This window comes from Eubalaena glacialis, chromosome 13 (genome assembly GCF_028564815.1).
Source record: "Eubalaena glacialis isolate mEubGla1 chromosome 13, mEubGla1.1.hap2.+ XY, whole genome shotgun sequence".
Lineage (NCBI taxonomy): Eukaryota > Metazoa > Chordata > Mammalia > Artiodactyla > Balaenidae > Eubalaena > Eubalaena glacialis.
Window position 1 is genome coordinate 54,880,164 of NC_083728.1, and position 142,480 is coordinate 55,022,643.

At 49.4% G+C, this 142,480-nt stretch overlaps 2 protein-coding genes across 5 annotated transcripts; one reads left to right on the forward strand and one right to left on the reverse strand.

Moving 5' to 3' along the window:
• Positions 1-17,775: 17,775 nt before the first annotated feature.
• Positions 17,776-76,192, forward strand: RRBP1 (ribosome binding protein 1). Of its 3 annotated transcripts, none has more exons than XM_061209665.1 (24): positions 17,776-18,011; positions 38,585-40,673; positions 52,423-52,571; positions 53,641-53,763; positions 58,149-58,301; positions 58,989-59,107; positions 61,070-61,223; positions 62,831-62,969; positions 64,688-64,857; positions 64,973-65,007; positions 67,441-67,531; positions 68,026-68,118; positions 69,859-69,951; positions 70,032-70,112; positions 70,225-70,314; positions 70,771-70,863; positions 71,230-71,301; positions 71,745-71,840; positions 72,301-72,384; positions 73,916-74,023; positions 74,591-74,674; positions 74,824-74,922; positions 75,251-75,394; positions 75,614-76,192. In XM_061209665.1, the coding sequence occupies exons 2-24, from the start codon at positions 38,606-38,608 to the stop codon at positions 75,656-75,658; spliced, it is 4,383 nt and encodes a 1,460-aa protein (XP_061065648.1). In that variant the 5' UTR covers positions 17,776-18,011; positions 38,585-38,605; the 3' UTR covers positions 75,659-76,192. The 3 variants fall into 3 exon arrangements, with proteins under 3 accessions (XP_061065648.1, XP_061065646.1, XP_061065647.1); XM_061209663.1 differs by having other exon boundaries at positions 17,930-18,011; positions 38,585-40,664; XM_061209664.1 differs by lacking the exon at positions 73,916-74,023 and having other exon boundaries at positions 17,930-18,011.
• A 3,683-nt stretch (positions 76,193-79,875) lies between these two features.
• On the reverse strand, positions 79,876-117,178 carry DSTN (destrin, actin depolymerizing factor). 2 transcript variants are annotated; one of them, XM_061209310.1, is made up of 4 exons: positions 117,036-117,178; positions 85,696-86,003; positions 83,069-83,145; positions 79,876-81,047 (listed from the first exon to the last, which is right to left on the reverse strand). In XM_061209310.1, the coding sequence occupies exons 2-4, from the start codon at positions 85,953-85,955 to the stop codon at positions 80,938-80,940; spliced, it is 447 nt and encodes a 148-aa protein (XP_061065293.1). In that variant the 5' UTR covers positions 85,956-86,003; positions 117,036-117,178; the 3' UTR covers positions 79,876-80,937. The 2 variants fall into 2 exon arrangements, with proteins under 2 accessions (XP_061065293.1, XP_061065292.1); XM_061209309.1 differs by having other exon boundaries at positions 116,800-117,142.
• Positions 117,179-142,480: the final 25,302 nt, after the last annotated feature.

The window sequence follows — 142,480 nt, forward strand, 5'->3', positions numbered from 1 at the left end:
CTTGCATGTGAGAAGTCGGGGTAGGGGTCAGGCATCCCAAGAAGATGAAGGAGTGATGGTGAAGCCTCAGGGTAAAAGGTTTCTCTGTGCACCCGTCTCGCTTACTGCCTGACACACTCGGGTAAAGCCAGGAGCTGCTCAAAACCGTGGGCCCCAGAACAACACCTTGCGGCGAGGCATGCTGTGGGGACCTGCGGGTGCCCCGTCACAGACGGTGAGTGGCCCATCTGGACACCTGAAGCTGATGGACGGACAGGCTGGAGGAGAGCGCAAGGGGGCTGCGGGGAGGCCGGCCCCGCCTCCTGGTGCCCTTGCGTGGGTCCCCCACTGTTGGCCGCAGACCACCCTTGGCCGACTGCTGGCGGCCCGGCTGGGAAGAGCCAGCGTCCTCTCGAGAGGTGGCTTCCGTCCCTGCCTCACCCCCACCCCCTTCCTCCATGTTGCCTGCTCTCTTGGGGTCCTGATCCATCCACCCACTTCCCACCACCGGCTCAAGTCTCCCTCACTGTCCCCGAAGGGGAGGAAGAGTCCTGACACACCTGAGGGCCATGGGAGTTGATTTAAAAACCGCCAGAGAAGCAGCATGTACAGAGAGGAAGGGTCCTGGTGTGCGTCTCTGGAGGGGCGATGGTTTCAGCATCCCTCGCGCCACCAAGGCGCCACCTGCTCACGCGGCTGTGAGTGTGTCCTGGGCCCGCGGACGGCCTACGACTTCCCTGGGATCTGTCATCTGAGAGCCTGGCCATCCTCCCCCGGGGCCTCTAACAAGCACACCGCTGACCTTTGCCCAAGGGAGCGGGGCCAGGTGGCAAAGCGGGCCTTGGAGATGATTAGAATATCACTTCCTGCAGCCAGTAACCCCACAGGCAGGGGCTGGAAAAGGGGTGCCTGTGTGGGGTGAGCTGGCTTCCCCAGGAAGGGCCCTGGGCTGGTCCTGGTACAGTCCTGGCCCCCAGACTGGATAATGCTGTTCTGAGTATGAGACCCGAAGGGCTCGGCCCGCCCACCACACGCTGTCTCTGTGTCCACAGCTCTCGGGAAGCCTGAGTACTCACCAGGGTGCCTGGAAGGTCGGCGCCGAAGGTCGGCGTGTCTCGGTTGCCTGGCCCCGCAAGTGCAGGCCAGCCCTGGGGGCTCAGCTTATATCTGGGCCCAGGGGCAAGTCAGTCCCCAGATCCTGAATGGACTGCATTGTGATGTCACACCCTGGGGCGGCCCACACACAGCCTGCTGTCCCTGCTGGTGTCAGGGGACACCCCCCCACCAAGAACTGAACCTCTCTGGGTGCTGTTCTGGGCCAGCACTGCTGGAGAGGCAGTCAGGTGTCTGTCCTGCAAGCCTGGGAGCAGCTTTGAACCCCCCCGATGCTGGGGGTCCCTGCCCCTGCCTGGCCAGGGTCAACGCAGTTAAAACAAACCCATCTTTTATACAGCTTTCCTTCACAAACTGACTTCCGGGGGTACCTCCAACCCTCTGGGTTCAAACAACCCACTCCGTTGAGGATCTGTCCCTTGCGGGTGCCGAGTCGTGCTGGCGAGGCACGGCTGATGCTGTCTGTGCCCTGGCTGCCTGCAGCCTCCTGGCTCTACCCCTTCGGTGCACTAGGGAGCTGACAGAGCTGCCAGCACCTGTGTCTCTTTGCGGGGGGGGCTTTTTCCAGCTGCTGGAGCCCACCCTTCCTGGAGGCGGTGCAGCTGCAAGGTCAGGGGTTAAAGTCTCCCCACCTGGTCGCCCTCCTGCTCAGGTGTGGTCATTTGGAGGAGGGCTCTGTACCATCTCCCAGAGGTCCCCTGGGACCGAGCCTCAGTTGCCCGCAGTGGTCACCGCCTTGGTTACACATCCTGTCTTGCTGCCTCTCTCCTGACTCACTTCCCCCCTCCCCTACCAGAATTTCCTGGGATCAACCCCCAAGTAAAGGACTTTCCCTTGAATCCTCTTTTCAGGGTCTGCTTTGAGGGGAACCCAAACTAGGACATGGTGAATAAGGAATGGTTTTTGTCCTTGATAAGTTCACATTTACAGGAGGAAAGACAAAGTGGCTTAGTACAATTGGGAGTTTCTGGGAATTGCTGGTGAGTGTCGGGTCTCAGGGCAGAGGGAGGCATTCTGCTGGTGACCCTTTGGAGTGTCATCAAGGACACCTTGAGGAAACGCAGGAGCTCAGCTGACACTCTCAGGAGGAGGCCAGCGGGAAGAAGGGGCCTCGGCAAGCTGGGCCCAAGGCCTTTTCTTCCACGCGGGAGGCCTGAATGTGGTACCCGCAGGGGACTGATTTGCCATGCAAATTCCTCCTGGTTTCCACCTCCCTGGACGATTCTTCCTGAAACAAGAATTTGGAGGGGGACCAGACACCATATAAAATATGGCTCTTATTAGGTTTGGGCGGCTGTGGGATGGTTGGAGAGGGGTTGATAAGGGTCTCTGCTGGCTGATGGGATGAATATGCTTTCCAGGGTGCCCAGCCTCACGCCTGGACTAGGCAGGATCAACCCACTGCTTTGCAGGGGGCCATAGCCCCCCACTCTTTCCACATGCTCCTCTCCATCATCACCAGTTCTCCTGAGGCCCCCAACAAACACACAGCCCAGATGAAAACACTGGGCATGGCAAGTGCCATGAAGGGCAAGTTCCCACCCCCTTCAGTCGGACGCTTCACGTACAGAAATTCTGGAACTGCTACTGAGGGGTCCAAGGCTGCTTGGCTGGGCACCTGCATAGATCATTCTTAGGGGACAAGGCACCTGAGTTCTTCTTGCCCCACATTTCAACATGGCTGGTGGGAGAACGAAGCCCATTGTACTGGAGCCTGGTGTCAATAACAGCATCACCCAGGACTCAAAGCGTATTTGGCTGCAAAGCCATCATTAGCTCTGCCTCTCGACAAAAGGCTCACATTCATGAAAGGAGTCCCCTTCTGAGACCCCAGCACAGAACTGAGATGGGAACGGGGGCTCAGCTTGTGCCTTTGAAGACAGTGGTCTCAATGTTCACCTCATATTTTGCCCTCCCGAAGCCACAAAAATGCCTTGGACCTGATCATTTTATTCTGTCATTAATTTAAAGGAAATAATCTAAAATATGGGGGAAATCTATGCACTCACATGTGAATTTCAGTGTTATTTAGAAATGTGGGGAATTGGAAATCATGTAAATGTCTAATAGAGGAATGATTAAATAAATTGTATAGAATTCCCTCATTGGACTATTAGAAGCCATTAATATAGTGGTCATGAAGACTACAAGGTAACAGAGAAGAATGGTAATATTAAGTATAAATTTTAAAAGCAATGAATACAAAGAATTACAACTATGAAAACACATGTCTGTGAAACAATGCTCAACATCATTAGTGATCAGGGAAATGCAAATTAAAACCACCACACACTCACAAGGATAGCTAAAATCAAAAAAAGGAGCAAAATGGGACTTCCCTGGTGGCGCAGTGGTTAAGAATCCACCTGCCAATGCAGGGGACACGGGTTTGATCCCTGGTCTGGGAAGATCTCATATGTTTCGGAGCAAATGCACCCTTATGCCACAACTACTGAGCCCGCGAGCCACAGCTACCGAGCCCACGCGCCCAGAGCCCGTGCTCTGCAACAAGAGAAGCCACCGCAATGAGGAGCCCACGCACTGCAATGAAGGGTAGCCCCTGCTCGCCGCAACTAGAGAAAGCGCGCGTGCAGCAACAAAGACCCAACGCAGCCAAAAATAAATAAATAAATAAAATTTTAAAAACGCTTTAAAAAAAAAAAGCATCAATACTAAGTGTTGACGAGGATGTGGAGCAATTGAATTCTGTACATTGTAAATGCTACACCACTTTGGAAAATTGTTTGGTAGTTTTCCATAGAGTGAGACCTACCCTATGACCCAGTAATTCCACTTCCAGGTGTTTACCAAAGAGGAATGAAAACATCACAAAAAGACTGGTACAGGAATTTCATAGCTGCTTTATTCACAATATCCCCAAACCAGAAACCAGAAACAACCCAAATGTCCATTAACAGGTGACTGAATAAACAAATTCTTGTATATTCTTATAATAGAATGTTAATCAGATATAAAAAGGAATAAACCACTGGTACATACAAGCTAACATGATAAGCCTCAAAAATACCTTGAGCGACAGAGGCCAGAGACAAAAGAGTACACACTTGATTGCGTTTATGTGAAGTTTTGGAACAGGCAAAACTAGTCCAAGGCTACAGACGTGAGTCAGTGATTGCCTGAAGGAAGGGCCTGGGGCGCATGGGGTAAAGGGATGAGGGATCTTTGGGGGAAAAGAAAATGTTCTAATCTTTAGTATAGTGGTGGTTACTCGGGTGCATACATTTGTCAAAACTTGTCAACCCTCACACTTAAAATGTGTGAACTTTAAAGCATGTAAATTATACTGCAATAAAGGTGAGAATGTGTGTGTGTTTGTACTTGTGGTGTGTGTATATATGATGTGTATTACATATATATATGTTTAGATACATATATATATGTATGTATGTATAAATACACACACACATACACACACACACACACACATATTGCTTCCCTGGGGAAAAAACCAGAAGGAACTACACTAAAATGTGAAAAGCAGTTGTGTTTCATGAATGGGATTATAGACGATCTTTTTTCTCTTCTCAGATTTGCCAAATTTTTACCTGTATGATCTTATTTTTTATATGATAGAATAATAAACGTTCATTTTTTAAAAATTCTGCAGCCACTGGAGGCAAGCACTTATGGTGGTCGACGACTCACCAGGTTTTTTTTTTTTTTTTTACTTTTTAAAATCCAACAGGTTTATTTTTTGTTTCTAATGTTTATGTTTTGTTTCTAAATGATGAGATTAAATGTTCAGACTGCTGTTTGCAAGCAGTTTTCACAAATGACACCTGGGAGAATGGGCTGGCTTTATTCTCGGTACATGAAAAGCCAAATGAAGTACAATCATCACGTCCACTTTTTTTTTCTTTTTTCTAACTGTAGCTTTGCAGTCTTAGTGACATCTGGATGTGCTGTGTATAAACTTTGATTGGATAAATACAAGAATCTGGCAAAAATCATCTTTACACAACTTCACAGGTTTATTTTTATGCTTCTCTTTAAATAGTTATGTCTATAACCAATGGTTCACCAAAGATTATAAATTAAATAATATAGAACCAAAAATTAAACAGTTTAAAAGCATGAAATGGTTAAAATGCTTGGGGTTTGAGGGAAGTGAGTTCATCTGTAGCTAAAGGGGTCCTGGGACCCCCAACCTTCCCTACACACCACATGCATGCACTGTTGACTATTGCATTAAAGTGAAAACAGCGTTTGGAATGGGATGAACTGAAACTACACCCACCAAGGAGAGAAACTTGTGATTTGGGCATCATTCAATACGGGCGAATGTGAACAATGCTTTGAAATGGGCAGGAAAGATGACCCCTTCTCATTTTCCAAAAAGTCAGGTCAAAGTTATATGAATAAAAGGAATAGAAAATTCTTTGGTAGATGAGATGTGGCAGAGGTGGGGTGGAATAAAGTGGCAAGAGGGTCCTCCACAAGGAACTTAAATCCTCAATATGTTGAAGCATATTTGGTTTTAGCCGTGTTCAAGAGAAAACCAAGCACAGCCCAAGAGGAAGCTTCTTCCCACAGTACTCACCCTCCCTCTGGGCAGCAGGCAGGCCACAGCTCGACACTATGCAAAGCCACCAGGCTCAGCGAAAATAGGTGGCTATGAAATTCCCAAGGCACTAGCAGGGACTAGGGACTGGATGAGCTGGTGACACAACTGGAAGAGCTTCAAGGGAGGAGACCATGAGAGATGAGGGGGAGACAGGTGGGATCACCTCTGCAGCCTCCTTTTTGAGGCCCCAGCCATTATCGAGGGCTCGGCAGGGGGGGGAAGGGGCAGAGTAATTGAGACCCGCTTTTCACTTGTAGTCCCCCATTCCTTCCAACTTTCTAAAGTTTTAGGCTGCTGACCTATGTGAAAAGCAGCTGATCCAGTGTGATGCCATTTGAGGACAGTGAGTGAAGAGGTACCTGACCCAGGTGAGGAGTGTCCCCACCATCTCATGGTCAGAGGGACTCACCAGGTTTTAATTGCATGTTTGTGTCATGAAGTCCTATGATTTTTTTCCTGTATGCCCACCCATCTAAGTCTTCAAACCGGGTGCAAATCTCACAGCCCCTACCAAATCTTCCATAATGTCTTTGCTGGAAACAAATACTGTTATCATCCACCATCTTTTCTTACATTGTTTCTCTTTAACCACGTCATGTGCTCACCAAGGGCTGAAATAATATTTTTATTTTGTGTTTCCAATAGCCCCAGCACAGAAAAAAAACACAGAAATTTGGAGAAAATAGACCTGAGCTGGCACAGGGTCACTACGTACAGTGGCACAGGCCGTGCACTGCACAAACTCCAAGCAATGATACAAATATCTTCCCCTGCCACGTGGATGGAGCCCTCTGGAGCTGTGCAAACAGACTCCTTGGTCGGAGTCCTGTCCCATCACTTCCTAGTTTTGTGGCCTTGAGGAAGTTACCTCCTGAGTCTCAGTTTCTTCATCTACTGGGTAAGGAATATCGTTAAGGAAAATGATTGAATTGAGATAGTGTGTGTTCAAAGCCCTCTGCAAACTGTAACGCACTCTACAATGTTAGATGTGATGATTCCTGTAATAAACCTGGTCTCTGCCTTTCTTTATACCTTGCTCATTACCACCCCTTCCTCATCAGCTTCCACTCAGTTCCCTGAAATTGTCAAACAACATTGCCCCCTCAGGGCCTTTGTACGTGTTGTTCCCGCTGCCTAGAAGACTGTTGTGCCCACATCTTGCCTCCGCTGGATCCTTCAGGTGATGCAGATTTCAGCAACAACGTCACTGGAGGCTTCCCCTGAGCGTCCTGAGATAGCCTCCTCCCCACTACCATGTTCTACCTCATCATCTGGTGTTATTAGTACCTGAAGTTATTTTGTTTGTTAAGTGCTGATTGTCCACCTCCCATCCCAAACCTCCTTGGGTGGAGGGTCTCTGTCTGTTTTGTTCACTGCTATGTCTCCAGCCCCTGGAGCAAAGTTGGTGCTCAAAAATCATGTACTGAGAGTGAACAGATACTTATTGATAACTAGGCAACATGTTGTATTTATTCAGTCTGCCAACTGTTTTCCAAAATCCAGAGACTGTGAAGCAAACACGGCTTTCTCCTCCTCTGCTGAGACCGGGCACCCACCCCAGTGGCTGAAGGAATCTGCCCGAGACGTGCTGGCGGCCACAGTCTGAACGTTTGCCGGGGAAGGCTCTACGTCAGCCCGTGTGGTGAGGACCAGGGAATAAGGAGGGCATTGTGCTGCTGTTTCCGAGAACAGCTCGGGGAAAGGGGGGAAGCACCTCCCTCAACCGGGCGCACCTCTCCAGCCAGGTGCTTTGTTCCTCTCCCCTTTCTCTTCCCGACTGTGAGCAAGGAAATCAGGTCAGCCAGCCTTACCTTTGTTCCTCGTAGCTCTCAATGTGGGGTTTCTTTAAAGTTCTGGTGTTGGCATGAGCCCTGCCAAGGCCACGGTGGAATTTTCTAATCCATGCCAAAGATGGAGCTCATTAATTTTCCTGCCTGAAAGAAAGAAAACACTTCTTTAGGAATGGGCGTGTTTCTCTTTCTGCTGGAGGAGAGTGAGGCCTCTCTGCAAGGAAGATGAATCTAGGTTTGTAGGTGGGTCATTCAGGGAAGACCCAGCGCACCGACAGCGCTCACAGACCTGCCAGGCCCTGGAGTTGTCCACACCAGCGGCTGCCCGCTGCCATGGGCTGAGGGCCGGGCAGGGCCTGGGAGACTTGGGCAGAGACCGAGGGGTCACTCCTGAGGTAGACGAGCCATCCTCACTGCCTGGACCTGACACTACCAGGTAAATTGCCAGGATCTTTTTACACAGTAGTAAATAATTTAAAACTTTATATTATATTATACACATCTTAAATATATATTATATTGTAATGTTAAATATTTAATATATATTAAAACAAACTGTATTTATTAATAGAAAATAGTGTAGGAGGGAAAAAGTAAAAAGTGTCACATGGCAGGGGTTGGGAATTCAGGTGATTTTCCACGTTTTTCTTGATAGCTTTTCCTGTATTATGTATTCATATACGTTACTCTCGTGTCATAAAAATAACAATAAAATGATTTCCATTTTTAGAAAAACTGCCTTTGTGGATATATTGTGGAGAAGAATGCAAAAATCACATGGATCTTTGATATAAGCCTTAATGCCTTCCTGGTACAGTTGGTTTAGAGGCTGGAGCCCCATCCTCAATGGCTGCCTTCACCCTCCCCTGCCTTTAGAGGCATTGCATGGTAAGCCAGTAATACTTTAGTGTGAATTAGTCCGAGTTCATCTCCCCCCGCCCAACACACACAGACACACACACCCCACAGGTGGCACCCAGAACTCTGTGAGAGTCTATGGACTCACAATGGAAGAAGGAATAAAAGTTGCCTAAATTAAACCAGCTAACTAAATTCTGCCCAGGCCTGGATTTTTCTGACTGCAGTGGCCAGCAGCAAGCTAAAGAAGGTGTCAATGGGGCCACAGACTATGTTCTCATCCCACCAAATCTAATTTGTCTACAGCGCATGTTCAGATTGGAGGCTAGACGCTTGTGCCGAACTGAGACAGTCTGCTTGATCTGTTAGCTGGTTGAAGGAGCTGCCAGGCCAAAGGCAGAGAGCTGAGCTCAATCGCCCTTGCAGGCCCTTTCTGGATTTTATTTTCTTTTTTGCTTCTGGTTTAAAAACCTTCTTCAAAACTCTCACTAATGATTTAAAAAAGAGAAAAAAAAAAAGCTGATTAACAGAGTTGAGAAGAGCCACATGATGATTAAGTGGTTCGGGAAAAGACGTGGAAAAAAGGTTTAAAGAGCTGCAGTTTGGAGAAAAGAACCCAGAGGAGGGGATAGAATAATGATTTTTAAGTGCCAGGCACTTAATCAACTGAGACGCACTCCGTGAACATTGAACGGACATTGCATGGGGGTGCCTTATCTGTGCCCTAAAGCCAAGAAGAATAAGACTTTAAGAAAGAAGTATGAAGGAGGTAGGAGGGATTTAAGATAGACACAACAAAGGACTTCCCAAAAGCTAAAAGCATCTCATTGCAGAACCAGAAATCACAGTGGATTCAGAAGGAAAAACGTACAACTCAGGCCTTTTATAAGTTTTAACATTGGTTGAAGAGTTCTAATTCCTGTTCGCAGAATCTGCCAGCAAACTCTAGTGCCCGGTTGTGTTGGGGCAGCTTCTACATGGAGCCAGTGATGGGGGAAAAATGTGTTCAGAGATTTTGTGGAGGAAGCAGTTCTGAGAGCTCTTCAAGGGCAGAGAGAAACCAAGTTCGATGCAGCTCTGCACCACAAGAAGTGGGGGCCTGGCGAACGTAGTGCCCGATTCCGGGATGAATGAGCAAAGGCAGTCCTTGAGAGCTGGGGCAGGAGGGGACAGCAAGAGGCTGGGGAGAGCGTGCTTTGGGCCGAGGCACCGCATGGGCACGGGCGGGAATGTGTAGAGCTTGGCGAATGTCCGGGGGACCAGGCGACGGGAGTCCACACAAGTCAGGCAGAGAAACAAAGATTTGACGTAGATGGGACCATCTGAGCCTCCTGAAGGGGGGACAAGACAAGATGGAAGCACCAGTTTTGGAAGGTTGAGTTTGCTAAAAGCGAGTGGATGGATTGGAAAGAGCGAGAGAAGAAAGACAGTTCGGTCTTTCACAGCTCTGTACACCACTTCACTCTATTTACACTGGAGCATTTACCACAAGCTGAACGTTAGGCTGATGAATTATTGATTGCCTGTGCCCATTCCTACTACACCACAAGCTCCCCGAGCACAGGGTCCTGTTTTTCTTGTTCTCCACTGAGTTCTTAGCACCTAGCATAGACCCTAGTGTGTAGCAGGGCTCCAGATACATTCACTGAATGAATGAATAAAGTAAACCGGGCAGGAGGGACAAAGTTCGGGAGTCCTGAGTTCTTCATTGCTGGTAATCTTTAAAAAGAGTCAAGACGTCTAACTAGCTAGACTAGTTAAGGAGGCTTTCTGCTCAGGGAAAGCCTTTTAACTTGATGGCCCTCAGATTCTGAATCTGAATGTTCAGTGTGAGGCATCTAACCAAGCCAGGCTGACCACATTCAGTTCAATTAAAATATTTCGGACAGCTTACCAAGTGCTCACTGTTATCTGAGGAGCAGGCTGAAGGGGAAACACATGGAGTTCTGGAAGGACAGTAGAAAGGAGAAAGGTTTCATTAACTCATGTAGGGTCTGTTATACCTGCTCATTTCCCCACTGTTTTTTTCCATGGCAAAAGCAGAGGGTTGTATCATGGAAAGATACCATTTTTGGAGTCTCTAGACTTATTTAACTTTGTCATTTATAAGTGTGGGGTCTTGAGCAAGCTACTGCACTTCTCTGAACACCAGCTGCCTCACCTGTAAACTGAGGTAATGATAATAATACTTCCCTCCCACGGTTCTAGTAAGGATCATTTGCAAAGCACTTTAGGAATAGGAAAGTACCAGGCAAACATCATCCATCTATTTTTTTTCCCCATATTTTCTTTGGGGACCCAGCCAGCCCCAGGTAAGTCCTCAATTTTGCAAAAGCTCCTATCTCTAAGCTCACTTCCAACATCACCCACACAACAAACCAAACATTTTTGGCCAAGTTATATTTTACTACCACTAGCAACCATAGAAATTTGTAATTTGGGATCACTCTTACATCTATTTTCTTTGTGTAAGTTTTATTTTTCTTTTGATGGTTAGTATAATCTATCTACAGAGATTTTTCTTTAAGTGTATAACAACATTACTCTGATTTCGAGTAACACTGCTGCAGAACTTAAATCGTCTGGGATGTCATAGGTCCCCTGCTCTAGATTTTGCAAAAGTATAAGATAAATGTGCTGACTGTGGAGTGGAAGGATCTGCATTCTGTTTCAAAGCTTTTAAACCCTAAATTTGTGTTTATAGAAGCTCAGAGGGCCCTACATTCATTCGTTTGTTCATTCATTGAAGAAATATTTATCAGTTTTGGATCAGCCCAGTTGGTGCCCTGTTCGCATCCCCTCTGCCATTCCTGGGCATCTCCACAGCCGCTGACTGCAAACACCAGCAACCTTCCTCAGGTCTTTCTCTGGGGTGTGGGCTGGAAATGCCAGGAACAGTCTTCGACCAGTGACGGGTAGGTGTTGGTGAGTAAGTACTCTGGCTTCCTCGGTTCTCAGGGTGGTACCTCTGAGGCATACACCCCCGTGTCCCAGGGTTCCTCAGCGGGATTAAGCTTCAACTGCTCACGGTGGAAACTTGCTGGTGATGCACTGTTTACTGGCTGTCTTCCTTCCCTGGCTCACTTCTTCACTCCCTTCCTGGTGGCTCCTGGGATCACTTTCCATATAAAATGCTTTCACTCAAATCTTTTTCTCAAGGTCTTCCTCTGAGGAGAGCCAACCTAAGGTGAGTTTTTATCAGAATCAAGGCATTGGGTAGGTCTTCAGGGAACAGAATGATGCATCAGTTCCAGCCAATGAGTCCACAGCTCAGACATCGCGTGAGATGTGTGCAGAAATGTCAACATGAGCGTGAACAGGATTTCATTTTCTAACATTTTCAAATCCTGTTGAGTCTCTTTCACACACACACACACACACACACACACACTCACCCTCCACTCCAGTCCAGGTGACTGTTATATTCAGTGCTGTGAAGGAACCAGCCACCTCATAAGAGCTGATTGTTGCACTTTCAGGAATTTTTCAAGCAGTTCATTAAACACAGCCATTATTAAACATTTTATGATATAAACTTACAATGACATAGATTATAGTAAAAACAAAAGTAATAAATACTCCTCCTCATCACTTCCTAATTATTTGACTACATTTTACTATTATATCTGCCTTTGAGATTATTCATGAGGTTATCTGTATGGTTTATAATGGTATGTTACCGCGAATTTCTTCCCATCTTTGTGTTTGGTGACTTGAAATCAGCTCCGATGGGAGTATTCACACCCCAGAAATTGGCAAATGCTGAAAATTAGGAATGCTCCCCTGCCCCCAACCTCCAGTAGCCAATAGTTAAATATTTACCAGCACATCAACCATATTTTGCCTGGAATCTTACAAAAGCCTCCTACCTGGTCGTGGGATCCTCCATTCCACATCTTAACGATTCTGCCCACCACTGCTAAGGTGATCTTTTGGGATTGACATGTATACACTGATGTGTATAAAACTGATGACTAATAAGAACCTGCTGTATAAAAAAATAAATTAAATAAAATTTAAAAATTAAAAAAAAAATGCAGATCAGACGGCACTACTCTCCCACTTAAGGCTCCCGCTCCCCTGGCTTCAGATACATCCTAAGGCCCCTCTCCTGTCTGCACCTTCCTGCCTCACGGCCTTTGCCTTCTCTCCCTTCCTCCTTCAGCTCCAGTCACACAGCCCTCCTTCTGTTCCCTGAACCAGCTGCTAAGCTCCTCCCCACCCCAGGGCTTTTTCACTTATTCTTCCTTCTTTTCACAAGATCAGCTTCTTCTCGTCCTTTAAGTGTCAGCTCAACCATCACCTCCCCAGAGGGGTTTTCTCTGACCGGCCTCTTACATCCTCTGCACCCCCCATTCCCAAAGCCCGCCCCTCTCCTTCACAGGAGCCTCTTCTCGCTCCTTGTAGCCTTTGGCACCATTTTGACTCACCTTGCTTATTTATTGGTTGACTTGGCTACCGTCTTTTCCCCACTAGAATGTGAACTCCATGAAAGGAAACCTCTGCCTTGTTCAAGGCTGTCTCCTCACCTCCTAGAACAGTGACTGACATGTGATAGGTCCTGAGTTGGATTCATCTGTTGGATGAATGGATGCACGTTGCTTCTACCTGCCCCCGCCCCCCCGCCCCCCCAGCTCCATTCACTTCTCAGCCCTCCACAACTCGGTGGCCAACTTTTCACCCACCCCTTCCTCTAAAACTGTCCTGAAGGTCCCTTTTGATTCCTGAGTTGCCACATTTAACACACATTTCAGTCTTCATCTTGCTGAATTTCCAGTCTGCATGTAATCATTCTTTACTTCTTGCAACTCTTTCCCTTCCATGTGTATTTCTGCTTGTTTTCTTTTGCTTCAACCATCACCATGAGAAGTGAATGCCCTCTCTAGTTTCTGATTCCCAAAGAAAGGAATGAGCCTTGTGCAGCAGCATCGAGATGCTCCAGTCAAGCCCAGACTAGAAGTGAACCCCCAGGCCACCCATGCGTGACTTATGCGTGAGCCAGCCAAGATCAGCCAAGCCTCAGCTGCCATAGATGTGTGAGCTCTAATAGGAAACCAGAATTGTGATAAGCCACTGAGTTTTGGAGTGATTTATTATGCAGCAAAAGCAGATTGATACAGACTCTTTTGTGGCTTTCCTTTCTCTGTGCAGGACTCAAGCTCTGGTTTCTCCTGTCCCCATCCACATGCAGCTCCCAGCTTCACATGCTGGGTGTGATCATCTCCATCCTTTAGGTTTGAACCTTCTCTCGTGCTCAGGTTTCCAACTGTAATAGCCACACTGGCCTCCACCCCTGAGCTTCAGACCCAGTGAAACACTATCTCCCCCTGGACTTCCCCAAGACTCCTCAAATTCGACATGTCAAGACAACAGGCAATATCCTCCCCGCTTCCTTTCCCCCACCTATTCATTCTCCTGCATGTCCTGCCCCTGCAGTGACACCACCATGCTCCCTGTCATTCGGGCCAAGAACAGGGGCTCACAGGTGGCTCCTCCCTGTCCCTCACTCTCGTGGTCACAAAGCCTCACCTACTTCACCTCCTAAACACCCTCATGAAGGACCCTTACACCTCCCAACGTTGCCACTGCCCTGTTCAAGCCCTCACCACCAGAACTATTGCAATGGCCTCCAACCCAGTGGGTCTCCAACCTAGCTGAGCATCACAGTCAGCTGAAATAGGGGGCCACGGGAGCGACCTTGGCTGTCACTGGCACAAACCCTTCCTTGAACCACCACTGCAACCCACACAGGTACAGCACACCTTCTGGGATCCGGCACCGAATGCAGTGGTTACGCTCATGGACCCTGGCGCCCACCCCCCTCCTCTGACCAGCCCTGTGACAAAGGGCAGGGTACTCAACCTCTCTGTGCCTCAGTTTCCTCATCTCTAAAGTGGAGATAATAACTGTGCCTCCTTTACTGGGTTGTTCTGAGGGTCAAATAATTTTACTTATTTGTAAGGCATCTCCAATAGTGCCTGGCCTGTGATAAGACCTAAAAATGTTACGTCCTTTTTTTCACATGATATTTTTCTTCTGCTTGTCAATTATCATCCTTTTTTAGTTGTTGATAAAGTAAAACCTCTTTTCACACTGTATGATATCTTCTCTTTCTGCCTACTCTTTAAAAATAATATTTGCAAGTCAGTAATAGAAAGCAAAGCCCTGTCATGAATTAATGGGCTGTTCTAGGTAATTATTCTTGTATGTTTAGTTTTTCCCAATAAGAATGCTTTATTTGTTTTTAATATACAACTAAAACCCAAAAAGGACATATCCTTTTTTTTTTCTTGAGTCAGGTTGATTGAAGAATAATTTGCTTACAAACCAATTCGCCCTTTTCAAGAGCACATAATTTGATCGTGTAACTGTCACTATCACCAAGGTGTGGAGCGTTTACATCACCTCTAAATGCTTCCCTCGTGCCCGTGAGGCTCACCTTTTGAGACTCAGCTCTTCTTACCCTCTCCTTCACCCTTCAAGCTTTGGCAAAACACCACAAATCGGCGGGCCCCTCGTGCACCATGCTACCTGGATTCCAGGCCTCCACCCGCCCTGTTCTCTCACCTTCTGGCCCGGCTAATCCCCCTTTTCTTTCAAGCTTCTGCTCTCACCCCTCTGCTCTCCGCAGTCTGAGCTCGCCTCGGCCTCTCTCTGGCCTGTTTTCATGTGACAGACCTCCCTGGCCTGTCATCCAGGGGGCGGCAGGGACCTGATTCCCAGGCTCCAGCCTGTGTCTGGCACTGAGCAGATAGGACCTGGAGGCTGCGCTGGGCGATGGGATCCCTCTCGTGCTGGGTGGCTTGATGGTTACAGGCCTGAGGCAGGGCCAGGGGCTCTGAGCCTGGGGGAAGCCCCTCGCTCCCCCACAGGCACCCCCTGTCCATCTAGTCCTGGGGGTGGTTCCCATTTTTCCCAGACACGCCTTGGGAGAGAGCAAGGCTGAGACACGCTGAGAAGGCGGAGCAGGGCCGAGGGGGCCAGTCTGCAGGCACAGCAGCGGCTGTGAGTCAGGCCGGTTAGGAGGTGGGGGTGGATTGGGGCAGGGGCTGACCTCCTCGTGGAGGCTGGACAAGGGGCAGGGACCGAGCAAAGGCAAAGGCTCAGGCCAGGCCACTCGTCCATACTGATCCCTATGTTGTGTTGAGGCCAAACAAAACGTCAATCAGGGGAGGGAGCAGACAGAGAGACCCTTTTTTGTAAACACCCTTCACTCGTAGGGAGTTTGTAATCCTATGATTCGTTTAACAACATTTATGGACTGTGCATTTACGGAGCCCCTACTCTGTGCAGGCGTGGGGTCGGTAGAAGATGCTATCGTGGCCCCCAGACGCCCCAGGCACTCAGCCTTCTGCCAAGGGCTTCTTGCTGCAAACAGCTGCTTCTCTCTGCTGGAAGGCTTTCTCTGGCTGACGGAGCATCGGGGTGAGTTAAAGCCCCCCAGAAGAAGCCCTCCACCACGAGGACTGGGAGTCCGGCACCGCAGGTGGGACACCTCTGGGGCGGGCTCCACACGGTTCCCTAGTGCCCAGCGATGCTGAGCCTTGGCTGCCCGCAGAGGCCACTTGCTTGACATTGTGCTCTTCACCAGCCCCTTCCCATCCCACTTTCCTACCAGTGTTTCCTGTGATCATCCCTCAAATGAGTCACTTGCACCCAAACCCTCCTGGTCAGGATCTGCTTCTGGGAAAACCAGTGTGAAAAAGATGAAGGAGGTCTGTGCCCACAGCAAGGCCTCCGAGGGCAGTTGGGTCTTTACTAGGTCTGAGTGTCACTCTAGGCTGCTTGCCCAGCCTGTAGTGAATTCCGGGCACTCGACAGGCACCAATGAATGGATGGATGGGTGGATGGATGGGTGTATGGATGGGTGGATGGATGGGTGGATGGGTGGATGGGATGGATGGGTGGATGGAAGAATGACTCTCCAAAACCCAGAGAGGGGAGCGATTGTCCTAAAAGAGTACATCCATGTTCAGAGAGGCTAACTGGTTTACCACGGCCAATCAGAACTAGTTGGTAGCATATGCCACCCAGAAGCTGGGATTCTTGACTTTTACGTCAAGCCGGGGCTCACCACTGGAAAAAGACTGAGTGTGGAAAGCTAATCCAGGTTAATTCCCGTGGATTAATCATTAATATGCTAGGGAACTGCTGAGATTAAAAATATGAATGAACGGTTTAATTTCAACCCAGCCCCTCTTTATTCCCTCATGATGGCTTGTATTTCCACATCTAACAACTCGTACAGTACCAGTGACAAAGAGGGAGGGGGTATGCGAGACTGTCCAAGAAACAGCTATTAGGAACAGGATTCTGCAGCCACGGGGGTGGGGGAAGTGGTACAGGGCAGATCAGCCTGCAGCAGCCCTTTTGGCCTCCCAGAAACCTTAATTTCAAAGAAAGTGGCTTTGACTCAAGTTCAAAGAGTTAGCTTTAAGAGACACTGATATAATGGTTAAAAACCAGGCCTAAAATTATCTTAATTGAAAGACTTATTTGGTTATGAAGAGAGAGTGCTGGGTTATATGGGGGTGGTGGAGTAGGGATCGAGAAGGAAGTCCTGTCATGAAGCACCGTTTGCTCAGTTTTCTGGAAAGTGGGTGAGTTTATGTGGGTCAGACCCTCTCACCCTCCCCATTGTGGAGTAAAATGCCAGAAAGTCAACTGCAGTCATTGCCCTGCTGCCAGTTGAGGTTTGGACGGTGCCTCAGTTGTAACCTCCCTAAAAATGGGTGCAAATGACGTCCACCCTCCATTCCTCCTGCACCGTCTGGCCTTTCCGCCCCAGTTTACTCAAGAAAATTCTTTCTGGTGCTGATTGCAATCTCTTTGAAGATAGTGCCGTGCCCTCTCTGGACTGACCCCCAGCAGAACTTGTTCTCACATCTAGGGCCCGGAGGGGGCGCTGCTGCGGGGGAAGTCAGTTGGTTTTAAACGAAGCATTTCTCCCTACAGTTCGCATGTTGCGCAACCCTGCTCAGGGTGACACCCACCGCCATCTCAGCCCGGAGGGGCCAGGGGCGCAGGCGCGGCGCCGCCGGGATTCGAACCTTCGCGGCCCTCCAGGCCACAGCCTTCCCGGAATCAGCACCGGCAAGCAGGGTCGCTGGCCTGGGGTGGGCGGGGCCGGCAGGCGCCCCCCCCCCCCCCCCCCCAGTTCAGCCGCGCGTTCCGGCCCCGCCCCGCCACCGCGCAGGGCCGAGAGCCCCGCCGCGCGGCTCCGCCCCTCCCCGGCCCCGCCCCCGCGGCTCCCCGCAGCTCCTCCCCTCTCCCATTGGCCGAAGCGGAGACCCGCCTCTCCGCCCAATGGCCGCCGCCGCGGCTCGGCCGCCCGCGCTCTGACTGGTCAGCGGCCGGCGGAGTGGCGGGGCACGGGCCAATGGGGAGAGGCGGCTCTATGAATGGCTGGCCCGGGTGGGGAAGGCAGGAGGCGGTGATCCCGGCGGAGGGGGCCGTTTGCCAGCTCCGAGGCAGAAAGTGCCACGACTCCACACGCGCGCACGCAGCTAGCGAGCGGCCGGCGCGGACGGGGCGGGTGGCGTCGGGGTCGCGGCGCCTGCAGTTGCTTGGGGGCGGCTTCTCGGCGGAGGCTCGGCCGGCTCCTCTCTCCCGGTTCGGCGGCGGCGGCGGCGGCGGCGGCGGCGGCTCCTGCCCTCTCGCTCTCCCTCCCGCGTCTCCGGCTGCAGGTAAGAAACTTGGCCGGGCCCTGCAGCGGCGGCGGCGGCGCGCGGGCCAGGCCGTCGGGGCGCCGGGGCCGGGCCGGGCGGGCCGCGCCGAGAGTGACACGTCTCCCTGGTGGCCCCTCCCCCGGCGGCGACCCCGGCCGTCGCCGCGGCCGCGGACCCTGGGGGTCCGGGCGGGCCCCGGGGGCGTGTGCCGGGCCGAACCCCGTGCAGGGGCGTTGGCCGAGCGTGCCCGAGGTGTGGACCCCACGCCCTCGCCGTCTGCGGGACCTGCGGCGGCCCCGCGGCGAGACGTGGCTGCCCCCCCCACCTCTCTCCGTCCCTCCCAGCCGGGCCGTCGGGCCGGCCGGCGCGCTCCGAAGTTGGGCGAAGAAAGTTGGCGGCGGGGCGGGGCGGCGCACAGCTGGCGGAGGAAGGGGTTAAGCTTCGGGAAGCGGCTGAATGACGTTGCCGGGCTGGAGTCCGGGCTGGCGGGGTGGGGGCGGGCGGAAGGCGGCGGGGGCCGGCGGGGGAGGGGGCGGGATTGAATGGGGGCCCGGGCCGAGCGCGCCCGCCTCGGGCTGCGGCCGGGGGCGCGGCGGGGCCGGGAGGCGCCGACGGGGCGGGCCGGGCTCGGGGCCGCGGGGGCCGCCGTGCGGGGACCCGGACCGTGCGGGTCCGGACGCCCGGCGGCCGCGGTGGCAACTTCCCGGAGTGCGGGAGGCGGCTCCCTGCTCCCCCTGGCGGTGGGGCCGGGGGCGCTGTTTGCCTGGTCGGCCTCGCGGACCCGGTGCAAGGGCGTCCGGCGGGGGGACGATGAATGGGTCGGCGGTGCCAGGTCCGGCGGAAGTGGCACCTCCGGCCCGGTCGTCAAGAGCGCTGGCACCCCGCCTCGCTCCCGCCCCGGGTCCCGGGCTCCCGGCCTGGCGCCGGGCATGGGAGGGCGGGCTGGGGTCCGCGCTTCCCGGGCAGCATCTGGGAAGCCTCGGGGAACCCTCCCCACACTGCAGGTCACAAACGGTAGCTCGGGTGGTGTCATGGCTAAGGGGTGGGCTTCCGAAAGCCGGCACCATGGGGAGTCGGCCAGGCTGTTTCACTCCGGGGTCCGCTTCCGACACTCCGGGGTCCGCTTCCACGTCGGAACAGCCGGGCTGCCAGAGAGAGAACCGTGAAGACCCAGCACATGTAGGGAGTAGTCCACAGGTGTTGACTGTTACTGTTTTTGCATGAGTTTCTAGGGTGTCCGGGCCGGGAGGGAGGTGGGGTCTGGGTTTGGCTCTGGCCCGCCCGCTGCGGACGCAGCCTTGCCACGTCCTGTCGTCTGGATCCCACCCCTGCCACGCTGCAGACCTTCTGCTCAGGGTGCTTAACCTCTCTGAACCCGGGTTTCCCTATCTGTAGCCTGGAGATAGAACCACCCACTCACTGTAGGGTCCGGCAGCCTCCCAGGTAAGTGCTGGAAAACCCTGGGACCTTGTGCCAGCAGAAGGAGGTTTGGCAATAACTCCTGGAGTTCGGAGGTCAGCAGAGTCTAGGAAGCATTTAGAAAACGAAACTTTGCAGGCTCTTGGGAGCCTCGCGGGTCACTGTTTGCCTGGTGTGCTGGAACCTTCAGAGCGGGGGCATCTGCGTGGCGTTTTCTGGACTTTGGGGAAGGAGGTCTCTTCAGAGCTTTGGCTGTTCCCGCGGGGCTGGGGAGCACTCTGCCTCCCCCTACGCTTTTCTCTGTGCTTGGCTGTCTTGACTTCCCCTTGATCCAACCCCAGAGAAGGCTCGGTGATCCCGCAGCGGGCTGTGGTGACGTCTCTGTTCCTTTATGAACTCTCCAAAGGTCAGGCCCACTGTGGGCTGCCAACTTGTTTCCCTTCCAGAAAGAAGCTTCCGGTTCTGAGGGCCTGGAGATGCCACTTCCCTCTCTGATGAAGCGAAGGAGGAAAGCTGGAGGCAGGAGGCGGAGCAGGGCTTGCACGTTCAGGGCTTCTGGACCCATTGAGCTGCGGGGTGGCGGGGTGGGTGGCCAGATAAGGAGAGAAAGGTGTCTTTGGGACTGGAAACAGCCGCCAGGGAGTGGAGCCGCAGGCACTGTGCCGGATCAGAACTCTTCGCTTTCACAGTTAGGAGTCGGCCTCTGAACATCTCTACAGAGATTAAGAAGTTAGTTTGGTACCTTGGTGCATGAATAGTTTTTGGTGATGGGAGAATTTTAAATAAATCCCAAGCCACTGAGTCACATTTGAGCAATTATGCTCTTTGCTGAAACGAGCCCTAAGTCAGTAGGCTGTAGTGATGATACAGCACCAAATTCCACGTAAGTGGCTGAATGCAAACAATTTGATTGGCATACTGGTTTATTATGTAGCAGGGATGCCTTTTAAAAATGTCAGGACCCCAGACTTTTCTTACTTGTTCTTTTTTATCCCAAGGAGTTGTAACGAGGAGGTGAGTGACATATAGGCAGGGAGTCAACAGTTCTTTCGAGAATCCAGATTTTTCTGTGCTAAAACCTTGTTTTGGGAGAAAAAAATATGGTCAGTGAGAATGATGACAGTGGAGACAGTGCTGTCCATCTGTACGTCCTGGCCCGGCGATGGTTAAGGCCTGGCCCGTAACACAATAATTGCGGATGAAATGAGGTAGACCAGCACACCTGTTAAATTTTCTCCAGCTATCTCATTGGACAACTGAAGCTCAGCCCAACTTGATTTTTAAGGTTTACTGTTTAGACTCAGATTCACAGCTTTGGTGTACATCTCGGCCTCACAGCAGCCCGTTTCCATAGCGTAGATGTGGTTGTTCCCATCCTGTGGATGAGAATGTAGAGGCCCAGCAGGTCAGTTCCTGTTGCCCAGCTGCTGGGCGATGTGGGTACGGCCTTCTGAATGTTCACCAACACCTACAGGCTATATAATTCCACACTCGTTGGGACAGTAAGTACCCCAGGGAGCACCTGGAATTGGAAGATGGAAACGAAGGCGGGGAGTCAGTGTGGGGTGTGGCAGTACCAAGACAGTGCTTTCATTTCATGTCTTTGTCAAGCGTCTCCTGTGTGCCAGGCCTTCAGACACCACAAACAAACCTCGTTCGTGTCTGAAGACACTCCATCTAGAACTGTGTTGTCCAGTACGGTAGACACACGGAGGTATTTCAACTTAATTAAAGTTAAATAAAATTAAACTAGTGGCAGTTCATGCGCTTCCACCTAATAAGATGTCACCGTTAGAAAGCAGTTGTTCCTGACTCTTGGTGTGCATTATAAACTGCATGTTAAGGGAAAGAAGGCGGGGGAGCAGGGGCGCAGCACAGACAGTGGTCGTGCCCTGGAGAGCTTCTTACCTAACACCAAGGGCATCAAAGTGGTCAAATGTAACAGACACGGAAAATAGGTATTGGGCCGAAAACATATGGCTTGTAGGGAAAGTAAATATTTAATTCTAAGTGAGAGAGCCTGGGCAAGAGGGCCACTTAGCATTATAGAAAATTAACCTGGGGACTTCCTAGGAGGCTGTTTTCTTAGGCACACAAGTTCTGATGAGTCTCCTGAAACAGGCAGGCCGACTCCCACGACTGAAGGCCAGACACATGTAGCGTGTTTCCTTTAAGAGCCGTAAGTGACATGCATCTCCCACCTGCCTAGCAACGCAGGGCAACTTTAATTTATAAAGAAAGTTCTGTAATTTCTACGTTTGATTATTTTGGCAAGGCTGGAACAGCTGCCGGTCTCCTAACCTTACACGGTCCAGGGTACAGGCGTTTTCCTGTTTGGCTGGCGGCAGTTTCCTGGCTATTTGCAGGGCTTTGTTATATTCCATAGAACTTTGAAAGGATCACTGGATAGTATTTGGGGAGAATTTCTGAATTCTTGGCTGTACTAGTGGCCTCATCTTAGTACACTGTGTAGAGTAACGTCAAACCAGTTAACAAAGAACCCAGAGTGATAGACAGCTACTTTCTTGTTGGTCAGACAGGAGGCCCCTAAGGTTGTGCCGGAAGTGATCAGCTATTTATAGTGATAGTGAATATCATCTGCTGGCTCCAAAGTTGGATTAGAAGACCATCTTAGACCCAAAGCTTTAATTCTGTGCCCTGACCCTGGTTGAGGTGTGAGTGAACCAGGTGTGTTTCAGGCTGTCTTGAGACTGGTTCCCAGCTGGAGCCCTGCGTGGATGGAATTTGGCTGGCACGTGAGGTTTGTTCAGGCCCGGGTTGCTAAACAACTAAGCCACCTTTTAAAATTGGAGAAGTTGTTGTTGTTAAAAATCTAGATTTTGGGGAAAATGGGAATTTCTGGGCACACCAGTTCCGCTTTCTCGGGTGGCAGCCGTGGACTGTGGGTGTCTTCCCGGGGCAGGGGCTGTGCTCTCCTCCCAGCCTCACTCACAGTACGTGCTTGGGTGCCGGCGGTCCCCGAGGGACACTGTCTACCCCAGCGTCTGAGAGCGAAGAGGAGTTGGAGGGCGTCCGCATGTGACCTGAGTAGTCACCAGCGTCCCCCACTGGCTGCAGCTTGGGGCAGCGGGCGGAGCACTGGTCTGGGTTCTAGTCCCCAGAGTAAGTGGTGTGACCTTGGATGTGACTGTTCTCCTCCCTTGGCTTCAGTTTCCTCCTCGTGTAAGATGAAACCAGGCCAGTTGGCTCCATCTTTCAGGCCACACATCGTGGTTTATCCTTCACTCCGTGCCTTCTCACACTTGTATCCTTTACGACGGCAAACCTATCAGCTCCGTCCACTCTCACCGCATCCCCTGGTGCCAGCCTGGTGCAGACCCCTCATCCCCCGGGTTATTTCACTAGGTCTGAAGTGGTCTGCCTGCTTTTGCCCTCACCCCCTGCTTTCTGGTCTGTTCCCAGAGCAGATCGTGTCACCCTGTGTTCAGGACCCTCCTTGGCCTGAGTCTGTCCAGTGGCCTCCAAGGCCCCGCTTTTCCCTCAGGCTTCACTGCTGCCACCCCCACCCCCTGCTCTGGTCACACTGGCCTCCCTCTGTTTCCCGGGCAGGCCCTTCTGCCGCAGGGCCTTTGCACATGCTCTTGCTTTCCCTGGGGAGCTTTTTCCCAGACAGCCATGTGGCTTGCTCCCCCACCATCCTCAGGTCTGTGCATTGTGACCTCCCTGACCACCCTATTTAAAGTGACAGCCCCGGTGACCCCTGTCCCACTTCTCTGCGTGGCTTTGTTTTCATTATCACCACCTGATGTGTCACATATGTGACTGACTTTGTCATTTCTGACACTGGAGTGTAAGCTCTCCCAGTGCAGGGATGTGGCCCCCCTGTTTCCCCGAGGTGTCCCTAGTGTCTGGACAGTGGTATACAGTAGGTGCCCATCCTTGCCGAGCTAACAGATGATTTTCTAGTGCCTGTGTTCTGTGAGTACATTATCATTTAGCCTCAAGTAGCCTGGATTCCTAGAGCATCAAACATAAACACAAAAAACATATTCCAAAGCCAAGCGACTTTTGGATTCCCTCCAGCCTGGCTCCAGTTGGGAGACTGACCGTTACATTCATGGCGGTGCTGCCACACGTGGCCCATCCTGCTCCGCCAGCAGAAGCCAAGGCTCTGAAGTGACCTTGGCAGAAGGCTTGGGCGTTTGCTCTCTCCCAGGTGCCCTGCACCTGCAGGCCGGTTAGATTGGTCTCAGCGCTGCCTGTTCTCTGCTGTCCGTCACCCAGGCGGGGGCCTCACCAGACCGGGCCCTTCCCAGGTGCCTGCGCTGGTTCCAGGAGGAGAATTCTCAGCGAGCATCCTTTATTTCCCGGCGGAGCTGATGAGCTAGATGGGTTTGCAGAGCAGCCGAGTGTATCGGTGATGACGCCCTCACCAGGAAACAAAACGTTATTTTTGGTTTGAACCGTGCACTGCCTCTGAAAAGAGGTGGGTTTCGTGTTTCGTGAGCAAGAGTGTTCCTTCGTGGTAGGAGGGGAAATTCTTTTCTGGTAGTTGGCATTCCATTCTCTCTTCTTTTAGTCAGACTTTGTTGGACTAAGAGGGCTGGATGAGATGAACCTCCCGCCTCCCAGATGGCGTTTCCTCGAGGACCGGGCGTGGACGCTGGGCAGGTGTGGGATACTGGAGCCAGGCGGGCTGGCTGGTCGCAGGCCCTTCCAGGCCGAGCCCACATCCCTCGTTGCCTCCTCTCTGCCTGCCTTTGCTTTTAGGCAAAGAAATGGAAAAGTAGATCATAGATTCTTGGCCCCTCCTGACGGGAGGAGCTGGCCTACGCATTTCACGCAGAACCGTGAGAGACCGGGTTCTGGCCCTCAGCCCAGGCAGTATGTTCTATTGGAACTTTTCATTCAGTGGTTAAAATGTACAACTCAGCTGTAGCAAAAACTATTTCCTTTTTAATTAAGGCTCATCCTGCATAGGAATTAGATGCAGCTTTATTTCTGTTGAACACGTTTTCATTTCTTGGTGAGTTCTAGATCGTCATAGTTGGGCAATTTCGTAGTAACTGCAGTGACTCGGGGAAGGGGTCAGTGCGCAAGAGTGAGCGGTGACGACACCGTCAACAGCGGCCTCGTTAGTGACATGTTGTTAGGGGCGTGGACGGGGCTTTAGCCACGGCCGAGCCGGCCACTGCAGCCTGTGTTGTCACCTCCAACCTCAGAGGGAAGCCCTGAGATTTGTTCTGAACAGTCTGGTTTCGGAAGCCACGGGGACAGCGAGGTCTGTGGGGCTTGGAGGCGGGAGGCGGTGCCCACCGTGACCTTGGTCTCCACTTCCCCTCTCTTGGGAGCTGCGTGGTGAGCGCACGTGAGGGGCCTGGGGGTGGCAGGAGTGGACGTGCCGTGACAGGACCCGCCTGGCATCAGAGATGCTCCTCCTTTGCGAGCTGTGTGGATTCATTTTCCTATCAAAGTTGGCATGTGTGTATATACATATTTTAACTCTTTACTAAAGTAAAATACAAATATAGAAAAATGCACTGTCCCGTCTACACCTCACGGAGCAGCGCCCCATGTGACCAGCTGGCCAAGAAACATTGTCCCCCAGCAGCTCATTTCGTGCCCCTTGGGTAGCTGCCTGTGCCCGGGGGTAACCACACCCCTGACCTGTAGCTCACAGGTCCCTCCCGCCTGCGCGTGAACTCGGGACAAGTGGACACGTGGCCTGTGCTCATCGTGGCCTCCCATTCGACGTTACGTGTGAGCACGAGGTCCGTCCGTGGTCTTGGGCTATTGTAGTTCATCCCCCTGCTGTATATTCTCTGCACATCACTGTGCCGGGGCACTTGGATAGTTTCCGCTTTGGGGCTTCTGTTTCGATGTACTCTAAATTACATGATACTGTAAAATACAGTCTTGCCCCTGACTTTGGCGACCGCGTGTCCACTTTTCCGCTGGGTCTGTTCCCAGGCGTGGGGCTGCGGCCACGGGAGGCATATGCTCAGCCGTGGACAACAGTGCAGACTCCCCAGGGCACTGGTCCTCGTTTGTACTCCCACCGGCAGCATAGGAGCTTGGAACATGACTTCAACAGGAACCAGGGTGAAGTTGAGTTACTACTGCTACTGATAAGAAGCACCCCCTTGTGCTGCCCTCCCCGTGTCCTGGAGATGGTTCATCAAAGATGAGCCTTTTCATAGGGCTTGCGGAAAAGGGTCAGGTTTTACTGCCGGTGAGCAGATGCTCTCCAAGCAGAAAGGCGGCGCCTCGCAGTACATGAGGGAGGGCTCACAGAGCTTTGATCTGCGGGGAGATTCTTCATCAGACCCCCCACCTCACCCCGGTCCCAGCAAGGTAAATGTAGTGACTGTTGGAGTGTTAAGTGGATTTCTTCAAAACAAAGGAGCCGGCCGTTGGGTACCAGAGGTCATTCCACCTGAGCCTCTGCCCACCTGCTGGGACCCTGTGCAGAGCCCAGGGCCGGAAGGCAAGGGCACCGGGCAGGCTCCCCTCCTCTTGGGACAGATGTGCATCCAGGCTTGGATCTGGGAGTCACCCTACACAGCAGCCCTCCGGTCCCATTGCAGGGATGACCTCTTTCCTTTTAAGAGCTTGCCTGGTTGGGGTTTGGTTTGGCCACGAGTGGCAGCAGTGCCAAATGTCAGTAGCTTGAAGAAGGGCGGGCTGTGTTCCGGTGGCAGGGTGGGCTGGTGGGCTGGACCAGTCTTCTCCCTCGGGTGGGGCAAGTGCTGCAGAACAGATGAAAACAGCACCTGCGGAAAGCACTGAACGGCTTGGAAGAGCCTGAGGAAGGTAGTGAGGAGACCAGAGTCTCAGTGCAAAGATAACCCTGGATGGTGAGCACAGTCCTGAGGGCACTCGGTGAACTGGGCAAACTGAGAGTTCTGATGGCACCTCTGGGCGCAGGGGGCAGAGACCAAGGTGGGCAGGATGATGGAAGCTGTGCCCACCGAGGACTCCTGCACCTCCAGGGTGAAGGTGAGTCAGAAGTAAGCCCGTCCCCTCCTGAGATGTTGTCCTTCATGCAGATCCCGTGACCTCAGAGGTAGGACATTTTCAAGCCAAGTCTGATTCTTTGTAGAGAGTGCTCCAGGGCCAGTCCACAAGCAAGCAGGTCTTTGAAGGACTGCGCCTTTATCCTCGGCTCAGAGAATCCCCATGTGTAATTTTCAAGGCAAACAAGCATCCCTGGTTGAGAATAACCAAACAGAATGCCGCACGTTCAGTGAATGAGGACCAGCAGGATCGTCTGTGAAAACAGAGACAGTGAGTGGTTGACACAGTGTTTAAAAGTTCTTCTTACTCTGCTTAAAGTAATAGACAAGGTGGAAAATACCTACAAAGAAAGGGAACTGTTAAGTGACCTAGCAAATTTGATAAAGGAATCAGGTGCAGTTTCTAGCCATGGGCAGCTCAACCACTATAGTTAAAAACCCAACGGATTGAAACGCTTGATTGAACTGGAAGATAGAGCAGAATGTACAGACTTCACTTTAGAACCAAATAGGGCCGTAACTTCTAAGACCAACTGAGAATCAGGGAGAAGAGGTGGTGTGCCAGAGCCCGTGTTGGATGAAATAATGACTGAGAATTGTACAGAATGGAGGAGACACCCATCCAAACAAAGGAAAAACACCCACGTGTAGAAAGTGTAGTGATACAGCAACCAAAGGAAAAAATTCCAGAGTGAGGGTGAAATGAAGGTAACTTTTAAGGCAAAAACCAAGACGGTTAATTAGTGACATCTTGGCTAAAGGAAATTCTCCAGGATGTTCTTGGAAGGAAAATAGTGCCAAACGGAAAGAAGAATGAAGAAGGTGGGAACATTTGGGCAACTCTAAACAAATGTGAAAGAATAATAATAATGTTTGGGGGGGGGTGCTGGAAAAAGGATATGGTTAATGACACCTAAGTTAGAGGGGTGTTAGAATTAGTGGAGGGAGTAAAGTTTTGTTTAACTTTGAACTTTTTGAACCTCACATATTATTGTGTTTTAAAGGTAGTCACTAAAGAATAAAAACTGTATTCTGCAATAGTAGAGGGGAAAAAAATGGAGTGATTTAAAAACAATCCAAAAAGAGATAAGAAAGGAGACAAAAAGAACTCCAGGACGGGTGGGGAAATAACACAAAATAAGATTATAGAGTTAAACTCAACTATATCAGCATTTAAAATGTAAATTGGGGACTTCCCTCATGGCGCACAGTGGTTAAGACTCCATGCTCCCAATGCAGGGGGCCCGGGTTCAATCCCTGGTCAGGGAACTAGATCCCACATGCATGCTGCAACTAAGAGTTCGCAAGCCGCAACTAAGGATCCCACCTGCTGCAACTAAGACCCAGTGCAACCAAATAAATTTAAAAAAAAAAATTTTTTTTAAATTGTAAATTGACTAAATACTCCAGTTAAAACATAAAGATATCTTACTGGATTTTAAAAATCCAACTCTTGTTTACAAGAGACAGGGTGAAAATGAAAGAATATATAAAACAAAAATTGACAGAACTACAGGAAATGGTCAAATCTATAAGCATAGTAGAGAATTTTAGCATATCCTCTCAGTAACTGACAGCTAAGCAGACAAAAATCACTAAGAATTAGAACTTGAACAAAGTTACGAATGTGATCTATGACTCTATATAAATAAAACAAAACACTGTAGCCAGCTAATACGTATTTGACTTCAGAATTTTCAAAGATTGGCTGTATCCAGGGCCTTAAAATCAATCTCAACAAATGAAAGGATTGAAATTATGTAGAGCAGGTAGTCTGACCAGAGGTCAGTTAAACTAGGAATATGAATAAAAAGATAGAGAATCTCCATGTATGTGTATATTAAAATAAAACAGTTCTAGCATGTATTTGTAGGTCAAAAAAAGAAGGAAAATAGAAAATGTTTTGAAATGAATGATGATGAAGATACTACACATCAAAACTTGTAGGATGTAGCTAAAATATTATTTATAGGGAAATTGATAACTTTAAATACATATATTAAGAAAGAAGATGAAAATTAATGAGCTAAGTAAGCATCTGTCTCCAGAAGTGACAAAGTCAAAATAAACCACTCAGAAGGAAGTGACAATGAGAAGGGATTAATGGAACAGAAAACAAGTAAATATACAGTGGAGAAGTTCATTATTACAAAAGATGAATAATGTTGACAAATATCAAGCAAAATTGGTCAAGAAAAAGGCACAAATAATATCAAGAGTGTAAAATGGGACTTCACTACAGATGTGGTGACATTAAAAAGATGAGTGGTTATCATGAACAACTTGTGCTAATAAATAAAAACAAAGCAGTGTCATAGGTGTTTATTAACCACCAGAGGAGGTGGCTCTACCACACATTGTACGTATAAGCCTTCTTTTTTCATCTCAACATGGTGATAATTTTGCAAGTTTTAACAACATCAGTGAATTTCTGGGAACATATAACTTAACAACACTAAGCTAAGAAGAGAACCAAGAACCTGATGAAAGGACACCTACAGGAAAGCCTGCAGCAAACATCGCACTGCATAGCAAGACGCCAGAAGTTTTGCTTTGACATCAGGAAGAACAGGATGCCAGCTGACACGCCTTCTCTTGAGCACGGTGTTGGCGGTCCTGCCCTGTGCAAAAATTCAAGAGAAGTGAAGCGGAAGATAGAAAGATTGGGAAGAAAGTGTTAGTAGAATTAGGCAAGGTTGCTGGGGCTCGGGGGGAACCACCCTACAGAAATCAATTACATGTCAGTATTACCAGCAACAAACAGAAAATGAAACTTAAGAGAGACCCCATTTGCAATAGTGTAAAACCTGAAAAACCAAGAAGAAAATAACTCTTTCCCAAAGCGTGTGAGACGCCACAGTGTGTTTTCTCTTCCTCCACCAGGATGCCTGTGCTTTTCTGTTTCAAGGTGGTTCTCATAACCATGTGAGCGTGTAAGTGAGTGGCCCCTGCCTGATTGGTATTTAGTGGAGCCTTCACACAGCAGACGCTTGGAGCGTGGATGTGCTGAGGTTTGATCGGACACGGTGGGGAGACTACTGATCTTGCTTCCGGGGAGCTTCTTGTCCACTGCAGGAAGAACTCTGCACATCTGAACTGCTCGTGGGTGATTTGAGGACTCAGGATTCCTGATCCCTACCTCAGGGGCGTGTAGTGAGCCCTGTAGGCTCCTCGTAAGCGCTCAGAAGATTTAGGTCTATTTAAGTGCCTACTTTTCCAAAGACTGTTATTTTGGAGAAACACAAAAGCATGTCAATGCTTTGTTCTTTTTCCTTAGCAGAGAAATTGAATCTGAAATGGCCGATGAATAAGCCAAGGCTTAGAATAGAAGACATTTCTATTTTTAGTGTTTTATCTTTCTTTAAAATGAATAGCATTGTTTCTTTGAAGTAGGAAGTCAGTTATTTCCATCCTCTTAAAACATGAAATAAATTATTTCCGAATACTATATCTTTTAGTTACCAGGTTTTCTCTTAGTTTTAGGTTAAAAAAAAAGAAAAGAAAAGAAGAAGAAGAATTAGAGGTCACACTTAACATTTTAGATGAGATGACCTGAAAACTCTCTTCTCTATAAACATTTAGAAATGTTAGATGGAGCTAATAAGCATTCTCTAAAAAGCATAGCTGAGTTTACAAGGTAGTAAAAGAAATTACCGAATCCCGTAAGCCAAGGGCGGGGACTGTCTGGGTCCAGAAGTAAGCTGACCCTGCAGTGTGGGTGTCGCATAGTCCTCCGAAGTCTGGGTTTTGGGTCTTTGGTTTTTCTGTCCAGGTGGGAGCTGGGTGGGGGGAGTGAGAACCCCACTCACTCCCATGTAAAACCTGCACTGAAGGGACAGACTAGTGGCCAGGGGAGATGGCATCGGAGCTTATCTGTTTTCTCCTGAGGCGGGGGAGGCAGAGTCTCCTGGGAATATTTAACAGGAGCTGCTGCATCTAAAAATGTGTCCTTACCTGCTGCCTTCTCTGAAGGCCACGTTGAAGCAAAGATAAAATAGCTCTTTAGAGACAAGCCTGAAATTCAGCCCAGACAGGGTTGCAACTTAATAAAGTCCCACCAGAGTCACTGTCAGAGGTATAAAAGTAGGTAGTGGAAAACATTAATGGGAAAAAATAACACCAGGGAAAAAACAAGGCGAACATGAAAGAAAATAGAATAACTCAAAGGACTGATTATAGAGCTGGTTAGATTCAGCTGAAGAGACAATTGGTGAAGTGGAACATATGTCCGAGTGGTAGCACAGAGAGATTGAGGTCTAGTTAGGACTTCAACCACAAAGAAACAGGAGCAAGGAAATCTCAAAGAACTAAGTGGCCAAGGGCTTTCCAGAACTGGTGAAAAACATGAGAAAGCACAGTGAGCCTCACTAAGATAATAAAAATAAATACACATCTAAAGGCATTGGTGAAGGCTTAGAACCCCAAAGATGGATCTTAAAAGTGAGGGGGTATTTTTAAAAGGTATTACAAAGGAATGACAGCTCAACAACATGTTTTTCCATAGTAAGCACACACCCTGCCACGGCTGCCAACCAAAAAAGCCAGAAGACAGATAAAATAATACCTTCAAAGTGGTGAAAGAAAATAACTGTCAGCACGGAATTCTGTACCCAGTTAATCCATTCATGAAGAGCGAGAGTGGAGGAAAGAAGTCCTTCCAGGGCTGTGAGGACTGAGGATGTAAGAGGAGATTCTTGCTGAAACAAGTAGTCGAGGATGTACTTTGGGGAGACTCAAAAGAAGGCGTGAGGTGCAGGAAGCAGTGGCCAGCAACAGATTGGGAACCATTTGGGTCATTTAACACGAGTGTCTGGAACTCCGAGCGCCCGCAGGTCGCCCAGGTATGTGTGAGGGAGAGGCGGGTGGAGCACCAAGGCTCCTGGGAAGTGTCAGGTGTGTATGTTAGGAGAACGTAAGGGGAAAAGACATTTTCATTACAGCTTTTAAAAAGAGCGCTTGCACACAGACCCACACAAGAACAGAAAAGTGTAACTTTCAAACACAGAGGAAAAGATGTCCAATGGAATGCAAATAAATAAATAAGGGGGGGAATAAGCAAAGAAAAAGTATTGTAAATAGGAATAGCAAAACAAGGGTATAAATGAGTCCGGTTACATAGGCAATCACAGTAGATGTTGGTGAACTAACCCTACCAGTTAAAAAGACAAATTGCCATGCTGGTCTGAAAGTAAAATCCAGCTATATGCTGTTTTTAAGAGCTCCACTTAAAACATATGAACCCAGAAAGGTTGCAAATGGAGAGCAGAAAATGATTCTAGACCAATATTAACCCCCCAAAAGTTGGCGTAACTTTTTTTTTTTAACTGGAGTATAATTGCCTTACAATGTTGTGTTAGTTTCTGCTGTACAACGAAGTGAATCAGCTATATATATATACATATATCCCCCCCCCATCTCATCCATCTAGGTCATCACAGAGCACCGAGCTGAGCTCCCTGTGCTATGCAGCAGTTTCCCACTAGCTGTCTATTTTACACATAGTAGTGTATTCATGTCAAATCAGACATACAATCAGAATGAAGTGGGGAAAAAAAGATCATTATTAGGGATAAAGAGGATCACTTTATAATAGAGGAAAAAATAGTAGACACTTTATCAGAAAGATGTAACAATTCTGATCTTATGTTCACCTAATAAGATGCCCTCCAAATAAAGCACAAATTGACAGATTCCCAGGAGAAACTGATAAATCCATGATCATGGAGTGTTCATATCAAGAAGTTAGAACAGTATAAACCAATGGAAGTTGGAGGAAGGAGTAATGAAAATTAATTATATAGATTGGATCACAAACCCAAAAGCTGGTTCTGGAATCATCATTGAAATTGAAATAGCAATTAAAAATCAGCTGTCTGCCAGAGGGAACCTTCATACACTGTTGGTGGGAATGTACATTGGTGCAGCCAGTGTTGAAAACAGAACAGTGTGGAGGTTCCTCAAAAAACTAAAAATAGAACTACCATATGACCCAGCACTCCTACTCCTGAGTATATATCTGAAAAAAACAAAAACACTAATTCAGAAATATACATGCACCCCAGTGTTCATAGCAGCACTATTTACAATAGCCAAGACATGGAAACAGCCTAAATGTCCATTGACAGATGAATGGATAAAGAAGATGTGATATATATATCGCATATATATTTATATATATGTATATGATGGAATACTACTCAGCCATAAAAAAGAATGAAATTTTGCCATTTGCGACAACATGGGTGAACCTAGAAGGTATTGTGCTAAGTGAAATAAGTCAGACAGAGAAAGAAAAATACCGTATGATGTCACTTATATGTGGAATCTAAAAAATACAACAAACTAGTGAATATAACAAAAGAGAAGCAGATTCACAGTATAGAGAACAAACTCCAAAGTTTGTTTGTTTAGTGGTTGCCAGTGGGAAGAGGGAAGCAGGGAGGGGCAAGAGAGGGGTAGGAGATTAAGAGGCACAAACTATTAGATATAAAATAAGCTACAAGGGTCTATTGTACAACATGGGGAGTATAGCCAATATTTTATAATAACTATAAATGGAGTAGGTTTATACTTTAAAAACCTTTCAAAATTGTGAATCACTGTATTGTACACCTGTAACTTATATAAATACAGCAACTATACTTCAGTTAAAGAAAAATCAGCTCTCTACCCACTCTCCCCCCTCCAAGAACAGATCTCGAAAAACCAGATTCTGACAGTTTTACAGGCAAGTTCTTGTGAACCTACAAAGGATGGAGGAAAAGGGGTGCTCTGTAGCTCATCTTATGGGACTGAAGTGACCTTGCTACCAAGACTGCGTAAGAACAGTCTGAGAATGAGCTCTGACTTCCCCCACTTGACAGCACAGCCACCCGAATCCCACATAAAAATGTGAACAGACCAAATCTAGTGAGGGATTAGAAAAGAAAAGACCCACCGTCAAGAAGTGTTTACACCATCAGAACCATCTGTGAGTTAACATTAGAATATATTCTTTTAATTCAATCCAGTTCAGATTAAATGTCAGGTGGTAAAGAGAAAGCATTTGCTAAAATTTAATACCCTATTAAAAAAGGAAAGGTAGCTAGGAATATAAGATAGCTTAACCTGATCAAAGGTTTCTACCAAAAGCCTACAGTCAACACAGCATCTAACAGTGAAGGATCAGAAGTGGAGACTCGGCCGTGAGACCAGCGAGCCTGGAGCCGGCTCTGTGAGACGAGAGAGAAGCGATGGCGTGGCTTAGAAAGCAAGAAATTACTCTCTTCATAGGTGATTTTTCTTGAAGAGAATCCACAAACTCCTGGATTTGACGAGAGTTTAGCATAATATTTAGGTAAACGACACATGCAAAAATGAATAACTTTGCTGGTTGTAGCTAGAAAAAGAAAAAGATATCTTTTTCTAGTACATTTAAAAATAGCAATAACCTTAACAACAAAAAAGATGTGTAAGACTTCTATAGAGAAGATCATAAAAGCTCCCTGCAAGTATAAAAGAACGTTGAAATAAGTGGAGTGCTACACGCTCCATTCACCGACAGCTCCCATAGTATACAGCATCGGCTCTCCCCATGTTCACCTGTAAATTCAGTGTGTTTCAAATAAAAGTTCCAGTAGAATTTTTGGAAGGGATGCATAGGCCAAAATGTAGTATTGATGCAGGGCGTAAATAACACGTAGGTGGAACAAAGTGTGAGTCCGGTGAGGGATCCACGTGTACTGCAAACCAGATGGGACAGAGGCGGCTGTGAAAGTCGGGGGGTAGGGGGGATGGACCAGTCCGGAAGGGGCGCTGGGTAACTTAAGCCGTGGGGGAAGCTGACCCTATTTCCTGTCCTATGCCAGAGTAGATCCCAGGTGATTAGAAACCCAACTATGAAAAGTGTTCTGAAGTTTGTAGAAGAAAATAAACAGTGAAAGGACTTTTCTCCCAGTGGTTGGAACCTGGGTGGCTGAGAGTCAGGGGTGTAAGGGAGGTTTTCACTCTGTATCAACCCCTTTGTTCCTTTTGCCTCCTTGCCTTTCTCCAACACAACTGAGTAATTATTTAGATTTAAAGGATAGCAACAGATTTTTCCTTAAAAAAAGAAAAAGGAAACAGGTTCTCTTTGACTCTGGGGTGGTAGCAATGAAACAAGAAAACACTGTAAAACAAAACAGTGAAACAGTTTTTCAAACAAAATTGGTTGAAAAAGAAACCACAGACTTGGATACAAATGGTTAATATCCAAATGTGTAAAGGACACCTACAAATGAGAGAAAAAGACAACCCTTTAGAAAATGGGCCAAGGGTATGAGCAGACAACGTCGTGGAAGCAGCGTGAAGGGCTGCTCACCATGGGAGGCACATGGGGACGCATCCGGGTGTGAGCGCAGGAGGAGATGGTGCGGGACGCGGAGGGCGGGGCTCGCAGCACTGCCCTGGGGGAGCAGCCCTGGGCCCGGCGGTGTGTCCTAGAGGATGAAATGCTGCCCGGTGATGCCCACAGTGGTATCTCACGCAGCCCTCACCGTAGCGGTGCTGGACATGTGTAAGTACACACGCACGCGTGTGGAAGTGGTGGCATTCTGAGTGTTGGTTCTCTCTGGAGAGAAGGATGAGATACTACATATATGTGTCTCAAGTAAATGGGGAAAGATGTTTGGATTTGCTAAACCTGGGTGGTAGGTAAATGGACGTTCACGATATTTTTCTTAATCTTCCGTATATTTGAAATATTTCATAATATTTACAAAAACAAGGAGACAGTGATCCTGATGCAGCCGTATCTGCTAGTGTCTCCATTTTATCGTCGTTGTGTTTCAGATTGTGCCTTCCTGGTAAGTCACCTAACGCCCAGGAAGTGGGGCTTGGGCTCAGTCGGGAGGCTTCGTCTCCACCCCTGCCATGGCTTCTCCAAGTGCCCACACGTGGCCCCCGAGGAGCAGCTGGAGAGTGATGAGACCCCACCCCAGGGTGCTGTTGAGGGGCCTTTTCACAAAACGTCCCCAGATCCCCATTGCCAAGTTGGACTGAACTGGCCAGACTGGACAAGCCAGGTCGGGCCACACGAATCAGCAAATGTAGTCCGTGCCTGGGGCGTCCACTTAACTTCTGTTCCCGAGTCCTTACTCCCAGGAACAGAGGAAAGCCATTCTCTCAGGAGCCCCGAGGTGGCCCCGGGGGTATCAGCTGGCCAAGCCTGGGAGTGGTCCCCGAGCCTCTGGGCAGTCTCCTGCTCCCTGCCCTGGTGGGCCTTCACCTTTCTGCTTTGCATTCTAAGCAGACTGGCCATAGTAAATAAGAGTGCACATTTCATAGAAGTTTCCGGGATTGACAGAGTGCAGGTTCTTTGTGGTCAGCCCACACAGGATGCGGTGGCACGGTTGGCCGGATTCTTTGCCCTCCTGGGCACGGCCCTTGGGAAAACCCTGTGGGAGATCCCTGCTGGGGGCCTTTTACCATGGTGGGGATTTCAGAAGCGAAGCGCCGGAAGGCTGACCTTGAAGGCTGACCTTGAGAGCGTCCTTGGAGGCATTGCTGGCTTTGCTGTGCCTGTGAGCACGGGTGGTACTCCCGCCCCTCGAGCAGGAGCCGACTCTGCGGGGCAGCGGGAAGGCGGTTTCCACCTCGACTTCTTGGCTGTCCGTGGTGATGGTGATGTGTCCTGAGCCTTCACTGTTTCACTGAGTTACCACAACTCTAGGGCTTTTCATTTTCCTGTGAAAGCGTCCTTTCAAAGAAACTCTTACTCAGGAGTTAGTGGTGGGGATGCAATTTCTTTCTGGAGCAGCGGTCCTGCAGAGTTGGGAAGACACATCTGTGATGGACTCAGACGTCCGTCTGTCCACTGTGGAGGGAAATGCTCTCCCAGCTGGCTTTTCTCCACTCTGTGCCCCTGACAGAGAATATATTTTTGTATCCCGTGTTTGCCTAACTTGAGAGTCAAAGCTGACTTTTCAACCGTGGCTTTTCTCACCAAACCACACGTCTGCAGAGCCCACGGTGGGAGGCAGGCACCCATCATGGGGGCTGGTGGCCCTGGGGCTCCAGGGGACCCGCCCTCCAGGACTTGTTGCGGACGCCACCCGGGGCTTACGGACCCTCAGCTGGGGTGACCCGGGCCCCTGGCGTGGTGCTGCCTCTGGAGAAAGGGGTGTTTCAAAGGATTTTTATATCCATTCTTTTTCAGATTCTTTTCCCATGTATGTCATTACAGAGCACTGAGTAGAGTTCCCTGTGCTGTACAGAAGGTCAAAGGGTTTTTGTCATCTGAATAGGATGGATATAGTGATTATGGTGTTGCTTTGTACCTGAAACGTGAAGTTCTGAGGGGTGCTTGTGAGGACCCGGAGTTTCGGTTGGTGGACGCCCTCCAAGCAGCGGGGTTAGAACGGGGCCTGGAACGTTCCAGCTTCCTGCCCCTGTCCTCCCGCCCACGGGACCCCCCTCCAGGCCTTTTGCACACTCGGCTGCGAGGATCCCGAAGGGCTCGTGTGGGGTGGCCTCTCCCGACTGTCATGTGTGAGGGGCCCTGGCTGTGCATCTCGCTGCCAGAACCCATGGCCCGGGGTCAGAGCCCGCTGCCCCAGGAGTCCACCTCGGGCCTGAGGAGTGGAATGTGGAGCTTGGCCTGGAGCTGCAGGCCCGGCGACAGTCTGGGTGAAGTAAGTGTCACAGCCGCAGCTGAGGGACTTACCACCATGGAGAGCAGAGCACGTTCCACCCTCTTCCCGCAAGGGTTTTGTAGAAAGACGGCGAAACTGTGCGTTTGTTCTAGAACACAATGCTGAGTCATTTACAACAGTCTCTCTGCTCAGTCCCTCCTTTCAAATGCCCTAATGTCAAAATTTGGATTTCACGACTGTTGGTTAGATACCCCCACTGCCACTGGAAGAGGAATCTCAACTTTTAAGCCACCGAGAAGCCTGGGCCCGGCCTATCCCGGCTCTGGGGACCCGGGGGCCGTTCAGCTCTCCCCCTTTCTGCCTTTGTCCCCCACCTCTCACTATTGCGTTCCCTTCTCAGGTCCACTGCTGGTCCTCCCGGGGGAGCTGTTTCTCACTCCCCAGTTCAGGGGACTGGAATGTGATTGTAGTAGCATCAAAATTAGTTGATAAAAGTTGAATGTATCCAAGAAATGAACCTGTTGGAGTTTCTCACTGAAGTCAGATTTAGCCCGGCTGACAGCTGATGGGTGTGGACCTGGCCACCTCTGACCCTATGGACTTTGGTCCCCGGCCAGCAAGAAGGGGTGGTTCATCCTCTTGGCTGGGAGTGTGTCATCGGCAAAGGGTCCGCTCCCCAGGGCGAGGAGTGGACCTGGTGGCACTGTCCTCCTCCCTCTTTGCAGCCTCTGGATGTGAAATTCCAAACCTGGAGTCTTACTTGGTCGGCTTCCCAAGACTGATATTTCCTGTTTCCTAATGTGCAAGTTTGCAGGTTGCATAGCTCTTCGGAGCTATCACTGGTTAAAGGCCATTTTTCCTCACCAAATTTTGATCACCTTTCCAGATTGTAATGCATAGGTTCTCATCTTTGGCCCTGGGTAGTTGTGTTTATCAGCACTGGAGGAAATGGAGGCAGCAGAGTCAGATGGCTCGCGAGGGCCTGCTGGCCTGGACGCTGTGGCTGAGAGCCGGCAGCCGTGTTTGGTTTGACTCACATGGTATTTTTAAAATCAGTCAACTTCACGTTAAGGGAAAAAAAATTTCTGTCCTAATGTGAGAAAGCAAAAGATCTCTCAACACAGTGCCCGCATGTCTACAGTAATCAGCTGTGGCTGGGCGTCATCTGGCCCTAATGTAGTGGGACAGTTTGCCACAGTCCTCACTACTCCCAATTGTCTCACACCTGGCCGGTGCTTGTGCTCATGTGTATCTTTGACCCCTGTGGTGGGGAACATCGTGAACTGGGATCACGGCATCTGAGTCTCCTGGGTGTTATGTGCCCTGGTTATAGAGCTCCTCGCTGCCGTCTCTCCATGGCTTTGTATGTCCCGGCACTAATGGAATATCTTATGTAAGAGTTGCTCACTTCTGAAGGGGGCGGGGAGAATGGGTGACGTCGGAGATGGCCTGAGTTTGTTTCTTCCTTCACTTTATCAGTCTGAAGAATTAGTGAAACTGTAAGTCAGGTGTTAGGGGGTGGGGGTGGCGATTGTTGAATACCTCAGTTTCTACAAAAAGTAATTGACATGTATGTATTTGGCAGGTGAAAGGAAAGCAAACCAGGATGGATATTTACGACACCCAGACCTTGGGGGTTGTGGTCTTTGGTGGATTCATGGTTGTTTCCGCCATCGGCATCTTCCTGGTGTCGACGTTCTCCATGAAGGAGACGTCGTATGAAGAAGCTCTAGCCAACCAGCGCAAGGAGATGGCGAAGACTCACCACCAGAAAGTGGAGAAGAAAAAGAAGGAGAAAACAGTGGAGAAGAAAGGAAAGACCAAGAAAAAGGACGAGAAACCCAACGGGAAGATACCTGACCATGAGCCAGGCCCCAACGTGACCATCCTCCCCAAGGACCCAGTGCGGGCGCCTGCAGTGGTGGTGGCTCCAACCCCAGTCCAGTCCCCCGTGGTCATTCCCCCTGTAGCCACAGTACCAGCCATGCCCCAGGAGAAGCCGGCTTCTTCCCCTAAGGACAAAAAGAAGAAGGAGAAAAAAGTGGCAAAGGTGGAACCAGCAGTCAGTTCTGTAGTAAATTCCATCCAGGTTCTTGCCTCAAAGGCTGCCATTTTGGAAGCCGCTCCCAAGGAGGTCCCTATGGTGGTTGTGTCCCCAGTGGGTGCCAAGGGCAGTGCCTCTGCCACCAGTGCTATGCAGAGCAAGAAGGCAGAGGGGGCCCCCAACCAGGGCAAGAAGGCAGAGGGGGCCCAGAACCAGGGCAAGAAGGCAGAGGGGGCCCAGAACCAGGGCAAGAAGGCAGAGGGGGCCCAGAACCAGGGCAAGAAGGGAGAGGGGGCCCCCAACCAGGGCAAGAAGGCAGAGGGGGCCCAGAACCAGGGCAAGAAGGGAGAGGGGGCCCCCAACCAGGGCAAGAAGGCAGAGGGGGCCCAGAACCAGGGCAAGAAGGCAGAGGGGGCCCCCAACCAGGGCAAGAAGGCAGAGGGGGCCCCCAACCAGGGCAAGAAGGCAGAGGGGGCCCAGAACCAGAGCAAGAAGGCAGAGGGGGCCCCCAACCAGGGCAAGAAGACAGAGGGGACCCCCAACCAGGGCAAGAAGACAGAGGGGGCCCAGAATCAGGGCAAGAAGACAGAGGGGGCCCAGAATCAGGGAAAGAAGGCAGAAGGGACCCAGAATCAGGGAAAGAAGGCAGAAGGGACCCCCAACCAAGGCAAGAAGACACAGGGGGCCCAGAATCAGGGCAAGAAGGCAGAAGGGGCCTCCAACCAGGGAAAGAAGGCAGAAGGGGCCCAGAACCAGGGCAAGAAGGCAGAGGGGACCCCCAACCAGGGCAAGAAGGCAGAGGGGGCCCAGAACCAAGGCAAGAAGGCAGAGGGGACCCCCAACCAGGGCAAGAAGGCAGAAGGAGCCTCCAACCAGGGAAAGAAGGCAGAAGGGGCCTCCAACCAGGGCAAGAAGGCAGAGGGGCCCCAGAACCAGGGCAAGAAGGCAGAGGGGGCCCAGAATCAGGGCAAAAAAGCCGAGGGGGCCCAGAATCAGGGCAAAAAGGCAGAGGGAGCTCAGAATCAAGGCAAAAAAGAGGAGGGTACCCCAAACCAGGGCAAAAAGGTAGAGGGGAGCCCCAATCAGGGCAAAAAGGTAGAAGTGGTTCAGAACCAGAGTAAAAAGGCAGAGGGAACCCCCAACCAGGGCAAGAAGGCAGAGGGGACCCCCAACCAGGGGAAGAAGGCAGAAGGGGCCTCCAACCAGGGGAAGAAGGCAGAGGGGGCTCCCAACCAGGGGAAGAAGGCAGAAGGGGCCTCCAACCAGGGCAAGAAGGCAGAGGGGACCCCCAACCAGGGCAGGAAAGCGGAGGGGGGCCAGAATCAGGGCAAAAAGGCAGATTCGGTTGCTAATCAGGGCACAAAGGCGGAAGGTGTTGCAAACCAGGGGAAAAAAGCAGAAGGGGCCCCCAATCAAGGCAAAAAGGCAGAGGGAAACTTGAACCAGGGCAGAAAGTCAGAAGGGTCCCCCAACCAGGGCAAAAAGGTGGATGCATCTGCCAATCAGGGTAAAAAGGCAGAGTCAGCTCCTATCCAGGGCAAAAATGCAGATATGGTCCAGAGCCAGGAGGCACCAAAGCAAGAGGCTCCTGCGAAGAAGAAGTCTGGGTCTAAGAAGAAAGGTGAGCCTGGTGAGTGGCTTTGATTTCTTTATGAATTTGGAGGGAAAAGCTGTCTTTAAGTGGCTTATGGATTCCCTTTGGGGAAGCCGTCTGTATCAGTCACCTATTGCCACATGGCTGCATAACAAACATACCAGAATTCAGGGTCTTACAGTGTCAGTCGTTTATTCCTGCTCGTGTTTCTGTTGACTTGGCTGGAGGTTGACTGGTCGGGGTTATCTCGGCTGGTGGCTCTGCTTCATGCTGCAGTTTAACTGGTTCAGCTCCTGCTGCAGGTTGAACATAGGTCTCTTCTACGTGTTTCTTCTGGGGCCCTGGCCGAGGCATCAGTGACTCTCGAGGGCAGAGGCCCTCCCACGGTTGTGGCAGAGCTGTGAAAGGGCACTGCTCAAACCAGCATCCTGTTGGCCAGAGCAGGCCGTGAGACTTAGCCTGAGTCAAGGGGCAGGAAGTCTACTGTCCCCAGTGGGAGGGACTGCAGAGTGACCTGGGAAAAGGTGTGAGTTGAGTAGAGGTGAGGAATTAGGAGCCGTGACTCCATCCACCACCCAGTCAGTCTAGGACAGTTCCGTGTCTTGCAGTCTTTCTCAAACGTCTGGCTGCGTCAGCCTGTTCTGCGTTCTTACCTCACCTGGTGCTTTAGCATAGCTTTGTTCTTTTCTAGATGTTTGTTGCATGAATAGCAGTAGGATGACGTTTCTGAGAAACAATGGCATCCACACCCCTGCCTCCCAGTTTTCCCTCTTCGCTACCCCCCCGCCCCCGTTATGTAATGGAGCATTAATAGAACATTAAAATAGATATTATGTATCAGATACATATGTTAGATAATGTAGAACATGATTTTCCGTTATCTTTTTAGTACGGATTACTGTAGAAATTGGGCCCGTGAGTTCCTCTTTCATATTCATCACTCACTTGATACAGTAGTCTGTTTTCTTCCTCCCTCCCTCCCTTTCTCTCTCTCTCTCTCTCTCTTTTTCTCTTTCTCTCTAGATTTTTTTCTTTCTTAGATTAGCCATTAGTTGATTTGGAAAATTAATTGCATTTGTCTCGGTGAGGTACATTAGGGGCTTTGAAACGTTTGGACCTGTGCCAGGTAGGCAGGGCCCTACGTTTGTCCCTCTGTGAAGCTGTATCCGCTTTGCTGTTTCCTCCGCCCCAACTTCTGGGGGGACATTTACTCAGGCGACACTCGTCCCACGTGAGGGTCAGGGACTGGCCCACCTTGCCCCACAGGCCACGTCAGCCTCTCAGGCCCTTTGAAAGCCCAGGCGCTCAGCCTCAGCCCTGACTCCGTGGCGGAGGGAGAGCACGCTGCCCTGTCTTCACGGTGATGCTCCACTTGACCCTGGGAGGAGGGCATTCGAGGCAGAAGACGGGGATGCAGGTGAGAGCCGCCTGTTCTCTGGCTTCTCGCGCATCAGGTGTGTTCAGACTAGAGCTTCCTGTGGTCATCGTTACTGTGTATGGCTTTGGCCATTGAAGTAAGGTATGAAACAGAAACATGATAATATTAGAAAGGAAGGCAAAATTGTCCTAATTTGCAGGTAATAAAGAACCTTGTTGGGAGGAAGACCTAACTTACGACCCGTGTGAACCCACAGAGCAGCTCGCCTGAGGTGGTATAAGAGGAAATTTGAACAGAAAAAATACCATGGTTCAGGATAAGAAAGATTAAATATTACAGATAAAATGATAGTCACTCCCAAGTTAACTTAGTAGTTTACTATTCTTCCTGCCAAAATTTCAGTGGGCTTAAAAGTCCCCTCTGGAGGGAAAAATAAGTAAGAATACTGAATAGATTTTTAAGGCCGGTCTTCTGATGTGTGAACACAGTCCCAAACTATTGTAATTACGGTAGGGTGCTGGACCGAGGCCAGCAGGTCAGGGAAGAGAGTGGTCCTAACTAGACTGCATCTCACCTGCGCTTCAGGGCGGGGAGGGGACAGGTCAAGGCAGTGATCCTGGGCAGGATGTTTAAGGTTTGGAAGGGTCTGCTTAGCCCCTGTGAAAATGTCAGGTATGTATCAATTAGAGTTAACGTAAAAAGAAATCAAACCCTAGAAAATAGGAAAGATGGCCGAAATTAGTACTGATCAACTCAGGTGGCAGGGGGCTGTGACTCCGAGGTTGCAGGGAGAAAATCACGAAGGGCAGGGCGCTGGGCCACACGGCCAGCCACGTAGCATGTGGACAGGCCCCAAAGAGAACACAGCCACACCGGGTGGCCTGCGGGTGATGTGACACCTGAGCGGTGAATTGCTTCATTCTTCAACTCTGAAGAGTCAGAAACGGGAACACGCTTGTGGTTTTTCATTTTCCTGAACGTGCCCCGCGTGCTTTCCCCCGTTTTCCCACGGTTGGTGGGCCCTCGAGATGGATGCAGGCCCTGTCCGCTGCTGCCCTCCCACCCCCCATCTCCGTGGAGATCCCCCCAGGGCAGGGCTTCTCAGGCTTTGACGTGCAGGGTCTTGTTAAGATAAAGACTCAGTGGTTCCCAGCGGGGCCCGAGGTGCTGCATTTCTAAGCAGCTCCCCGGAGATGCCGGTGCTGTTGCAGGGATGGTCAGGGCCCCGAGTCTGCTGGGGGTGGGGGCAGGGGCAGGAAAGGGAGGTGGGCTCTTTCTGTAAGGGCTTGGCTTCGAGCAGCTTTGCAGCTGCGCCTGTGAAGGACCGCTTCCCGAGGGCACGGTGAGCCTGTCGCTCTGACTTCCCCCGCATTCCCCGCTGAGCCACGTCCGCCACAGCCATGGTGGTTGAGGGTACGAGGACGGGTGTGGATGGGCGGCTCGGCTTTTCCCGTGGCTCATGGAACCGGCTCACACTTCCCTTGCGATCACAGCTTGTTTGTGGAGCTCGGGGTCCAGTTCATCTGACTCACATCGAGCTTTTTGCCCCTGTGGCTGCGTTGCCCAGTGAGAAGCAGGCCGCGTTCCCTTCACTTAGTTACACCTCGTGTTCCGCCTTCCTCCCTTGACCTGAAAGGCTGAGGTCACCCCAGCTGCCTGCCCTTGACCTCCTTGCCTGCCAGCCGGGACTCAGTCGGTTTGGGGGCCGCCCACCCCATTTCTTCAGGGCCATGGGTACCCCCTCGAGGGAACTGTGGACAGATCCCCGCTGGCTGACTGGCCCTGGGCATCCAGAAACTCGGGGGCCTGGAGGTGTGAATGCCTTGGGGGGTGAGGTGTCCTGATGATCATGCTGCGGGGATGGGGGAGATGGTTGGGGAGGGGGTCTGCATCGCTGGTGTGGAGCAGGCCAGGAAGAGAGCTTGGGGGAGGGAACCTGGACTCGGGCAGGGGAGGGTCCAGGGCCACGAGATTTAACCGTTGGCACCAGAGAGCTAGGTTCTGGGGCTGCGCTGACCAGTACAGGAGCTGCTGGTCACGTGGGGCCAGTTAACATTCAAATCAATCAAAAGTCAAAGTGAAAACCGCACTCAAGGTCTCAGTAGTTCCACAGGGCCAGTGGCTACCCGTTTGGACAGTGCAGATGAAGACCATCTCCATCAGCACAGAAGGTTCTACTGGACAAAGCTTTTCTAAACAAGAGCCATCGGGAGTGAGGGGGCCTCTTGGGTCACCTTGCAGGAGGCCCCGTGAAAATGGACTTGTCTTTGCAGCCCTGTGGTGGCGTCAGGAGTTCCTCCGTCTTTGTTCTGTCTGTGTCCTGAGTGGGGTGGGAGTGAGCTCCCCGTTGTCCCACACATCACAGAAGCCGTGAGTGAGCTCCCAGAGCCTGTGGCTGGCCCACACATGTGGCACGTCAGCAGCAGGACCAGCCCTGGAGCTGGGGTGGCTCCCTCAGTTGTCCAGGCCTTACCTGACACCTGGTTGTCCCGGCAGGGCCTCCGCTGACAGGAGCCCCAGAGGAGATCGGGCACGGGACACACTTCTGCGGGCCCGAGTTGGAGCTATTCCGGAACTTCTGATCTGATCTTCCTACAGGAGCAAATCGAGGCTGTGTGACAGGTTTTCACCCCTTGTCCCTGACCAGACTTGACAGTGAACACCCACCTTCCTAATCCTTTTTAAAATTTATTGTGTAAATGCGTGCTTGCAGCAAACAAAATTCAAACAGTATGGAAGCGTGGAAGGTAAGAATTGAGAGTCTTCCTCTCCACTCCATCGCAGCCACCACCCACCTCCTGGGGGGCCCCGGAGATGCCCCGCTCATCACACGGCACACGCAGTGGGCCTGCGCTGCAGAGATGGACTTGCCTCCTTTGTTCCTCACCGCACCCTAGGGCTGCCGCTTTCAGCTGCATCATAGCCCACGGCGTGACCATAACGTCATTTATTTAAATGCCATGAAGCAGTGTGCCGTTCTTTTGCTGCTAAAATTAATGCTGCAGTGGCGTACATGTATCACTGGGTGAGTATCTCTGTAACGTAAATTCCTAGGTAGGTAATTGCTAAGTCAGAAAGCAGGTGCATTCTTAATTTAGGAAGACAAGCTCTATCTGCCTTACCCTCTGGAGGCCTGGCGCAGCGGACGGTTCCCGCGGTGATGGGCCCACGCGAGCGCCCCCTGCCCGCCAACCTGACCTCGGCTCACGTGGCTCCGTGGAGATGGTGGCGATTTCAGGGCCGTCAGGAGCCCAGGTGTGGACTACGAGAAAACACTTGGTTTTGAAACAGAAGCACGGATTCTTTTCCCAGTGTCTGGAGAAGAGGGGATTCACGGAATCGTAACGAAGTGGAAACTTCCAGAACTGAAGCTTCCAAGTCAGCGGCACTGTCCAGGCCTCTGCTGGTTTGTTCTCCGAGAGCCACCGCGGCAAGTATTCGTGTTCATCAGGAAAGCACGCTTCTTGCCCAGGAAATGAGCGGACATGGGGGTGGTTTGGGGCCGTCTGGGCAGGGCCGTTCCTCAGCTCCTGGAAGGGAGTCCACGCAAACACAGTGCGGGCCAGGCCTGGGGAACTGGATGCCCAGACTTGGGCCAGACAGGAGGCACCTTCTGGAAACTGAGTTGGGCCCGAGCCCTGGGACTCATGCTGCCACGGGGGCTTGGTTTGCGGGTATCACTGCCGAGCGAGGCTGAGGCCGGGCGGTCCTCCTCTTGGACTCTGTGCCTGGCATCATGCCAGACCCTGGCCCTTAACGCGGATGCGGGCCATCTACCGGGGGCCAGAGGCCATCACGTCAGGGCCCAGCCAGCCTCCAGGAGGTGGAGGTACCCTCAGACCGGCCCGCACGACCCCACGACGGCTGAGTCCGATGCGCTCACAGGTCCACGGGGCAGAAGGGCCATCTTTGCGGGGAGGACTGTGGGTGAATTTTATTTTCTTCCCTTCACCCTTCTGCATTTTCCAGTTTTTCTGTAACATGTATTCTTGTTAATGGAAGAGAAACCAAAACTCCATTATTTGTCTGTGAGTTGAAGAAACAGGCCCTCCTTGTACCAAAGTGGAGGTCCCACGCCTTCAGGCGCCAGGAGCGAGCCCAGCCCTGACCTCAGGTCCCTGAGCATCCTCTGAGCTGCAGAGAGAACTCCTGCTCCTTCGGGGGCGCAGGTTGAGGAAGGGAAGTGGCCAGTGCTTCTTGGGCTGCCCCAGCCCCTGGGCACCCAGCAGATGGTGGTGACTGAGGTCAGATGAGAGATAAAGGTAGTTCCTGCATTTGGGACCTGGCAGCATCCTAGGGGTGTCAGCTCTGTGCTGTGAGAGGCCTCCTGCCACTGCTGGACCCCGGGAGGTGCAGGAATAGGGTCATGTTCTGTAACGTAACAGGGCAGGGGCCGGACCCACCAGGAGACCTTCAGTCGGGGTGTCTGTAGCCCGCAGGGCCTCATCTTGAGCCGTGTGACTGGACAGTAGCTGTACCACTGCCTCCTGCTGTCCCACCGCCCCCCCATCCTTTGTGCCCCGCGGGCTGCTATGCCTGAGGCCGGGGTCCCGGGGAATGGGCCCCACTGCGCTCCAGCCTGGTGTGTGGGGAGGGGCTCTTTCTGTGCATTTATCCCCCAACTTCCTTTAAGGTGGGTTTGTATTTTTACCTGTTTTAGGACAGCAGAAACCAAAGCTCAGCTCTGTTTCAAGACTTCCCAGAAGGGAGAGTTGGGACCCTGGGCCTGGGTGTCCGTCTGCGCCTGCCCAGGCTCGGCCACCAGCAGCTGCCCCTCCCGCACAGGCCGAGGCACAGAGGGGGTGTGTGGAGATTACATTTGAGCCTCTCTTTTGAACTTAACTTAGTTTCTCAGGGTCTGAAGCTCTGAAGAAAACTGCAGAGCTCATGAGCTTTTTTCACTTTCTGTGTAAGTTCTTCAGACTCAACTTTTCCCTTTCTTCTTTTTGAAAGAACAAAACATCCCCTGGGGAAGCGAGTCTGGTGTCACGTCTCAGAGAAGCTGCTGGAAGACGTTCTTCCAGGGCTCTCCGTTCAGTCCTCTCAAACGGGGTGGCGCTGTGGCTCCCATCACTGCCAGGGCAGGAGGCTCGAGGTTGTATGTCCCCCGTCCTTCCCGCAGGCAGTAGGTCAGACCTCCTGGTCCCCTCAGGCCCGAGGAAGGAGCTTGCGCAAAGGCCCTCCAGGGGTTGTATTTCTTTAAGAAATACTGTGATGTGCTTTAGTTCTTTTTTCAGATTTAAAATTGATATTGTTAAAATTTGGGGGGAAAAGCAAAAGTATAAAGGGAAAAATACAGTCATTCAATTTATAGGATTTTTTAAAAACTCCATTAGACGTCATTATGTGTACAATCTCCCAGTTTGTCAAGAGATTACTTTTTTCTCCAACCAGATGAAAAGGCCTGATTCAAAGGCCCCAAGTAGGGTTGCTCTTGACATTATTTGTTCTTTGCTCCAGTGCACTTAAAACGCCATTGCCAGGGTCCAGTGCAGCCGCTGATCTGAGGCCTGCACCCTGTCGGGAGGCAGAAGCCCTGGGCAGTGCTGGGCTTCAGCCTGAGCCGGGCTTGGGGTCGGCCATGTGCGTGCTGCCCTTGACCGCCATGGTGCAGACCAGCAGCTGTGAGGGTGGCAGGAGCTGCAGCTGCGTCTCTTGACGCATTTGGTGGATCTTCCATCGAGGGCCTCGAAGGGTTGCTTGCCCGAAGGCTCAGGAGAACCCTTCACGGCCACTGTCCGTGAACGTGCAGCTGGGGGGGTGGCCCAGGTTCCTCGTTTCTGGACACGGTGGCTGCCCTCTGGACTTGGGGTCAGCGGGAGTCGGGGGCTTGGCTCTGTTTCTGAATCTGACGATTGCTTGGGAAGTGCTGGGCTTCTAGGAGGCGCAGGGGCCCTTCCTGGGGCCCTGGCCTTTGACCTCAGTTTGGCTCAGGTGATTGGGGATGTCCTGGGGGGCTTCCCGATGCTGGGGTCTGGCTTCCTGTTGGGGGGAGCATGCAGGTCCCCCACCCACACTGTTGGGGTGACGCCCCTGCAAGGTCCCGAGCTAGCAGCTGCCATTCGGCCTGCACCTGTGTGTGTGAGCAGAGGCCTTCAGAACCGGTCTGCACATTCCCTGGGACGTGAGCGTCTTTGCCGTTGGAGTTCTCCTCCGGCCTCCAGGACCCCACCCCTGTCTGCTGTCAGAGCCCTGGGTTGTCACCGCCACCCCGCTTCCTGAGTACGCTCAGCCCCGGCCCTGGGCTCCTCCCTGACCTGCCTCCAGCCTTGGCCCCCGGGTGTCTTTAGGTGCAAACGTTGCTCACTCCCTGGCACTGCCCCTTTGCCCACGAGGTGAAGCCCGGATCCCTGGGACCCATGCCAGCGCCACCTGCCTCTGCTCCACCAGCCTCGGGTCATCCCTGCCACTCCCTCCCCCTCCGGAAGCCCCGGCCCCACCTGCTCTCCGCCTGGTAGTGTTTGGCACAAGCATCTCCTGCATTAAAAGCCTCGCTGGCATTGCTGCCGTGGCTGCTTCCCCAGGTGCCCTGTGGCTCTGCTGCCTGATTCCGTGTCCGGGGTCTCCTCCCCTCTCCTAGCTGGGAGTCCCACAGGCCTTTCCAGGATTTTGCAGACTGCAGGGTACACAGTAGGTGCATACTTCATGTCTGGAGACCATCTGCACAGGGCTGCCGGGCACCTGCAGCAGCAGCTGGAGTGGAGCTGGAGCTCTTGACGCCCGTGCCAGGGCCTGGCAGTAACTCCCTCGATCACAGCTGTGTGCACGCAGTTCCTGCAGCTGTTCTGACGCCTCCTGGTCGCTTGACTGAGCCGGGCATGAGCAGGCAGGGCTTCCAGGGCCCGGACCTGGAGGGGCTGCTGCTGAAACAGCGCCAAGTCCCCGGTGGCTGAGACCCCACGGTCGACGGTGAGGGGGGAGACCCCTAAGCCCTTTTTGCAGGACAGGTTTAATTTTAGGTGATTAAGCCTCCCAGCGTGGTCACAAAAGGGAGCGTAGTTTTGGAATTTGAGGCACATTATCCAATCGCTGAGTGCTTCGCAGCCCAGAGCCCAGGGAGGCAGAGGGCCCCTCGTTTCCCTAAATGCGCTGCCTGCTTGAGCTCGTGTGCAAAGACTGGTGCAAGCAGGGGCCTTGGGCCCCAGCGCTCTGTCCCCGGGGGCGTGGGCGCCAGTTGGCGGTGCAGAGGAAGGCAGAGTTGCTTCACCCCCTGCCTCCCCACCCAAGTTCCTCACTGGGGCGCTGTCCGCCCAAGGAGGGGTCAGGGTGTGCGGTGCTCCTGGCCCTGTTGATCGGTTCTGCCGTGCTTTACCCTGTGCCCAGCACATTGCCGTTGCCCGCATTTCACAGACGAGGAAACAGGCTCAGAGAGGTGAAGCCGCTTGCCCAAGGATGCACAGGTGGGAGGGAGCTGAGCCGAGATTCAAGCCCAGACCACCTGGCTCCAGGGGCCTTGCTCTGACCAGGGTGCCCACAGCCCAAGGGCAGGGATGACCTGCAGGCCGGAATTGGCCCGTGGATGTGTTCAGCTTCGTGGTGGTTTTATTTATTTTTCACTGAGTTAGCTGTCAGCACTAAAGGTCAGGAGATGGCACACAGCAATCTCGTTTCTAGCTCTCCTCGATGCGTCCGCAGCTCTGCGGGTTCTGACCTGGACCCCGTGGGAGCTGTCGCCTGGAGGGAAAGGACCACGGCCAAGGCCACCCGCTCAGGGGAGGCTGCCCCGTCCCTGCAGGGCCCAGCGCTTGGGGTGTTCGCTGCGTCCCTGGCCAGGCAGGAGCCCGCGTTACTCCAGAGCAGTGAGAAGCCGGCCCTGCCCGGCCACCGTGCCCTTCTGCTGCCTGGTCCCTCCCCAAGGCCTCCGGGCCCGTCCGTACCTGGAATTTCAGACTCACCAATGTGGGCGAAGCCTTGGCTGCTCCCGTCTCACGGGAGTTCACTGCCACGTGGTCTTTGTAAAGCCTGAGGCTTCACAGAATAGATGTTGAGTCTCTGACAAATTTCTCTTAGGGCCTTAAGATTTGACAACCCCAAGGATTATTTCTAGCCTTCGAGCCTTTGCCGGGGGACACGTTAGTCCTTTGTGTATGGGTCAGCGTGCCCGCCTCATGGGCCTTGAAACCCAGAAATAAATGCCACTCACATGAGGCCCAGAGTTCTGGTTCCCAGTACTTTGCTTTCTTTCAGTTTTACTTCCCCTGATTTGGGGAGAATAAAGATGGCACCGTTCTTACCTTAATGAAAACATGTAAAGTCATATCTCTCTAGAAATAATTCTGAAGTGTTTGTATGAGAATGGAGAAGGCCGTGGAAGTTTCTGTGGGGAGTGGGCAAGGAGAGTTACGTTCTGCTGTTACATAGCTTTGGGGTGTTCCACTTGTTCCAAGTTTTCGTGACTTTGTTCACTAGAACATCTAATACAATTTAGTATAATTACATGAGAAAGTTTTAACAAACGTGTGTTAGAATGACACTCCCAGAATACTCTCAGGAACGTTCTGTGCACAGGGCCCTCCTGGAGGGAATGCATTTGTGAGACCACTGGGGTAGTGGCTGTGAAAGATGCGGCGTTCCATAGGGAAGCGTAGCTGTGTCATCCAGGTCTGTGTCCCCTCCCCCGGTCGGGGGTGGGGGCAGTGCAGCAGGCGCTCTGGGGCCTAGGCGGATGGTCACTCTGGGGCCTCTGCAGGGACCGGGCTGCCAGGGCTTCAGCAGGTGGTGCTTTGGGGCCCCAGGGCTGGAAAGGAGTCGCCAGCCTGCCCCACAGAAATACACTGTGAGCCACACTAAAAAAGGCAAATGAGAGACACATGGAATTCATTTTTATATATTTCATTTAACCCAGTTACCCAAAATGCTATCATTTCAATATGCAATCAATATAAAAAAATTATTGCAGATATTTTGCATTCTTTTGTTTTTCTATACCAAGTTTTCAGAATCTGGTGTGTGCTCCCCTGGGAGCCACCCCAGTTCCCACCACCAGCCACATGGCAGGTGCCTGGCAGCCGGCATGGCTGGGGGCAGCGCAGGAGCAGGCCTCTCTGAGTCCAGAGAGGAAAACATCTGAGTGGCCAGCTTCAGAGAGGCCATCCTGCCCAGTCTGACTCCGGCGGACCTCCCTCTTCTGAAAAACCCTGGCAGAAACGTCGGTCTGCAGGCCGACGGGGCAGAGCAGGAAGCCCAGAGACCAGAATGCTGACCGTGAGGTTTTCATCCGAGTGGTTCCTTCTCTTTTGGCTTAGCTGTACTTGAATTGTCTCTAGGGTGCAGAAGTTTACCGTTAAAATTATTTTACGTACATATTTCAGTGAAAAGAATGAAGGCTGAAGGGGGCCTCCCCCCACCTCCCAGTTTTCATGACACCCTCAAGCTCCTAGGCCTTTAACGTCAACATGGTTATTTTTACTCCCGAGCTTCGCGGGGTAAAAAGTTCTAAAGTGAAGGTGCTCGTAGCAACCAGCTCGCCCACATGCCACGTCCCCTTTATTAGGGGATCCTGCTAAGTGCTTTGACTTGTAATGAAAATATTGTGACTAGGGAGTGAAAATATTGTGGCAAGCCAGAGAATTTCAGGTTGCCATGGAGACCTTCCCCTGGCTGTCCTCAGTGAGGTGGGCTTGGCTGCAGGTGCTGCTGCAGGCGGCCGCTTGGCTTTGTTTCAGCTTGTTTGGGGCCCTGTCGTTCCACAGCTCGTGGGCAGTTTGGGGCCTCAGCGCGAGGAGCTGCCAGACGGGGCGTCTCTGTTCGCCCTTTCGTGTCTTTGGGGCTGTGTGAGGGGCTGCGTGAGAGTGAAGCTTTCGCGGGGGCGCCGGGCGTCCAGGAGTGACAGCTGGCTGTTGGCACATGGCTCTGTGTCCTCCAGCAGGTCATGCGCTAATGGACCGGCGAGCAGGCAGCCCTGTTCTGGACGAACCCAGCCATCCCTGTCCTGAAACCTGCCTTAAGCTTCATCCAGGGAGAGCTGGAAATAGAGGGTCTGAACCAGGACATCGGGGAGGCGGCCTCCTGCTCCCCGACGGTGGGGCTTTGTCTTGGCAGGGGCGTGAGCCTTGCTGGGTGGCGCGCAGCCAGAGCTGGCCCAGGCAGTTTGCTGGGAAAAGAAGGAAGGAAAAAAGCACCTATGGGAAAGTATGCCTTGCCCAAGTCTGCTCACTTTGATGATGAAAAAGTAGGGGGACATCTCCTCCAACCCAGGAATACTCAGCCTTTCTTTCCTGGGGACCTTCCCCGCTGCTGTTTTTGAACAGGACCTGAGACCCCAGGGCGGGCTCGCTGCACTCAGCCCGCGGACCCTGGGCAGCCGGACAGAGGCCTCGGCTCTGACTGGCCTCTGCTGCTCTGGGGTGTGACGGGCTTGGTGGCTGGTGCCCGAGTATGAGTCCCTGCCCCTTCCCTTCTGTGCAGGGCCCCCAGAGACCGACAGCCCGCTCTGCCTCCCCTACAAGACGCTGGTCTCCACGGTCGGAAGCATGGTGTTCAGTGAGGGCGAGGCCCAGCGGCTCATCGAGATCCTGTCCGAGAAAGCAGGTGTCGTCCAGGACACGTGGCATAAGGTGCGCCCTCCCCCCACCCCAGCGGCCAGTGAGTGGCAGTGGTTTCCTGGTCTTGGGCCCCGGCCTCCCCTGGTTGGTGCCCCGCAGGCTGGCCGCACCCGCCTTGACAAGCTGCACGGAGTGTTCCTGGAACACCTCCGCTTGCCTCTCGGCAGAACTCTGTCCCCCTCCCCAGGTCGGGCTGCGTGACTCACCTGCAGATGCTTCTGCTTCAGCTGCAGCCCAGCCGCTGCAGCAGGAGGGCTGTTAAGGGCCGGGGTGGGGCGTCTGGGGGGCCAGGAGCTGGGCCCCGCTGGTTTGTGGCCGGAGCTCGGGCTCAGGAAGGAGGGTGTTTGTCTCTCTGGTTTCTCTCTGTCTGGTGCTTATGGCCACGAGCTGCCCCCAGGAGGTGCCGCAGGGCGTGTTTGTTCCTTAAACAGCTGGAAGTGTAGGTAACTTTGCTGGAGGATTTTGTGGCACCTCAGTGGTGAGAGATGTTGGGAGTGTCCTGAGGCCACTGGGGTCACCCCCCCCCCGCCCCAGCCCTTGCTGAGTGGTGACGGGTCCTGCGGTCACAGGAGCTCCTCGCTCAGTGAGCGTTGGGCCATCTCCTGGGCCTGAAGTGGCCGGAGGTCAAGGTGGCCACTCCCCTCCAACAAGAGAGGCCTGAACTCAGCTCAGGCCACTGTCCCCAGGTACCTACCCCCCACCCCCACCCCGCGCCCGGGCCCCCACGCTTCAGCTGGCAGCCTGCAGGCCGCCCCCAGCAGCTGAGGGATGGGCACCAAGCCAGAGATGATGGCCGATGGCCCCCAGCAGGCCGGGAAGAGGCCCTGGCCACCATCGACCTGGGTTAGGGAAGCACCATGCTCCCACAACTACCCCAGGGGTCCGGAGCTTTGGGTCCGAGGCCTGGCCGACCAGGCGGCAGAGGCGGGGGCCGCCCCCAGAAGTGTGTGCCGTCGGGATGGTGCCGCTCCCGCACCGTCAGCCCGCCGCTCTGCTTTTGGGTCGGGGTCTGATGGTTGGGGTGAGTCTCAAGCCAGGCGTCTGCCCACCCCCATTAATGCGGCTCTGTGGGCATCTCTAGGCCACTCAGAAGGGTGACCCCGTGGCGATTCTGAAACGCCAGCTGGAAGAGAAGGAGAAGCTGCTGGCTACGGAGCAGGAGGACGCGGCCGCCGCCAAGAGCAAACTGAGGGAGCTCAACAAGGTAGGGCCGGCGCCGGGTCGGCCTGGGGGCTGTGGCTGCGTGAGGACCCCTGCACAGCGGGGTCCCTCTCGGGACTGGGAACACACGGGTGGGAGGGGACAGTCGGCTCCGTGGTTGTGGCCCCGTCTTTTTAGGGTGATGCCCTGAGAGGAGGGTGGGCACAGTGGGTCCCAGGGTCTTTTCTTGAGAATTGGAGCAAAAAGCCGTGGGGAGGGCTTAGCGGGGCTGCTGCCCCTTCCCTGCTGTCTGGGGAGCGGTTCCGTGGTGGTTCAGCACGTGACACGTATGTACCCAGTGAACACTGGTCTCGAGGGCCGTGCTGCCCCGACGGGCTGGGGCCTCGTTCAGGAGGGGTCGGCACGCGGCCGCTCCTTGTGAGGAGGAGGTCCGGGTCCCCTGCAGCGGGGCTGGTCCCTCCCCGTTTAAGCTGCCCTTCCCAGCATCGCGCCCTACGTGGCCCTCGCCCTGTCCCCTCCTCCTCCGCGGGCCAGCGGGCGCAGGGAGGCGGCCGGGGCCTCGGAACGTCCCACACGTCTGGGCGCCTGCGTCGCTCGCTCACGAGGTGTCAGAGTTTGTCCTGAGCAACGGCCGTGGCTCCAGGCCAGACGGGAAGGTTTGTTCAGTGGGGGACGGACGGGCGGCGGGAGCGGAAGACGAGGCTTTGCCGTGGTCGCTCCTGGTCAGGCTCCGCCCGGAGGCGGAAGGGGAAGGCCGGTCTCCGAGGCCTCCCCTAGGGCAGCCTCCTGCCCGGTGGGCTTCGTCCTCTCTCTCGGGAGTGTCCCTCGCGGCCTCGGGTTGCTGGTTGGATGCAGGGCGGCCGGAGCCACTCACCCTGCTCCCAAGAGCCGACTGCGCTTCCCTGCCCGCCCGGCTGCTGGCGCGTCGCAGGCCAGGAGCCTCTGCACCATGGAAGTGGGCCGTGAGTCACAGGCCTCCTGCCCCAAGGGCCCGCGGCCAGCAGCCACTGTGGAGTCTGTGGTTCTGGGGGCCGTTCTTCCGTATCCTCTTTCTGGACAACCTGAGAAAACGTGTTGACCCCCAGAATAAAGCTCACGTGAGAGGAAAGGGGAGTGACTGTTCTTGTGGCTGGTGGCTGTGTGGCTCCCCGGCCAGTTCCTCGTGCCGGGCCCTGAGGTTAGGGTGGGCTGGACATGTCGTGAGTGAGCAGGTGCAGCCTCTGACGGTGATGGTGGCCATTGCTGGGGTCTCCAGCCACCCCTTAGGTGCTGCTGCCCGTGCAGGAGACTTGCTGCTCCCCTCCGGGGCGGCCACTTGAGTTTCCAAACCCTAGCGCAGCTGCCCCACAGACCCCCCTCCCCCTCCCCGACCAGACGCATTTCCAGCCCTGCCCAGGCACAGTCTCCCTGCCGTGAGACACAGGCGCAGCCCCTGGGGCTCCAGGCCTTGGCTCTGAGGCGAGACGTCCGACGGTGCGTCCAGCCGGGGCCCTGCCTCCCCCACGCCATCCTCCTCCCTGAGCCGCAGGGGGTCTTCCCGGGCTCTCAGCGCTTACGCCGTCCTGGGAGGGCTGCCTCTTCACGTGCAGGTGGCTCCCAATCTTCAGACCCGAGTCTGCGTCCCGGCGCACCTGCTCCTCACTGCCTCCCCGGGGCCTCTCGTGCTCCTGCATTAGCCTCGAGCGCCCTTCACCGCTTGGCTCACTGGAAAGAGCCCCCTCCTTCAGGAAGCCCTCCAGGGCGGGGCCCCCATTTTCCTGTCTCAGCTCAGAGGTCATCTTGCCTGGCAGGGGCCACTGAGGCCCAGGCATCGCCATCTGTCCTTCTGTGCCCTGGAGTCCATGGATGCTGAGTCCCTGCATTTCTCTGTTGAGAGTTTCAAGCAGAGCGGAGGGGATTCCACTGCTGTGCCACGTCTCCCAACCCAGCACCGTTGAGTAAAGTTATATGAGAAACTTCTGAGAATGTAGAAGTTCCGATTAACTTGATCTTCCCAGGAGCTGGGGGGTGGATAGGATCCGCGTTTCATGTTTAGTTCCTGTCACGATTTCTTTGTCCTTGTAGAGAAGTTTTTATGGTTGCAAAAGAGGGTTTTGGTGAATTCCTTTTCTCGTGGTCTGTGGCTAAAGGACACAGAGGCCGTGTGGACCGTCTGCCAGATCAAGTGGGCGCCTTGCAAGTGAGTGAAGTCAACGGAGTTGGGTTCAAAGACCATTCCGGGCACCAGTTCACGGGCTCGGGCGTCCTGAGACCTCCGTCCTGGTTTCTGAGCATCTTCGGGGACGTGTTCAGGGATTTGAGGAACCACACGTGGCTCCGGAGCCGTCCTTCTGGAAAACCGTCTTTCCAGCTGTCATCTGCTTGGGCACCAGGGCCTCTGTCCCGAGGTGACACTCTGGGCTGGACCCCATCCTGTCCTCACTCGGGCCCGAGAGGCTGGGCTCCGAATCCTCGGTGGACAAGGAGACCCTCAGGGCGGGGGTGCTCCAGTCCACGCCTCAGCCGCCTCGGGAGACTCACGGTGCGGGGCTCGCTTGGCCTGGGGAGCAGAGCGAGTTTCTGGGCTGGTGGTGTCGTGACGGTGCCTCCCAGCTCAGTCAGAGGAAACGGGGCTCCGGCCCCCACCAGCGGGTGTGCCTTTCAAGAAAATAAGCCCGACCATTGCAACTGAACTAAGAATTTGACAGATAGGAGGAGTCCTGGGATTCTGAGCTCCTAGAAGAAAGAGAAGCCGTGGAGGATGAAACAAATGCCCCCGAGGAAAATCTGGCCTGCCTTTGCCTTTAAAAAGTCCCAGGGGCAAAAGGAAGGGAAATCCCATTGAATCCTGGTGGCCTTGGGACCCTGTCCCAGGAGACTGGGACCTTTACACCCTGAGCCGGGTGGATGCCCAGAACTGCCCGAGGCCTGCTCAGCGTGGGGAAAGCCGTCCCCAGACCTACGCTCAGCCTCTGGGCGTCCGGCATGGTGGGCAGAGGGCCACCTCTGTGTGGCCGTGAGGGCGTCTCTGTGCTTGTTTCTTCATCAGGGGCTGGACCGTGTACTTAGGGGCCTCCGTTCTGCTTGGGGTGGGGTGGCAGGCATGGGTCAGAGGAAGCCTGCCGGAGCCCTGAGTCCCCGCCGAGCGGCCAGCTCAGCCAGAGGAGGGGCGCCTCGCACACCATCCCTTCTGGGACCCTCGTGGGCTCACAGGGCCCCAGGTTCCTGCCCATCCTGTCGCTTAGGGCTGCTCTCAGCCTTCGAAAGCGTGTCCTCCCCGAGGCTCTGTGAGCTCAGCTTCAAACCAGAGATGGGGAGCCTCGCCTTACTGAGAGGATTGAAGGAACGAGACACATGCGTGTTCCAGACTGGCCTCTGCCCCTGTGGGCCCTCACCCAGGGCACAGCCAGGAAGAGGATTGTCTTTGAAGAGCAGGGCCAGGGGTCCCGGATGGTCCCAGGGAACGCCAGGCATGCAGAGCTGCCCTGGCACCCAGCGGCCACCCGCTCAGCCCAGCCCTTCCCTGGCCTCCGGTTCTGCCCCATCTCAGACGGGAGGGACCCTCTGGCCCTTTGGGGTGGACCTCCCTAGCATCCCGGCCTGGAGAAGAGGAGGCTTTCCCGCTTCTCTGGTCCACTGCCCAGGACAGGGAGGGGCCTTGAATCTCGTGGGACTTGTGCCCCAGTCTGGCTAGAGGCCCCCTTGACAGAGAGCACCCCCACCCGGGGGCCGGTGCACGGACCCCTCCTCACACTATCACTTCCTGCTCCCCCGTGGTTTCCGTCCACTGCCATTCCTTCTGCGTTGATGGAGACCCCGTCCTTCGGCCAGCCTTTCCCACCCTGCGCTCTGCCCCTGCCTGAGGCTCTGGGTCCCCAGGCCCCCGCGTCCCGTGTTCACTGTGGGCATCTGGCACTGACCAGAGCAGACATTCCAGGGATAGGGCGGTGGACCAAGCGGCTGTCCACGGGGACCTAGGCCCTCCAGGAGTGGGCTAACCCCTCGGCCGTCAAGGCTTGCTGCCTTGTGGGTCCTGACAGAGATACTCAAGTAGAAGAGGCGTTCCGGGGCCTGGCTGTCGGGGACTGACCCAAACCAGGGTGTTGTAATCCCAGCAGGGTTCAGCCAGTGCCCCTGGAGAGCCCGGGGACAGGATGCCGTGTTCCCCAGCTCCTTCCTGTATCCACTGCGCCCACTGTGTTCAAGGCCTGATGGCCAGCCCTCCACCAGTCAGGCCGGCAGGGATTCCGGGGGTCCCTCGTCATCCCCTGCTCGTTCTCTGCTGTGGCTGCTCGGGTCTGTCCGAGAGCTCAGGACGGGGGTCTTGTGGCTCTGCTGTCAGACTTCTCCTGGCCCCAGGTCATGCTCCGGGTCATGATGGTCTTGGTTTCATCTGATAAGCTGCCCCCACCCGCCTCACCGGCCTCTCTGCCCTCTGCTTTCTCCCAGGAGCTGGCAGCGGAAAAGGCCAAGGCAGCAGCCGGGGAGGCCAAAGTGAAAAAGCAGCTGGTGGCCCGGGAGCAGGAGATCACAGCCGTGCAGGCGCGCATGCAGGCCAGCTACCGGGAACATGTGCAGGAGGTGCAGCAGCTGCAGGGCAAGGTGGGTAGCAGGGCGGGCACGGATGCCCGCGGAGGGGGTCCTCACCATCGGGTTTGTTTGGGGGAAGGTTGTTTTACCTGGCTAGATGGTGTGTGTGTTTAACGTTAATGACCAGGAAGATGTATGTACATTTTAAAGAGCATTTTCTGAAAGCACTCTGGTCCCAAGTGGTCAGCACTGCATCCTTTTCCCTGGGGGCCCATGGGTCAAGTTCGCAGCCTCTCCATGACCCTGGAGTCATGCCGGCTCCACCTCCTCCACTCGAGGTTGGCAGAACACCGTAAAACAAGAGGTCCGAAAAACAGCACAGCCCCAGCGGAGGGCCGGGCCAGCCCTGGCCTGCACAGTCAGAGCCCTGCACTCCGCTCCCGGCGGGCCGCGCCCCGGGAGGTCAGAGGGCAGGGAACGGGCATCTTCGGGGTAACCGTAGGCTGTGGCTTGTGGCCCTTTGCTGGGTCTCAGAGCCTTGGTCGGGGCAGAGCGCACCGGCACCGTCTGGGGCTTTGGGCTGAGTGCTCGGCTCTGCGCTTTTCCGGCCCCTGTTCTGAGGGGGCCTCCCCACCTCGGGTGGAGAAGGCGGAGTCCCCCGGGCTTTTGTCTGCGGGCTGGGATCTTGCCGACCTTGCTCCGAGGTGGCTCTCTTTGTCAGGCCGAGCGGCCTCTGATGCCCCTTGGATGACCTTTCAGATCCGGACGCTCCAGGAGCAGCTGGAGAATGGCCCCAACACGCAGCTGGCCCGCCTGCAGCAGGAGAACTCCATCCTGAGGGACGCCTTGAACCAGGCCACGAGCCAGGTGGAGAGCAAGTAAGCCCTGCGCCCCTGGCTGGACCCTGGCACCTCCCCGAGGGCCCGGAGTGGGCAGGGTCCCTCTGTGAGCCTTCAACACGTGGCTGGCGACCTCTCGTGTGGTCAGGCCCTGGGAGGGCGAGTGAGCTCCAGCCCGTGCCCAGCGTCCATGTCACCAGATCTCCTCAGGTCCTGGCTTTGCTGGGAGAGCAGATACTTTTTCATGTCTATTTTCACAGTGTCCCTGCTTCTGGCCCAGAGTATCAGAGCCAGGCTGACCATCCAAGATGAGGGTCTGGTGTGGTGTGGGCCCTGCCGTGGGCCTGAGTGCCCTGATCCCCCTGGTCGGGTCTCCTGTGCAGGAGGGGACGTCTGCCACTCAGGAGCTGAAGCTGGGAGGCCTCCGTGAGCCGGCAGAGGCCACTCCCCAGGGGGCAGGGCTCAGCCTCACCCTGTTAGGGACACTGTCTTCTGTGTCCCTGGTTTGAGCATCACCATCCCAGCAGGCTGGCCAGGAGGAAGCCCCACTGCATTTTCTTTTGGTTCCCGTTTCTTTGCCTTCTCTCGTCCGGGGTGTCCTGTAGGGATTTCTGGGGTGCTTGTTATCCCCAGAGCATCCCCTCTCGCCCAGAGGAGGCTGATGGGAAAAGAGAGCGCAGGCGCCCGTAGCGGGAGGGCAGGTGGGAAGAGTGTCGCCCACGAGTGGCACCAGGAGCGAAGCCTGTGCTCACAAGGCTGCTTTTCCTGGCGGCCCCGCTGACTCGGAGTGAGGTTGACGGCCACCCTCCTCGCTGGTCCCTTCTCTCAGGGGTCCCTGTCTTCATCTCCGTCCTGACCTGCTGGCAGGTTGATGGTTTGGGGCTGCGGTTTCCTCAGCAGCCATGGCAGAAGGTGACCGTGGGGACGGAGGGACACTGGCTTCCTTCTCATGTAGGGTCCACTACTGGCTCCATCCTGGGGACAGCTCTAAAGCCTGGCCCTGAGTTGCGGCTGCTGACTCCATCAGCTTGCGGACACTCTGCCCTGTGGGACAGGTGTCCCCGCGTCCCTCCCAGAGCTTCATGTCGGTCCCAAGGGGCCACCCAGCTGGCCTCCCACCCCCATCCCCATCCCTGGTACTGGAGCCCAGCCTCGCGTGGGCTCCCCAGTCTCGAATCTTGGCCCTGGAAAGCGTGCGCTGAGGGCCCCGCAGAGGGCTTTGGGGCGGCCTGTGCAGACGGGGAGCCCACATCTCCCCTCCCCAGGCAGCAGGGCAGAGCTGGTCTTGGCCAGGTTTCCTGCCTCCCAGCGTTGTGGACCGTCTCCTCTGTCGCCTTCGCCTGGTCTGGTACTGTCCCTTGGCTGGACAGTCAGTCCTGCCGTGAAGAGGTGTCTTTTGTGCTGTGAAGGGGGCTGCACGCTGACGACCTCCCCGTGCTGGGAAAGGCGGGTCCGGAGCTGCCCCTTGTCCTGTCAGTCGCATCTCCTTCCATCGCTCCTGAACCTCCTCGCCGGCCCTGAGACCCCGCTCTTGTGCAGCGTTGAGGGGTCTCGTGTAAAATGCTGCAGCCTCTTTCCCTGCCTGGCCGTGGTCCAGTTGGCCGGTGAATCCAGCGTGTGGACTCGAGCGGGCCGCTGGCCCCGGCCCTGCAGGGCAGCATCCCAGGGCTCATTTGGGCCCAGATCAGCCGTGAGGAATCAGCCACTTCTGTCAGGGGCTCCGTGGGCTGCTTTTGCACATTTTGCCCTTGGCTTTTGCTGGTCCCTCCACCGTGCTTCTAAAACAGCATCTTCAAGAAAACACATCACACCCACGTGGCTGATTATATAGAGGGCCTCAGAGGGGCTCCAAGACTTGGGCAGCTACTTAAGAAAGAGCAGGTGCCCCGGAGGAAGGGCTCAGACCTCCGGTCCCATCTCCCCGGGCGGCTCTCGGGGCTGGCGAGAGCTGACTTGAGCCCTCTTCTGTCTGTCATGCGGGGGCTCCTGACTGTCTTGCAGGCAGAATGCAGAGCTGGCCAAGCTCCGGCAGGAGCTGGGCAAGGTCAGCAAGGAGCTGGTGGAGAAGTCGGAGGCCGCACGGCAGGAGGAGCTGCAGCGGAAGGCCCTGGAGGCCAAGGCAGCCGCCTTCGAGAAGCAGGTCCTGCAGCTGCAGGTGAGTTGGGGTGGCAGCTGCCTCGGTGCCCGTGCATCCTGCCCGCCAAGCTCTACGCACGGCCACCCTGGGTCCTCCCTTCTCAGCTGTGACTGTGACCACAGTGGACCCAGGCAGGGCTGGGGCTGGAACCCTCGACCTTGGCCTTGTTAGTAGTGATACTTGGTCAGCATCGAGTGGGTGCTTTCTGTGTGCTAAGCGTTGTTCTGAACGTTTACAAGCTTAACTCAGCTAATTCTCATTGTAACCTTATGGGGTAGATACGGTTATTACCTGTAATTTACCCAGAAGGAAATGGGAGGCACAAAGTGAAGCAACTCCGCCAGTTCACCCAGAGCCAGGGTTTGAGCCCCAGGGCAGCCCCAGAGCAGTCCCAGAGCAGTCACCGTCCCACACTTGCCACACCTGTGGTGTCACAGCTCCGGCCGCAGCCAGGCCGGCGGGCGCAGCCTCTGGCTTCAAGGTCCGGTGGGTGTTCTTTCTTCTCAGCCTCTGGATGTGGCCCGGAAGCTCGTGTTTTCCCAGGGGGACGCCTGTTGTCCGGAGGGAGGAAGACTGTCCCCTCCCTGCCCCATAGGTGCTGGGCAGCAACCAGTGGGGCCTCTCAGTCTCGGGGCCTCCCTGCTCATTGGCCCGACGAGTGCTGCGTCCCCCAGCTGGCCTGTTTCGGGGCAGGGTGACCAGGCGTGGGGCAGTTGTCATACCTCTGTGCGTGTAACTTCTCTGGAGGACAAGGAAACCCTGGAGACCCACACAGCTTTGCACCTGTTTCTGCTCAGTCACTGAAGCTCTCGGCTGTAGCACGTGGGGCAGTGGGGCTGTTTTATGGAAGGGACTAGAACGACAGACACGAAATTGTAAGACTGACGTGTGTGTGCCTAAGAACAGGCACAGATAAACAAAGTTTGGATTGGAGTTGAGATGGATAATTTGGTGTAAAGTAGGTCCACCCTGAGCGGTGAGATCAGAGCCCCTGGGGACGGCCTGGTGGTTATGCTCCGAAGGCTGTCGGGTGGTCCTGGTGCTTCCGGGGCTGGAGCCTTCGCTCTGGCGCCCGGGTTGTCACCATCACTGTAGCCAGGAAGCCCCAGGCCGCGAGCATCTCCTCCCTCTAAAGTCACAGAGTCCCCGTGGTATTGACAGTGAGGCCCCGGATTTCAGAGCCTCAGTTTCCCCACCTGTAATGTGGGTGTGGTGGTGGTACCTGTGTCTTGGGGTGGCTGGGGATTAACCACGCTGACACACACGGATGCCTTGCCCAGAACTGCTTAACAACCATGACCTTTACCAGGCCCCCTCGGGAAATCTTCAGCTCAGGCCGGACGTTTAGCTTGTAGGAAGCCTCTCCCTGTGCCACACTCAGGTGAAAATGGGGCTTTGCCTTTTTGGGACTGTCCTGCCTTCATCTGAGGCCTCTTCCCCGGGATCCCGCTCTTCAGGGGCCAGGGTGGCCTCTTCTAGCAGGTGAACTGACCTGGAAGTCCAGGAGGCTTATATAAGTCATCGGCACAGGATGGCAGGGTGTGAGGAGCTCTAGACGGCAGAGCCGGCTGAGGGCCCACCTCCTGCCGCGTCCTCCCGGCCCTCCTCCCTCTGCCGGCCCCCAGGCGTCTCACAAGGAGAGCGAGGAGGCCCTGCAGAAGCGCCTGGATGAGGTCAGCCGGGAGCTGTGCCGCTCGCAGACCAGCCACGCCAGCCTCCGGGCGGACGCCGAGAAGGCCCGGGAACAGCAGCAGCAGATGGCCGGTGAGGGCGGCGTGGGGGCCGGCTCCGTGCGGGGGGCCGCGCCAGGGGTGCTCGGGGTCGGGCCTGGGCTCCGGAGGGCTGGACATGGGGGGCGGGGCCTGTGGGGCGGGATATGGGAGGGGGCTCGAGGTGGAAGATGCTGCCACTTCGGCCTCACTTGCTGTGGGACCCACGTGGAGCCGTGGTGCTCCTGGGGCTACTGCTGGCCTTCTCTTCCCACCCAGTCAGGCCTGGAGGCCAGATTTGGAAGGTGGCTTTATGGTCCCCCTGTGCTCACAAGTCACCTTCTCAAACGGGAGGTGGTGACGAAACCCAGGGCACCAAGGGCCCTTGGAGAAGCAGGGCAGACCGTGCCGGTGAGAGCTCACCAGTACTTCTGGAGCCACTGCTGGGGGCTGAGCACTCCTGTGGGCGCCCGGGGCTTGGCCGGGAGTGAAGCAGCAGGCTTGGCGCTGTGTTCCGGCAGGAGAGACAGGCACAGTAGATGGATCCACGTCCACAGACCTCAAGTAGGCAGCGTGACCTAGAGCAGGTCCTAGAAACGGCAAGCTGTGTCTGTGAAGGGCCAGGCAGTAAATACTTTTGGCTTTGTAGGCCAAATGGTGTTTGTCACAACTGCTCAGCTCTGCTGCCACAGTGCAAAAGCCACCCTAGACAGACAGGCCTGGCTGCGTGCCAATAAAGCTTTATTTTCAAGAACAGGTGGTGGGCTGGGTTGGCCCAAGGGCCTAGTTTGCTGACCCCTGCTGTGATGGGCCGGGTGTGGCTTTGAGTGGTCAGGGGAGGCCTCTCTGGGGAGAAAAGGATGTTTAAGCCCAAGGTCTGGATAATGGGAAGAGGCCAGCCGCACAGAAACCAGGAAGGGGCCCCTGAGAATGGGAGTGAACTTGAACTTGGCCTGTACAAGAAACAGACGCAGGTCAGCAAGCGAGACTGGAGAAGAAGGCAGTGGCTAGTGTGGGGTAGACGGGCAGGGCCGGTTGACCCTCCTTTGAAGAGTTCAGGGGCCGTGTGGAGTGATGAGGGGGCTGGGAGCGTGGGCAGGGCTGGCGGGATCCCATCTGCACTTCTGGATGCTCTGGCTCCAGGTGGGGACCAGGGATGGGGCCTTGCAGTCATCGGACCAAAGGCACCTGGGCTGGGCCCAGGCAGCCACGGAGGCGCTGGTGGATTCGGCAGGCAGTGGACATTGGATCCACAGGCCTGGTAGATGAGTGAGAGGTGGGGGCACAGGAAAGCAGAACAGCCACAGCAAGGGGACCAGGAGGCCTGAGCAGAGCTGTGTGTGGACGTGGCCGGCGGCTGAGCCCGGGCTCGGGGAGGAGGCCAGGGCCGGGCCGCTGTTCGGAGTCAGACACACGTGGAGGACTTTCAGAGCTGTGGTGGGGCTTAGCGGAGGTCACCGAGGGAGGACACGCTGAGGTGCCCCCCTGCCCCTGGTCTCAGCGATGTGAGCCCATCTCCCAGAGAGCAAGGTTTTAGAAACTGCAACAGGAGCCCATTCAGATTTCCATCTTTTCCTGAGTGATCCGGGGGCGTTCTGTTCTGCCCTAGTGAGTCCTTGAGAAGGAAGCCAGGCTGTGACTTTCTCCACCAGCTAACGGGACACCCAGGGGTCAGGGGAGTGCCTGGAAGCCCGCGGGCGTGCCCTGGGCAGCATGGGGCGTCCGTGCCGGCCTTCGCCGCACCCCGCAACCCGCCGGCCTCCCTCCCCGCAGAGCTGCACGGCAAGCTGCAGTCCTCCGAGGCTGAGGTGAGGAACAAGTGCGAGGAGCTGAGCAGCGTCCACGGGCAGCTGGACGAGGCCAGGGCGCAGAACTCGCAGCTCACGGAGAGGATCTGCTCCATCGAGGCCCTGCTGGAGGCGAGCCAGGCCCGGGACGCCCAGGTCAGCTGCACTTCCTCCCGCGAGCATCGCCACCCACCCCACAGGGGCCCTGCCCTGATGACTTGTCGTGCCAGGTGGTCTCGTGGTGACCGCAGGGCTCTGTCTCTCGTTCCAGGCCAGCCGAGAGGAGGCCGACCAGCAGCAGGCCCGGTAAGAGGAGGCAGGGGCTGTGGCCTGGGTGCGGGGGTCCCAGGGAGGAGCCCTCTGAGAGGCCCTGCCTTTCCCCATTCCTCCAGCGACCTCGAGGACCAGGACGGGCTGGGCAGGGAAGAGGGCACATTGCAGGGAGCTCCTGCCTCGAGGAGCGAGGCTGTGGGGAGAGGGGCTGCCCCTCGGCAGGGGGATGGGCCTCTTGCTGTCCATCCATCCATCCATGCATCCATCCATCCTTCTCTCCCCGGGAAGGACCGGCTGGTCAGGGTGTTCTCTCCACGTCCACGGGGCGAGGGAATTTAGGGGCTGAAGTCGTAACCCAAACGGGAAAGTGGTTACCTGCCCAGAGTGGAGAACCTGGGAGGCTGCCCGGGCTTTTGCACAGATCTGGGATGCGGTGCGGTTCACAGCTGACCAGGTCGCAGGGTTGATGCCGGTTAACTTGAATGGCCCAGCCCCAGGCCTGCTCGGACTGTGTGTTTGCTGTTGCTAAGACCTGGTGGGCTCCTCAAGCCAGGGGGCTGGAAGTCCTAGGACCGTTGGCTCCAGGTGTGTGTCCCTCAGCAGATGCCCATGAGCTCGGGGGTTGGTCCTGGCTCTTGTGGCTGGGGGTCCCCAGGGCAGCCACGTGGGGTGAAGCGTGCAGGTGGTCGGTCATGTCCCGGGTCGTCCACTGACCAACCTCCCTTGTTCTGGCTGCTGCAGCCAGTGAGTCTCCTCCCCAGTGCCTCCCCAGGCCACAGCCCATGTTCCGTGGCCTTGGGCAGGAAGCCGGCCTCACGGAGGCCCCAAAACACCTTGCTGGAGACTCAGAAGCAAACCCTCTCCGTGCACCTTTCCAGAAAGCTTGGGCAAACTTTGTTTCTCATGGTACTTGCCGGGGTAGAGAGGTTGTGTTTGTTTAGCGTTTTGCTTTTTGTATTTTAAGATCAGATTCTTGGACTGCACAGCTAATTACTAGTTACCTAAGTCATGTTGCAAGCAGGGTTGATTCTAGCTTTTTGCATCATGTAGATGTTTGGCAGAATTAGGGTTTTTTTCAATTTCCTTCTCAAGAGTGTTTATCTGGAAGTTGTGTCTAGGCCAGGCCATCGTGTTCTCGGGTGGAGATGAGTGATCCAGCCCCAGATGTTCTGGAACTCAGGCAGTAGCTACCAAGGGGGTGACTGTCAGCGTGTCCTTGCCACCGGCCTGCTGTGCCTTCTTCCTCGGGGCCTCGTGCCTTTGGGGATGCTCTTGCAGGGGTGTGCGGGGGGCCAGCTGGTGCAGAATGCCGGCGGCTTGAGGAGAAGCTGCGAGGGGTCCCAATGGAGCTTTGAGGGTGGGGTCAGGTTCTGTGGCCTGAAACCAACATCCAAGAAGTCGACAGCCATCTTCAAGGCCACGTGCAAACGGTACTTACGATGACAGTGAGATGGTGCTGGGGGCGTCAGGGCGGGCAGCGCGCACGGCCTCGCTGAGGTTGGTTGGTCCTCGTGCTCCTCCTTAGCGCGGTGTACTGCCGGCCCACGGGGAGAAATACGAACCTTTCCCCCCCCCCCGGGGGCGTCCTCAGACGGGTTTCCTCCTGCTCCCAGAGGGGCCCTGCTTGTGCTGCTTCAAGTCGGCGTTGGCGGCTTCTGGATGTCAGCTTTTATGCGACCCCGGGGCTTCCCTGTCCTAAATCTTAACGCAGAAGGTGACGTATTAAGTGTCCATTTGAAGCGTCTTCCTCAGAACAGCCAGAGCAGTTCTAGAGCGTCCACCCCTCGCTTTCCGGGTGATGGGGTGGACGGAGCCGCAGGGCCTAGAGTCCGGAGAGAAGTGTGAAATGATGGCCTCCCCGGCCTGCCAGCCGCACACATCCGGGGTCGTCTCGGGCCGATTCCCTGGAGCCCGGGCGCAGGACTGAGGGGAGCCTTCGGGTCTCAGCAGAGTTAGGTTTTGGACACAGGACGGTCCCAGCGCCGAGGGCAGGGATGCACTTGATGGGTGTGCAGGCCACGGTGCCACCCGAGCCTCCGGCCCCGGCGTCCTCCGAGGAGGCCCAGCCCAGTCTCGAGGGCAGCTGTGGCCGCAGGGAAGGGCCAGCCGACGCGTGCTGCGGGGCAGAGTGGGACCAGGCTCAGTTCACCAGAAGAAAGAGCATCTGACAACCTGACTGTCCGGGGCGCGTCCCCGCGCTGGCCGCTGTGGCAGCTCTGACCGCTGCCGTCCCCGCAGCCAGTGTCACCAAGTGGGACTCTGCTGGCCTCTGGGCCCCCAGCCCTCAGAGGAGGGGCCACGGTGGCTGCTGGGGCTCCCCTGAAGCCGGTGCCCGGCTTGGGGAGGGGACTGACCGCAGCCCCAGGCCCCATGGGTGTTCCGGAGCAGAGGAAGGGGCCCCGAGACAGGGCGTACGGGGGCCGCGGGCCCTTGGAGCCCGGCAGTGACGCCACCATCCCCCCTCAGCCTCACGGAGCTGGAGTCGCAGGTGTGGTGTCTGGAGAAGGAGGCCACGGAGCTCAAGGAGGCGGTTGAGCAGCAGAAAGTGAAGAACAATGTGAGTGTGGAGGGGCCGCCTGCCGTGTGGACGGGGGGCTCGGGCCGCTCCGTGTCCCGTCCGGCTGCTCCCCGTGGGGGGCTCGGGGCTCCTGACTCCCACTGGGTCGGCTTGGTCATGTGGTCACCTGGCGTGAGGAGGGGGCTGTAGGGCGCCTCCTCTGCGGTGGGCACATGGGAGCCTTGGCTGCGTCCCCCTGACCCGGGCTGTCCCCCCGGACCCCCCCCCCAACACACACACGCCGTGCCTCCCTGGGCTTGGCTGGGCCAGAGCCGGCCGTTTGGTGGCGGACCCTCTTGCCACTGAAGAGCCGGCAGATCCCCGCCCCCTGCAGACGAGTCTCCCTGAAAGGTGCCCGCGGGCCCCGGCCACCCGAGAGCAGCCTGGCGCCAGTGCTGCCGGCGTGGCCTGTGAGGTCCAGAGACGGGTCGGAGAGGGCTCGCCCGCCCGGCGGAGACCAGCCTGGCTGTTGACCGTCTCCCCTCTCCTCCCAGGACCTCCGAGAGAAGAACTGGAAGGCGATGGAGGCTCTGGCCTCGGCCGAGAGGGGCTGCGAGGAGAAGCTGCGGTCCCTGACCCAGGCCAAGGTCAGCGTCGGCCTCGGGCTCGCCTCGGTCTAGCAGCTCAGCAGACCCCACAGACTGCGTACAGGGCAGCCCCAGCCTCAGGGCGTCTCAGACCCAGGGCCCGGCCGCTGCATATTCCTGCCCGCCCTCCTGCCCTCCCGCCGCGCATTTCTCCCCGAGATGCGGGGAGCGGTGAGCCCTTGTCTCCTGCTTCTCAGCTGGGCCTTTTGCCCTCAGAGGCCATGGGGGCCCCGAGATGGTTCTGTGCATGGACTTCGCTCGTGTTATTCTTCTCCCCTGATGTTTGTCTGCTTTCTCAGGCCCCCTGCGGTCCTGGCCCAGGGGCTCCGTGATTGAGCTTTGGGGGAAGGACAGTCTTTAGTAGCAAGCACTCAGGCCCAGGTCGGGGGAGCACGGGTGGGCCAGTGTACAGGGCCCTGGCCGGGACGTGGTCTGCAGCTGCAGCAGGAGCAGGCGGGGCCTCACCACCCGCTTTGGCCAGGCCTGCCCTCCCTGCCCCCCGCCAATGCAGAGTTAATGTCTGTCCTGTTACCGTGAGCTTTGCAGCAACTTTCACAAGCCTCCCAGGAAGCCTGAGGGTGTGTCAGATGAGGCCTCCGAGAGGCGGAGCTGGGGAGCCGTGTGGAGCTATGCTTAGACACCCCAGAAGTGACCTGGGCGCCTGTCTGGCCTTTCTGTGGCAAATGCAGAAGCTGTGACCAGAGGTGTCACCTGACTTGTTTGTGGTCACACAGCCAGATAAAAGACAGGGAGCTGGCCTCTGGGTCCTCGGCCCTTGCTTGGACTCCCATGACCGGGGCACCTGAATGGGGGTCACGAGGTCGGGGGCCCACAGCAGGCCACGGATCAGTGGGTGAGCGAGAAGGGTCGGCTTCTGAGACTCAAGTCCAGGCATGTGGTGCTGTGGTCAGGCTGGGCATCCATCTGCCGGCCATCCATCCCCCCCGCCCCCAAATCACATACAGAGCCTCACTCCCGGCCCTAGTCCAGGAGCTCCTAGTACAGCTCCAGGTCTCGGGCCCTGAGGGGCAGGCAGCAGCCTCAGCCTGCTGGGGACGGTGACCAGATGGGACTTTCAGCCAGAAATCTCCTGCACCGCCCCCCTGCCCCCAGGGTGTGGGGAGGGGTTATCTGTCCCCAGGGACGGTGCTGTCCTTCTCGGCTTTGCTTATGGCTCCTTCCCTCTTTCTTGGGCTCCTTTTTCTCGCGTGGAGTGGGAGCATCAGGGAGGATGGCGGGGGCTCTGGCCAGCGCGGCTGCAGCAGGGGGCCCAGGAGCTTTCGGAGAGCCGAGACCCCGACCTGCCTCATCCCCTCAGCACGTGGGAGCCCTGATCCTCCCGCCCCCAGGGTTGCAGGAGCTCCTGACTCTGGTGGCCGCACCTCTTCTCTGCGCTCCCCGCCCCCCGTATGCACATGCTCAGAAAGACCTGAGCCTGAGTGTCTGCTGGGAGGTGTCCGCGAACCTGCACGTCCCGTAGGGGGTGCTGCCATCCCCCTTCCTTAGAGCTGAGTTTGTTTAAAGTTGGCCAGGCCTGGGGTGGAGTAGCCGAACTTGACTGCTATGGTTAGACACACCCCCGCCCAGCCGGCCCCACGGAGCCACCATTGGTCTCTTCCGATCCTTGTCCCTCCCCTAAAGGGCTGAGGACGTGTTCCTGGGGTGAAACCCCCACCCCCCCCGGGGCTGCCCTAAGCTCCGTGGCTGACCACCCTCACGCCCCACCCGCCCCGCCCCCAGGAGGAGTCCGAGAAGCAGCTCAGCCTGACGGAGGCCCAGACCAGGGAGGCCCTGCTGGCCCTGCTCCCGGGCCTCTCTGCCCCCACCCACCAGGTAAGAAGGGAGGCAGCTCCCTGGGGACCCCTGGGGTGGGGGGGGCACGTCCCGCCCAACCTTGAACATTTTTGTCACAGGATTACGCCGAGTGGCTGCAGGAGCTCAAAGAGAAAGGCCCAGAGCTGCTGAAGCAGCCACCAGCGAAAACGGAGTCCTTGGTGAGCGCGGCTGCTGTCGCTCGTGCCCTGCCCTGTCCGCGGGATGGAGGGTGCCTGGAGCCGGCCATCGGGTTTTGGCTCAGCAGGCCCCTGTCCTGCCCTCCGCCCTCAGGACCTGGCTGCCAAGCTGAGGGAGGCAGAGGAGACACAGAGCAGCCTTCAGGCCGAGTGCGACCAGTACCGCAGCATCCTAGCCGAGACGGTGAGGCCTGGGCTCTGTGACCTTGGGCGAGTCATTGCCCCTCTCTGGGCCCAGTTTCTTGGGCTGAATGGTGAAGGGGGTGAGCTCAGGTTGAAGGTCTGGGGCACAGTCTGGGAAGGGATAGGGCAGTGTTCGGCTTGAATCCGCTTTCCTGCGACTCCAGGGGCCACGCTCGCTCAGCCTCCCTCTGCGATGGCCGGTCCTGGGTTCCCCTTCCTGGGCCCCCCGTCCTGGGCCGCTGAGGCCCACCTGGTGCAAACCCACCGGAGACGAGAGTCCTGACAACCTTGTTCGCACACCGGCCGGGGGCCCCCCTCCAGAACTGTACCCCCTCCTCCCGCTCTGCCGGCCGCACTGGGATCCAAGCTGGGTGGTTGCAGGGGGTTGGCAGGAGCCACGGGGGCGTGTGCGTGGCGGGGGGGGGCCTCCAGGCCCTGCTCAGTGCCGTCCCCTCAGGAGGCCATGCTCAAAGCCCTGCAGAAGAGCGTGGAGGAGGAGGAGCAGGTGTGGAAGGCCCGGGTGAGCGCCGCGGAGGAGGAGCTCCAGAAGGTACGGGGCAGCCCCATCTCCCCAGGGCCCACCTTCCCTCGGAGCCCAAACTTCACTCCCTCAGAATGCCATACAATCCAGGGGGAACGCCCACGGGGTCATCTGGGTCACTTGGGAGTCACGTTTGCTGGGTTTTGGTTGCTGGGTTTTGGTGATGCCACATACAGTGTCACTGTGGAATGACCGACAGCTGAGTCCTGGTCTCAAGGAGACCCCCAGCCCCACCCCCAGGAAGAGGCTGCTGCTCATACCTGGCGGGGGTGGGGGGGTGCGAGGGCACCACAGGGCTTCCCGAGAGGTGGGATGCATCCCGGGACGGACCCCCGGGGCTCGTGCTTGATGGCGCTCCCCCTTCTTGCTTTGTAGTCGCGGGTCACAGTGAAGCATCTCGAAGAGACTGTCGGGAAGCTGAAAGGGGAACTTGAAAGTGCCGATCAGGTGCGTGCGGGCGCTGTCCAGAGGGCTGCCGTCCTGCTACAGAGGCTCCTCTAGCGGCTTTCCTTCCCTGACTGCGCGTCCCTGCCTGTCCTTAATGAGCCGTTACGACCTCGGGGTGGCTGGGCCCCAGTGCACCATGGCTTCTGCCGTGGCCTCATGAACCATGGGAGGGTTGCCGGGTGGCCCCACCGCACTCCGCACCCTCCTTGCAAGTAAATCTAAAAGCTGCTGAGGTCTAAGAACACATGCTGCCCCAGGGTGCCTCTTCAGGAGGTATTTGGCCTGGGGGGCACCCCCCTGCCTGGCCTCAGTTGGCTCGTAGCCATCAGGCCACGGGGGCCCCTCTCAGCCCTTTTCCCAGGGACTGGTGGCCCCATCGCCCTGCCCCATGGCCCGTGCCCTCCCGCGGCCGGCTCGAGGCCCCTGATGTGTGTCGTGTCCAGGTGAGGGAGCACACGTCACATCTGGAGGCCGAGCTGGAGAAGCACATGGCAGCCGCGAGTGCCGAGTGCCAGAACTACGCCACGGAGGTGGTGGGGGTGAGTGTCCCGGCGTGGGTGGGCCTGGTAGGGGCCCCGCGGCCAGGGCAGGGAGCAGCCAGGTCAGCCTGGCAGCGAGAGGATCTCTCTACCCGGTGTGGAGACACCATCTCTGCAGGGAAGGCATTTAAATCTGACAGTGTTTTCTGATTTGGGGAGCAGAGAGCACAAGCCTGGCACCCCCGATCCTGGTTCGATCTCTGACTTCTGGCCTCGCTCTGCAAAAGACAGTCCATAAACATTTGCGAAGGCCTGAGACTAGCGTGTACTGAACACGATCCTTCCTCCGTCTTCAAAAAAGAGCAGAAGCTCCCGGGGGCCTGCGCCCACCCCTCCCCCACGCCCCGCAGGCTCTCCGGGTGGCGTATGTGGATGTGCTTGGTTGGGTGTGAGGTGCTGACTCACCGGAACTGGCTCTCTCTCCTTTTCTCCCACCACCCGGGTCTGTTTTCTGTCCAAGTTGAGGCAGCTTCTATTAGAATCTCAGTCTCAGCTGGATGCAGCCAAGAGTGAAGCCCAGAAACAAAGCGACGAGCTTGCCCTGGTGAGCGAACTGGTGTGGCCGGCGTGTGCCCTGCGGTCGGGTGTGTGTGTTTCTGCGTCCCGTCAAATGGGACGTGCGCCGGTCTGTGCTTGGGCCCTGTGAGGACGGCCCCTCACACGTTTGCTCCACGCTGCACACTGGGCCTGTGGCTGCCGGGACCACGGGGCTCCGGGTCTGCGCTGGGAGCTCTGGGGGGGTCCTTCTGCCCCGTGGCCTTCTGTGGGACTAGGGTCCTTCTTCTGTGGGACTAGGGTCCTTCCTCACCCAGCGGTGGCTCAGGTCAGGTCAGTCAGATCTGCGGTGTGCAGGGCGGCCTGCTCCATGCTGGGCGGTACCAGGCGACCCGTCCGCAGCCGCGCGGAGCTCCCAGCCACGCAGGGGCCTCTGGTTCTTCCGGTTTTCAGCCTTGATGTGTGACTCTGGTCCCCGCTCCTTGGCCAGGTCAGCCCGGCCTTATAGAGGGGGGGGCCCCTCCGGTTCCAGTACCAGCCCGTGAGGCCACAGACACGGTCCGTGTGATCTGCACGGTCTTTCATTAAATCATGAGTTGGCTGTTAACACTGAGCCACCGGCGGGGGGCGGTGTGTGTGTGTGAAAAACATAACGTGTCTGGCTTTCTACGAGGAGACTCAAGGTGTGGTCCGGGGGGCTGGCGTTCCCAAAGCAGCATCCACCGAGCAGCCCCCTCGCTGGGCGCACGCTCTGGCTCCCCGGGTGCCCCCTCCGGTCGTTCGGGCCTGACCGGGGACCATCGCCCGCGAGGGCAGGTGCCAAGTCTGCGGGCCACTCTCCAAAGCCATGTCCAAGCCGGGCCTGGGCCACATGCAGAGGACAGGCCCCGAGTTTCTCGTCGTCACTGGTCTCTGCGGTCTGGTGTTGACCTTTGGGGCTGTTGGCAGGAGGAAAGGACTTGGAGGGTCAGGCCCCACACGCTTGGGGCGGCTCTGTCAGGGGCCCCCCCCAGAGCCTCGCTGGGAACCTTCACCCAAGCTTTGTGGGTGACACTGCTGCACCTTCAGATTTGAGGCTCAGTGGTCTGGGGCTTAGGGCCCCCCGGCAGTGGAGCTCAGGGGTGAGGGGACCTTATGAGGTAAGAGTGTCAGCTCGTCGGGGACCCCACAGAAGGCCCTGACGGGGATCACATCCAGGAGGGCAGCGGGAGGCAGGCGGTGGTGTCCACGCCGAGCCCACCAGCCGCCTGCCGTTCTTCAGATTCCGTAGCCCCGCGCGTACCGCGTCCTTTGGGGGTCACCTGGCTCCCGGCGGGGGACGCCCCGCGCTGCTGGTCTTGCCATGGAGCATGTGCGTGGGGTCAGCCCGGGCCCCTTGGCCGCAGTTTGGCTCAGGTGAGGGCTCGTGGTGCTGGCTCTCCTGCCCCAGGGAACCTGCATGGGAGCCAACACAGGCCACAGCTGTCAGAGCAGGTCCCCCATGGGCTTCGGCTGCTGAGACCACCTGCCGTCCTCCTGGGGGCCTGCGGGCGGGCGTGCATCCAGCTACGTCAGGCACAAACCCACCCTCCCTGTTCCAGGTCAGGCAGCAGTTGAGTGAGATGAAGAGCCACGTAGAGGATGGTGACGTAGCCGGGTCCCTGGCTGCCCCCCCAGAGGCCCCCTCAGCAGAACAGGACCCCGTCGAGGTTAGGGTGGTGAGCCTGTCCCCGGGTGTCCGTCACTGACCGCCGTGCGGGCCCCTCCACCCATCTGGAGGGCAGGGACGGCAGCCTCTGCTCCGGCTAAACTCCGGCCACTCGCAGCTCCCAGCCCCACTGCCCAGACGCCTGACTCCTCAGGACGCCAGAGTGGGGGGTGGGGGGGGGGCCGGGGGCTGGGGCATCATTGGTGGGGCCCTTGCCCTCCAGACCCCTGATCCGGGCGGCGGCCGCCCAGAGCCTCGCCAGGGTGGGAAGGCTGCCAGGGCTTGTGCCGGGCCTAGGCTTCTCTGTCCTGGGGTCTCAGCACAAGGGCTGTGTCCGCGTCTCTTCTCAGCCATACCGGCTTCCGTCCCCAGGGGTCGGGGCCCTGCCTCCTCCGGGGGGGCTTCAGGCACACAGGCCTCCCTGCTCGCTCATCCCAGGCAGGGCAGGGTCGAGGGGGCCCGGGGCACAGCCAGAAGATTTGGCCCCAGGTCTCAGGCTGCCCGGAGCCCTGGGCGCCCAGGAGGGTCTGCCCCAGGTTCCGAGCATGTTTGCGGTGTTTGCACGCAGCTGAAGGTGCAGCTGGAGCGGACGGAAGCCATCCTGGAGGACGAGCAGACGCAGCGGCAGAAGCTCACGGCCGAGTTCGAGGAGGTCAGGCTGCCCCGCGCCGTCGGGGCTTTTCTGGGTCAGGACAGCGGGTCTGGGGGTCGAGCCGCGTCCCACCCGAGGGGGTTTCGCTGCGCCATCGTCACCCGCCTCCTGTCCGCATGGGGCCTGACCCGCCGCCCCGCTCCGTCCAGGCTCAGCTCGTGGCGAGTCGGCTGCAGGGAGAGTTGGAGAAGCTCCGCTGTGCCAGCGTCCTCGGGTCCTCAGAGGCGGAGGAGGCCACGCGGCTCAAGGTACAAGGCTCCCCGCTGTCACCCCCGGAGGCCCCTCGGGCAGCGTCCAGCCTAATTTGGAGGTTGGCGAGGTCAGGGGGATCCCTAAGTCTCCAGTGTCACAGCTGGAGGCCACCAGTGTGACGATTTCAGTCAAGTGGAACTGAAACAGAGCTCCTCCGTCACCCTGGCCACAGGGCAGGTGCTCAGCAGCCAGTGCCCGACCCTGAAGCACAGCCCTGCGACCCGGAGGCCGCGTCCTCACACCCTCGGCCCCACGGGCGCAGCCAGGTGGCCTTCCTGCTGTGCGTCACGTGAAGGCTGACCCCTTCAACCCTTTGACCCACAGGAGAGACTAGAAAAAGAGAAGAAATTAACCAGTGACCTGGGACACGCTGCCACCAAACTACAGGAGCTTTTGAAGACGACCCAGGAGCAGCTGGCAAAGGAGAAAGACACGGTGAAGAAGCTGCAGGAGCAGCTGGACAGACCAGTGAGTGCCGCCGGCCGTCCCCTCGGGGGTTGGGCAGGGCTGGGCGCCCCAGGATGCCTGAAGGCTGCCCACGGGCCCCTCTCCTCCTGTCGTCCGCCCCGCCAAGCCCTCGGGCGCCTCCTCCAGCCCCAGGAGCCTCTCAAGGTGGTAGGTAGTTAGGGTGGTGTAGGGACGAGGCCCCTAGGCCCAGCCTCCCCCTCCCCTGCCCTCTGTTCACAGGAGGCCGGCGGCAGCAGCAGCTCGAAGGAGGGAACCTCTGTCTGAGCTTCCTGCGGAAAAAGAAGTCACTGTTCAACTTACCAAAATGCCTTACACATTCCTGACCAATAAACAAACCAACACAGCGTTATCTGGGCCCAACTTGGGTAGCTCTGAGAAGCCATAGAGACGAGAGTCTCTTAGCACCAGAAGTAGCTCTTCCAGACCCCCGTTTGTAAAAGAATCTTTCTTTGTCACATTCGATAAACACTATTCCCTAGGACCGGCCCTGGACCACCGGCCAGCAGACGCCAAAGCCCTCAGCAGCTGTGTGACAGACCCGGGTGTGTGCTAGTGGGCCGGGACCTTGGGGTGTGTATGATGTCAGTCAAGCAGTGCAATTGTGTCTTGTGGGGTTGGCGGTCGGGCGATGGGCGGTCCGGGTGGTGAGTCCTGAAGGCTGCAGCGCAGACTAGGGTCACAGCCCAGCGAGGCAGCAGCTCTCACCCCTGGAAGAAGTTGCCACCACAACTGACCTGTGACCTCCTGGGTGTTGATGCCATTAAAACCCGCGTGTTGCCCGGCACTTCGGGAAGAGAATGAGTGTGGTTTCTGGTCCCCCCGCGCTTTCCCCACCCGGGCCCCAGCGCCCACCGGGCAGGATGAGGGAGCAGGGCCTGTGACACCTGGTGGCCAGATGCCCTATGGGCCCCACCCCGAGGAACTGAGGCAGTTGCCTAGCAGGGTTGTGGGCAGCCTAGGATGTCATGTGAAGTGAGTTCCAGGAATGAACATGGACCTGAGCAAACATCCACGCCGCAGGAGGGCTGGCCCAGGGCGGGGGGCAGCCAGCTGAACTTGGGGTGATCCTCGGACCCACTGTGTTCTGAGGGGCCCACAGAATCTCTGGTCAGGAGGTGTGTCAGGGGCTTTGTAAGGAACCTGGAGCTCAAGCAAAAAAAAATGGATTTAGAGGCAGGGTGACAGGAGCAGTTGTACCAACCTAGGAACAGAAGGTGAATCAGAGTAACCCTGGGGGTCTCGCTGGTACTTTCAGCTCAGTTCCGGGACCCATAATCCTGGGAGAGGGGTCTGATGGGCTGAACTTAGACTGCAGGTACAGCCAGATGGGAGGGAGGGTGGTGCTCCAGGGAAAGCAGCTGAGTACTGGGGTCTCACCACCTGCTTGAGAAGCTCTGCATCCCATGCATCGCAGTGGTGGGTTTGACTCCTCTCGGGGGTGGTTGTCACAGGAGCCTCAGGACCTCGGGGAGTGAGAGATCAGGGTGCTGCCCAAGGCCCCACGCGAGCCACTGCCAGAGGCCGGGCAGTGCTGATCTCAGTCTGCACAACCAAGACCTGGGCCTGGCTTTCAGGGGCACTTGGTACGCGGGCCACCTGGCCCTGCTGTGTGGCACTTGTATGTTGCAACTGTGTTGGGATCAGGGTGCTGGAAATTCTGGGATGGCTCCCCAGACATGTGAGCGGAAGCTGGAGTTCAGCATAGAGGCGTTGTCAGGAAGGGGTCAAGGCCAAGCGGACAGTGGTGCAGAGGCACACAGGTTGAGTGTCTGGGAGGGCCCTGTGTAGCCGGCTCATGAATTCAAGGGTTCTAGACAAGAGGGCACTGGGAGCCACTGAGGGGGACAGTCAGACCCGTCCTGGAACTCTGCACGGGGCTAAAGTGGAGATGGAGCCCACGGGACGCAGGACACAGGTTCTGGCCAGGAGCCCGAGCGGAAGTGACTGATGACACCTGACCCGGCCACGGGCCTGGCCACAGGCTCGGTTCTCAAGTGACATCTTTCAATGCCCGTGGGAGGGGAACCTCCCCCATCCTGCAAAGAACCCTGCAGAAGTGAGAGTGGCTCACCTGGTGAAAGGCTGGGCAGGCTTCAGGCCCGCCTCTAACACCAGCCAAGGTCAGGAGGCCTGGGGAGGTTTGTGAGCTTGGAGCCCACGCCCAGCTCACGACTCACCCTCCCGCACACAGGGACCTTCACGCAAGGGTAGGGGTTTGGGGCCGTTTTCTGGTGGGAAGCAGGCCGGCCTCGTGCCCCAAACCAGGTCTCTGGCATCAGAGTGGCCACCGTGGGTCCAGGAGCCTGCGTTTCCAATAAGCTCCCCTTCCTCACCACATCAGCTGCGGAACTGAGGACCCTGACGCTGGGCAGAAGCCCCCTGAAGGCACAGGAATGGGTCATTTCCGGGAAAGAAGGCACAAGAGACCCTGGGGGTGCCAAGCTGCCGCCTTTGGGCTCCGTCCTCAGACCGCCTGGTGGGGCCCAGCGTCCACCTGTGGGGACGAGGCGGCCCAGTGCAGGGTGAGCCCCCCACCCCCGCCCCCAGCCCTGAGGCCCAGCAGCAGTGGCTCCCGGCTGGCCGGCAGGGGGAGCCCACGGGCCTCGCTGTCCCTGGGCCAGGTCCCACCCTCGGGCTGGGGAGTGGGGCGGGCAGCTGCCCTCACAGACCCGGGCCTGTGTCTCAGGCCCCGACAGGAGAGCTGGGAGCTCTGACAGCATCTGGTCCGAAGTCCCCCTACAGAGGCTCCCGGGTTGACCTGAAGCTCAGGGTCACGAGGCCCATCAACATCCCCTCCAGACCCGGAAGCACCGTCTCGCTGGTGTGGCAGCTTTCTGGACTAGCGTGAGGGTCAATAAAATGCACAAACACCGGGATGCCTGGCCTGCAGGCAGGAAAGACGCAAGATCCTAGAAGCCACCAGACACTCCACAAACGCCTTCTCTTTGAGCTTCCTGCAGGTTTGGGGCCAACAGGACTCAAAACCCAAAAGAACAGTGTTGTTTTCCTTCCCGCCCCAAATCGAACAAAATCTCAGAACTCCAGATTTTAGAAATGAAGAACTCGCCAGGGGCGTGATGGGAATAGCTTAGGACCAGAAAACGAGACCTGAGCTGTCCAGCTGTGCCGCCCATGAGCTATGTGACCTTAGACAAGTTACTTTACCTCTGGACTGGCTACTGAGGCACTGGCTGCAGGCTCAGTAAGTCCCCTCCTGCTGCCCCTCCAGCCAACTATGCAGTGTCCCCTCTTCCAGCTGCAGCCCGGCTGGAACTTGGTCTAAAGACTGTTTGCACGTTTCAGAAGTGCCCCAAGTCGTGACAAAGTGATGAGTCTGCCCTTGGGCATATCCAGGCTCTGATCGTCCAAAGGGCACGAACTGGTGAAGAAACAGAAGCTGCACTTGTGTGTGTGGACCAGCCGGCACTCTGAGGAGTTCTAAAAAAAGGAAACCACTCGACTAAGCCGGATCTTATTGAGTCACTGTGTTCACTGTTTTCTCAGAGATTAATATTCTCTGAGTAACAAAGTTCACAGTCAAGCTCTGAACTTGTTAGCAGTGGCTTTATTTGCTTCTTCCTCGGGACAAAAGAGTAATGATTAAATGAACCCTAAGTCAGCTTTCCACACACACTTCTGCAATGTGTTAACACTTATAAAAGTGTAAATGTGTTGAAAGCAGAGAATACCTGTGGTTTTATTCCTCACCAATGTCAGCTGAGGTCTCAAAACTCTAATTTTGCAGCAGGATTACCTGGAGTGCTGGTTAGCAGGATTCTTGGGCCCCAACCTCAGGAATCCAAAAGTTCCCCTAGGCAGAGATATAAGTGACTATTAGCATTTCCCAATTTCTGGAGTCAAGTGGAGCGCTGGGAGCTGTTTACGTCACATCACATCCCTGCGCTCGAAACCCTCCCCACGGCAGCCCCCCGCCCCGACATACCTGCACGGAGGAGCGGTGGAACTCACACAGGTGGGGCCACACGTCACAAGGTGAAGCCACAGAAAAGACCTTCTCCATCTAGACTCCTGGCTCTACCTACAAAGCTGATTCTTGAAAAGGGCAGTCTTGGGCCCGCAGCGCTTCTCGGAGGCCTGTTAATGTACACTCACTAAAAGCACTGCTTTGCAGAAGAGAAAACAAATTCAGGATGAAAGAATGACAAGCAGCTTATCGGTAAACCAGTAGCCAGCACTATCTTCTAGATAATTTTGAAAGAAGTACTTTGATCAGAGCGTATCCTTTTTTGGCTCCCAAATAAATCAGAGAGGAGACAAAAGCCCGGCATTTGGATAAACATTTGGAATAAGAGAAAGACTCCCAACTTTTATACCAACTTTTTCATTCAATCAGAGGAGGAGGGAGCTGTGGCCTTAACGCTAATTGTCCGAAATACCCAAACCTCCACACCTAACCCCACACATGGAAGGCAAAATCCTTTATCCCCACTTCAGCCATGAATAATTACACGAGAGAGAAATTAAAAATGCTTCCTTTATTACATAAAGCCAGTACTGCTACTTCTAAATTCCACTGTTTGTGCATCTCTGTGTTGTTCAGTGTTACGCCTGTGATGTGAAAGGCAGTCACTTCCAGGTGTCCTCAGCGTGGCTTCCCGCAGCTGTCGACCGTCACACCTGCTCCCCGCTTCAGACAGTCGGCAAACTACTCTAGGAAATTAAGAAGCTTGCCCAGGCCCCAGAGTAAACATAATGGTCTTCCAAACCTTATTGTACCAGAAGCAACACAGTTCTGAAGGAGACACAATTAAAGACATCCCGGCATCCCAGTCTGTCAATACACCACCTCACCACTTTCATCAACAAAGTGGATTACACTGGAGCCCTAATTTGCATTATAATTCGTTGTTACAAGACAGTGCACATTCTCCAGATTTCCAAGATGCAAGGTCACTCTCAGAACAGCCTCCCGACTAGACCAGCGAGCAGCTGCAGGTGCAGGAGCTGCTTCCTGTGTGCCAACTACGTGCATAAAGTAGCGCTGTGCAAGATCAGTGCTGGTTCTAAGCAGTCTCCACCACACGTCTGGTAGACTCTTACGTAGTTAGTAAGTACATTAGTGCTGTTACATGTTGTGAGGAGAATTATTTTCCATTATTCAGTTTAGCTCAACAGAGAAAAAAGAATTTGGGCCAAAATTATAACCAGATTATGACCAATTCTCTAAGCAAGAGAAACAAAGTAACTGCTGAGGTTAATGAAGATGCAGTAATTCTCTTCATGTGGCCTTGGACTGTTTTGTGAACTGCACTATTAAAACTCATGAGCTTAACAAAAATCTTTACAAGTCAACTAATCAAAACAGGCATTTGGCCAGTAAGAATTTAATTTCACACCAATACAACTTTAGAGTTTAGATTTATTTAGGGCCATTTGCACATGTTCATGGAATAGTTTACCCTAGCAAATGACAAGACAGCTCCCCTCAGCGAGTCCCTGGCCTAAACGTATCAGCTTTACTTACATAGCAAAAGGATAACATTAAACACAGAAGCTTTCAGTTTGTGGCACCGAGTGATGGTCTACACAGGGCATCCTTCAAAAGCTACAATTAAGGATCCACCTAGCTTTTCGGCAATACAAGCCCGATTGAGGTCTTCTGGCCCATTTGCTTGACATTCATGTTTTATGCCTAGGGAGGAAAAACAACAATTCTATTTAGAATTATGGCAGTAGCTTACCTATTTCTCTAAGATATCAAACCGTTTTAAACGACCAGTTCAAACATGGGTGGGAAAGCCGTGGCATATACAAACCAAAGAATACCACACAGTGACGAGTACTCTGTAACCACATGCATCATCACGAATGACTCTCACAGACTAATGCTGACAAAAAGAAGCCAGACTTAATAGCGTATGTTCTAGACGGTTCCACTCGTATAACACAAAATCAGCCAGAGCTACCTTATGCTGTTAGGAGCCAGGGGACTGGTGTCCCTGGGGGGAAGAAGTAGGGGCAGTGGTGTGAGGAGGGGCACCAGGAAGGCTTCGGGGCGCTGGTCATTAAACCAGGAAACAACCGTAATTCCCGTACGCTTTTCTACAGATGCGCTGTACTTCAACAAGTTAAAAAGCAGGTCTAGGAATAATTTTTCTTGGTTTTTGAAATATACATAAACATACGAATTTGATGTTTTGATTGTACAGTTGATTTAGTCAACTGAATTGAGGAATAAGAGCACTTACAAATGGGATCACTTCTGCTCTAGAAAACAGGTCTCCAGTGGCACCACACAATACATCTAAGAAATCTATCACAATGAAGACTATGTGAAATGTTTTACTGATCACCTTCTCATAAAAATTACACCACCACACTGCACAAAAGGAGCTCAGTTGTGGAATCATATACAGTAGCTTCTCTGTAAACAGCTGCTCTCTTTTAAACAGCTGCATTGTCTGATTTTTCCATAATTTTAAGACCATTTCTTAAGCTGCTGAAAGCACAGCAGGTCAGCTTTTGGACCACTCAGGACTGACTGGAGAAAGCCAGCGATGGTTTCACCAGGAAAAAAGGCACCAGGGAGACGGTCTTTCACGTCAGCAGATCAAGTCCACGGAGCAGCTCCTTTACTGGAAGGCACCGCAGAGCGAGGAGGAGGAATCCACTCCGACGCCCTCTGGGGTGCCCTGTGCCGGTGCTGGAGCTAAGGGGCCACGTCAGAACACCAGTTCCCCGGCCGGTGCACACACTTCTAGGGGGCAGCCCGACACCAAACCAAGCACACGAGGAGCCTGACAAGGACTGCATGATGCAGGAAAGGAAGCGAGAATTTTGTTTCCCCAAGTAAAACAAGCTAGGGCAAACCTGATCTACTACAAGAATACAAAAATCAGTCACAGTAAAACAAACAAAATGAAAACGACCCTAGGCCAAGCCCTTGTGACCGCGGCTCTCCCAGCTGTCTGGAGCAGCCACAGCAGGAAGGTAGGGGGCCACCTCTTCTACTGCGCACCTCCCGTTCACAGCTGGGAGAACCCGGCCCGTGGAGGTCACACAGCAGTCAGATGACAAGCTTAGCCCTCAGCGGGCTAAGGGCACTTGCCCCATGCTCTGTCCATCATGCCAACATCTCCTCCTGGCTGGAGACAGTAAGTATGTCCAGGCCATCTCATCAGGATCCCACTCACCCAGTGGCAAGTCAAATATAACTGGCCAGCCCAAGGACTGAGGCCACTTTCCTTTGGACACAGATGAGTCTATAACCTAAAATCATACCATTCCAAAGAAAAGCCAGCGACAAGAGCAGCCCTTCCCATTTATGAACATTTCCTTTGTGCAATTTGTTCTATCAACTACATTCAGAGGCAACAGCAAATTTATTACTTAGTATGACCAGTTAGTCCCCACCTGCTACGTGAGAAACTTGACAGCATCTCAAACTAGTTTCACACCAGCCTGAACAGGAGTACACACACAGCGTCGAGGGAACAGAATATCGAACACAGGCCTTTCGGCCCAGGGTGGCCTGCGCAAGGCAGAGACGTGCAGAAAGCCGGGTCAGCCTCCAGGGTTTTCCTTTAAACAAGCAGTGATGCCCTCCTCTGTGGTCGGGGCCCTCCAAGGAGGGTAAGGTGCTTCTTAGAAAAGGTGGTCCCCATGCCAGGGCTCATGACACAGCCGAATACCTGGAAGTCAACTAGACCTTACCTTGAAATTTCTTTTTGATCGCATCCTTGGAGCTCGCATAGATCATTTTACTTTTCAGAGGTGCTAGTTCTGGAGCCCTGGATACAGAAGCGCCAAAGAAGAAAAACACTGGTTTAGAGAAAGTTCAATTTACATCTTGTTAAATAAACATCTGCAGCAGTGGGCAGGGAGGGTCCTCAGAATCTTCTGGGAGAGCTTCTCTAACTACACAATTTTTCCATTTCCACTCCTCGGACCGTGGTGGCTGAGTATATACAGAATAACTCAGGTTGACCAAGGTGGGCAAAAAGTTGAGGACCAATGATTAGAAATCAGTTAATGGCGCTAGAATAAAAGAAACAACACTGGATAATTCACAGTATGACCCAACTGTTTTCTTGAAAATAATTGTTTTTCATTTGTATCAATAAAGGCTTGAGTTCAGGCTAATAACCACCATTTTTGTATGAGGTTTTTAATACTTTCTGGTGGAAAAGTTTCAAAATACAGAAGAGTACAGAGAATAATCTGTAAGTCAAGTATCTGCCACCCAGAATTAAGAAATGCTAGCAATTTTTGCTTCAGGTTGTTTTCTGGAAAAGAATGTATATAAAGTCCAAGTCCCCTTACTGCCCCTGCCCACCCGGTCCCTTCATTCACATCTGTTCCAGCAGCAAATTCTGACCTCAGGCGCTCGTTTTCCATCTCAGTCTAACATAATAAAACATGTCACAAGGATTTCTTTTTCTAAGCTTAATGGCAATTCAGCAATCATTATGTCTTAATTGTTAATATAACTATTATCTTGTATTTACAAAATTTTTAGTGCCTCCCCCTCTTGAATGAATACTGGAAGCACAGTATACGCTTTACCATGTTCTTTACCAGCAACGTTGAAAGTAACAGAAATACTAACAATGCACAGAAAAATCTCATCTACTCAAACTGCACATCTACGAATGCATTGTCTCTCACTATACACCAAACCTCAGGCCTGCCTGCACTCCACACCACCACGATTCCATTTAGCTGCCATATTTCCAGGACGTTCCACAGTCATGAACACCGTGGCCCGGTGGGGCCCTCACCTAGTCTGACGCCCACACAGCGGGCTGAGTCTCTTCTTGGGAACAAGGCGAAGGGCAGTTTCTCGGTCTCTCAGCGCATATTCCTCACAACTCTGAGGTCCAAGGAGGGAGGCAAAGCCACAACAAGGACCTCAGATGCACCAGCTACAAAATTAAGTGGGTGCTTTTCTTATGCAAAATAGGTCAGGGACAAAAAAAGCTTTAGCTGTTCTGATTTTACTCTAACCAGATCTTTAAAATACTTGAAGTAAGAGCCGTTCCCTGGGCCCTAAACAGAGCCTGTTATGGAAAACACCTATAAAGTTTTATCTTTCTTTTAAAAAGTAATAATGCAAAACTAAGGCACTGCACTAACACTGAATCTTCTCTTCTTCGTTCTATTTTTATTTTCCAAATGTTCTTTAATAAGGACGTATCATTTTCATAGTGGAAAAAAAAAGGATAAAAATCCAGGATAAAAAATATTGCAAATGAAGGAAATATTAACCAATTTAAAAGCTTAAACCTTTACCTGCCATATCTGCCACTCAAGAGTAAATCCCAGAAGAGCCAGGGCTTTAGCTGTTTTTTTCACAGCTATTTTCCCAGCCCTAACACAATGCCTGGCATGTAGCAGAAATAAAAGTTTAAAGGATGCACCTTCATTCAACATGCTCGGTTTTAAGTCTCACTACTATCTCTATGCACTGGTGTCTGTGGCCGCCAGGCTCCTTCCACAGTGAGTGCCCAATACGCGCATCTGACCTCACCAGGTGCAGCCAGGGCTGCAAGGGACTGAGCCGAGGCCTAGGGTTACATTCCCTGAGACCTGAACTCTTTCGACTTCCCAGCCCCATGGTCCCATGTTGTTGGTGGCACACAGCTGAGAGTTAAGCCCCTCCTTGCCTTGCCCGGCTCAGGCCAGAGTCCAGAGGACACTCACTCCCCCCAAATCAGAGGCTGTTACCACTTCCCCCTTCCCCTTGGAAGCCAGAGAAGATTCTCACTGTGTAAGAATTCCATATCAAGGAATGTACTACATACAATACAATTAGATGAGGAATATTGGGTGACTTTTAAGTCAAGCTTAATCTCAAATATGAACTTACTTGAAAAGACCAGAATAACTAATTAAAACAGCCTTTTAAGGCCATGTAAATCACTTTATAGCACAGTTTCACTATTTACAGCAACGCTGTCCAATAAATAGAGTTTTCTGCAGCGAAGGAAATGTTCTGTATCGGTGCTGTGCTACCTAAAAAGGTAGCCACTAGTCACATGTGGCTACTGAGCATTTGAAATGTGGTGATTCAACTGAGAAACTGAACTTCAGACTTTAATTTCAACAGCCCCAAGAGGCTAGTAGCTACCCTACTGGACAGTGTGAACGCAGAGCAAATTCCAGCTGGAGGCCACGCCAGCACCAACTTCAAAGGCAGCAAGCCACAGAGGCACAAGTGAAGTGGGAGGCTGGTTCCTGGCAGGGCGTGCTGGAGAAGAATCTGGTGAGGTGCTAATAAGCTAACAGTAAGAGATTAACTCTGAGATTCGCAAAGGTTCAATATTTCTAACAACGCTTACCACAAAAAAAACATCAACTCCTCTTTCCTGGATTCCTTTGTTTCGAAGCTTGCATCATACAAAGCATAGCGACAATCTTTTTCAGGAAGCATTCCCACAAAATGCTTGAAAGGATCAGTTATGGTTACACCGATATCTCCAACCAAGATCTCTTTGCCTTCTTCTACAATGATGCACTTTTTGTCTGCACTGAGACAAAAAATGACAGCTTTCTTTCTTTTCTTGATTTCTTCTGGTGTGGAGCACTTCCGAACTTTCATGTCATAAAAAATGCGACATACTTCATCAGCAACTTGCACTCCTGAGGCCTAGAATGAGAAGGGGAAAAAAAATCAAAAGGAGGCTTACAGTTTTTATCATGCCAAATGCAAAACACTACGTAACTTCTGGTTTATAGACTGGCATACACTTAAATTTTTTAAGGTATATTTACCATCTAATAGGAAGACTAGAAAATCTGGGCTGCAAACACTAATTTCAGTCATTAAACTTCTAAAAAGATTACCTATCTAAGCCATTCATCACTCTTATGCGGGAGTAAGGGAAGATTCAGCCACAGCCGTTCCTCCAACCCTGAAACCTGGAAAACAGTGCTTCCTGGGGTGCTGAATTAGTTTCTTCTTACACAGGTTGCTCAGAGCCCTGACTGGGGCAGTCATCTCCCCAGTTTGGGTGTTAACAATACCCGAAATTCTTTTCATAACGAATAATAGGTGGTCAGAGTGGCTGGGTCGGGAAAATTCCACTCCTACAGCACATCCTTCGCTAATAAAAGAATTGAAAGGTCTTTGTTCTACTCACATGTCAAAATTATATGATTAATATCCAGTAACATATCAGTCACATACCTGTAAAATTTCATTTATAAAATCTCCAAGTTTTAAATTAAAATTAGAATCAATGAGACCGCTAGGAGACTAGATCATTACCGTTCCCACCGCAAGAAAAGAAATGATAATTATGTGATGTGATAGAAGTGTTAGCTAACCTACGGTGGTAATCATATTGCAATATATAAATGGATCAAAAATCAACACCTTGTAAACCCTAAGCTTACATAATGTCATATGTCGATTATATCTCGATTAAAAATAAATAAATATTTACTGCTATAACAAAGAGGATAGCTTAATTTAGGATTATACTGACTACAGAAAATAACCTTTTACCATGTTATACTTGCTATTCCAAAATGAAGAAGTGGTTACATAAGATCTTGATAACCAAAGATCTAAAATCACTTTTTGATCTTTTCATCTTCTTTAAGGAATGTGCCATTTCCATTAACTTTATAATTTTTTATGCTTCATTAACTACTTTGGTTTACATGTTAGCTTTTCTAAAGCAAGAATTATAAACTTAATAGAATTTAAATACTAAACAATGCCAAAATGTTAATGATACCCAAAATTAACATCATGTCATTTGATTAAATATAAATGCGTGTGAGATGAAAAACTAACCTGCACACTAGGAAAAAAATATTTGCAAATCGTATATCCAATAAGAAACTTGTATCCAGAATATATAAATAAACCTTATAACAACAATAAAAAAGACAACCCAATTTAAAAATGGGCAAGCGATTTGAATAGACATTTATCCAAAGAAGATTTTTAAAAAACGGTCAAGAAGCACTTGGAAAAAACGCTCAGCACCATTAGTCATTAGGTAAGTGCACATCAAAACCACAATGAAAAACTACTTCACACCCACCGGGATGGCTGTGGACAGAAACAAATGTTGGTGAGGCTGTTGAGAAACTAGGGCCCTTAAATGTTGCTGAAAGAACTGCAACAGTGGTGCAGCAGCTTCAGGAAACCATCTTGCAGCTCCTCAAAACATTAAACATGGAGTTAACACACAGCAACACCACTCCTCGGTGTAGACACAGGAGAAATGAAAACATATGTCCATACAAAAACCTGTGCGTGAAAGTTCATAGCAGCATTATTTCTAACCGCCAAAAAGTAGAAAGAACCCAATGTTTATCAGCTGATGAATAAACAAAATGTGGCATATCCATACAATGGAATATTATTCAGCCATAACAGAATGAGGTGCTGATACCTGCTACACGACACATGAACCTTGAGAAGCACCATGCTAAGTAAAGGACCAGACATACGAGGCCACATTGCTCACAAGTCTATTCCCTGAAATGTTCAAAACAGTCACATCCATGGACAGGAAGCAGATTAGTGGTTTCCAGTGGCGAAGGGGAGAGGGAATGCAGAGTGACTACTAATGGGATGGGCAACTTTTTGGAGTGATGGAATGTTCTGGAATTTGCAAGTGGTGATGGATGCACAACTCTGGAAACATACTGAAAATCAGCGAACTGTACTTTATGATATGTGAATTATATCTCAATAAAGCTGTTACTTAAAAATGCATGTAAGAATTCTGGGGGTTAAAATACACAAAGATCCTAGCAGTTACTTAGTATTAAGGTAACTGGGCCACTTAATCACCTCATTCATTAAAAGAGCTCACCTCAATCCCATCTAATCTAATCCACATCTAATCATAATCCACTTCAATCCTACCTCATCTAATCCTAAATGAACATTTTACTCTAACAAAGAGGAATATATAGAAAATTAAGGCTAGAAAACTACCTCCATAGTTACACAATCTTACCGCTTTCCCATTTTTAAAAAATACTACCTTAAACCTTCCTTTACTGCTTTAGGAGTAGTATTGTTCTGATCTTCACAGTTCATCTATGGAAAGCAAGTTAAGAATCTTTATTTTGATTTTTTGAATAGAGATGAATAAAATGTTCAAAGTGACAAAAATTAACAAGGAATTAGAAACAGACCCTAATTCCTGTAACTCCCTAGTCCATAACAGTGATTTGTAAATCACATTTGACTAACCCATCTTTAAAAGCATGAAGGAAACATTTGAAGCCTTAAATCCAACCAATTAATATTTGAATGTATCTGTCAATATCTAAGTGAAGTATTTCAAACAACACTCAATTCCGACTTGGAAATTAAATTAATTACGTATCAGTAATTGAAAACAGAAAGTAAATGTGTATCCTGCAATCATAATGCAACTAACCTCAGCCAAATCTGGCTGTAACTTACAGGCACCTTAAAAGCCTCAGTAAGGAGGAATTTTGGCTTTTTTCTATCTGAAATGAGGAATATGGAGGTTTCTGAAGAGGGGAATACTACATTTATGCTTGAGGAAACTAACACTGAAGACTGTGAAGGAGAAACTGGCAAAGACACTGGAAGCAGGAAGACCACTTCTGAGGCAACTGCCAATATCCAGAGAAAGCTCTGAACTACAGCAGTGCTGCTGAAAACAAAAACAAAACCAAGGACATTTCAAAGCAGAGCCAATACAGCTGAGTGAAACAGGAAGGAAGAGCATCAGAGATGACCCTGGATGGATTCTCCAGACTGGTGACTAGAAAGACTGATGGATAAACAGAAGGGGGAGGATGGGCACAGTTTAACACGTTAATCTTGAAGAATGTGCAAGACATCTAGGTGGAGATGACCAGTTAGTAACTGGAAACAGCACAAATCGAATAGGAAGGCTCCACTTAATCGGTATTTTGGACCAAAGTCAATACCACAGAGGCATAGCAACATTAAGTAGCAAAAGAGAAACAAGTCAATGGAATTAAGAAGAAATTATCAGAAGGCTAAGAAGAAAAAGTAAGAAGGGGGAAAAGACCATCCTGGAAGCCAAGGGAAAATATTTCCAGAAGGGTGGTCAGCAATACCAGAAACTGTATAGTTCGAGAATGACTGGAAACGGACCACTGGGCTTGACGACTGGGCCTCCGAGCATTTCAGGAGACGGAGGGATGGGCAGGAGTCCAGGGCAGCGGGCTGGGGATGCACAGGGAACTGAGGTACAGCAGACAGGATGGCTGATGGCGAAGGGAAGGGGAGGACTGAACGCTGACTTCCAATGCATGGAAGTGGTCTTCCACTGGGGAGATGCGGCCACACTAACAGTTTAAGAGCTTGAAGGAACAAGAGAAAGAAAGCCAAACACTAAAGAAAAAGAAAAAAATACTAATAGTGAGAACTTCTATTGTCACACACTTCTAAATCACCATTCTATGAGCTAGCTACTATTACTGTTTGCATCCTACAGATGGGGAAATTGAGGCACAGAAAGATTAAGTAACCTGGCCAGGGTCACACAGAAACTGACAGAAGAACTGAGGTTTGAACTCAGGCGATTTGGCTCCAGAGGATACTTAACCACTCAAACAACAGAGTCAGAATCCTAACGAGACTGATGAGATGCATGGCACAGATGGGGGAGTCAGTCTTAGGAAAGACTATGCCTTTATTCCTCTAAAATAGGAAGAGGGAGGGTAAAGATGATGGGGAGTTCCAAAGGGAATCCCCTAAGGACCAGCAAAGGGATCCGAGGACCCCACAGGTTCAGTGAGGTCAGAGAGGCAACGGTTGAGCAATCTGGCAGAAAGCAGATGCTGATGGAGGTGTTGGTGGAAAGGAAAGACTCTGCGTTCTCCCGAGGTATCCACGCTCGAGGTTTCCATCACCTAATCCAAATGACTCGCACATTGTTCAGACTTCTGCCTTTCTGAGCTCACAGTCTTTACACCCAATTGCCTATCTAACATCTGCAGCTGGATGTTTCAAAGGGATCTGATGCTCAGCATGTCCAAAACCAGATACAGGTTGGTCTCCTTCTCACCAGTCTTCCTTTCCCAGTACACACCACCATCCCAGTTTCATATAAGCCCCAAACCTAAGAGACATCTTCAACAATCCTTTACCCTCACCTCACTTAGCCCTTTGAATTTCCAAGTTTTTCTCCAAGATATTCATTTCTCCCCATTTCTGTTGCCATTCTCCCAGACCAAGCTACCACTGCCTATTACTGGAACGGTGCCAGTAACCTCTCAAGCCGCTGCAGGGGAGGGAGACGAGGACATAAGTGCACCCAGGAAGACCATGTTCTCCAGCCTTCCTCGCAAGCTCAGCTAGGGCCACACGACTGAGACCTGCTCAGTAAGAGGTGGGCACCGTGACAGAAAGCACTGCCAGGCCTGGCCCTTTAAAGCTGATCTTCAAGCTCTGCCTTCCCCTGCAAAGATGACCGTGGCAGACACACTTCAAGACAGAAGAGGGCTGCCCAATCCCACTGCGCTGCACGATAGAAATAAACCTTTATTATTAGGCCACTGATATTTGGCGTTTAATTTGTCATCCCAAACACAACAGACTGCTCACGCCCCCCGTGATCCCCTCCACTCCCCCAATTCATCCTCTGCACTGCAGCCACAGATCTGGAACAGGAATCTCATCACCGTGCGTAAAGCACTTCAGTGGCGGCTTTCCACTGATCTGCGGGGGAAATGGCAGCAACTCTTTGGCAGGCGTGATCCGGCCCCGCCCACCTCTGCAGCCCTACCTCCCAGCACCCATGCTCGGAAGTTCAGGAAGCTCACTACCGGCCTTCGGTCAGTTGTCTGCATTCAGGCTCCCTCCCGGCTCGGGGCCTCTGCTCACTGTGCCTCATTCACTCTTTACACCTCAGATCAATTCTCACTTGGAAAACAAGTTGTTTGGGTCAAAACCACTATCACGCGCTTCCGTGAGATCATATGCCTCTAGCCCATAGCGCTTACTACAGTCTCGATGTCCTACCTTCAAGATTACTTGACTGTCTCCCCAAAGGGGCAGTAAGCTCCTTAAGACTATGTGTCTGTCTTGTTCACTTTTGTGTTCCCTTGAGGAAATCAAGGATAAATCAGACCCTCAAGGAAGTGTACTGATTAGTGGAGAAGATAAAGAGCACATATAGTGCTTCAATACTTGGTAAAACGTTCATTATTCCTTGATAAACTCCAACAGAAGGGCGTTTAAAGAAGGTAGAGAACAAACTGGGACAGGGAGGGGACGCAGGTAAATCAAGGAGAGTTTCGCCTGGAAGGTGACTTAAAGCACTCCAAAATAAGGGGGCTGAAAGGATGAAAAGACAGTTCCTGACAAACAGAACGCAGTTCGTCCAGTATGAGAGGAGGAAACCAGGATGTGGAGTGGGTTCGGGGGAGAGGCCACCAACGGCAGGCCCAGGAGTCTGGAGGCACTGGGTATTTTTTGGAAAATGCACGAAGCCATGCATGAGAGAGCCAGGACAGGAGGAGACTGGGGCAAGGAGACCACCTAAAGGCCACTGCGGTCGGCAAGGCCGGGGCCATGAGGCCTCCACCAGCGTGGCAGGCACAGTACAAGGAGGAGGTGGTGCGGACATGCCCTGTGCTCCATAGCCGCTGGCTGGGAAGGGAAGACAGCGAGGAAGCAGACAGAAGCAAGTGTTCATTCAGGTCAGTGACCAGGAGGCTGACTGATATCACCAAATGCTCATTTTCTCTCATCTTCCCACTGTGGTGGCTTTAGGGGCTTCGATGTTAGACAAGTACGATTTCTTTATGACTAGTAACACTGTAATACTAACTTCTGCCCTTGAAAGTAATTTAAAACATGCATGAGGCAACATGTACATTAGATTCAATTGTAATGAATAAAATATGCTTGAATTTGTTAGACCTTGGTTTACTTAGTATATACTTGGAATACACTTGATATGGAAGATTAAACAACTGGTGCCTAGACTCTTGATAATGATTTTTATAAAGCTGAACTAAAATAAAACCGCGAGGGCAGACTGGGAAGGCAGGGGACACCGCCCCTCCAGCCCTGGCGGCTCTGCCACTGCCCCTCCGCCGCCGGCTCACGGGCCCCAGCAGGGCTCTTCTTCCACCTTTCGGGGGTGAACGGGAAAGCCTGGGGTACGGACTAGTGGGACGGAAAAAAGATAAGCTAATCCTTAAGTAACTACAGTTTATTAACTTTTTAGAGGCTAAAAGCACATAACTTGAAATTAAAGCACCAGAATTATGAGAGCAACAGCTCCACCCAAGCTTCCCCACTAACCAGTGGCATCACCTCGGGCGTGTCATTTAACATCTCCTGAGTAAATGAGTTCCTTCAACTGATTTACTTAGGGGCATGCACCAGGTCAGTAGGATCACCTGGGGATCCTGTTAAAATGCAGATTTTGCAGACTCTGATTCAGAATATCTGGGGTAGAGTCTGAGATTCTGCATTTCCAATCAGCTCCAGGTGACAATCACTAAACTGTTGCTCTAAAATTTCAAGAAACATTAAAATCTTAGCTCATTGCTATTTTACTTCTTTGCCTACAAGTTTAACTTTTATAATGAAGCAGTAGTGATAGAGTACATTATAAAAACTAATAGGCCCAAAGTCAAAGCATTTTTGGGGCCACAGACTCCTGGTAAAGCCTATGGGTCCTTTCTCAACATGGTATTTCAATCAAAATAAAAGACACAGCATTAAAAAAGAAGCCAATTATACTGAAATACAGTTCATCTATCATGATGGTTAAGAATTCCTGTGAGTATTAAATTCTGTGGATTTGTTATCACAGAGACGTTTCAATGAATCTCTTAAAAACAGTTGTAACACTAATATTCAGAATCATTTGTTCACTGTGTTTTTTACCTAATAGAAAAGATCCTCTCCCATAAGTCTCAGTTTTCAGTATTTCTCTAAAATGTTAATTATTAACATTTTAACTGCTCAGCTGTCAAGAAATCCAAAGTTTATTTTTTTAAAACAAAACCAAATTCAGTTGCAATTTTAAATTTATTTCTAAAGAGTTATTTATATTCAACAGCAAAGTTTTAACAATAAAGACCATTAAAGGATACTCTGAAATAGGACCAAAATCTGCTGCACTGTTGGGAAAGAAAATCTTGGGAGCAAAAATAGATTGCTATTACAAGTGCCTTGTGATTACCTTAAAAAGATATGTTATCCACGACTTCAGTTTCTCCCTGTTCTGTACCAGTGACCACTGGAGAATAACAGTTGCTTTTAGAACTCCACCCCCATGTCAAAATAGTTGCTGTTAAATGATTCTTCACTGTATTTTTTTTTAATTAATTAATTTATTTATTTTTGGCTGCGTTGGGTCTTCGTTGCTGCGCGCAGGCTTTCTCTAGTTGCGGAGAGTGGGGGCTACTCTTCGTTGTGGTGCACGGGCTTCTCATTGCAGTAGCTTCTCTTGTTGCGGAGCACGGGCTCTAGGTGCATGGGCTTCAGTAGTTGTGGCTCGCGGGCTCTAGAGCACAGGCTCAGTAATTGTGGCGCACAGGCTTAGTTGCTCCGCGGCATGTGGGATCTTCCCGGACCAGGGCTCGAACCCGCATCCCCTGCATTGGCAGGCGGATTCTTAACCACTGCGCCCCCAGGGAAGTCCCTCTTCACTGTAGTTTATCTCACGTGACTACCAGTTTTAACTTGTTCCTGAAGCATAATGGATCTCAAACCTGAGTATCCTCTGGCAGAGCTTGTGTAAAACACTGATTCAGAGATTAAATGCATACTGTACAGAGAGGCACTGTCTTTATATTCAACATTCACTCAGTGTACGCTTCTTTAAATAAAGTTACTACTCACAAACAGAGGGGGAAGTAAAAGCTACAAAGACTATGAAACACTGGGTATTTTAAAGTTGCAGATGACTGAACACACTTAAAACATCAACTCTCTCCATTTCTAGAGTAAGGGTGGTAATCTTTGAAAGAAGCTCAAGTTTTCTTTTTTTTAAAAGGTTAAGGTTTTTTTTTTTTTTTGGTTGTGTTGGGTCTTCGTTTCTGTGCGCGGGCTTTCTCTAGTTGCGGCAAGCGGGGGCCATTCTTCATTGCGGTGCGCGGGCCTCTCACTGTCGCGGCCCCTCTTGTTGCGGAGCACAGGCTCCAGATGCGCAGGCTCAGTAGTTGTGGCTCACGGGCTTTGTTGCTCCGCGGCATGTGGGATCTTCCCAGACCAGGGCTCGAACCCGTGTCGCCTGCATTGGCAGGCAGACTCTCAACCACTGCGCCACCAGGGAAGCCCCTCAAGTTTTCTGATTCAATTATTGTAGACAACTGAACCAGGCCAAAAACGAAATGTGATGGCTTACAGCAGCCCACCTTTCAACACAACTTCAGAAACAGTGGTCTATGTCTATACTACCAAACTCAAGTAGCTGACTGGCTCCATAACTGATGCCAACTACGCTTAACCCAGTCCTCACTGGAGAAAACAGGAATGAAAGCTATTGTTTTGCCTCAGAAAATTATTGATTTTTAAAAAATTATTTTTCTAAGCTCAGAGTCTGAAACATTTGAAAGTAGAATACTGCATAGCAGACAAATATATTTTCAAATTTACAAACACCTGACAGAAAAAAATGGCATTAATTAGGTCCTTTCTCAACCTACCAACTCTTAAACACCCACCATAACTGCTAATCAAAGAAGTTGGGGAGTTTAAAAATGGGTTCACAATTATCCTTTATTTACACCATGCCTTGCACAAGGGCCAAGAGAATCAGAAAATTACTGACTACAGAATATTTAGGCTTTTGGCTACTACAACTGGTGCCTCTGAGCAATAATGTTCACACAACAAATAAAATGAGAGTGACAAATACTTCAGGGACATTTTTACATGTAAGGTTTAAGAACCTCACAGATCCTGTGTCAAGATGGGAGGCAGAATACATATATTTAATTTATCTCCCTACCAAAACGCCACTGAGAGTTCAAATAAGAATGAATGAAATTAGTTTGAGAAGCATTTAGGTCCCTAGATCCCCTCCTGAACTCCACTCTGCCGCCACCCCACTCCCTGGAATTCTGGAGGTTATTCTCTGGAGGAGGTAAACAGTATGTCTCTCTGGCTTAGTTATCATACTGAAAACAGGAAAATAGGTGGCCATATGCAAATGATGCTAAGACACTCCACCTCCAACACCACCTTGAAGCCGCGCTGAGCAACAGAACTTTCTGTGATGATACAAATGTTCTCTGTCTGCACTGTCCAATATGGCAGCCACTACCACACATGGCTACTGAGCACATGAAATATGGCTAATGCAACTGAGGATTTTAAATAGTTTAACATAAAATAACACATAAAATTAACTCAATATGTACCAAAATAGTACATATTGGGTAAACAAATCTATAAAACATATTACGTAGTTTTCTGCCTTGGAAAAACACTATACTATTTAGCTTTATGGATGCCCCCTGTCCTCAGGAACCACAGTTACTATACTATGCAGTAAAATAATGCCCCCAAGGGCAAGGATTTCAGCTCCAGTTTACTGTAATAATTATGGCCAACTATTTCTGGAGGTAAGGAAGCAATCCTGGGGGGATAAGAGACTTATGATAGACTCTTTTTTTGGCGCGGGGATATTCTGAGTGTTAATTTGGAAGAGTCAAAACAACCAGACAGCTTAAAACTTTTATTTGAAACAGTAGTTTCTACCTGTTCTCTGACGATCACAACTACAGATTTAAAAACCATACTGACATTTGATGTATCTCTCTCCTTTCTTCCCGTGACTATTAAATGGATGAACAGCAAAGACATGAAGAACATAAAGGATGAGAACGGTCTTCTTTAACAGTCAAGACTGAGTCACACCACCTCTTACCATTATCCTCCGCACAACTATCAGCTACAGGTGTGAAGCAAAGTTCACAATGATGAAAACTGGGGCCTGCTGTGGGGCGAGCTAACAGGCTCTGCCTTAAAATCTGTCCCTGCCCAGTAAGTAAAGATCAGTCAGGCAAGCACACAGCAAATCCTCCATCCCTTGATAAGCCCAAAATGTCCAGAGCTGCTGAGTACAGTTTTCTAGACCGTGCCCGGCCAAGGGGGCCAGAAAGAGCTAAATTAAACCCCTGCTCCACTAGCCAAGAGAGGCGCCTCTGCAGGCTGTGAAGCTGGCAGCAGCGCCATCTGCCTGCCTCCTGGGGCCGCGCCACCGAGGGAAGCGCCGTTCTGTCGTTTGCGCAAAGTCACTACACAGGCCAGCAGCGAGCCAGAAAATGTTCCAAGTTAACCCTCCGCCCTAATGCACTGGCTCATCCCCCAAAGCCAGGGTGACTAAACTGTTAAATTTACAGCCAATTTCCACTTGTAGAAGTCCTTCATTCGCCTCACAGCAAAGTACAGACAATGTCCTTGAGACAGCCTATGTAGACCAAACAGCAACTCTCTACTAGCTGTATGTTATACTAGCTGTATGTTAATGTTTAGAGTTCCACGAAAACAATTTTATGGTTACACCTTACTTAGTAGGGAAAAACACTCATTCAATAACCTAAATTCTAGGAACCACCACCCATACCGCCACCAAAAGAAAAAAAACTTACAGAAAAATCATCTCAACAGCCAAAATAGATAGATATAATAAAGGCCCAGTTGCTAAAAATCATCTCTCTCACTCAGATTGCATGCAATCTTATTTACAGACAATCTTACTAGGTGTAACAGGTTCCCCACCGGCTGGGAGGCTGAGAGGCAGGGAGTCAGAAAGGGAGGGCAGGAACAATAAGGAGTTTCATAAACCTGACGGAGAAAGTAACAGCCCCCATTTCTCCCCCCACCCGCCCCAAATCTAGATAGAAAAATGGGAGGGGGTAAGAGCAACCAAGGGATAGTAAGCACACTGGCAAATAGTCCTAGGTCTTTCCTGTTTTCTTTCAAGTGCCCAATTTCCTTCAGGATAAAATCCATGCCAAGCCCTTTATGCCCTATCTTTCCAGCTTCCTTTCCCACTTCTCCCTGACGTGTACCCCGTAATTCCAGTCATGCACGACCTCTGAGATTCCCTGAATACACCACATTCTCTAGTGATGCTTCACCTTCCTCCTCTTCCCCCGGCCAAGTCCTTCAGGGCTCAGCTCAGGCCTCCCCTCTGGGAAGGAAATGCTTACTTGGCCTCTCAACCACCATATGCTAACACAGAGGACGATTATTTCCATCACAGCATTATCAATGACTGTGATGAACTTTCTTTTGGGTGTCTGATTCTCTAGACTGTGCTCCTAAGGGCAAGAACTTTACAGTATCATTTTTTCTCCAACCCTATTCTACCTAAGAAATATCACCTACTTTATCAGGTTTTGAAAAATGATTATCCCTTAAAATTTTTATGAAGTGTTGTATTTTTTCCCCATTCTTTACGGTACAATTCTTCAGTTTACACCAAGGAAAATACTACATCTCAAAACTTTAGGGTTTTCTGAAAGAAACAAAGCGAAAAACTTCTAAGCAATTTTTATTGATCTTCACAGAATATTTTGGTCCTGATCAGATCTGCTATTATTTTCTTTTTTCTAAAGATATAGAATTTCAGACCTCTGACATACCGTTTGCATATATTTATAATGCTTATTTTTTAGACTCCTCATAACTGATTGACAAAAAAAACTTGTAAAGAAGGAAAATTTTTACATCATTTGATTTTATAATGACAACTCATTGCATATCACATCATGGAACCATGAATATACTTGCGATGATGATGAAACTGAAAGGAGACATTTTTTTTGAGCTATAACTGACACAGCATTGTTATGTCACAATAACATACCTGTTGTTTCACGTGTACAACATAATGATTCAGTATTTGTATATACTGTGAGATGATCACCATAATAAGTCTAGTTAACATCCATCACCACACGTTGTTACAATTTTCCTTCTTGTGATGAGAACTTTTAAGATCTACTCTTTTAGCAACTTTCAAATATGCAAAAAATACTATTAGAGTATTATAGTCACCATGCTGTACATCACATCCCCAGGACTTATTTATTTTATAACTGGAAGTTTGTACCTTTTGACCACCTTCATCCATTTTGCCCACCACCCTGCCTCTGGCAACCACCAATTTGTTCTCTTTATCTATGAGTTTGGGTTTTTTTCTTTAGATTCCACATATAATTGAGATCATAAGGTATTTGTCTTCCTCTGTTTGACTTATTTCACTTACCTTAATGCCTTCAAGCTCCATCCATGTTCTTGCAAGTGGCGAAATCTCTTTTTTTATGGCTAAATAATATTCCATTTATGTATTTATATATGTGTGCACATTTTCTTTATTCACTTACCCATCAATGAACACTTAGGTTGCTTCTATGCCTTGGCTATTGTAAATAATGCTGCAATGAACAAGGGGTTGCATACATCTTTTATTCCTTTGGATAAATACCCAGAAGTGGAGTTGATGGATCATATGGTAGTTCTTTAATTTTTAATTAAATTAAAAAATCAGTATGAGGAATCTTCATACTGATTTCCTTAATGGCTGAACCAATTTACATTCCCCCCAATAGTGAACAAGGGTTCCCTTTTCTTTACATCCTCACCAACACTTGTTATTTCTGTCTTTTTGATAATTGGCATTCTAATGCATATATGGTCAATTAATTTATGTCAAAGGAGCCAAGAATAAAAAGTTGACGCTTGAACACCTTGGGGGCTGGGGTGCTGACCCTCTGTGCAATTGAAAATCTGCATATAATTTTATAGTCAGCCCTCCAAATCCATGGTTCCGCATTGGTGGATTCAACCAACCACGGATTGTGTAGTACCATAGCACATATTTACTGAAAACATCCACCTCTAAGTGGACCTGTGCAGTTCAAACCCATGCCATTCAAGGCTCAACTGTACAATGGGAAAGGACAATCTCTTTTAATAAAGAGATTAAAAGTGGAAAAGTGGACAGCCACGTACAGAAGAATGACACTGGACCACTATCTTATAGCATAAAGAAATTAACTCAAAAAAGGAATTAAAGACTTGAATGGAAGATATGAAACCGCTAATCTCCTAAAAGAAAACATAGATGGTAAGCTCTTCGACATAGGTCTTGGTGATGATTTTTCGGATCTGACTCCAAAAAACAAAAGAAACAAAAGCAAAAATAAGTAAGTGGAACGATATCAAATGAAAACACTTCTGCACAGCAAAGGAAACCATCAACAAAATGAAAAGGCAATCTATTGAATGGGAGAAAATGTTTGCAAATCAGGTATCTGATAAGGTACATATCCAAAATATGTAAAGAACTCACTCACATACAACTCAGCAACAACAACAAAAAATTCAATTAAAAAATGAGCAGAGGCTCTGAATACACATTTTTCCAAAGACATACAGATGGCCAAGAAGTACGTGAAAAGGTGCTCAACATAACTAATCATCAGGGAAACAATCAAAACCACCATGAGACATCACCTCAACTCTTGGTATCTTTATCAATGCCCTCTGCCTAACACATACACACAATCCCCCATCTACCCAGAACTGAAGCTGTTTAATAAATGTTTACTTAATCAATGTAAGTTTTCTACTTAATATTCTGTTCTAAAGGTCACAAATACATACTTTTTATTTCTAAAACTGTCTGATATGTAAGCATCACTTAATTTCAGGATAAATGCTAGATAAGAGACATTAATGTATACAGTATTCAATACGCAAAGAGTATGACCTTTAAGAAGTCAATATCCCATAAAACAAACTGATACATTTCAAAATTTCTGCAACCCCCTCCTTTGTTAAATAGCCATTTGATTCTGCAGTTGAAAAAATTTAAAAAGCACTACTTAATAATAAGATATATCTATTAGTGGTTTTATCCAAGGTGAAGAGAATGACCGTTTCAAGCACTTATTAATATTAAGGGAAAAAAAGATCTCCACAGTATTTTGCCTCATCTTTCACTAAGACAGGAAACAAAGAATATATTCCTAAACTGGGGCATGGAATACTGTTTGCAACAAAAGGAACAAACTGCTGATGCACAAATACCTTATCCTAAGTGAAAAGAACCCAGACTCAAAGGTTATGACTGCACAATTCCATTTATATGATATTCGTGCAAAGGTGAAAGAAACTACAGGGACAAAGAACAGATCAGTGAGTCAGCTCTACCCACCACCAGTCCTTCCCATCAGGAAACTTGCATAAGCCTCTTAGATAGCCTCATCCACCAGAGGGCAGACAGCAGAAGCAAGAAGAACTACAATCCTGCAGCCCGTGGAACAAAACCCACATTCACAGAAAGACAGACAAGATGAAAAGGCAGAGGGCTATGTACCAGATGAAGGAACAAGATAAAACCCCAGAAAAACAACTAAAGGAAGTGGAGATAGGCAACCTTCCAGAAAAAGAATTCAGAATAATGATAGTGAAGATGATCCAGGACCCCAGAAAAAGAATAGAGGCAAAGATCGAGAAGATGCAAGAAATGTTTAACAAAGATCTAGAAGAATTAAAGAACAAACAAACAGAGATGAACAATACAATAACTGAAATGAAAACTACACTAGAAGGAATCAATAGCAGCATAACTGAGGCAGAAGAACAGATAAGTAACCTGGAAGACAGAATGGTGGAATTCACTGCTGCAGAACAGAATAAAGAAAAAAGAATGAAAAGAAATGAAGACAGCCTAAGAGACCTCTGGGACAACATTAAACGCAACAACATTCGCATTATAGGGGTGCCAGAAGGAGAAGAAAGAGAGAAAGGACCAGAGAAAATATTTGAAGAGATTATAGTCGAAAACTTCCCTAACATGGGAAAGGAAATAGCCACCCAAGTCCAGGAAGCGCAGAGAGTCCCATACAGGATAAACCCAAGGAGAAACACGCTGAGACACATAGTAATCAAATTGGCAAAAAATAAAGACAAAGAAAACTTATTGAAAGCAGCAAGGGAAAAACGACAAATAACATACAAGAGAACTCCCATAAGGTTTACAGCTGATTTCTCAGCAGAAACTCTACAAGCCAGAAAGGAGTGGCATGATATACTTAAAGTGATGAAAGGGAAGAACCCACAACCAAGATTACTCTACCTGGCAAGGATCTCATTCAGATTCGATGGAGAAATCAAAAGCTTTACAGACAAGCAAAAGCTAAGAGAATTCAGCACCACCAAACCAGCTCTACAACAAATGCTAAAGGAACTTCTCTAAGAGGGAAACACAAGAGAAGAAAAGAACCTACAAAACCAAACCCAAAACAATTAAGAAAATGTCATAGGAACATACATATTGATAACTACCTTAAACGTGAATGGATTAAATGCTCCAACCAAAAGACACAGGCTTGCTGAATGGATACAAAAACAAGACCCATATGTCTACAAGAGACCCACTTCAGATGTAGGGACACATTCAGACTGAAAGTGAGGGGTTGGAAAAAGATATTCTATGCAAATGGAAATCAAAAGAAAGCTGGAGTAGCAATACTCATATCAGATAAAATAGACTTTAAAATAAAGAATGTTACAAGAGACAAGGAAGGACACTACATAATGATCAAGGGATCAATCCAAGAAGAAGATATAACAATTATAAATATATATGCACCCAACATAGGAGCACCTCAATACATAAGGCAACTGCTAACAGCTATAAATGAGGAAATCGACAGTAACACAATAACAGTGGGGGACTTTTAACACCTCACTTACACCAATGGACAGATCATCCAAAATGAAAATAAATAAGGAAAGAGAAGCTTTAAATGACACAATAGACCAAATAGATTTAATTGATATTTATAGGACATTCCATCCAAAAACAGCAGATTACACTTTCTTCTCAAGTGCGCACAGAACATTCTCCAGGATAGATCACATCTTGGGTCACAAATCAAGCCTCAGTAAATTTAAGAAAACTGAAATCATATCAAGCATCTTTTCTGACCACAGCACTGTGAGATTAGATATGAATTACAGGGAAAAAAACCATAAAAAACACAAACACATGGAGGCTAAACAATATATTACTAAATAACCAAGAGATCACTGAAGAAATCAAAGAGGAAATCAAAAAATATCTAGAGACAAATGACAATGAAAACATGACGATCCAAAACCTATGGGATGCAGCAAAAGCAGTTCTAAGAGGGAAGTTTATAGCTATACAAGCCTACCTAAAGAAACAAGAAAAATCTCAAATAACAATCTAACCTTACACCTAAAGGAACTAGAGAAAGAAGAACAAACAAAACCCAAAGTTAGCAGAAGGAAAGAAATCATAAAGATCAGAGCAGAAATAAATGAAATAGAAACAAAGAAAACACAGCAAAGATCAATAAAACTAAAAGCTGGTTCTTTGAGAAGATAAACAAAATTGATAAACCATTAGCCAGACTCATCAAGAAAAAGAGGGAGAGGACTCAAATCAATAAAATTAGAAATGAAACAGGAGAAGTTACAAGAGACACCACAGAAATACAAAGCATCCTAAGAGACTACAAGCAACTCTATGCCAATAAAATGGACAACCTGGAAGAAATGGACAAATTCTTAGAAAGGTATAACCTTCCAAGACTGAACCAGGAAGAAATAGAAAATATGAACAGACCAATCACAAGTAATGAAATTGAAACTGTGATTAACAATCTTCCAACAAACAAAAGTCCAGGACCAGATGGCTTCACAGGTAAATTCTATCAAACATTTAGAGAAGAGCTAACACCCATCCTTCTCAAACTCTTCCAAAAAATTGCAGAGGAAGGAACACACCCAAACTCATTCTATGAGGCCACCATCACCCTGATACCAAAACCACACAAAGATACTACAAAAAAAGAAAATTACAGACCAATATCACTGATGAATATAGATGCAAAAATCCTCAACAAAATACTAGCAAACAGAATCCAACAACACATTGAAAGGATCATACACCATGATCAAGTGGGATTTATCCCAGGGATGCAAGGATTCTTCAATATACGCAAATCAATCAATGTGATACACCATATTAACAAATTGAAGAATAAAAACCATATGATCATCTCAATAGATGGCAGAGAAAGCTTTTGACAAAATTCAACACCCATTTATGATAAAAACTCTCCAGAAAGTGAGCATAGAGGGAACCTACCTCAACATAATAAAGGCCAATATGACAAACCCACAGCAAACATCATTCTCAATGGTGAAAAACTGAAAGCATTTCCTCTAAGATCAGGAACAAGACAAGGATATCCACTCTCGTCACTATTATTCAACATAGTTTTGGAAGTCCTAGCCACAGCAATCAGAGAAGAAAAAGAAATAAAAGGAATACAAATTGGAAAAGAAGAAGTAAAACTGTCACTGTTTGCAGATGACATGATACTATACACAGAGAATCCTAATGATGCCACCAGAAAACTACCAGAGCTAATCAGTGAATTTGGTAAAGCTGCAGGATACAAAATTAATGCACAGAAATCTCTTGCATTCCTATACACTAATGATGAAAAATCTGAAAGAGAAATTAAGGAAACAATCCCATTCACCACTGCAACAAAAAGAATAAAATACCTAGGAATAAACCTACCTAGGGAGACAAAAGACCTGTATGCAGAAAACTATAAGACACTGCTGAAAGAAATTAAAGATGATACCAACAGATGGAGAGATATACCATGTTCTTGGATTGGAAGAATCAATACCGTGAAAATGACTATAGTACACAAAGCAATCTACAGATTCAATGCAATCCCTATCAAATTACCAATGTCATTTTTTACAGAACTAGAACATAAAATCTTAAAATTTGTATGGAGACACAAAAGACCCCGAATAGCCAAAGCAGTCTTGAGGGAAAAAAACGGAGCTGGAGGAATCAGACTCCCTGACTTCAGAGTATACTATAAAGCTACACTAATCAAGACAATATGGTACTGGCACAAAAACAGAAACATAGATCAATGGAACAAGATAGAAAGCCCACAGATAAACCCACACACCTATGGTCAACTAATCTATGACAAAGGAGGCAAGGATATACAATGGAGAAAAGACAGTCTCTTCAATAAGTGGTGCTGGGAAAACTGGACAGCTACATGTAAAAGAATGAAATTAGAACACTCCCTAACACCATACACAAAAGTAAACTCAAAATGGATTCGAGACCTAAATGTAAGACCGGACACTATAAAACTCTTAGAGGAAAACACAGGAAGAACACTCTTTGACATAAATCACAGCAAGATCTTTTTTGATCCACCTCCTAGAGTAATGGAAATAAAAACAAAAATAAACAAATGGGACCTAATGAAACTTCAAAGCTTTTGCACAGCAAAGGAAACCATACACAAGACAAAAAGACAACCCTCAGAATGGGAGAAAATATTTGCAAATGAATCAATGGACAAAGGGTTAATCTCCAAAATATATAAACAGCTCATGCAGCTCAATATTAAAAAAACAAACAATCCAATCCAAAAATGGGCAGAAGACCTAAATAGACATTTCTCCAAAGAAGACATACAGATGGCCAAGAAGCACATGAAAACCTGGTCAACATCATTAATTATTAGAGAAATGCAAATCAAAACTACAATGAGGTATCACCTCACACCAGTTAGCATGGGCATCATCAGAAAATCTACAAACAACAAATGCTGGAGAGGGTGTGGAGAAAAGGGAACCCTCTTGCACTGTTGGTGGGAATGTAAATTGATATAGCCACTATGGAGAACAGTATGGAGGTTCCTTAAAAAACTAAAAATAGAATTACCATGTGATCCAGCAATCCCACTACTGGGCATATATCCAGAGAAAACCATAATTCAAAAAGACACATGCACCCCAATGTTCATTGCAGCACTATTTACAATAGCCAGGTCATGGAAGCAACCTAAATGTCCATCGACAGACGAATGGATAAAGAAGATGTGGTACATATACACAATGGAATATTACTCAGCCATAAAAGGGAACGAAATTGGGTCATTTGTAGAGACGTGGATGGATCTGGAGACTGTCATACAGAGACTGTCATACAGAGTGAAGTAAGTCAGAAAGAGAAAAACAAATATCGTATATTAACGCATATATGTGGAACCTAGAAAAATGGTACAGATGAACCGTTTTGCAGGACAGAAAATGAGACACAGATGTAGAGAACAAACGTATGGACACCAAGAGGGGAAAGCGGCGGGGGGTGGGGGTGGGGGTGGGGGCGTGATGAATTGGGCGATTGGGATTGACATGTATACACTGATGTGTATAAAATGGATGACTAATAAGAACCTGCTGTATAAAAAAAGAATAAAATTCAAGAGTTAAAAAAAAAAACAAACAGATCAGTGGTTGTTGGGGATTGGAGGAGGTATTAATATGGGCACTTTTTTGGAGTGAAGGAACTATTCCATATTTTGATTGTGGTGGTAGTTACACAACTGTATATGGCCCAAATCTGCAGAACTTACACTAAAAATGGTGAATTTTACTTTATGTAAATTATCCTAAATGGAAAAAGTATACATTACTTTTAGTTTTTACTTCAAGAGCAACAATGTAAAAAATACTCTAGTCCCTTCTGAGAAAGATAATACTGAACACACCATAAGCTAATGGTAAACGATGTTGTCTTAGCTTAACAACTTGGCTTCTCTGGAGGATGAGCTAGCATGTCAGTGAACCGAAGACAGGAAACAGACTTGATGCTGTTGGTTAACTGATCTACCTTTATTCCGTGGTCACACTCAGCTTCTAAGCCCTACCAATTCCTCCTTAAATGTGTATTTCAAATCTATTCCTTCTCATCTACTCTTCAAATCTTCTATCACGCCCAAGATTAAAAACCTTCACCAATTCCCAAGCACCCACAAAAGTCCAAATTCATTAACACAGCATAAGAGGCCCTTTATTATCTGAACCAACCTACCCTTCCAGATTTATCTTCCACCACAGGCAACGATATTACTCACTGTTACCTTTCAGGAAGCAATTTGGACATTTACACCAAGAGCCTTAAAACAATCTAAACTCTTTGACCCTTTAACCTAGTATTCCTACTTCAAGGAATTTATTCTGGGGAAATAATCTGCATAATACTAAAAATGAGACAGTTCAAATAAAAACAGGAGAATTACTAAGAAAATCATAATATATCCACAGGATAGCTTGTGATATAGCTGTTAAAATTATGTTTACAGTAAGCTTTTAATGACATGGGGGAAATATTTATGATTTGGTTTAAGTGAAAAAATAAGCTGGATATAAAGTTTTATGTACAGTAAAATACATAGAGGAAAAAGAAATTTCATCTCTAACAGTGGGAATATAAGTGACTTTTATCTACTCCCTAGTTTCCTCTATTTTCCAAGTTTTCTATGATGAGCAAATTTTAAAAATCAGAAATATATACACACAAACACAAAACTTTTGACTCAGTAATTGCATACCTAGGACTCTATTTTGAACAAACAATGCCAATGAAGGCAAAGATTTATGCTCAAGGATGACAGAGCACTACTTACAATACAGATTTAAATCTAACAGGAAGATGATTTAATACCATCACTGTATATGCATAATACCATTACACAGTTTAAATAGTTTTTACAGATATATTTAACATACCATAAAATTGACCCATTTAAAGTGTAAATTCAGTGGGCTTTAGTATATTCACAGTTGTGCATCCATCACAGTCTAGTTTTAGAACATTCTGAACACCTCAAAAAGAAACCCAGTACTCATGAACAATCACTCCTCTTTCCCATTCTTACCCACCCCAAACCTAGCCAACCACAAATTTACTTCCTGTCTCTATGTATCTGCCAATCCTGGATATTCTATATAAATGGAATCATACGACATGCAGTCTTTTTCTGACTGGCTTCTTTCACTTTACATGTGTTAAGGTTCATCCATGTCATAGCATGTATCAGTACATCATTTATTTTACTGCCAAATAATACTCCATTGTATAGATATACTACATTTTATCTATCCAATCATCAGTTGATGGACATCTGGGTTGTTTCCACTTTGAGGCTATTATGAATAACACTATGAACATTCATGTACAAGTTTTTATGTGGACATGTGTTTTCATTTCACTTGGGTATATAACTAGGAGTGAAACTGCTGGGTCATATGGTAACGCCTAAGTTTAATTTCTTACGGAAATGTCACACCATTTTCCAAAATGGCTGCACCATTTTACATTCCCACCAGCAACATATGTGGGAGGGTTCCAACTTCCCCATGCCCTTGCCAACATTTGTTAGGTTTTTTTTTACAGCCATCCTAGTGGGTATGAAATAGGATCTCACTATGTTTTGATCTGCATTTCCTAGTGGCTAATGATTTTGAGCATATTTTCATGAGCTTACTGACCATCTGTGTATCTTTCTTTAGAAAAATGTTTATTCAAAGCCTTTGCCCATATAATTCAGTTGTCTTTTTATTGTTGAGTTGTAAGAGTCCTTCATATATTCTGCAAGTTCCTTGTCAGACATATGATTTGCAAATATTTTCTCCCATTCTCTGGGTTGTCTTTTCCATTTTCTCAATGGTGTTCTTTGATGCAAAAAAGTTTTCAATTCTAATAAAGTCCAATTTATCTATTTTTCTCTTGGCACCTGTGCTTTTGGTGTCACTGCCTAAAAATACCAAGAAAATTGTCAAAAAAACACTGCCTAATCCAAGTTCACAAAGATTTATGCCTATGTTTTCTTCTAGGAGTTTTATAGCTTTAGTTCTTATATTTAAGTCTATGACCCATTTTGAGTTAAATTTTGTATATAGTGTGAAGCAGGGATCCAAATTCATTCATGTGGACATCAGTTGTCCCAGCATCATTTGTTGAAGACGCTATTCATTTCCCCATTAAATTAGCTTGACACCCTTGTCACATTGAGATGTGAGAAATAAAGGACATAAAACTGTTACAGATGAACTCAACTGTTTGAGAAAAATCTACATTGATATTCTCCAGATATTCACTATCTCCCTTATTTCCATTATAGTACTTATTACAATCTCCAATTATCTTATTCATTTATTTACTGATTTCTTACCTGTCTCCCCCATGAGAATGTATATTCCACAGGAAAAGGGACTTTGTCTTGTATACTGTTGAATCTCTAGAACCTACAACAGTACTTGATTCTCAGAAGGTACCTAACACTTATTTATTGAAAGAATGAGCATATGTTTAAAATGGCCTGAAAGAAAGTGCACCAAATGCACTTTGGATAGGACTGTCATTACAACTCAATTTTCCTTAATGTTCTATAATGAACATACATTATTATTACAATCAGATGTGAAGATATTTTAAAGATCTGTAATACTTCTGGATCAATTTGTTGTTCCTCAAAGTTCCAAGAACCTCAATTTTTGCCAAACTATTTTAGCGTCTTTTACATAGGACCCCAGCACAATGACACCACCAACTACCTAGTGGCTCAGGTCTAAATCTTCGGAATTATCCTTGATGTCTTTCTTTCCCCTATGCCACACACCCAAATGATCAGTAGGTCCTGTCAGCTCTTCCCCCAAATATACAATATCCAATCACTTCTCACTATCCCAGTACTAACAATCTTAACCCAAGCTACCACTGACTGACTAAATAATAGCAACAGTCAATCAGTTTTGTCCCCATTTGTACATCTAAATCCTATCTCATTCCACAACTTAACACCCTAACACCTCCCTACCACCAAACACCCGACAGCTTCCTGGTGTAATCACCTTGGCTCACCCAGTTCTAGCTCCTGCCTACAATCCATTTCCTACTTTTCTCCCTGCTTTTCACTGAATTCCAACTACACAAACCTTTTTTGTCCCTGGCATGTCAAGCTCATTCTCTTCTCAAGGCCTTTCTACTTACAGAGTTCCTTCTACCTGAAATGCTCTTAACATGGCTAGCTAGCTCCTTCTTGCCATGCAAGTCTTAAGCTCAAATGTCACCCCAAGAGGACTTCCCTAAGAATCTACCCCAAGGTAGCCAACTTTTCTAGTACTCTCTATTGATCACCCTATTTTTTTCACACCAGTTGCCATTACCTGACATGATCTTGTCATTCTTTGGTTGTCCCTCCCACCCGCCCACCCCCATTAGAATATAACTTCTACAAGGAATGGACTTTGTTTTTCCGTACTGTATGCCAAGTACCTGGGTCAGTTCTTGGCATATAATAACTTCTCAAATATTTATTGAATAGATGATTGCTATTCTAAACCTTGAGGGCAATGAAGAACTGTGTTTCATTCTCCATTACTTCAGGAAAAATATAACTATGAGTGGAAGACAAGATATTTTTACATCAAGGATCAAAATCACCTGAAAAGTCAAATTAAAAAGTTGATCATAAAAAAATGATCATATACAATGACTCCAAGTAAAATAACATTAAAGAAATAATAAACAATAGAAACATGTTTTTATGCACTCCTTCACCGTTTTCATTTTACCTACAATTACTGAAGTATACACTGGTATACTCAGAATATAAAGAAAAGAGACTGTTAAACTTGGATCTAAGGTTGTTTAATATTATTATTTTAGCCAGTGCTGATAAGCACTTTACTATGTGCCAGGCATTGCTTTACTTACATGCATCGACAAAATGTTGTGATGGTAAGTACTATTAGCATTCCCACTTGGAGGAATGATGAAATTGAGGCACAGAACAGTCAGTAATGTGTCTAAGGTCATACAGTCAGTAAGTGGCAGAGCCAAGATTCAAAAAACCTAGGCAGCCAGACTCTGAGCTCAAGCTGTTAACCACTTCTCAGTATAGTTTAACAGTAATGATAACAATACCTACCTCACTGGGTTGCTATAAGCATTGAGTGAGATAGGTTAACACAATGCCCCACACACAGTAAATACTTATAAGTTATCTAAGATAGCATTACTTCTTGTTCTTTCATTTGTTACGCTTTCAAGTGCTTTTCTATGGTTCAGGATGCCTCAATGAGCATCAAATACCATTCAGTTTCATTTTTAAGAAAGAAAGGGAATTGGCATTACTGAGCAGTTTTTGCATGTCAGAATTAGTTGAAAGGTGCTACTCTAATAATACTTGCCTTATCTATCTCAAAGGATTTTCACTGTTAAGACTCGAACTAAATTATAACACAATATACAAAGGGGAGGTACTATTCAATTAGCTCAGTACTTAAAACTCAATTCCCATTGTATTAAAAAAAAGGTATGTGGGAATAGAAAGTATAAAACTTAAAGTAATCCATCTCCATGGGACCTGGCCCCATCATAATGAAGAATGCCCTCTCATTCACTCATTCGTGTTCATTTGGTAACATCTGTTGTGGGCCTACTAGGAGAGGTGTTGTGCTATTGAAATATACAAATCCTAGCCAATGGAGCTCAACAGTCTAATCCCACAAAACATCTTAATAAGTTCCATAAAAGGGATTCATAGGCTATCTCAGCACTGTTAGTCATATGCAGACATCCAGAGAATTAACAAATGTGTTGGTACCCACACTAACTTCCCCTTACAAATTAAACAGGCCAATCCACAAAGTCTGAGGTTGGTCCATTAAGGTGGCCACTAACCACATGTGGTTTACAGAGTCCATTAAACATGGCCAGTGCTGCCGAGGAACTTCATTTTTAATTTTATTTCACTTTAATTAACTTAAATTTTAAAATTGATTATCAATTCCATTACTGGAAAACTAAGTATGTTTGGAGCAACTTAAGTATATGACTCTGCTTTTTCAACTGTAAATTTTATATCTAAATATATACCAAATATTTCCAATGAAAATTGAGCATCTGAATTGAGCTGTGCTGAGTATAAAATATACACTGGATTTCAAACAATTTGTATGACAAAAGAATGTAAAATGTCTCATTTTTTAATTGATTAAATGTTGATACAATATTTCATATATATTGGGTTAAACAAATTTCATCTTTTCTTTTTACCTTTTTAATGGGGCTACTAGAAAATTTAAAAATACATATGTAACCCACATTTTATTTCTATTCGACAACACTGGTCTAAAGATGACTTACAACGTTTTTAAAACAAGGCTTCAATGATTTGAGAATTCCTCAGAGCTTCAGAGCTTCCACAACTGACTTAAAAGATAGCTCAGCGCAAGCTGGAGAAGTTTTACCTGTATCTGCCCATGCTTTAGTTTTAGCTCTATTACTTAAAAAAACAAAAACAAAAAAACTACCACCAACAAAAATGTGCTTTGTGAAAGAATTTAAAAATTTACAAGTTGGCAATCTTCTGAAAACAAGCCAAGATAGGAATATGGGTAGAAAATTCATCCTTCTTTTCTGTGATAAGGCAGAGGAGGAACAACCTACAAAGTAACGCAAAAATGTTGAAAGTAGTGAACAGTCTTCCTCTAATGTGATCCAAAAGCACAAACACACAGATAAATCAGTTTTAAATGTAGGTTTCCTGCTACAGTATGCACTGAAGTTTCTACCTTTCAAGTGCTCGTCCTAAGCCTTGTTGCAACAGAACAAGAGTTCTTTGACGGTCCCTTGTCATGTCAAAAAAAATAAAGCCAAAATCTCCACCATTTCACACTACAGATTAAAATATGAATTTTAAGAATTCTGACTGCATTTTTCCTGAAATCAGCTACTTTTAAAAGATCTACCAAAAACTGATTCTTTAACACAGCAAACAAATCATGAAATAGGGTAAACAGCACATAAGCGTTACAATGTCAGCTACTAGAAGACAATCTTACAAGAGTTAAGGATCACTCAAGACTATGTACTCAACTCTATGGGGGCCCTTGTACAGAAGATTCCTTGTACATGAATTCCAAGATTCCATGAATTAAGTAACAAGTCTGTCAAAGCATTACTGAGATGAACCAATCTGATGTTTATTTTTCTCTGCTTCTCCCAATGTAAAATTTCAAGCAAAACGAACAGGAGACAGCTTTTAGAAGCAGGACAACTCCAAGTGAAAACTAGTTTCTAACATCAAGGCAAGCAGGCAAGGACAGAAGAAAAACTGATTAAAATATTTCTGAGTGTTATGTATAAATCTTTGGGTATGTCTTTCATGGAAAACCTAGAGAGGAATATTAGGCTATGTGGAAAGGTAGCTCAAGATGCTTAAATAACAAGCATCATGTTTATGGTTTATTATGTTCTGTGGTTTAGGTATGCAAATAGCAAAGAGTACGACAGAGACCAGGCCTAGTTATGCAGACTAGAGCATTACTCTGTAGATTTAAAAAAAAAAGTCCATGTTAAAACAACGCTTTTTAAAGAGTTTCAATTTTTTTTTCAAATTTCAAATGTGGTGTTCGGCTCAAAGTATCTTAATTATTACTGAAAGAAAATATAAGTTACATTAACATAAATAAAAACACTAATGTTTAGAGTCTTCCTGTATACAATAAACACCATTTTGATTTAAAACAATTCTATTTATGAAAAACGATTATGGTTGTTTGATTTTTTTAATAGACTTTATTTTTTAGAGACATTTTAGGTTCACAGCAAAATTGAGCAGAAAGTACAGTTTTCCCGTATATCCCATGTGTGTTTGTTTTTAACATTTTGGCTAGAGGTACCGCCTAGGAAAAAGAAAGAAAAGGATAAGTATAGAACAGAGGATGTTAATCTCCACGGCCTGTGGCAAAGACGGAATTCTATTCTGGATCACTGTGCATTCTACCACGACCAGGGCCTCACAAGGGCAGGTGGCTAGAATTAAGAGTACTGAACTTCTGTTACTCAGCAGCTTGAGAGGCACGCAAAGAAAAGCAGGTGCCGGAGGCAAGGTATATTGGTCTTCATTATGCAGGTCTGGCTTTGACAAGCACATTCTCGCTGATTTTCTTTTAAGGTTAGATTTACTTTTTGGCTCCACAAATGAGTTTACATGAAGACGTGAGGAGTATTTACACAATGTCAGATTCACTGAAAGCGCGTGCATGTAAAAACATAAGCTGCAACAAGAATGAAAAGATACTCAACTACTGCTAATCAGAGAAATGCAAATTAAAAGAATGAGAAACCATTTCACACCTATCAGATTGGTTTTCAAAGTCTCATAATGCCAAGTAGTGAAAATAGAGAAACAGGCTCGTGAAAGTAGCTGATGGGAGGCAAACTAGAACTAAACCTCACCAAGTTCTTTTTTTCAAAGTTGCAAAAGGATACATGAAGCATGATAACATTTATATAAAATTTTAAAATACATCAAGGCAACATATATTATTACAGATGCATACATGTACAACTGAAAGTATGGAAACATCAATGAAATGTGTTAGTTTCAGGTGACTATGTTGAACTTTACCTGAGCCCTGAGCTCCTGAAAAGCAGTGAAGATTAAGAAATTCACTCCCATCATTTTGTGTTCAGGGCAACAAAAGGATCCTGCCCTTGCTTACTTCCAGATTAAGACCTGTCCCCAGGCTTCCTCAAGACTCCTCAGTTTACCAGCCCCAGGTCTCTGTCCTTTTTTTTTTGTTTTTGAGATGTCCCTCATTTAAATTAATGTTCTCTCAAATGCAATAACCTGCAAAAATCATCTCCTTAATTGGCCAGTACATTACGTCTTTGACACAGGAGTGGTTACCTCTGGGGGGAGAAGGGAATGCGATGAGGAAAAAGATGCGTATTTACCTGTAATGGTAACATAAAAACCTGAAATATGGCAAAAAGTTAACCTTTTCTTTTTTTGTACAAAGGAACTTATTATTCTGTGTACCTTCCTGCTTAAAATGTTTCCAAATCAATTTTTAAATTATTTTAAAACCTGATGTGGAGTCAGAAAAGGCCACAAGTCAATTAAACCTTCACAGACTGTTTTCTAATATGTTAAATAGGCACAGGAACACATGCCCAACCTCTTCCACTAGATTGCTGTAAGTAAAAGTGTTTTTGCTAATCATCAAGTGGAAGAATACACGTGTAATTCAGTCTGAGCCAACAGCTCAGTTTGTTAGAGCCGAGTTCTGATTAGGGTAAGGTTAAGGGTTAGATTATCATGCAGACCTTTACTGTTTCAGGGACAAGACTACACTCTGACTTCCCAGAGCCACTGGTTACAAGAGGAGCTAGGCCAGTCTCCTGTGATGTCTCAATCCATACCCAACAGGAAGAACTACTCAGCAGATAACCCTAGGAATTTGATGGTAGGCTGGTAAATAATCTTTGTATGAGGAAGCTGGCGCACCCAGTACACACGCACACCAAAGTTTTGTTTGGAGCGTGTAGATGTGGTTCCTGTGGAGGGTAGGCTTTTTTTGTTTTTGGCACTGTAAAGTGAGACTTTAAAAACATGAAATCTCATCTTAAAGTGCTCAGGGTGATCTTCTGAGTTGGTTTCAAATTGCTTTATTCCCAAGTGCTTCGAGAAGACTTGGTGAGTACCAGGAGGTGATTTTGTTAATGCAGAACAAATCCATCAACAGTTAAAATTTAATCTGAAAAAAAAAAAACTTAGAAACTTGGAACCAAGTATCTAACCAACAGATCTAAACAGTTTCAAATACAGAGATAAAGTGCTAAAATCAGGGAATAAACTTACATCTTCACAATATTCTCTAATAGCTGGAATGAAGGGAGAAGCTCTGTGCTCATAAGGCTAAATACAAGAGTAAGCTTTAAAAATGGTCATCTACACAAATGAACTGATCTACGAAACAGACAGACTCACAGACAAAGAGAACAGACTTGTGGTTGCCAAGGGGGAGGGGGTTGGGGGAGGGATAGACTGAGGTTGTGGTTAGCAGATGTAAGCTTTTATATATAGATCCTACCGTATAGCACAGAGAACTATATTCAACATCCTATGATAAACCATAATGGAAAACAATATTTAAAAAAGAATGTATATATATGTATAACTGAAGCACTCTGCTGCACAGCAGAAATGAACACAACATTGTAAGTCAACTGTGTCAATTAAAAAAATAAAATAAAAATGGTCACCTGTATTCTAAACTCTCTTTCTTTGCAAGCATCCTAACAAGAGTAGTTCGTAAGTTCTTCCGACCTCCCTAAGTCTGAAACGTACTCGGAATCACCCATCTTGATTAATTTTTATTTCTCCTCCTCCTTCCGAACCATAAATATTTAAAACAGACTCTTCATTTTATTTGAATGTATAGAAATAAGAAAGTTAAGCTTTCAAGTTTAAGCATTTAGCTAAAGTAAAAAGGTTTGGTCCTATTTCCAAACAGAAAATAAAGTTATGTCAAATCAGAAGGCACTAAAGCCGGCTCCAGCCTGATTCAAAGCACTTTCGTCAGAGTGGATGGTCTTAAATTTATGAAAACTCAAAGCCCTTAGATTAAGTCTTTTAGCATAAAGTAGTATATAAAGTAGTATAATCTTAAAGAAGTTAGGAAGTTGTAAGATGCCGATCTTCTTTGTAGCTTACAAAATCAACCCAAAGAAGAACCAAAACCTGAACATCAAATTCGTACTACATATCCTCAGTCATCCAGAAACTACTGTTTAATCTCTAATTTTCTTCCACCACTGAGCCAGTCTGCATAGCCCTGAAAGGTGCAATACCGTAAGAAAACCCAAATTGTCATTCAGTGAAAACACTGTGTAGGAAGATAAACTGGTACCAACTGCTTCCAGGCAGACAGATGCAATAACAGTGTAATATTTCCAGCAAAGTCTGGTAAGCCTTTGCCTGCAAATCATTGACCAAAAATGGTAACAGTATGCGCAGACTACAGAAAATGACAAAATGTTCTACTTGATCGTCCACTTAAGAGCACGGTTCTACAGCAAACGAGAGTGACAGTTTAGAGGGGAAAATACGTGAATTAAGCAGAGTCCAACACCTAGAATATGCGGAACATCTGTTTACTTTTTAGCGACTCCGATAGCTTAATGGACTTCAAAAAGCTTTTTCATTTGCTTTTATTAGCATCCCAGCATCATGCCCACCCCCTGCACGCTAAATGCTGGCAGAGCCAATCTGTTTGCAGGTAAAAGAAAATCTGTGACCGTACATGGAGGCCGGACAGGCCACCGCCCGGCCGGACGCGCAGGACGAGGAGCTGCGGGACGCGGACCACCGGGGGCGGCAGCAAAGGACCGCAGGCCCGGTTCGGAATCGCGGGGGTCACGCTCGGTGGTCATCCCGCCCCCCAGGTGGCTCAATAAAGGCCTCGTTCCCTCCTCGAGACGCACAGACCTCAGGGGCCGAAACCGCCCGAGTCGCCGACCGCCCGCGCCCGGCCTCTGAGAAACGTGCGCCAAAGAGGCCCCCACCCAGGAGCGCCGGCGGACCCCGGGCGGCGTCGCCGGCGCGGGGGGTCGACCCCGGCTGGGCTACCGAGGCCAGGCGGAGGCCTCGCGGCGGCGGCGAGAATGCAGCAGCCGGGGAGCCGCCCCGGCGCGGGGCCCAGCGGGTCCGCGGCGGCCGAAGCCCGGGTACCCCCGCGGCGCCCCGGGACCCCAGCTCACCATCTTCGCCGCGGCGGTCGCAGAGCGCGGAGAGGGAGCCGGCGAGCACCAAGTCTGCGGAGCGTCCTCCTCACAGCAGCCCCGCTAGCCTCCCAGGGACTGGCGGGCGCCTCGGGCCCCGACGCGGCGGCGCACGTCACGCGCTGCCCACCGTTGCTACGCAACCGGCCGACCTGGCAACGCCCCGCCCCGGCGGCCCCCCAACCCCGACTCCGCGGGGGCGGGGTCTTACTCGCCTTCCGGAGAAGGGGCACCGGGTACCCCTCACCAGCTCTGGCCTGTCGGTGGGGGGCGAGGTCCTCCCCCAACAGCTCCGGACGAGGGGACGGAGCTTCAGCTGGCACCTGCGGGCGAGGGGCGGTGGCCCATTCACCGGGGCGGGGCCACGTGGCGCCCCGCCCACTGCGCTGCCGTTGCCCTTACATGGAAGTAGCCACCTGGCCAGGTGTGCGCCGCCGCGAGGGGCGGGGCCTGGGAGGGGAGGGGTGAGAGGGGCGGGGCCCGCGGCGGAGGAGACGGGAGGGAGGGGGAAGGGAGGGAGGGGGGAGGGGGGAGGGAGGGAGGGAGGGGGGAGGGAGGGAGGGAGGGGGGAGGGAGGGAGGGAGGGGGGAGGGAGGGAGGGAGGGGGGAGGGAGGGAGGGAGAGAGAGAGAGGGACGAAGGAAGGACCAGCGGGAGCCCGGGCGCAGGCGGTCGCGGGGGCCGCGCGTCCCGCATTTTTTACCTACTTTGGTGCGATTCCCGCCATCCTCGCCTGATTGGCCCAGCCCGGCACGTCGGGCCCTCGGGCGAGAGGAAAAATCTGCACATTTTTCCTCTTTGCCGAGGCGACTGTGGCGATTCAGAGCGCTCTGAGTCACCGCTAATTTCAGGTCTGGAAAAAACAAGGAGTGATTTATTTGTCTTTGGGAACAGCCCGGGAAAGCAGCACTGCAGTCCGCATCAGTGTGGCTGGGAAACGGCAGAGATGCCTCAGGATGGTGGCGCCAGCCCCGCTGCTCCGTTTTGGGGGTTTTTAATTTGGGATTGCGGTTTTTCTAATGGTCGGTTGCATCAGAAACACAATTTTCAGAGGGTCAGAAGGAATCCCAGCGCTTTTTCTGAGGGTGTTTTTCTGGGGAATAAAGGCAACAAAGAATTTACAACCGTGATGATTAAGTTTTACTTAATTTAGGCTACCTAGAACTTAACAGGCCTCTACCAGAACTATTTTAATTCTCCAAATGTGAGGCTTTTGGACAAGATGGTCAATATGTTTTTTGCTTTTCCTGGGCACTATATAAAATCTAGGTTATATGTGGCTTTTATTCTAGCCCCTAGACATAGAGACTCATTTCTCATTACTCTCCTGTTTTGTGTTTGTTTTCTCTTTAAGAAAGAAAGCTGTGGCAATTCTAAGCCTTACCACCTACTACAAGATTTTTGGCAGGCTAGAGCAGTGGTTTGCAATGTGAAAGAGAACTTATTCCAAGTCAGATTTGTGTGCCCCATCCCCAGAGTTTCTGACAATGTATCTCAGGTGAGACCCAAGAATTTGCATTTCTAACAATTCCCGGGTGATGCTGATGTGGCTGGTGGGTATCGGCACTTTGAGAAGAAAGAACCCACCTGTATCCAGCTGCAGCTGGAGCCCTGTATTTCCCTGTCGGCCGGGACTCAGTGCCACCCTCCATCTCTGAGTCCTCAAAGACTTTTCTGTTCAAAACTGAATCGTGCTCATGTAAGGACGCAAGTCGGGCCTGCTCCAGCCTCTCTTATGCGTTTTGTCCTCCTCACTGCAACCAGAGTTATGGCCAAACAGAGGAATCTGATCCTGTCACTTTACTGCTTAAAATTTTCTGTGGCTTCCTCCAGAAATCTCAGCACTTCAGTCTGGCCCTTCTGCCTCTGGCCTCAGCCTGCCTTTTTTGTCCTGTCTCCCACGCTTGCCAAAGTTCCCAATTTCCTTCCAGACTAAACTTCTCATTCCAGAATCCTTCTTGCTCTAACTGCCATCATCACGGGCCTGTTGGTCTCTCATCCTGGAATGTTCCCAAGAGTCCGGAGACTTCTGACCACTTCCCAAGGGATCAAGAGTGGGTCCTTCTATAGTCCCACAGTTATCACTTCTCAAACCTTGATAAGCATCCAGACCACCTGAGGATCTTGTTAAAATGCAAATTCAAGGGTTTAGAAGTGGGTCTCAGTTGCCCCAGGAAATTCAGATGCTGAGGGTCCTCAGACCACACTTCCATAGTGAGGTCTTAACGTTTTTCCCTACTGTTAGTATAGCTGTAATTTATATATGCATTTGCTGCCACCATCACTACTTTATATTGAGAGTTCCTTGAGGTCAAGGGGTGTTTAGGATGCATTTTTTAAAAATTTATTTATTTTTGGCTGTGATGGGTCTTCGTTGCTGCGCGCAGGCTTTCTCTAGTTGTGGCGAGCGGGGGCTACTCTTAGTTGCAGTGCGCGGGCTTCTTATTGCGGTGGCTTCTCTTGTTGCAGAACACTGGCTCTAGGCGCGTGGACTTCAGTAGTTGTGGCACGCGGGCTCAGTAGTTGTGGCTCACGGGCTCTAGAGCGCAGGCTCAGTAGTTGTGGCGCACGGGCTTAGTTGCTCTGGGACACGTGAGATCTTCCCGGACCAGGGATCGAACCTGTGTCCCCTACATTGGCAGGAGAATTCTTAACCACTGTGCCACCAGGGAAGTCCCTAGGATGCATCTTATATGGACTGGCATAGCCCCTGATGTATAGTAGGTGTTTAATACATGTTTGTTTCAGTCAGTGAAGTATCTGAAGATGTTTTACAATCCATCAGGCAAACTTCTGTATCAGCTCATTTTAACCTAAAATGAGCCCCCATTTTTCTTAAGACTCCATTGAACTTTAACCTCTTCCTTTACACATTAGTTTCCTAGATATTTTCATTCCTTCTCATCCCACAGAGGGAAAAAGTTTTAACATAAGGTATCCCCTTGAATATGAGACTGAGTGTGTTCCATTTCTAATTTAGAAAACATTTTGCATGTGTAACCATCTGTGAACATATAGGTGCTTTCATTTAAAACCATAAATATGAGTGGCAGGGGAGAATATACATTAATGAGGCACTTGAAGAGAGATGTGTTAATCAATGATCAGGAAAAGCCTGCGAGGGGACATAACCCTGCCAGTATATATTGCAGAAAAACTATTTTTATCTTCTTTCCTGCCTCTTCACAAATTCACCTATTCTCTCTCCCCTACCCTTATTTATGTCTGTGGTCTTTTCTAAAAATAATTTTAATTATGTAAGTAAGATATGAGTGTGTTCTCATTATGAAAGATTCCAAGATACAATAAGAAAAACCCCCAGAGCACTTTTGCTCTCCATCCCCACAGCGTCACCTCCCTCCCCAGAGGTAACCACTGCTATCAATTTGGTGAATGGCCTTATGGAGAAATAAGCCATGTGCAGGTGTTTTGTGTTGTGGTTTGCTTTTGTCGGTGCTTTGTGTCATGGTTTTGTGCGGGGTGTGTGGTGTCCCGTAGCTTGCTTTCTGATTTTCCTGATTTCCTGCCTACTGGATCCGTCCATGTCTGATAGAACAGTGTGGAAGTCTCCAACTGTGATAATGGATTCACCCATTCCTCCTCGCAGTTCTGTCAGGTCTTGCCTCACTTAGGTTGACACTGTTGTTGGGAACATACACATAAAGAATTATGTCTTAGAGGAGAACTGACCCCTTAACTTTATATAACGCCCTTGTTTATTCCCAAGAACTTTCCTGATTCTGAAGTCGACTCTGTCTGAAATTAATGTAGCTACTCCTGCTTTGTTTTGATTAGTGTTAACATGGTATATTTTTCTCCATTTACTTTTAATCTGTATGTGTCTTTATATTTAAAGTGAGCTTCTGGTAGACAACATAGAGTTGGGTCTTTTTTTTTTTTTTGATGCACTCTGAAAATCTCTGTGTTTTGATTGGTGCATTTAGACCATTGACATTCAAAATTATTATTGATGTAGCTGGTTGAATATCTATAATATTCACTACTGTTTTCTATTTGTTGCCCTTGTTCTTTGTTCTTATGTTTGCTTTCCACTCTTTTTCTGTCATTTGTGGTTTTAACTGAGCATTTTAGATGATTTCATTTTCTATTCTTTCCTAGCACATCAGTTATACTTTTCTCACTTTTTTTAGTGGTTGCCCTGGAGTTTGCAGTATACATTTACAACTAATCTAAGTCTGCTTTCAAATAATGCTTCACCACTTGACAGATAGTGTGAGTACCTTACAGTAACAAAATAATCCTAATGCCCTCCTCCTCTTATATTATTCCTGTGATTCATTTCATTTATATCTAAGCATAGATAGGCATATATGACATATACAAAAGCATATATAATCGAATACATTGTTGCTGTTATTTCAAACAAACTGTTATCCATTAATCCGTCAATTAAGAATAAGAAAAGTAAAAGTTCTTTTTTTTCTTTTTGGCCATGCCCCGCGGCTTGTGGGATCTTAGTTCCCTGACCAGGGATTGAACCCGGGCCCTCAGCATTGAAAGCACCGAGTCCTAACCACTGGACCGCAAAGGAAGTCCCTCTCCTTCACTTTTGAAGGATAATTTTGCAGGGTACAGAATTCGAGGTTGGTGGGTTTTTTCTCTCAACACTTTGTGTTTCCCTTCACTCTCTTCTTGCTTGAATGGTTTTTGAGGAAACATCAGTAATTCTTATCTTTGTTCCTCTATAGGTAAAATGTTTTCTTCCCCTTCTTTCAGGATTTTTTTTCTTTATCTTTGATGTTCTGTAATTTGAAATGATAGGTCTAGGTGTAGTTTTTTGGTATTCATATCCTGCTTGGTGTTCTCTTAGCTTTCTGGGTCTGTGGTTTGGTGTCTGACAATACTTTGGGGAAATTCTCAGTCACTATTGTTTCAAATATTTCTTCTGTTCCTTTCTCTTTTTCTTCTTCTGGTATTCCCATTACATGTATGTTACCCCTTTTGTAGCTGTCCCGCAGTTCTTGGATTTTCTGTTCTGTATTTTTCAGTCTCAGTTCTCTTTGCTTTTTGATTTTGAGGATTTTACTGATATGTCCTCTAGCTCAGAGATTCTTTCCTCAGCTGTGTCCAGTCTACTAATAAGCCCATCAAAGGCATTCTTTATTTCTTTGTGGGTTTTTATTTGTTTGTTTGTTTTTTGCCTTTTGGTATGCCTTGTCATTTTTTCTTGGTAGCTGGACACGATGTCCTAGGTAAAAGGAACTGTGGTGAATAGGCCTTTAGTAACATGGTGGTGCAGTGTGAGGGGAAGGGAAGTGTTCTATATTCCTGTGCTTTGGTCTCAGTCTTTTACTGAGCCTGTGCCTCTGTGGACGGCACAAGTGTTTCTCAGCCACTCCTGCCCCCACCCCCAAGTTGTCTAGAGTGGGCTGGAGGTGGGTATTTCCCTTACCCAGATGAGTTAGGCTCTGATCAAATCCTGACTGGTTAGGCTCCGGTGAACTAGTTTCCCCTGAGGGCAGGCTTGGTAAGAAGAACAAAGTGCTCTGGAGGATTTCTCAGTGGCTTCTGTCGCCCTGCCCTGCTGGAAGCAGGAGGGGATTTTTCTCTGATATTTACTGTGGGAACATGGTAAGCTTCAGGAGGCAAAACATAGGGTCCCCCTGTGACTGAGTCTCTCGGGAGTTTTTAACCCTCAGCCTTGTCCGCACTGAGCCTCCCCTAACTTGTCCATCACAGTTCAGGTTTTCCCACCTGGCACTGGTTCCCCGGTGGTTTCCCCTGGTAAGACTGCTCTGGTTAACCCCGGCTCCCTGGATTCTCCTGTCTGTCTCCACTTTGGGGGCGGTGGTTTGCCCTGTGTTCTCTTCTCTCTTATGGATCCAAGAAGAGTTGTCTGTCCAGCTTCTTACTTGTTGTTAGGACAGAGCTGCAAACTCCTTAAATGTGGAAGTAGAAATGTGACCTCTGCCTCTTCCCTTTTAAAGAAGCTTCTCAGAAGTTCCAGGCAAGGCTTCTCCTTTCATCTCACTGACCAGAACTTGGTCATAAGGCTGCAAGGGGGGCTGGGAAGTGTGGTCTCTTCTCTGAGTAGCAACGTGCTCAGCTAAGAAACTGGGGTTCCTTTACCAAGGAAGAAGGGGAAATGGATATTGGGAGATAACTGGTGGTGATGGCCATAGGTCGATATTATTATTAGTCCCATTCTACAGATGAGGTTAGGGGGAGAGATGTTCCTTAGGAGCCCAGAGGAATAAGCCATCTGCTTATTATTATTATCACGCCACGTGACATCACTCACAGTGATGCTGAACAAGAGAACTAGGGACCCCTTGTTGCTTCCTTAACACCACGGGGCGTGGGCGGTTATACAAAACGAGGCAAATGGAAGCCGTAGGAAATACATTCTGGATATTCCTTTACTGTAGCCTAGTCCTGCTGGATCAGGCAGCCCCAGGGGCCTGGGCATCTATTTTAGGAAAGGGCTAAATATATTTAAGTACATTCATGGGAACAATGTAGTACCACATGGTAACACTATCGATTTCTCTATTAATCCTTAAAGTCATATACCACTATTTTATAATGTTAAAAATTGAACAACTATGACGTGTTTTTCAGATAATAGTGCACTATTGATACTTGAGAAAATGGAGTAGGTAGTCTCACAATAACCCCGACCAGTGGTTATTCATCCCTCTTGGGCCAAACGTTCCCTTCGAGAGTCTGATGAAAAGTAAAAAGCGGTGTATTTGTAGTTGTATTATTTTCACTTATGTTAGTCTGAACATAGAAAATGGGCAACACTCAACTCAACTATCTTTGACTTACAAAAACAGGACTTTCTTATGGTTCAATCTAATACACACTAACCAAGTAGGAGTCCTAGCAGCCTGGCCTTTTTAAAGGATGTTGCGTCATCCCATCTATTTTTACCAACTGAATTTCTCATACGAAAAAGAGGAGGTAAATGTTAAAAAAAATGAAAGTCTGTGTTTGGAGGCGAAACATTGCGTTCACAGTGGGATGCCACTTTGCAAGATTTTTTCAGTTAGATTTGACAGCTGGGTCCCTACTGTGTGCCAGCTGTGGCTGTGTTCGCCACCAGGAACACGAAGATGAATAAGTCATGGGCCCTGCCACAAGGAGATCACGAGTGCAAACAGATCAATGCCAAGAACAACTCTGCCCAGGATCCCTTGGGAATTCTCAGACGCCTACTGGAGGGGCAGATCATAGCAGGGAGATGTTACTGGAGCTTAATGGGTGAGGTATCAGGAGAGGAAGTTCCCCACATGATTTCTCACTGAGGCTGGCGAACACAAGTACGGAAAGGTGGCGAGAGGGGCTCCCTCAGAGACTGATGGTTGGAAGGAAAGCACCAAATGTTTCTATCAAAAAACTAGACTCCGTGGACTAAGATACCTAGGTAGATGTAAATGTGAATTTTTGTTTGTTTGTTTTTGCTTTGAGGGGCTGCTCTGCTGTGCTTCCTACCTTTCCTCTTTTCCCTTCTTCTGGGGGTGGGAGGAGGGGTGTCAAATGATGGTCCAGCCAAAGACACCCAGCTCTGCCCAGTGAGGAACTCAAAGCAGGCTCAAAGACAGCTAGACCAGAAACAGCCAAGGGACAGAGGTTGTGATGTGAAATCCGGGGCCTTTTGCTATAACTGTTTTGCTTTTGCCTCTAAGACGCCAGTATTTCCATCATCGGTCTTCCAATGCGGTGTTTGATACCGCCATCACCAGTTCCAGCTTTGACTGGCCATGTAACCTCTTGTACAACATAACTCTCTGGGCCTCCTTGTCCTCACCTGCAAGCTGAAGGTGTTGATGAATTTAACCCCTTTAGCTCAAAAATGCACTAAAGAGAAGATTTATTGAGTATCTAGCACAGTATTAGCAATTTGTAGAGTATCCTATTCTAGTAATACTAAGGCACACCCTCGAATTTTGATATATAAACTTTAGGCCTTGGGCTCTTGACACAGGGCCTATTTTTACAGCAAAATCAATAAGTTGCTGTAATTGTCCAGGCTGTGGCCTGATGGGGTTCTCTCAGCCACCCACACCTGGGGGAAGGGAGCTGATGGGCACAAAGGGAGAAAATAGCATTCATGTCACATACTCTTCATGTCAGTGAGAGGCTAACATATCACGTCTTACAGTCATTTGTTTATTTTTATTTTTTGGTCAGTAAGTTCAGGCTCAGTCATTAAGAGGTGGTCCACTCGCAAGATTTTCCACGCTGGAGTTGGAAGGAATCACTTGATCACTATGATCATTTATTCCTCACTCCTGTGGGAAACCTTCCTTCCCGCCCCATGAGCCCGTGAGTCACTTCCTGGCTTCAGACCTCTCTGGCTTCCTTTGTTTCCCAGCCCCGGCCTGGCCCTCCGGAGAGGGGTCTGGGCTGGGGGGTAGGAAGGGGTCAGGCACCAGGCTGCACACCTTCAATGGCTTTCAAGTCTCAGAGAAGGACCCTTGATGCAGGAGAAAGTATGCATGTGGTCTGATAAATGCTGTGTTGGATTCCAGATTCAGCATTTTTTTCTTTTTATTTTAAACAACTCTAGGAAAGAAGTGCCCATAGAAGGTAGAGCGGGGTTCAGGTTTATTTTATGACTCATGGAAATTTCTAAAATGATAAATATTGGCCTGGCAGGAGCCTGACATAAGAAACACTCAACTAAACCAGACTCTATGGTTACAAGAAACAAGAACAGTGTAGTCAACAAATAAACTGGGACTCCACTCCCAAGCTTTCAGAGAAAAAAGAGCAGAAAACACTTCCTGGATGTTGCGCGGTGGCCTTCCTGGCCAGCCGCGATCTCATTTGTTTTTCCTGAGTCCAGAAACTGAGATGGTTGCCGGATCTTCCTGGCTAGGAAACCATTTCAAATGCCTTTGGTTTTATACTTTATCTGGTCCAGACTCTTTTTGGCTAATATAATGAAAATACTTCATGAGGGTACAGTTAGAAATATTTTCCCCTTAGGAAAAAAAAAAAAAATTTCCTTCCTGAGTAAAAATTCCTCCACCTCTGTGTATAGAAGAAACTAGGCATTCTGGAGAGAATATTGGGAATCCAGAATATCAGCTTGTTTCAGAGAAAACTTAGAAAGTCTGAGCCATAAATAACGGTTGGGCTCCTCCTGAGTAGAGTTTTTATTTCTCATGAAACAAAGTCAACATTACCTTAACTTCCATCAGCTGATATTATTTTCTAAAAAAAAAAAATATACGAATATTCATACCCAATGGAAAGGCTGGTGTAACAACTTAGCAAAACCTAGTAATGAGTAGCTTAAATCTTCCTTGCAGCTGCTTTATCCTGTGCAACCATTGTAAGTTTATTAACAGAGCAGCTTTACTTACTAGTAGTGTTCTTTAGGATTGGCTTTCCCAACACACACACACACACACACACACACACACACACACACACACACACACACTTTACAGTCTGGAGTCATAGTAAATCCATGGTGAGGAGGACCAATAACGAAATAAAGTGAAGCTGCGCAGCATGCCCCCCCCCCACTCCCCCACCCCCCCCCCAGAAAGGAAATAAAGTGAGAAAGGCTCAGACCACAGTTCCATGCCTCAAATAAAATGGATTAAGGGACTGTGAAGCCTGTGAGGGGCCCAGGCCAGGCACCCGGGAAGAGGCATCAAGTCTGAAAAGATGTTTCTGTCAGTCTGCCAGGTCAGGCCGATGACCCTCCTACCACCAGTCTCAGGGGACAAAGGCATCCATCCTTTGGAAGAGGAGGCCATGTTGGGATAGGTGCAGACCCCCAGGGCCGAGACTCTGGAACACGTTGCAGGGGCGGTCGGAGGGCAGAGAAATGGCTAAAGTCGCTCCCGTGATCTTGTAAAGAAGCCACCGCCCAGCTGGCCTGGAACACAAGCACGGCCAAACACTGCGTCCGACTGCCCTTTGCCCCAGCTGCTGGGAAGCTTCTCTCCAGCTTCCCGGAGAGAGAAACTGCGAGATTAACCAGGGGCTGTGCCAGGGGCCCGGTATGGGTGCCAAGGACCCCGGACTTTGCCTTTGGAAGGCCTGGCCCTCCGTACTTTTCCTCCCTTTGCTTCTTCGCTCATCTTATATTATTAAGCACTGCAGCCTGCTGGGGGGCTCTCCCCACCCCCAGAGGCCGTGGCAGGAGTGTGTCTGCAGGTGGCCATGGTGATGCTGGCAGCACAGAGGCAGCAGTCACGGGGGCGGCCCCAGCAAGAACACCCCGCCGCCGGCCAAGGGAGAGGGAGCCCCCCGGCCACGAGCCGTGACACAGGTGGGCCCTGGGTCATCTGCTGGTTGACTTAAAAAGCAGTAAAAATAGTTACAGAACAGAAATCGCCTTGTTGCATTTTTTTCCTGGTTATTAAAAAATGCAGGGTTTTTTTTTTATTCTGAAAATGTATAAGAAAGAAAATAAGTATTCCCCCCTCATTGCCCATTGCCTTTTAATCCAGTCATTTTAAAAGGTGATTTGAAAAAATTTTAATTACACAAATTACCTGGAAGTACTTTCTCTTATTTAAAAACAACAAAACAGGGCTTCCCTGGTGGCGCAGTGGTTGAGAATCTGCCTGCCAATGCAGGAGACACGGGTTCGAGCCCTGGTCTGGGAAGATCCCACATGCCGCGGAGCGACTAAGCCCGTGAGCCACAACTACTGAGCCTGCGCGTCTGGAGCCTGTGCTCCGCAACAAGAGAGGCCGCGTTAGTGAAAGGCCCGCGCACCGCGATGAAGAGTGGCTCCCGCTTGCCGCAACTAGAGAAAGCCCTCGCACAGAAACGAAGACCCAACACAGCCATAAATAAATAAATAAATAAATAAATAAATAAATAAATAAATAATCCTTCCCTCTACTTTAAAAAAAAAACAAAAAACAACAAAACAAAACATAGACAATTTCAACTTCACTCCCCTGCAGTTCTTTGCCCCTCACCAGAATGAAACCCTATCGTTGGTTTAAAATGTGCCCTTCCAGAGTTTGTACATTTACACACCACACCACACACACACACACGATTGATCTATCAATAGATATAGTTTTGTATTCCTGTGATTTTTAAAACCGTGGCTAGCATTGTATTCCGTCATCAGTGTGCTCCCCTGTGCCAGGAAGGCATCCAGATCCTTGTCCCATCACTTCTCTTGGTTCTCTGCTCAGATGTCACCTCCTCTGTGAAGCTTCTCCTGACCACCCTGTCTAAAGTTACCACACACACCCCAGTCTTCCGATTCCCTCTGCTTTTTAATTTTTTTCCATCTTAATATTTAATTCTATGGAAAAAATTTTTTATGACATTCCTTTTTTAAAATGGGGGAACACTGTACAAGCAAGCATGATCAAACATCTGTGAGAGCTGGTTAGTACCGATCTTATTGTCTCGAAGTCTCTCTAGTAGTGTTCAAGAAATTATGTTTACGGTCCATCTGAAGGGCAAAAGCACTGGAGAGGCAAGACATGACTCGGGTAAAAAGCTTCAGAGGATTGCAGGGGGGGGTTGTAGGGGGGATTGCAGGGGGATTGTAGGGATTGCAGGGGGATTGCAGGGTGGATTGCAGGGGGGTTGTAGGGGGGATTGCAGGGGGGTTGCAAGGGGGATTGCAGGGGGGATTGTAGGGCAGATTGTAGGGGGGATTGCAGGAGGGATTGTAGGGGGGATTGCAGGGGGATTATAGGGGGGATTGCAGGAGGGATTGTAGGGGGATTGCAGGGGGATTGTAGGGGGGATTGCAGGAGGGATTGTAGGGGGGATTGCAGGGGGATTGTAGGGGGGATTGCAGGGGGATGTAACTTGCTGCTTAAAAAAACTGTGTTGAGCTCTGGAGCATCTCCATTCCCTAACAACGCACCTTCCAAACCATTCATTGGGGTAGTTTTACCCATGCTTAAAGGCTCATATTATATGCAGTTTGGGGGCTTTTATGAATTCAGAAATAAAGAAATATAAAGAGTAGAGAGTATGGAAGGCTTCTGAGTAGGGCTATAAGAGACTCAACACTGCTAAGTAAGTCCCCAAACAAAAATGTTTGGTCCACCCCACCCCAAAACCTATGTGTAATAGGAGAAAATGCACAGCAAGAAGCAACGGTTCCCTCTGCTTTATTTTTCTCCATAGCACCCATCACCCAATCTGACACAGGGCATTTTTCACTTCTTTATCTTATTTACTTTCAGATTTCCCCCATCTGACTATAAGCTCCACAAGAACAAGGATTTTTATATATATTTTCACTTCTGTATTCTCAGTGCAGAAGAGTGTTGGCACATAGTAGGTTGTGAATAGATATCTTTTGAATAAATGAATGAATCAGATTCCAAACAGTTGGTGGAGAGACACTGGCAGCAGGCATCTCGTGAGCAGGGGCACCAGAGCCACAGACTCTAAGGTCGGCAGAATGAGAGTGGGGAGGAATCAGGGTCCACCAACCAGCCCTGACCTGCTTATCTCTAGACCCCATCATGTTTGGTTAAGCTATTGGCGGGTGCCTGCTATGTGCCTCTGAATGTGATTGTAGGTGGCCCAGAGTGTGGAAAGAGAAGAGGGCTTAGGACAGAACCTGCGGACCCCCACTAATTCAAGGATGTAAATTTGAAGAGGATCCCTTCAAGAGGCTAAGAAGGAGTAAAGAAATGGAAAACCCGGAAGCAAGTGGAATCTTGGAGCTAAGAAAAATGCTTCAAGAAAGGGCATGTGTGACATGGAAGCAACCTAAGTGTCCATCAACGGATGAATGAATAAAGAAGATGTGGTACATATATACAATGGAATATTACTCAGCCAAAAAAAAGAATGAAATAATGCCATTTGCAGCTACATGGGTGGACCTAGAGTAAGTCAGACAGAGAAAGACAGAAATCATATGATATTGCTTATATGTGGAATCTAAAAAAAGGCTACAAATGAACTTATCGACAGATGGAGAAAACAAACTTCTGGTTACCAGGGGGGTAAGGGGAGGAAGGCATAAATTGGGAGATCAGGATTGACACAAACACACTACTATATATAAAATCAATAACTAATAATGACCTACTGTATAGCACAGGGAACTCTACTCAGTACTCTGTAATGGGCTATATGGGAAAAGAATCTAAAAAAGAGTGAATATATGTATACATATAACTGAATCACTTTGCTGAATACCTGAAACTAACACAACATTGTAAATCAACTATACTCCAAAAAAATTTTTAAAGAAAAAAAAAAAAAAGAAAGGGCATGTGGTAAACAGACTCAAATGTTGGTGAGGAGACCCGGGAAGGGAAAAAGGGTGTTGGACTAGGAACTCCAGGTGGAAGTTCAGAGTGTCTTTTGATGATTCCTGTTTTCTCTGTGAAGCAGCAGGCATGACCATCCGTGGTGGTTAATTTTATGGGTCAACGTGGCTCGGCTGCGGTGCCCAGTGTCTTGGTCAAATAATCCTTGAGGAGTTGATTGCTCTCCCTAATGTGGATGGGCTGTGTCCAATCAACTAAAGGCTGTAACATCAAAAACTGAGGTTTCCTGGAGAAGGATTTCCCTTCAAGGCTGTAACAGTAGAAATCCTGCCTGAATTGCCAGCCTGCTGACCTGCGCTGATGGATTTCAAACTCAAGGCTGCAAATCAACTCTTACCTGAATGCCAGCCTGCTCTACGGATTTCAGGCTTACCAGCCCCAACAATGGCATAAGCCAGTTCCTTACTCTCAATTCATCTCTCTCTCTCTCTCTCTTCAATTCATCTCTCTCTCGCTCTCGCTCTCGCTCTCAATATATATATAATATTAGTTCTGTTTCTCTGGAAAGCCCAAACTGATACAGCATCCATTGAGAACATGTTCAGACATTTGTCCAATTATTTTCTTAGGCTGAATTCCTGTAAGTAAAGTTGCTAGGTCGAAATTCCTGAGCTATCCAAAGAAATATGCAGTATGTTGTCAGTTTGCCTTCTAGAAATGTTACATTCCTAGGAATAGTGTATGGCTGTCCAGGTCCTGGACCCACATCAATGGTAGGTAGGTACTTAATGATCTTTTTAACCTTCACCGATTAGCTGGGAGGTACCACTTTCTCATTTTATATTTGCAGTATTTGATGAATAATGAGCTTGAACATCTTTTCATGTTTTTTGACCATGCACCTTCCTCCTTAACATTTCATATCAAACTCTAAAGTATAATTATTTGCTTTAGAAACCTGGGCTGCTTATATACGGCTTTTTCTTTTCATTTGAAAATATCGCACATGGTCAGACTCTGTAACAGATAAAATTCTCAGCTGCTTTTGTTGTTTGTCCGCTTTTCTATCGGATATTTGTCCTTTTGGATTGATTTGTGATCGTTATGTAGTACTTTGTCTTTTATCCAATATGCAAGCTTTCCCTCCGTTTTTGATTAGCATCTAACATTGTTTGGGGGTTGTTGTTGCTGTTAGGTTTTTTTGTTTTTTGGGCTTTTTTTTTGTCGCACAAAAAAGTCTATATATTATGTGGTCAAATCATTCAATCTTTTTCTCTGAGGCAGTTATTTATTTTGGAAATGTTGGCCATATATATGGACTTTCCTCTTTTCACATGAAAAAGACACAAATGATCAGATTATGTAACAGATAAATTTCTCAATTTAGGAATGGAATTTATAGGTGTTAATTACCACTTTAGTATCTGAACCTTTGACTGGATGCATGGGAAAGTCTTAATACATTGTTTTTCTTAAAAACTTGAGTGGTTTCAGTTACTGGGGAGGCATGTTATTGCAGCTGTTAAAGCTTGGTGATTTTTGGAAAAAGAAGGATTTTTTTTCCTTTTTCGTGAAAACTTAGCTATTGCACAGCACTATGAAAAACATTAGATACATTTCTAGCTTCAGGTGGTAGATACTGAGGAAGAAGGAAGTGATTCAAAGCAGAATTAGGGTTTAAACTCCACATATTATTCCCAGTGCTGTGTTGATGTGAGGGAAACTTACAAATTTTTTTTGTTACATAGTTTATTTCTTCTCTTACTACCTCCATTAAAACCAGCATAGAATGAATACAGTTTTTTTGTTTTGTTTTGTTGCATTATTATCACTGTAGGGTTGCCCCATTAAATATGTAGAGGAACTTCAGCTCATGTAATGATCAGAAAGCAACAATGCAGGTTCTGGAAGCTCTACCAGTGCCCCTCCAGTGTCCCCTGAACACGTTCCTCTAACCCTGAAGGCTGCCCTCGGAGCCGCCTTCAACCAGAGATGGACAGAGAGTTGGTGGATATGAACCCAGCTTCCTCGCCCCAGGTGGGATGTCTCTGTGGGGTGTCCTGCTCGGTCTCCGAGAGGCCCCAGATGCAGTGAGCCCCAGTTGCCCATGATTCACTGGCTTCCCTTCCCGCCCCACATCTCCACCCATCTACTGGTGTCTTGGATCCTCTCCCAAATACACTGCAGTCATCCCTCAGTATACACGGGGGATTGGCTCCAGGACCCCTCCCCAAGTGCTCAAGTCCCTTCTATAAAATGGTGTCGTGTTTGCATGTAAGGTACACACATCCTCCCTGACACTTTCAATCATCCCCAGGTTGCTTATAATACCTAATAGGATGCTGTGTACATAGTGGTAAATACAATGTAAATGCTATGTAAATTGTTGCCTGAGCATGGGTAAATTCAAGTTTTGCTTTTTGGAACTTTCTGGAATTTTTTTCCTTTTTTTTTTTGGCTACACTGTGAGGCTTGTGCAATGTTAGTTCCTGGACCAGGGATCAAACCTGCACCCTCAGCAGTGAAAACATGGAGTCCTAACCACTGGACTGCCAGGGAATCCCCCCCAATTTTTTTCCCCCAAATATTTTTTAAATTGTTATTATTTTTTTTTTATAAATTTATTTTGGCTGCGTTGGGTCTTTGTTGTGGTGCGTGGGCTTCTCATTCCGGTGGCTTCTCTTGTTGTGGATCAGGTGTTCTAGGCGCATGGGCTTCAATATGGCACATGGGCTTCAGTAGTTGCAGCACGCGGGCTCGGTAGTTGCAGTGCACGGGCTTAGTTGCTCTGCGGCATGTGGGATCTTCCCGGACCAGGGCTCGAACCCGTGCCCCTGCATTGGTAGGCGGATACCTAACCACTCTGCCACCAGGGAAGTCTTTTTAATTTTTTAATAAATTTATTTATTTAAAAAAATTTTTAATTATTATTATTTTTAAAAAATATTTATTTCTTTACTTGGCTGTGCTGGGTCTTAGTTGCAGCACACAGGATCTTCGTTGATGAGTGTGGGCTCTTAGTTGCAGCATGTGGGCTCTTAGTTGTGGCATGCAAGATCTAGCTCCCTGACCAGGGATCAAACCGGGGCCCCCTGCATTGGGAGCACACAGCCTTACCACTGGACCACCAGGGAAGTCCCCCCAATTTTTTCCCCCAAATATTTTTAATCTGCGGTTGGTGGAGCCCACGGATGCAGAGCGCCAATGATACTTGTATTTGAACCCTTGCCTCAGGGTCTGCTTCTGGGGACTCCAAGTCAACACGAGTGCTTAAAGTAAGTCAGGCTACATGCAGAAAATAATGGCTGATATTTATTAAGCACTGACCATTGTAAGCACATCATTTAACCCTAACAACATGTTTTGGGAACTAATATCATCTCTAGCTTACAGATGAAGCATGTGAGGCTGAGAGAGATCATCTCTTTGCTGAGATCACATAGCTAATGGGTCATGAAGGATTTAAACCTGGACTATTTAACTCAAGCATCCATGGTTTTAATCTATATGTCCTATGACACAGTGTATCAAGTTACTTCAAATAACTTCACTGGTACATATTCAATCAGCTTTGGGAGGGCATTTTGCTGATAGCTGAGCTGATATAATTTTTTTTTTTTTTTAATCAAACTATCAGCAATAATGTTGCCTAATTTGGATTGTCTGCACTCATCCAACTGAAATCCGAGTCACTGCAAACAGCTTTTCTTTTTTTCCAACCACATGAAGAAGTGTTCTCCCGGTTCTTCTAAAACATGTCTGTTTTTGCAGCTAACCACTGTTCCTGCTGTTTTTGTCAAAACTAGCTGCCGAGCTAACTATTTGTTGTATGATAAAGGTCTCCATTTATGCTCTAATAACCAACTGAATGGATCCAGGATTTTAGCTGGTTGTGTGAGGCGTGTTCATTACTGGTTTGAAAGACAACATTTCACGGGCTTTAGATGACCTTTATTTGAACTGAAACATTCTTCCAGCCACTGATGTTATTAACGTTTTTTTCTGTTTCAAGGCAAAATATTATGCTCTCCTCCTGGTCCCACTGCTGGTCTTCAGAAAGAGTAAAACAAATGTTTTGTGTTTTCTACAAAATGTTATCAAATTGTTTCCCAAGTTAGGTCATTGCAGCTGCAAAATTCTTGTTTGTAGAAAACTTAGCCAAAAACAACAGAGCCAATGGTCAGCCATTATTTCAGGGGGAAAAATAAATCTTGAGATTAGCTAGGGATTGCTATCTCCCTTTCCACTAAAATAAAGACCAATTCCTCTACCTGGGTCTCAACTATTGTTGAGATAAATCTCTTTCTTCCTTTACAGAGCTACACTTTAATTTACTGGCTGACTTCCCCAGTTTTTGAAATGGCCCCATAACATTTTGGGAGCTATGTTAACTGTATAAGGCAATTTATCATAAATTAATTTTCAGAAACTTTTTGAGCCAACTTGACGTCAAAACAAGCCATTTTCTCAGGCTATATACTCTGAGTCTAGTCTAATTTTTTTTTTCTAAGCTGAGCATTTAAATTTAGGGTACCATTTTACATAACATACTTGGGAAGCCTGATTCTCTTCTTTGAGCTTGCAGAGTCTGAAGAAAAGACATCAAAAGTTTCTCTCCATCAACATCTGCCACTGGAGAGATGGATCTATATTATTTCACAGGTAATGCGATGGCAGTAGATGTTGAACACCTGACTTTCAAGGGGCAAATGTCCTGAACTGTGTTTATGGTGTTTGTCAATTCCTGTGGTGTAAATATCCCCACCTGGCTGATTTCAAGCTACCAGTGCGGTGTCAACCAGCTCCCCAAATTCCTGAAAATTTAACAACTGGGTCTTATGAGGTCCTAAGAGGCAGCTACGGAACAGCACTGCAAGTGACTCCGCAAACTAGTGCCCCAAATGCAGCCTTGGGAACACCGGCTTGTTAGCTCTGAGATGCCCTGGAATTGTTCTTAGCGTCACGTGGACATCACGTAGAAATCCTGACAAAGCAGCATCTTCAGATCCAGTGTGTGTGTTACCCCCAAACTCAGGTTGCCTTGAAAAAATAATGTGGACTACTCTGGTGGTGCAGTGGTTAGGAATCCGCCTGCCAAAGCAGGGGACATGGGTTTGAACCCTGGTCCGGGAAGATGCCACATGCCGCTGAGCAACTAAGCCACAACTACTGAGCCCGTGTACCACAACTACTGAAGCCCACGTGCCTATAGCCCATGCTCCGCAACAAGAGAAGCCACCACAGTGAGAAGCCCGCGCACCGCAACGAAGAGTAGCCCCCGCTCGCTGCAACTAGAGAAAGCCCGCACACAGCAACGAAGACGTAATGAAGCCAAAAATAAATAAATAAATTTTTTTTTTTTAAATTGTATGTCCATGAAGGACAAGGCATAAGTCTCTGGGTGTTAATTCAAGCTCTGGGCAACATCCCTCAACTCAAAGCAGCTAGATCATATCATTAAGGGTGGCCCCCTTGCCTTCGAGCTGTAGCTGCTACTTGTGACATACTTCAGGAAGCTGAGAAATATACCCTGGGGCAACCTACCACTGTGTGTGTCCCTCACTATTTCCTTTCTTTACTGGAACAAAAAACGGGGCTATTGGCTGACCTCTGGGAGAATGGGAAAGTACCAAGCCATTCTCTTAGACAATCCCAACGTAAGACTCCAGGTCACTTCAGCCCTAAATCCAGCCACATTGCTCCCAACTGAAGCCACACAATCCTCAGAGCACGACTGCCTGAACGTCATGGAGCTAGTGTGCTCTAGCAGACCAAGGCTTGGCCAGCCAGATTTGGAACTGTTCACTGATGGGGAGCAGCTTCACGGACCAGGTAGGCGATGCTCTGGGTACGCAGTAATAACCCCAGAGAAGACTGCTGAGAGGAGAGCCTTGCCCCCAGGGAGCTCAGCCCAAAAGGCAGAAATCTTTTCTCTGACAAGAACTCTCTTTATTGCTGAAGGAATGTGGGTGAATATATACACAGACTCCCGCTCTGCATTCTCCGTGGTGCACGCTCATGGGGCAATCTGGAAAGAGAGGGGCCTCCTTACTTCAAATAATAAGGACATAGAACACACTTCTGAAATCCTGTCACTGTTAGAAGCAATCCATAAGCCCTCACAAGAGGCCGTAATGCACTGCCCAGGCCACCAAAGAGGCGAAACTCATATAATAAAAAGAAACCAATTAGCTGAACAAGCTGCAAAGAAGGCAATTATCAAGCCCTGAGAGGGTCACTTCTTCCTCAGCTCCATCTGTCAAAATACCAGCCGGTGTATTCAGAAAAGGACAAAGAAAGGGCTAAAGAGTGGGGATCCACTCATGATCACACCTCGCCCGGCTGGAAATGTAGTGCATGAGGAATTGTTTTGATCCCAAGGCTTGGACCCCGTCCTGAGGCACATTCTTAATAGTACCCATTACGGGAGAGATGCCACCTTACAATGGATTCAGAAGTATAAAATGGGGCCTAACCTACAAAGGGCCATCCAACGAGTCACTCAGAACTGCATGATTTGTGCTAAAAATAATGCAAAGACCGCTGCTAGACACAACACCCCCCATGGGAACTCAGTACTGTATACAGGAACCTGCCCCACGGAGAACTGGCAGGTAGATGAGCTGCAGGAAACTTCAGATACTTGTTAGTGTCTGTGGACACTTTTTCAGGATGGGTGGGAGCATATTCCACCCAGACAATAAAAACCTCTGAAGTAGTGAAAGCTCTCCTTAAGGTAATTATCCCCCGATTTGCATGGCCCAACACCCTTCAAAGTGACCATGGGCCTGCTTTTCTCTGCGCTATAACCCGACAGGTATCTAAAGCTCTGCATGTTGATTGGAAACTACATTCATCCTGGAGACCACAATCAACAGGAAAAAATGAGAAAATGAATCATACATTTAAAAAGAACATTGCTGGGAATTTCCTGGAAGTCCAGTGGTTAAAACTCCATGCTTCCACTGCAGCGGACACGGGTTCCATCCCTGGTCGGGGAACTAAGATCCCGCGAGCCATGTGGTGCAGCCAAAAAAAAAAAACCAGTAAAAAGAACACTGCTAAAATATGTCAAGAGACTAATTTAACTTGGGATAAAGCCTTGCCAGTTGCCCTGCGATGGATCAGAGTGGCTCCCAGAGGCAAGCTTAAATTAAGCCCTTTTGAAATATTATATGCTAGGCCATTCCAGGTGTCTGCCTGTGTGGGAGAATCTGTAGGATGTCTTAAAGGACCTGGCAGTTGCCAATCATGTTAAGACTTTAGCAGTATACTAACTTCTGTTCAAAAGTTTGCTTCCAGGGCTTCCCTGGTGGCGCAGTGGTTGAGAGTCTGCCTGCCAATGCAGGGGACACGGGTTCGAGCCCTGGTCTGGGAAGATCCCACATGACGCGGAGAAACTGGGCCCGTGAGCCACAACTGCTGAGCCTGCGTGTCTGGAGCCTGTGCTCCGCGGCGGGAGAGGCCGCGATAGTGAGAGGCCCATGCACCGCGATGAAGAGTGGCCCCCGCTTGCCGCAACTAGAGGAAGCCCTTGCACAGAAACGAACACCCAACACAGCCAAAAATAAAATAAATAAATAAATAAATAAATAAATAAATAAATAAATAACCACAACCCTATTTATTAAAAAAAAAAAAAAAAAAAAAGTTTGCTTCCAATAGGTCTGCCTACCCAACTGAGGTGGTCCTGCATCCCTTCTAGCATAGAGATGAGTCCTCCTCAAAACCTGGAGAGAACAAGGACCCGGACATCAACTTGCGGCTAAGCGGACAGGACCGTATGAGGTCCTGCTAAACACCCCCTCCTCTGTTAGGTTACCCAGGATGTAAGGCCATGGATTCACCAGACCTGAGGAAAATTCGCTCCTCCAGAAACTGGACAGAAGAAAGAAAAGGGGACTTGGTCTTGTGAGCCATTAGAAGATCTTAAGTTGCTGTTTCGACCCAAGCCTCCGACCAGATAAGTAATGATGACTTTTGGTCTTCTCTTTTGTTTCACTACACTGGAGACAGCCACTCATTGGAAAGGACCAAGGGGGGAAATAACCCCCCTTTCTGAAATGTTTGGCAGGATATAAAGATAGCACAGAGCAGAGCATCCTGGGTATCCTTATACCAAGTGCTGGAATTTATGTATATATTCACGTGCTTGTCTAAGTGTTGTGACAGGGCCATAAAAAGGGGAGCCATGGTTGCCCAAACCTGGCAATACTTCCTGTCCCAAGTTGATTAGTTCCGTTCCACAATCACCCCCACATCGCCCCCGTTCAGCAGAGCGGTTGTCATCCCTTTTCCTGCAAAATGGTGGAATGGACATTGACAGGGGGGAATTGTACCAGAGAGGAACAAACCTGACTCCATATTGAATCTATTCCTTTAGCTCTAACCTTTGTGCTCTGTTGCTGGGGCTTAGTCATGCAGGCTCTGCACCTTTTGTAAAAGAATGTTGCCTATAACCTGAAATATACAGGAGAGCCCATTGTCAAGGCTCTGACCTTTAAACGTATTAACACTTTTCCATTCGTATAGAATTTAAAAAGTTGCAGAAAAGAAAATAATTGTCTTGTTGGAGGTTTATAGGAACATTGTGACCAGACCTGCGTGGACAGCTGCAAGAACAAATGATTCCGGCACCAAGAAGTGGGCAACAAGCAGCCACACCCCCTCCCCTTTTAGTATAAAAGAAGCCTGAACTCTAACTGGGGTAGATGGTTCTTTGGGACACGAGTCCACCGTCTTCTCTGGCTGCCGGCTTTCTGAATAAAGTCGTTATTCCTTGCCCTAAGAGCTCATCTGTCAATGTATTGGCTGTTGTGCGGCAAGCAGTATGTGCCTGGACTCAGTAACACTATGTGCCTTCCAAACAATGGCAATCTTCTGCAAACCAGCCATTATTAGAACTTTCATTAGAAAACTTTATGTGGAATTTAGGTCTGAGAGTTGAAAGTTAAGGCTTAAAATGGACAGTCTTAGTATCCCTGAGTGCAGAATCTGCAAATAGATGATAAAATAGCTTGGGATAGCATCTGTCCCAATTTCAGGTCAAAGCTGAGAAGTTGGTAAACTTCAGAAGCTAGAACATCTTCTCTTGTGACATAGTTCAATTAGTTCCTCTTGATAGCAATAAGGAAGTAGATATGGACCCATAAAAACAGTGGGTATACCAGATGTAGGTTTAAATCTGTGACTGTGTAGTTCTATTAGAAATGCCTTCATGGATGTTTGTGCCTAATTCCTTGCGATCCATTTCCTATTGGTGCAAATTGGGGTCTGGAACATCTTCCTTTTAGGGCAAAATGAGCATGCCAGTTGGCCAACTGTGGCTCGATGATACATCAAACCACTTGACAATCTATTTCCAAAAGAAAAGTGGGTGCTTCAGATGTAGGCTGACCCAACTTGAGCATGGCAGTAGGTCTGTTTAATGATATCTTCAAGAGAAGCACAGAGCAGAAATATGAATAGCATGGCTAGAGTGAAAGCCACAAGAAATTATAACTGTGAAAGAGACTTCTCCAAACTCGGTCCTGAGGATGGCGCCTGCTGGGACCATGACTCATTGCTGCATCCCTGAGGTCACAGGCATGGCCACTTTTCATGCATAACCAGAGTGAGGATGAATGAGTAGGTGTGACAGTGTCTCAATGACATTCCAAGGCTGTGCCCCGTCGTCTGGTTCTCAGGGGAGGTGAGTCCAGATACATCTCAAGACCCCTTCATCACTAGTGTGTTAAACTCCTGCCTTGGTCATCAGTGAAATCCTGGTTGCCAAGACCATGATACCATCCGGTGAATCAAAGGAGCATTTTTGCATTCTCTTGCTATCATTAAGAAGCATCTACTCTCAGCACAAATTTTCCAGAGGTGTTTGGGATTTTGGAGGGTAGCTTTTTCTTTTGTTATAATTTCAAACTTACAGAAAAGTTTCAGGAATAGTATAGGGTACTCCCATTATACCCTTTACCTAAATCCACCAATTATTCGCAATTTTCTCTACTTGCTTTATTATTCTATGTTTTATTTATTATTCACATTGATTTATATGTGTGTCTATTACATATGCATATATATTATTTATTTTCTGAACCACTGCAAGTAAATTGGATATTGTGCCTAATCATCCCTTAAACCATCATGTATTTCCTGAGAACAAGGTCATCTTCTCATATGCCATTGAACAATTATCAAAATTAGGCATTTTAACACATAATATTGCTAGCTATTCAAATTTCATCAATCATCACAATAATGTTCCAGGATAGCTTTTTTTGTTTGTTTTTTCTGGTCTAGAATCCTAGTCAGGATCATGCACTGCATTTAGTTGTTATGCCTTTTGTTGGCCCCATCAGTGAAAAACCACAAGGAATACGTCTGTCATCAAATTTGATATTTGCTTCGGTTACTGTATTGGACCCTGAGAAAAGCAGGTGGATACTCAGTGCCCTCCTGGCTTTGATAGTGAGTGAATCTATGGCTTCACTTTCCAGAAGGCCTTCAGCGTCCACAACGTGTGTGCAGTTGGAGAGTCTTGCTTTTGAGTGTGTTTCTTCCTTTGTGTTGATGCATCACTTACAGAGCAGCCAAGCCTGCTTTATAGCTGATGGGGAGGCCAGTCTAAGGGAGCCGGCATTGGGGGTGGTCAGAGGTTTGTCCTTTCACTCCGGGGTTGCTGGCCACCTTACTCAACACGAGCCTTTCCAGAGTGACTCGCCTTTTGAGTTGATCCAGTTTGGTGGCAAGGCTCCAAGCTGTGCATCTGTGCACCCAGCTGCCCCCTCTGCTGTCTGCAGTGGCCCTGGGGGCCAGGAGGCACTCTTAGGGCAGCGTGGCCCTCTTGTGGCAGACATGTGTATGTCCTGGGACAGGATGGACCGTAATAGGAGACCATGCAGGATCAGAATGCTTGGGCAGTCTACTAGATTGCTAGGGCTGCCACAGCAAAGCTCCACAGACTGGGTGGCTCAAGCGATAGAAGTCTATTTTCTCACAATTCTGGAGGCTAGAAGTCCGAGATCAAGGTGCTGTCAGGGTGGTTTCTTCTGAGGCCTCTCTCCTTGGCTTGTAGACGGCTGTCTTTTCCTTGTGTCTTCGCGTGGTTTTCCCTTCTGCTCCTATCTGTGTCCTAATCTCCTCTTCTTATAAGGACACCAGTCATATTTCATTAGGACCAAACCACATGACTTCATTTTATCTTAGCCACCTCTTCAAAGGCCCTGTCTCCAAAATACAGTCACATTCTGAGGAATTGGGGGGTGAGGACTGCAACATATGAATTTTAGAGGACACAGTTCAGCCTATAACGAGCAGCAAGGTGGTAGAGATTCGTTAGCTCAATTCCATCTTTTCAGAAAACGGGTTAACTGAATTGTTCAAGGCCTCACAGCTAGTAGACGGCAGGGACCCCTCCACTACCCTTTATGTCTATAAAAAGCCCAGAGCAAACTCAGAATGTATCTGAACTGAAAGGGAAGGCTTAAACCTCTAGAGTATGAAATTGACTAAAAGGCAAACCATCTATGCCTATTTTTTCAGGGGACAAAAATGTTAATTAAAAAATTTTAAAGTGTCATGTATTGAAACAAGTTGAAATGGAAATAAAAAGATGTGATGAACATAAAACCTGGCATATTACACTAATTTCTAATTATATGTATGTTTTTATGTGACTATAATCACTATGCATCTGGTTTTTTGTTTTATCTGCTCCCCTTCATGTTTGTTATAAACTTTTTCACTTATGTCATCACATATTCCACATGATTAAAATTGGTCAATGGTTATAGACCATTTTCTCCTATTGTTTTTGCACAGTTGACTAAACCATTTCCCCTCTGTCCCTCTCCCTCTCTTTGCTTTTATGTAGCTAGTCGGCTATAAAGTAAAGCAAGTAATATTTCTTAGATGTCTACACCGCAAAGTGCTTAATGTATAAGGTGATCACGCTTTTCACAAATGTTTTTGAAAATAATCTCAAACTATGTAAGAATGGTACAAACAACACCCGCATACCTTTTACCCAGATTCACCTATTGCTATTATTATGCCCCATTTTCCTTCTCTTTCTCTTTCCATACATTTTAATGTTTATGTTTATGTATATATTTATACATGTAATTTTTAAAAATCATTTGAGGGTAAGTTACATACATCATGCATTTTACCCCTAAATAGTTCAGAGGATATTTTCTTTTCTTTTTCTTTTTTAATATTTATTTATTTATTTGGCTGCATCAGGTCTTAGTTGCGGCACGCAGGATCTTTTGTTGCGGCACGCGGGCTTCTCTCTAGTTGTGGCACATGGGCTCCAGGGCGCGCAGGCTCAGTAGTTGTGGCGCGCGGGGCTCAGCTGCCCTGCGGCACGTGGGATCTTAGTTTCCCGACCAGGGATTGAACCTGAGTCCCCTGCATTGGAAGGCAGATTCTTAACCACTGGACCACCAGGGAAGTACCCAGAGG

What these genes read in the sequence shown, in the direction of transcription:
- RRBP1 (XM_061209665.1), top strand. Translation starts at nt 38,606, where the DNA reads ATGGATATTTACGACACCCAGACCTTGGGGGTTGTGGTCTTTGGTGGA. An exon ending in ACGAGCCAGGTGGAGAGCAA is followed by an intron (nt 59,108 to 61,069) that starts GTAAGCCCTGCG and finishes ACTGTCTTGCAG; the next exon opens with GCAGAATGCAGAGCTGGCCA. An exon ending in GCCGACCAGCAGCAGGCCCG is followed by an intron (nt 65,008 to 67,440) that starts GTAAGAGGAGGC and finishes ATCCCCCCTCAG; the next exon opens with CCTCACGGAGCTGGAGTCGC.
- DSTN (XM_061209309.1), bottom strand. An exon ending in GAGTTGATGTTTTTTTTGTG is followed by an intron (nt 83,146 to 85,695) that starts GTAAGCGTTGTT and finishes TTCTGTATCCAG; the next exon opens with GGCTCCAGAACTAGCACCTC. An exon ending in GATCAAAAAGAAATTTCAAG is followed by an intron (nt 81,048 to 83,068) that starts GTAAGGTCTAGT and finishes TTTCCTCCCTAG; the next exon opens with GCATAAAACATGAATGTCAA.